The sequence below is a fragment of the Muntiacus reevesi genome, chromosome 3, assembly GCF_963930625.1.
Source record: "Muntiacus reevesi chromosome 3, mMunRee1.1, whole genome shotgun sequence".
Lineage (NCBI taxonomy): Eukaryota > Metazoa > Chordata > Mammalia > Artiodactyla > Cervidae > Muntiacus > Muntiacus reevesi.
Window position 1 is genome coordinate 192,483,265 of NC_089251.1, and position 144,179 is coordinate 192,627,443.

At 40.2% G+C, this 144,179-nt stretch overlaps 2 protein-coding genes across 5 annotated transcripts; both read left to right on the forward strand.

Annotated features, from left to right (window-relative positions):
* Positions 1-2,567: 2,567 nt before the first annotated feature.
* RIPPLY2 (ripply transcriptional repressor 2) lies at positions 2,568-6,582 on the forward strand (the record flags this gene model as incomplete). Its single annotated transcript, XM_065928980.1, has 3 exons — positions 2,568-2,723; positions 3,094-3,158; positions 6,435-6,582. Coding segments are annotated over 3 exons (369 nt in total), but the record flags the coding sequence as incomplete, so codon positions are not given.
* CYB5R4 (cytochrome b5 reductase 4) lies at positions 6,515-109,749 on the forward strand. 4 transcript variants are annotated; one of them, XM_065927803.1, is made up of 16 exons: positions 6,515-6,612; positions 17,612-17,765; positions 38,032-38,132; positions 44,474-44,555; positions 58,711-58,740; positions 61,565-61,625; positions 65,777-65,834; positions 67,642-67,735; positions 73,571-73,603; positions 75,612-75,734; positions 87,764-87,904; positions 89,536-89,688; positions 96,369-96,519; positions 96,820-96,906; positions 106,983-107,147; positions 109,307-109,749. In XM_065927803.1, exons 2-16 carry the CDS (start codon positions 17,639-17,641, stop codon positions 109,359-109,361), a joined length of 1,461 nt encoding a protein of 486 aa, XP_065783875.1. In that variant the 5' UTR covers positions 6,515-6,612; positions 17,612-17,638; the 3' UTR covers positions 109,362-109,749. The 4 variants fall into 4 exon arrangements, with proteins under 4 accessions (XP_065783875.1, XP_065783873.1, XP_065783876.1 ...); XM_065927801.1 differs by lacking the exon at positions 6,515-6,612 and adding an exon at positions 8,803-9,004; XM_065927804.1 differs by lacking the exons at positions 6,515-6,612; positions 75,612-75,734 and adding an exon at positions 8,803-9,004.
* The last annotated feature ends 34,430 nt before the right edge of the window (positions 109,750-144,179 follow it).

A 144,179-nucleotide genomic window follows, 5' to 3' on the forward strand; every position in this document is an offset into this window, starting at 1 on the left:
CTTTCAAGAGGAAGTTCAGCCATGTTGTTTATCTATTTTTATTTATTGGTTTGGCTGCATTGGGTCTTAGGTGTAGCATGTGCAGGACAGCTCAGTAGCTCCAAGGCGTGTGGGATCTTACTTCCCCGCCCAGGGATCAAATTTGCAACTCCTGAATTGCAAGGCAGATTCTTAACCACTGGACCACCAGGGAAGTCCCAGTTCAGCTATTTGGAACAAAAATTATGACATTGCTCTATCATCTTTTCTTTGAAGCATAACATTTGTTACCAAGTTTCATGGACCTCTGTGATAAGAAGTAACTTAAATAAGAGATACAACAGGCACAGAGGGGTTGATTAACTGGTTCTACATCGTAACTTTTCAAGATTTCACTATTATTCTACACACAGCCATCACCCACAAAAGAATTTGCTAATTATCACTGAGTGGCAAAATTCCAAGAGTGACAGAATTGTATAGATGACACTCAAGACTTAAGAGGACACTGATAAGACGCTGGAGAGCTCTAGGCCCGAATCCCATGACTCTGCTCTCTCGTCCTCCAGGCTGGAACGTTGCAGCTCTTGCAAATCTTTCATCTTCAAATAATAATAGGCAGATGTAGGAATCTAGTTTGTCTATATATTAAGAAAAAAACAAGGGACTTCCCTGTTACTCCAATGGCTGCAAAGCCAGGCTCCCAATACAAGGGGACCCTGCTCCATCCCTGGTCTGGAGACTAGATCCCACATGCCAGAACTACCACCTGGTGCAGCCAAACAAATGATTTTAAAATATATTTATTTATTTATTTATTTATTTATTTAATATTATTTTATTAGTTGGAGGCCAATCACTTCACAACACTTCAGTGGGTTTTGTCATACATTGACATGAATCAGCCATGGATGTACATGTATTCCCCATCCCGATCCCCCCTCCCACCTCCCTCTCCACCCGACTCCTCAGGGTCCTCCCAGTGCACCAGGCCCGAGCACTTGACTCATGCATCCCACCTGGGCTGGTGGTCTGTTTCACCATAGATAATATACATGCTGTTCTTTCAAAACATCCCACCCCCACATTCTCCCCCAGAGTTCAAAAGTCTGTTCTGTACCTCTGTGTCTCTTTTTCTGTTCTGCATATAGGGTTATCGCTACCATCTATCTAAATTCCATATATATGTGTTAGTATACTGTAATGTTCTTTATCTTTCTGGCTTACTTCACTCTGTATAATGGGCTCCAGTTTCATCCATCTCATTAGAACTGATTCAAATGAATTCTTTTTAACAGCTGAGTAATATTCCATGGTGTATATGTACCACAGCTTCCTTATCCATTCATCTGCTGATGGGCATCTAGGTTGCTTCCATGTCCTGGCTATTATAAACAGTGCTGCAATGAACATTGGGGTGCACATGTCTCTTTCAGATCTGGATTCCTCAGTGTGTATGCCCAGGAGTGGGATTGCTGGGTCATATGGCAGTTCTATTTCCAGTTTTTTAAGAAATCTCCACACTGTTTTCCATAGTGGCTGTACTAGTTTGCATTCCCACCAACAGTGTAAGAGGGTTCCCTTTTCTCCACACCCTCTCCAGCATTTATTGCTTGTAGACTTTTGGATAGCAGCCATCCTGACTGGCGTGTAATGGTACCTCATTGTGGTTTTGATTGGCATTTCTCTGATAATGAGTGATGTTGAGCATCTTTTCATGTGTTTGTTAGCCATCTGTATGTCTTCTTTGGAGAAATGTCTGTTTAGTTCCTTGGCCCATTTTTTGATTGGGTCGTTTATTTTTCTGGAATTGAGCTTCAGGAGTTGCTTGTATATTTTTGAGATTAATCCTTTGTCTGTTTCCTCATTTGCTATTAAAAAAAAATAAATAAAATAAAATATATTTTTTAAAAAAGAAACAAGAAACAAACAAAAAAAACCCCAATATTTCTTTCCTAAGGAGTCCAGAACCAGTGGCCTTTGCCGAAGGCCAAAAGCCGTGGGACAGTGGAGCAATGACCTGTCACTTGGCCCTTTTTGCAGAAATACACAAAACGTGTAGAATCGCTTAGGTTTAACCCTTCCTAGCCTCATCACTTGGAAATTGGATGCTCTGAGGAATGTTGTACCCCACCCCACCCCCGCAGCCAAGGGTGGAAGAGTGATTAACACTCGCCTGACTAAACAGCTTCCCGGGCCATTTGGGAGTTGCACGCGTTCGTCCCCGGGGTTCGGGCCGCTGGGCCTTCACGCGCAGCCTTTTTGTTTACTCGGCCAGCAGGGGAGAGAGGGAGCGAGCGTGTAAAGATGCTGCGGGCCCCGGTGGCTATATAAAGCTTTGGGGTCGGGCCAGGTGGGTGCCAGGGGCCAGCCTGTCCATGGAGATCGGTGAACGTACCGAGAGCCGAAGCGGCCAGCGCGCGCACCTCGGTCGCCCGCCGCCAGCTCCCGACCTTGCGGTGCAGTACAGGGGCGCGGACTCGGGGTCCAGCGCCGTGGCCCCGCCTCGCGCTTACCCCGCTCCAGCCCTCCCGCCTGCGCCTCCCCGGCTCCTCCCTTCGGCTCTCCCAGCCCCACACCCTCCCCGCCCCGGCTCCGCGGCGGTCTGGTCTCCTGGGTCTAGGTTCGCATCTTCTCTGCGCGCCCTGTGCTCCCCACCTCGCAGATCCGCAGGCTTCTGGAGACCGTGGATTGAAGACGGAGGAGAGAAGGAGCAGGAGGCGCCGCAGCACGCCGTGGGGGCGGTGAGTGAGCCGCGCGTGGCGGGCCGCGCCTGCCGGGGGCGCCGCCGATCGACCCGCGCAGGGTACGCCGGCCACCGGGGAGACGGGCTCCTGGCCTGCCCCCGGCGTAATATCGCTCCCGCAGGTGGCCCTGCCGGTGGCCTTTGTGCGGTGCGCTGAGTGCGTCCGCCGCTCCCGGCTGGATGCTCGCTTCCCGGGAGCGGCGGACGCACTCAGCGCCGGGACGCGAGCATCCAGCCGGGAGCGAGACTTCGGAGCCCCCGGGGTCACATTCCCTGCAGACGCGAGGAACGCTAGGTCGCCCGGGTTTGCAGTTTTTTTTAGAAAAGGGAGAGTGATAACTGCGATCCGTTTCCTTACACCCCCTCAGATGCCAGATGGCCCCGGAATAACGGACGCCTCAGGAAAGCTTTCCCAATACAGACACCCAGTCAGGTGAGTGACAGGCCTCATCGAAGGGCTCCGACAGCTCCAGGGAAGGGCTTCGCACTGCCCTGCTCAGCAGCTGATCCCGAAGTTTTTCTCTCTTGGAAAAATCTACCTTCAAGGTTTATCCGCCTCATCCCAGAGGTCCTTTGCTCATGGAGTTGAAAAATATAGGAGTTCACGCTCTCACCTGAAAGAACGGTTAATCAGTGCCCACTCAGTAAGCGCTTTAAAATATCTATTATGAAGAGGGAACCCGGGTAGCATTAGTAAAAGTAGAATGATGACGTCTTGTGCCTGCGAAACAATTTCTTTTTAATGCCAAAGGGTTTGAGTAAAACTGGCTTCACACCAGGCTGAGTGGAAATATTCTTACCCTCTTGCAAACCAGAATCAAGAAAGGTGTTCGCAATTGCGGTTTACAGCAAACCGAACAAATCAACAAATGGAACTTGAGAGGGAAGAGAAAATGGAAACGTAATGAAAATCCCAAAGATTACCAAGGACCGTAAAAGAGATCGAAAGTTATTTGATCTAACAATTAAGAGCTAGTTTGCTGTTCCTAGTCACAGGAAGTCAGTCTTCCTGCAAGATGATTAGTAGCTTTTAATCAAGTGAAAGCTTAAGTCTTCATTGCCTGCTTTAGAGAGCTGTTAAATGAAGAGCTATATAAAGTTTGCAGAATGTGCATGTGTTTATAATAGCACGTAGTAGTCAATACGTGTTAGTCACTCAGTTGTGTCCGACTGTTTGCAATCCCATAGACTGTAGCCTGCCAGACTTCTCTATCTGTGGAATTCTCCAGGCAAGAATACTGGAGTGGGTAGCCATTACCTTTTCCAGGGGATCTTCCTGACCCAGAAATCCAACTGGGTGTCCTGCTTTGCAGGCAGATTCTTTGCCATCTGAGCCGCCGGAGAAGACCATAGTAGTCAATTAGTGTTGATTAATTTCCTACCCTTTGCTAGCACTAGTGAAGAACACAGGAAAAAATAATCACAGCCCTTTGGAAGTGTTATAATGGTTTACTTTGGTCAGTTTTATGACTAACTCTGTCAGAGGTGGGGAGGTGGGAAAGGGTCAGAGAAGTGTGTATCATAGATGTGATTACCTGGCTGAGTCTTGAGGTTAACCCAATGGAGAACCTGAGGAGTGGGGCAGAAGACATTGAGAGGAAAAAGAATAGCACAGTTCCTTCTGGGAGCATCAAGGAACCGGCATTTGAGTGTGTGGAGCTGTGGTCACTCCAGCAGGGAAGACAGAGCCAGATCTTGTACACCTTGGTGCAAGACTTTTGTCCTGATCCTGTGTATGGCAATGGGAACTTATGGACTTTATTCTGTAGGTGGTATTGAGGGTTACTCAAAAGATTTTAATTGAAATATTAATGTGATCAGATTTATGCTTCAGAAAAATCAGTAAGGAAATCATATATAGCCTTAGTTAGAACATAAAAAGTGAAACTGGAAGTTACTGCAATTAAGGCATTGATGGAACTGGGTTAATTTGGGGAATGCTTAGTTGTCAGAGTAGATTAGGCTTAGGCTTATGATGTATTGGATATGGTAGGTAAATAGAAGTACAAAGACAGGATGGTTCCCAGGTTGGTGCCTGATGACCAGGTGAATGCTATACTAATGAAATGGAAATTAAGACTTAAAAGATAACGGGAACAAGATTAGCGTGTCAGATTTCCCATTTGTCATATTTCATGTGCTTATGGGGCCTCCAAACAGATCTGTCCAGCAAAGAGCTGCATATACAGGTCAGTGGTCCAGAGTCCAGTTCTTAAGTGGAAATACAGACTTGGAAGGCTTTGGTAAATACAGTTAGGGGAATCATGGCAGTGGGTCAGGTCATCTGAAGGAGTGAAAGAGGAGAGATGATCATTCCTGATAAAATGTTGGGGGAAGGCCAGCATCTAACCTGTCTACAGAAAAAGAGAGGTGCACAAACATGACTGAGAACAATCACTCAGAACAGGGAAGAAGTCAGCAAAGTGTAAAGTCCCTATAAGAAAATGGCCAGTGAGAGATTCTGGGGAGACAGAGTGTGATAATAATTAAACAACATTCTTTGGGTTTGACAGTTTTACACATTAGAAAATCAATTGCATTTTTTAGGAGCAATTTCCTTTCTGAACTACTGTAGCAGTTTCTTTGTATTTCTCTTTAAATTCTGTCTTGTATAGTATTGTGTGTTTCTGATTCTTTTTACTCAATTATCAACTTCTTGAAGATAAGGATCATGATTTATCTATCTTTGAATTATGAGTTATGTTTGGCATAAGAGATTACTAAAATATTTATAGAATGACTGGATTACTGATGTTGCTTATTTAGGCACCCAATTTATAAACTTAACTGTTTGGCTAGAAACATTTATCAACTACATTGCCTATGTTTTTGCTTTTTAAAATGGAACATATTGAACATAATGAAACTTTCTCTTTGTTAGAATCAATCTGATTTGGGCACATGAGGCTATTTATTGTACACTAAAATACCATGCACTCTAGTTGGTGGTGCAACCTTGTCCTTTTATTTCCCTTGAATGAAAAATAATAGAAGATCAGATGGTAAGATTAATATTTGTTGTAAATTTGAAATTTTAAGGTAATCACATTTACATGCAAATTATTTGTACAAAATCAGTATTATTTTCAATATCTCAATATAGTGTTCCCAAATTTAGTTGGGTGGGGAAAAGGGAGAGAGATGGGATCAAGGTTGAGGTCAGATATAGCCTTTTGAAGAAGTTGCTTTTTGTGTGTTTCTAAACTTGCTTTGATTCTATCTGTTTCTAAGAACTAAGTCTGAGTGTCAAACAAGATGCTAGGTAATTTCTGCCTTTGTGTAAGGTGCATAATATGTCATCTTTATAAAGTTGTTGTCATCCCAATATTTAATGTCATGGTAGGATTCATTTTTTCCCCAAAGGAATTTGGAAACTGGAAGATAAACTTTCTTCTGTATTTTGTAAGAATAAGTATACCCATAATGCCTGAAGTAAGCTATCTAAATATTGACCTTAAGCTCATGGAGGGTTTAATGTGAATTTGATCCAACTTATAACTTGGATAAAGATTTAAAACAATGAATCAATTATTGATACTTTATCAAATAGACTCCATGAAAACTGTAATAGCAGCATTTTAAACTCTATTTAAATGCATAAATCAGTTGGTAAATATATGGAGCTCTTGAAATTTGAGCATTTCATGAGAACAAAGATTCTGAATGTGAAAAAAAAAATAAAGCATATTATGTTGTCTGCTTCTTTCAGACTATTTTGGCCAAAATCAAAGTGTTATGATTACTTATATCAAGAAGCAGAAGCTCTTCTGAAAAATTTTCCTATTCAAGCCACAATATCATTTTATGAAGATTCTGATAGTGAAGATGAAACTGAGGACCTGATCTGTGAAAATTAACCTGATTACTTTTGATGACATTCAAAGCTTGTAGGTACAAATTAGATTAGTGTACAAATGTATCATAATCCTTTTTAAATTATTTGTATATAAATTATTAATAAAATGAAATATTTAGTAATTACTATGGTAGTTTGGCCTTTTTTAATCCTTACACTATAATTCAGTGTTGGAATTTAAAAATAGGTTCTGTTTACAAGTGTCTTGATTGTATTGTAAACATTTGGAGCTTACAAAAGATAATTTCGATCACTTCATCAAATTACAAATTTATCTTTGTTTATAATTTTGAAAACATTTATGTATGACTTTTCAAAGAATAATAATATTTAATTTTCAAGACAATTTGCAACATCTGGTATTTCCTACTGATCCCCATTAGTTGTAGTTACAGATGAGTATTATTAGGTAATGAGGAAAATCACCTTATGTTATCAATCACATGTTACTATTATGTATTAGCTAGCAGATGGTGAAAAAGATTGTAAATCATTGTCTATAATTAAGATTGGGAATCAATGTTAGGACTATTAAATTTTAGCAATTTTAATGAATGGTGAGTCAAGTTATTCTCACTTTAATACTCTTCTGCTGCCCTTAAATTCAGCAGTAAAATAGCATAGGTGTTTAGTACTTATGGCACCACACTGAGGGATCCCCATAGTTCAAACAAAACTTCTAACTTAAATGGAGTCTAAAAAGGGGGAGACAAAATGCCAGAATTTGATAATCATTTTTTCATTTCAGTCCACAAGGGAACTAAGAAACTTGGCAGATAGGAAACATTCTCCAATAATATCACCTTCCATTGCTCTGGTTCCCAGGTCCTATATTCTCATTTAAAAATTTTTCTCCTGGGAAATGAAATACGAAATTCTTAGTGATTAACTTTAAAAAAAAAGATTTATAGAAGAATACATCCTTTTTTAATGAAAGAAAACAGCAGCACTTTGCATGGTAAAGGTAACATAGTAATTATGATCATGAAAGTCTTTTAGCTCAAATACAATCTTTTCAATTACAAGTAGCTGAAATACAAGCATTTCCATTGCTTAGCTAAGAAATGCCCCTTACTTGAATGGCTACATGCATTCACACACTTCCTCTTCTAATTGGAAAGAGACTACAGACATTGATTTACAGGCACTTTAAGAACAAAGCAACTGAAATAGAACAAGTTCACACCATGTTTCATAGTCAGGAAAAATCAGTTACAGAAAGGGTAGAGAGAGTTACTTAGAACTATATTTCTTCTCTTGAAAACTTTCCTTTCACTGGATTCTACTCTCAGGATATACGTGTTCCTCAAGAGACACGCAAAACCCCACCAGATCATACATCCGACATGGACCTTGAGCATTAGAGACTGGTGTTTGCCTGCACAGTATCTGTGCTGCTGTTATTAATATGTTGGAAGAGTATTAAGATCCACAGTCACATTTATTGCGTGCCTACCATTAGCCAGACATCTCACTTAATCCTTACTAAGACCTAAACCCATTAGGTAAATGGAAAATGAGGCATTGAGACATTGCTCATTTATTAACCCCAGGGATGGCATCCAAACTAAACCTATCTGACTCTTAACTTGGCTAACTGTGCAACACAACATTCGGGGGTGAGCTGCATTAGTCACATTTCGCCGTATCTTTCAAGAAAGAGAGGAAGTTAAATGAGGAGGAAGACCTAGTGAGGGGGTGAATGGAGCAGAGTGAGAATTTACTAACCTCTTCAACTCGTTCACTAGTCATTAGCGAGAGTTCTTAAAGGTTAAGTGTTCTCTGCACCTCACAGGAGTGCCTGTTTGCATTTGACATCTCAGCTCTTAAAAGTTCTCTTTTCTGTACAGATTGGTGCCTTAAAAGAGAGTTTCTGGCAAATCAAAATGCCTTAATAGTGTTATTTTATTCCATATTTCAAGCAGTGTGATGGTAGTGCTTTAACAATGGACAGACAGTTGTGTTCTGGGCTCACAGGCATCTCTAAAAATTTAGTCTCAGATTCGGTCAGCACCAAGGCTTAGCAACAGTTTCACTCTTTAATCTTTCCACAGAATAGCTGTCACCTCCTTGCAGTGCTGAAATTCTGGGTGCAGGACGAATGGGGCATGCGTAGTTTGCACTGGTTCCGCCCCTGCCCCCTCTCCGCTCGCCTCGTTGGCTCCGCCCCACGGCCTCGACGTGCTGCGTCATGGCGCGCCTCACCCCGGGCGACCCCGGAAGTGGGTAGGGGGCTTGGCCTCTGCCCGGCCTCGGAGCCGGTGCGGGAGGTGTTACTCCACAGGCGTTGAGCTGAGCTGTCGAGTCGGGCGGCGGACCCCGGGCAAGGCCCGGGCCAGGGGTCCAGGATGCTGAACGTCCCTTCCCAGTCTTTCCCGGGCCCCAGCTCGCAGCAGCGCGTCGCCTCCGGGGGGCGTAGCAAGGTAAGCGCGCTGCAGTCCTCTCTTCTCGCCGGCATCTCAGGCTCCGGCACAGTCCGTTCTCTCCTTAGGTACGCTTTCCCACCTCCTGTCCCCACCTCCGGTTTTCATTCCCTCCTACCCTTGCTGGCGATCCCTTTCAGATCCCTTGCGTTCTCCAGTCCTGGAACTCTCTTAACCTTCATCTCTTACCAACTGGCCCCTTTTCTTATCCATCCCTTTATCCCGTTCTGTCAGTTCCCTTCTTCCAACTCTTTTTCCCATTAATCAAATTCAGATATAAGGTAATGCCAGGCTCTGTGCTTCCCATATTGTAGGTACTCTGTATCGGCTTCCTTCCTTCAAGATAACCTGCTCTCCGTTTTTTTATTCACTTTCCGAAGGAGTTGTGAGCGATCTGGGTTCCCTAAAAGAGGGGAAAGGTTGGGCAACAGCAACAGTGACCAGTATTTATCCTGCCAAGGGTGGGGACTCCAGGACCTAGGGAAGATTGGAGAAGAGAGAACAAATTTCTATATACAAACCTCCGGTTAGGTTTAGGGACACTTCTCCAAGGCACACTGCCTTTGTCTTTTCCTCTGATTCTTGATTGTTTTATCACTGTCTTTTCTACTGATATCTCTTGCTAATTTTGAAGCTAATAATCTCTTAAATCTCTTTGAGACTTTGTTGAACATACTGTTACCAACAGGTGGGATGCAAATGTGTTTTATATTTGCAGAATTTAATGAAATTGTCTCCCATGTTCATTGCAATATGAATGTTGCTTGCTCCTGTTGTTTGTTAGTTCCTCATTCAATAACCACATCTTCATGTTTTGTTTTCAAGACTTCCACCTGATCGGGCCATTCCTTTCTTCATTTCTGGACTCTTGAGTCTTTAAATTAATATCATTTGGGAACTTCATCAACTTTGTCTTCTCCACATGGACCTGGAGTTTGACCCTAGGTCAGAATTATGGGTTCAGAGATCTGTAGCTTTCATTAGCTTTTTCAGAAGTCTGTAATCCCAACTATAATAATATAACTGAGATTGATTAAATGCTTACTGACAGCCTGAGTGCGTTACATGTATTAACTTGTGTAATCTTTCTAGTGACCCTGTGAAGTGGATGCTTTTGTTATCGCCATTTCACAGCAAAGGAAACTGAGGTTAAGAAATGCTGCCTTGAAAGAGGCTTCATATGGTGTGACTCTGATGGTAACTTTTCTTTTATTGCTCCATATATTGGCCAACCATCCAATCACTTGTCCTCTCCTTGGGGTTTGATCTGTTTCTCTCCTTAAATGCTTGGCTAAGTAGTAGAAACTTTGCAAAGAAAGAACCTCTGAATTAGAATATGAGAGTTGCTGCCCTTCTCCTTTAAAGCTGTCAGCCATGTTCTCAGTATCATTTAAAGGAAATGGTAGTGATGTCACAGGTGAGCGTTTGGGCCCAGAAAGTGAATAAAATAAGATTAGTGTGCAGTTCACACTCAGACTGATTTTTTTTCCCCCTTTGTGAAATTGTTGCTGAACTGAACTTGGGTTCACTTGCCTGACATGCAGCAAAGCCAATCTAATGACACTGGGTTGTGATGGAGGAAAGTACAGCTTTTATTTGCAGGGTATCAAGCAGGCAAAGGAGAAGAGAATGACAGAGGATGAGGTGGTTGGATGGCATCACTGTTGGAATGGATGTGAACTTGGGCAAACTCTGGGAGATGGTGAGCGACAGGGAGGCCTGGCATGCTGCAGTCCATTGGGTCTCAAAGAGTTAGACACGACTTGGTGACTGAACAAGAAGAAGAAGCAGGGAGAACAGGCAGCTAATGACCAAAAAACCCAAACTCCATGATGGCTTTCAGGCAAAGATTTTTAAACTCAGCATTTGAGATGAAAGTCTCAAGGTGCATGGTTAGCTTGTGGATCTCTTCTGTGTGGTTGCTGGTGATATTTTAGAAATCTCAATCCTTGGTCTTGTTCCAGCCAGTCTAGGGTCTGTATGCTTGTGATTAGCAGTTTCTCTCTCTTGAGGTTCTGGTTTCTATAAAACAACTCAAGGATATTAGGTTGTTAACTGTATCCATTCAGGAGGGACTAGGAGTTCTGTGACTATGTTATTTTCTTGCTTGACCAATGTTCCTGGGTTTCTGCATTTTCTCACATCTGTAGTCATTAGCTGTTTGAGTCTGCTTTTTGGAATTAGGGGAAGGCCTCAGAGGGAGAGCTTCTTCTAGAAACAAGAAGCAGGAACACGCACCCGGGAGGGTCCCTCAGGGCCCTGCTCAATTTCAAAGCCGGCTAATCTGGAAGATGTGAGAACCTGTGTCAGGAGTGTATGAAATAGGTTGTGGGTGAGAAGACAGAACTTAGTTGGGGAGGTTTGTGTATCGTAATTGTTAGAAACATGGGCTTTTGAGTGAGAAAGTTTCATTCTTTTTCCATCTCTACCTTTTAGCCTCTTTGAGTCTCTTTCCTCAGTTGTAAATGGGAATAATATGAATTGTAACCATTTTATAGGATTGTTCATTGGATTACATGAGCTAATGCTTCTCTCAACATAGTCCTGGGTTATCGTAAGCACTTACTAGATGTTACTGGCCTGTAGACTTTTATGCAAACCTCATTGATTGTTGAGGGATTGCTGTGTGAAAAAGCCCGTAGCACAGTGCCTGGTGCAGAGTATGCACTCAGTATGGTGGCTAATGTTATTTCTAATAAGCAACTAGTAAGTATTTATTGAGAACCTATCATATGCTCGAGATGTGGTCTTTGTTGGGGAGGGAGAAATTTCCACTTTTATCCATCCCTCTTGAGTTCTTGTGGCTGGACTGATAAAGTTGACACGAGACAGATTAGCAGTAGAGAAGATTTAAATTTTATTCATGCTCTTAAGCTTTCAGACAATAAATTTGATGCTGAAAGCTCAGCTTCTGTGTACCCTGGTGCTGAATCAGACCTTGGAGACAGAGTTTGGTGACGTGGGAAATGACGGCTTCACTGCTTTGCCAGGCAGAGGGAGACAGGGCAGGCTCCTGTCCTCAAACCGCGCGTCCCGACTTGGGCAAGAGAGTGGCAAGTCCTGAGGTAAAGAAGGTGTGATCAGCTCGTGGCCAGTTCTTCCGATGGGTTGGTGGTGAGGTAAAGAGGAGTCACTGGAAAAGACCCTGATGCTGACAGAGATTGAGGGCAGGAGGAGAAGGTGGCGACCTAGGATGAGGTGGTCGGATGGCATCATCAACTCAATGGACATGAGTTTGAGCAAACTCCAGGAGATAGTGAAGAACAAGGAAACCTGGTGTGCTGTTCTCCACGGGGTCGCAAAGAGTCAGACAGACAACTGAGCAACTGAACAACAACAAATAGGAGTCAACATCGACTGCCTTCGGGTACAACTGCTCTGGGGGTCTGTGTGCTTGTGGGAAGCATACCATAACTTCCCCCACCTAGAAGGGGTTTCACCATCTGCAAAAACAACTCAAAGATACTGTTGGGCTTCCTAGGTGGCTCAGTGGGTGAAGAATTCTCCTATAATGCAGGAGACACAGGAGATGCAGGTTTGATCGCTGGGTCGGGTAGATCTCCTGGAGAAGGAAGCGGCAGCCCACTCCAGTCTTCTTGCCTGGGAAATCCCATGGACAGAGGAGCCCGGCAGACTGCAGTCCGTGGGCTCGCAAAGAGGCGACGTGACTGAAGGACCTGAGCACGCAGACTTGATGGGGAAACAGGAACTTGCCCCAAGACTGCTCTTGACTGCTTCTCCCTGGTCTCACCACCCCTCCCTTCCCTAATTAGCAGCTGCTTGAAGCTGCCCATGGGAACTCAGGGAAGGTTGCAGAGGCTTAATGAAGGCTGTTTCCAGTAATCAAAGAAATGAGGGACACAGAAAAGCTCTGTGCCCAGGAGCCCAACAGGGCTCTGCACAGTACCAAATTTGAGAGGAATTGATGGCACACAGAAACTTAGGTCTGGGTACTTAATGAGTAAGGAATTTAAACAAAGTTTGGGCTTGGGTAGTAGATGAGTAAAGAAGTAACACAGCTTGCTTACAGTCTTCTGGGCCCTGAATTTCCTATCGCTGAGAGAAAGGTGTCTTTCTACCTTCCAGTATAGGAAGGGCACCTTCCACAGGGGAGATTTGTTTCCTGCTTTCAAGGAGACCAAGAGGGTAGTTCAAGGATTCGTCTTACATGGCCTGTGCTGGGCCCCAACAGCTCTGTTTTCAAAGAGTTTAATCCAGTGGGCTTCACAGTTATAAATGCCTAAGAACTATAACAGTCTATTATGACCACGAAGAAGTTGATGCCAGAGAAAGCTTATGGAGGAAGCAATGTCTTTGGCGGGGAGGGGTGAATCATTTTCCATTTGCCTAAAATATGGAACTCTACTGTTTGTGCCTGGAGAATCCCCATGGACAGAGGAGCCTGGCAGGCTGTAGTCCATGGGGTCACAAAGAGTCGGACATGACTTAACGACTAAGCATAGCATAGCAAAGTATAGAATGGCTCCCCAGGCGGCTTAGTGGCAAGGAGTCAGCCTGCCGACGCAGAAGACGCAGGAGACGCGGGTTGGATCCCTGGGTCGGGAAAATCCCCTGATGGAGGTAATGGCAACCCGCTGCAGTATTCTTGCCTGGGAAATCCCATGGATGGAGAACCTTGACGGGCTACAGTCTATGGGGTTGCAAAGAGTGGGATGAGACTGACTGGACATGCACATTTGCAAAGTATGGAATGGGAAGGGACTAAAGTACAGACATGGAGCCAGTGAAGTCAACTCCGACCAGATTATGAAGGGCGTGGTCAACCTCCCTAGGGAATTTAGAAACATTATAAGAAATATAAGGAGCCACTGAAGGAGGCAAGGCCCTGAATTAGATCTGCATTTCCAAAAGATAACTTTTAACTACCCTGCAGGTATGGAATGGTGAAAGAATCTTTCCTATCTTTGGGATAGGAAAGATCATAGGTTCTCACACTTCATTTATGAAGACCAAGAGACGTAGAGAGTTGTAGTTAGTGATGCTAAGAATAGGATGATGAGGATTAGTAAGAAGAAATGTGAAATTGGCAAGGCACCACAGAACTAGTAACCTGACTGTTTGGGGACAATTGAATGTCTACAATAGATATGATTTAGGGAATTGAGACGTGTAAGCATTTTAGTGCCTTGGGCTTCTCTAACAGAATACCATAGGCGCCTCATAGACAACAGAAACTTACTTCTCACGCTTCTAATTGATCTCAAGTCACCTCAACCTGCAGCCGCTTGAAGCAGGGCTTGGGTTCCTGGCCAAAGTTTGAGTTGTAGCGGTGAGAACACCGAGTCCTAGCCAACAGGATAGCAGTCAGTGACAAGGCGCTGGCCCTTCGGCTTTGCAGAAAAAGAATTCCCACAAAGACAGAAAGTGGAGAAACAAGTAAAGTATTTATTAGGAGGCAAAAGAGTACAGTACATGTGGATAGACACACAGGCAGACTAAGAGAGAGTTGCTGAGTCGTATCCTCATGGCAGTTTGAATTACTTACATGGGACATATCTTCTGGGTTTCCTTTGGCCGGTCTTTTTTTTTTTTTTTTTTCATTTATTTTTATTAGTTGGAGGTTAATTACTTTACAACATTGTAGCGGTTTTTGCCATACATTGACATGAATCAGCCATGGATTTACATGTGTTCCCCATCCTGATCTCCCCTCCCACCTCCCTCCCCATCCCATCCCTCTGGGTCTTCCTAGTGCACCAGCCCCGAGCACTTGTCTCATGCATCCTACCTGGACTGGTGATCTGTTTCACACTTGGTAATATACATGTTTCAATGCTGTTCTCTCAGATCATCCCACCCTCGCCTTCTCCCATAGAGTCCCAAAGTCTGTTCTATACATCTGTGTCTCTTTTTCTGTCCTGCATATAGGGTTATCATTATCATCTTTTTAAATTCCATATATATGTGTTAGTATACTGTATTGGTCTTTATCTTTCTGGCTTACTTCACTCTGTATAATGGGCTCCAGTTTCTTCCATCTCATTAGAACTGATTCAAATGAATTCTTTTTAATGACTGAGTAATATTCCATTGTGTATATGTACCATAGCTTTCTTATCCATTTGTCTGCTGATGGGCATCTAGGTTACTGCCATGTCCTGGCTATTATGAACAGTGCTGTGATGAACATTGGAGTGCACGTGTCTCTTTCTGTTCTGGCTTCCTCGGTGTGTATGCCCAGGAGTGGGATTGCTGGGTCATATGGCAGTTCTATTTCCAGTTTTTAAGAAATCTCCACACTGTTCTCCATAGTGGCTGTACTAGCTTGCATTCCCACCAATAGTGTAGGAGGGTTCCCTTTTCTCCACACCCTCTCCAGCATTTATTGCTTGTAGACTTTTGGATAGCAGCCATCTTGACTGGTGTGTAGTGGTACCTCATTGAGGTTTTGATTTGCATTTCTCTGATAATGAGTGATGTTGAGCATCTTTTCATGTGTTTGTTAGCCATCTGTATGTCTTCTTTGGAGAAATCTCTGTTTCGTTCTTTGGCCCACTTTTTGATTGGGTCACTTATTTTTCTGGAATTGAGCTGCAAGAGTTGCTTGTATATTTTTGAGATTAATCTTTTGTCTGTTTCTTCGTTTGCTATTGTTTTCTCACATCCTGAAGGCTGTCTTTTCACCTTGCTTATAGTTTCCTTTGTTGTGCAGAAGCTTTTAATTTTAATTAGGTCCTATTTGTTTATTTTTGCTTTTATTTCCAGTATTCTGGGAGGTAGGTCATAGAGGGTCCTGCTGTGATTTATGTCGGAGAGTGTTTTGCCTATGTTCTCCTCTAGGAGTTTTATAGTTTCTGGTCTTACATTTAGATCTTTAATCCATTTTGAGTTTAATTTTGTGTATGGTGTTAGAAAGTGTTCTAATTTCATTCTTTTACAAGTGGTTGACCAGTTTTCCCAGCACCACTTGTTAAAGAGGTTGTCTTTTTTCCACTGTATATTCTTGCCTCCTTTGTCGAAGATAAGGTGTCCATAGGTTTGTGGATTTATCTCTGGGCTTTCTATTCTGTTCCATTGATCTATATTTCTGTCTTTGTGCCAGTACCATACTGTCTTGATGACTGTGGCTTTGCAGTAGAGCCTGAAGTGGCCAGTCATTTTGATTTGCCTGGTTCAGAGTCTGTGTTTGGTATATCTCAGAATCCTCTGATGTGTGTGCACACATCTTTTAGCCAAGATGGACAGTGAGCCTATGGGTAAAGAGCATCAGTTGGCATCTGTCCCGTTTTGACACCCAAGAATCCTTTCTGCACAGATGTAGTCGAGGAGATCCCCTCTCTCAGTTGTCCAGCTGTTCTAGTCTTGGAGTTTTGGTCAACCGGGAATGAATCTCCAGTGACTTTACCCTAGAGTGGCCCATCTACCTCCTGCCTCATCATGACTGGGAAATCCAAGATCAGTGCAAAACTGGCCAGTTTTGTGTCTGGTGAGAGCCTGATTCCTGGTTTGTAGCCATCTTTTCAGGGTCCTTACTTGGTGAAAGAGGTGAGGGAGCTCTCTATATGGCCTGTTTTATAAGGACCTTAACCCCAACAACCTTGTCACCCACCACAGGCCCCACTTCCTAATACCAGCACATTTGAGGATTAGCATTTCAACCTAATTTGGTGGGGGGATACAAACATTCAGTCTATAGCAAGAAGCTTCCTTGAATAATGTGACTGCTTTTACATTAAACAATTATCTGGTACTATATTACATACTAGTTATACAGGTTAGATGTCTGGAAAAATTTCCACTAGGGTGTCTTAACTGGTTAAAATACTAATGACATAATAATACCCCTTTTCTAAAAGCCTTGAAAATGTATTTTGTATTAAACACAAAGCCCTGCAAAATCCCAATCATCTTGTTATTAGACCCTCTGAACAGGTGCAGGCAGAGTTTTGTGGACACAGCCAGATAATAAACATTTTAGGCTTTGAGGATGTCATAAGGACTCAGTCTCTTCACCACCACCACCACCACGTGTAGAAATTATTCTTGGCTCAAGGGCTGCACAGAAACAGGCACAGGCCCATTTGCCAGCCCCTTCCCTGGAGTGAGGTGGTTTTGTTGTTTTCTATTACTTGATAACCATTGTTTCTTGGTGGATGGATTCTTAGAACACATCTTTCTATTTCATGTTCTAATATTCTGTGTATGTTGAAAGTCGGGAAAGTCAGCTTTAGCCAATTGTTTCTATTTTCTTCTATCAAATCTCATTTGATTTTTTTAAGACAAAAAGATGTTGGTCCAGGTTAGTAAGCAGCTACAACATATTAGTGATAGAGCCAGGACCAAAACTTGTCTTCTAACTCTGGGTTCAGTACTACCCTTGTACTGTGATTTCATTAGATCAACATTTGTGTCCAGAATTTCTAACCCCGTCTCATGGCCCAGGTGTTTTATATAATGTTCCATTTGTAATTCTAATACACCCTCCTAAAGACGGAAGAAGATTTTTAGAATTTTTAGATTTATTTTCTTATCCTTTTGAGTGGGAATCAGAGTAATGAAGTGTCCTGAAGAGAAGCAGCAGGAGGGGGAAGGAAATTCAGCTGACTTGAAGAAGTCGCATTGAATTCTTCACTTTTCCTTTTTGAGGTCCCTCTGAAACAGGGCAGAAGTCTCATGGATTGGATTCGACTGACCAAAAGTGGAAAGGACCTAACGGGATTAAAAGGCAGGTTAATTGAAGTAACTGAAGAAGAACTTAAAAAACACAACAAAAAAGATGACTGTTGGATATGCATAAGAGGTAGGTGGAATTTACTGTGTACTTCAGAATATTTTGGCGGGCTTTCCACAGTTGTAATGCTATACACCTCTTGGCCCTGTTACTTGGTAATATGATTCACAGTTAGTAACAAACATGTTAGTTAGTTAGTAACTATAAACACATTTTCAGTTAGTAACAAACATTTGCAGTTAGTAAAAAGCATGTCTTACACAGGACAATAAACTCTTTAATTCTGAATCTGGACAGTATTTCTCTCTAAATCACTGTTCATACAGTATCCCTGTACTGTATTCCCTTTGAAAGAAAACAAGGGTTTGACAGATAATATAATACAAACTGATGAAATTATTCAACAACATGTAGTTTAAATGCAACAATGTTCCACCTTTGTGTCTTACAACAGAATTCCATAGGAAAAAATTGTCTCTGAGACAAGCAGTATCTTTTGTTCTCATTTGCAGCAATTTTTATTACTTAATCCATGTTTGTTAGCAATGTTAGTTACCTGATTTTCGTAGCCGACAACAAATTAGAAGCACCAAGCTGGAAATACTGAGTTGGCCCAAAAGTTCATTCCGATTTTTCCGTAAGATATTATAGAAAAACCTGAACGAAGTTTTTGACCAACTCAATAGATAGATTGGAGAGAGTGAGCAGAAAAGTAGAACAGTAGCTGATGGAAGTAGACTTCGTGGTGTCTGCCAGCCTGGCATGGGGAGGGAAGCAAAAACAATGAAGGGCTTAGAGCTATACGCCGGGTCTCCACGGCGAGTCCATGAGTCATCCAGGAAGAGTTCAGTATATTTGCTATCCTCAGTCTAAAGAGGAAAGGAGATGCATCACTCATTGCTGTTATCGCTGCTGTAATTTTATCATTGTGTAATTTTGATTTGTTGTGTGTGTGTGTGTTAATCACTCAGTCGTGTCTGACTCTTAGCGACCCAATGGTCTGTAGCCTACCAGGCTTCTCTGTCCATGGAATTCTCCAGGCAAGAATGCTGGAATCGGTTGCCATTCCCTCCTCCAGGGTGTTTTCCCAACCCAGGGGTTGAACCTGGGTCTCCTGTATTGTGGGCAGATTCTCTACCATCTGAGCCAGCAGGGAAGCCGCTTCGTGTTAGTTATCCTGGTAACACTGTCACCCGTATGAGGGCAGAGGCCACGTCAGTCACCTGCCCTGACTTTGGTGCGTGCCACATTCAGGTCATCCCTCTGTGTTTGTTGAACTAGTGCAACACTTACCATTTTCAGGAAATTTGGTTACTTGAAGAGGTGTGTGGCTGTCACAGTCAATCAGAGATAGGATAAATGGAAAGAAACCAGTAGCCCTATCAGTTTGCTGAGTAGGTCCAAACAAAATATAGCAAACTGAGTGACTTGAACCACAGAAATTTATTATCTCCCAGTTCTGAAGGCTAAACTTTGAGATCAGGCTAATCTTTGGGCTTGAAGAAGAATCTGTTCCATGCCTCTTGCCTTTCTTCTGGTGGTTTGCTGGCAGTCTTTGGAGTTGCTTGGCTTGTTGGAAAATCACCCTGATCTCTGGCTTCATCTTTATATAACTTTCCTCCTGTGTGCTTGTCGATGTCCGGATTTGCTGTTTTTATAAGGACACCAATCATATTGGAGGAGGAGCCTGCCTGATTCTTTTATGACCTCACCTCTGCGTTGACCCCGTATCTACACAAGGTCATGTTCTGAAGTACTGCAAGACTTTAACATCTGAGTTTGAGGGATACACAGGTCAACTCATTACAGATGGAATTAGTGTGCAGAATGTTTTCCACCAGCAGAGGGTATGGAATCTTCCAGCAGGGGCTGGGATAGCTTGTCCCAGGACAGATGCTGTTTGGGAAGTTTCTCAGGGAAATAAAGTGTTTCTAACACCCTCTTGCCTTCTGTGTGTGCTGCAGACCCGCTTACCAGGTGCAGGTCACTGGCAGCGGGTGCCGCCTCCATTCTGCCTGAGTGTCTTCTGCTGGCCTCTGTGAAGTGGAGGTCAGCTTTCCCATGAGCATCTTTCAGCTGGTCCAGGCAACTGGCATGTCTGACCTGTTTCTGCAGTAGGAAGCCACTTTTCCAGAAAAGCCTCTCATGTGAACCCTTCACATCCTAATGCTGTTAAATAAATGAGCCATTGTTATAGGACAGTCATACTTTATTATTCATTTGATATATTGGTGGAGACCAGGGACTAGTTTGCTATGTTTGAAACATAACACATGTTGTTCCCAGCTACATATCTCCCGCAGTGATTTGAATGGCTGACACTCTTCCAGTGAGGTCATTGATTTAAGGTTAAATTCTTCTGGAGTTTCTATTGAACAGTATATTCTACCCTATTAATAAGACTTTTCCCCCAATTGCCAAGTAAGATGTCTTTTTTTTTTTTCCTGTTGACAGAGTTTGGTTTTTAATTTTAATCAAGCAGCAGTTGATAGAGGCACTGCCCTGGGATCCTCCTGCTAGCAGGAGAAAGTAAATGACTGTTGGACAAGACCTGGAGAAGTGCCCTATGAGGGCTATAAGGAAAGTGAGATCAGACTTCAGGGAGGGAGATGTGGGTTAGGAAAGTCAAAGATGCTTTTATGATAGAGATGAGCCTTGAAACTGTCTTCAGGACTTCAGTGGGAAGTGAGGCAGAAGCACACCCAAGTGGAGGGAAATGCATAACTCAGGATGTCGACACAGAAAAGCTGGAGGTGTGTTCTGCAGCTAGTCTACCTGTTAAGAGAATTATAAGAAAGGAGACTTTCTTATGTTAGGGAAGATTGCGGAGGACCTTGAAAACCAGACTGAGAAATGTATTCTTAATTTTGATAGCATTGTGAACTATTGGAGATGTTTGAATGTGGGAACAGTATGATCAGAGATGGCCTTGGAAAGATCAGTCTGGTGATGGGTATAGTGAATTGACATGAGACTAGCAAAGTTTTTAGCTCATACAAAAGTTCAGGAGGTAATAGATAACGCAGGATGTTGTCAAAGGCAACAAAGTAGGATGAATGTGAGACAGACAGATTACTGGTAATTTCTGACGCAGTCGTCTAGGAAAGTAGAAGAAAGCACAGGACTAAATGTAATTGTCTTTTTCTTCTGAATTGTTCTAATTTAAAATGTTAATGATACCTTCCTAAAGGAAATGTACGCCAGATCTAGCTTCGTAGGTCAGAGATAGTGTTTGGACACAAGTTTTAATCAAAGCTGTACCACAGAGAAGCACGGATCATGGTATAAATTTTTTTCCTCCTTTTTAAAATATTCTTCATTTTCTAACAATGATACCATTTTTATGTCAGTTCAGATTTCAGCTTGATCGGCCCAAGAGAGACATAAAATGTCTCTATAGGAAATATATACTTTAGTATGTAATATTTAATATCTGCAGTAGTGTAGTGTAGTCACTCAGTCATGTCTGACTCTTTGCAACCCTGTGGACTATAGCCCACCAGACTCCTCTCTGTCCATGGAATTCTCCAGGCAAGAACACTGGAGTGAGGAGCCATTCCCTTCTCCAGGATGTTGAATAACACACTCAGTCCTATCTGACTGTTACGGACACCATGGACTGTAGCATACAAGACTCCTCTGTCCATGGAATTTCTCAGGTGAGATTATTAGAGGAGGTTGCCATTTCCTCTTCCAGGGGATCTTCCTGATCCAGGGATCAAACCCACATCTCTTGTGTCTCGTGTATTGCAGGCGGATTCTTTACCCATTGAGCCATCAGGGAAGATTTCTACCCCCCTTTATCTAGTAACTAACAGAAGATTCTTGGGATTGGCTCTGATTGGCACAGTTTTGATCATGTTCTGATTGCTAGAATAGTGGTTCTATTTAGGGGGAAACGTCATAAGTTAATCACTTAAACCTAGGTTACAAGTTCACCCTGTAGCTTAGAGAGGGGCCAGACTGAAGTGTCAGGGAGGATATGACTCCTTGAACAAAAAGTGATGCTGTTGCTGGAAGTGGAGTGGGTCCTGGCGTTAATGCCACTACAGAAAGTAGAGTAGCTTGCCAAAGTCATAGCTGATGAAAATGGAGCCACTATTTTAACCTAGGCAACTTGATTCTAAGCTGTTATGCTTAAACCACATTGCACTGCTTCCTGTTTTATCATATTCAACTCTAGATTGGATCCTGGCTCAGCCTTTGTGCCATAACCCACTTGTGAGTGCCATTTGTGAACTAATTCATTATGAAGTTACAGTAAAGTGCCTATTGCTTGCAGCTCTTCTCTTGTGCTAAATAACATTACTAATTAAAAGTCATACAGGTTTTTCCATAAGATATTACCGAAAAACCTGAACGAAGATTGAGACGATTTTTTTTTTTTGGAAATTTAGGGAAAAGTATAGCTTTTACTTTTTTGTGTGACTGTGTGTGTAGTTGTCACTCAGAGAAAATAGAGGCTGTAAGTTTTACCCTCTCCTTCTGTGTATTGGCTCACCGTTTAAGCAGTAGTTCCTGGGATCTGCTATGTGTCCTGCACTGTACCAGGCCCTGGGTTGTGACCTGGAAATTTAGAACAGAGGTGCTCCCTGCTGTTACGGAATTTATAATCTAGTGCAGAACACAAAGTGTTAACCAAGACTGAGGAGTATTGTGAAAGCGAGGTCTGCTGCGCTAAGAGGGAAGACTGGAAGACTGAGCAGAGATCACAGATAAGTGGGTGTGAACCAGACAAAGAGGAAAGGGAGCAATACTGTAGGTTCCGGAAAAAGCGTGTGCACAGGCTGGATGCTGTGACTGTGTGGGGAAAAGGTGCCTATGTACACATGTACGGACTCACCCCGCGGTACAGTAGGAACTAAAGCACCATTGTAAAGCAGCGATTCGCCAATAAACATTAATTAAAATTTTTTTGAAAGCCCAAGTGTAACCCATAGGTATTCATTGTGAATACGAGGAACTTCCTAGTTAGTGATACCTGTATTCTTTCTTCTCTCCCTTGTGTTAAAAAGTCAAACACTTTCTTTCTAAGGCTCACTCTTTTCTAAGGCTTGACCCTTTTTGTGCTCCTATCAGTTCTCTTCAGCCTCCTCTGTGATCTCGGGCAGTTGTTTAACCATTGTTTAAACACAGTTCGTTCTCCTAACAGTTTCTTCCTTTCAGTCTTCTCCTCTTAGCCTGGTTCTCTTGGACTTGCTTCTTCCCCTGGGCTTTCTTCCTCAGCATTTGATATAGGACCTCTGTTAGAACATGTTAGGTTGGTGCAAATGTAATTATGGTTTCACACCATGAATTTTGGGCTTCCCTGGTGGCTCAGATGGTAAAGAATCTACCTGCAATGTGGGAGACCTGGGTTCAATCCCTGGGTTGTTAAGATCCCCTGGAGAAAGGAATATCTACCCACTCCAGTATTCTGGCCTGGAGACTTCCATAGACAGAGGAACCTGGCAGGCTACAGTCCATGGGGTTGCAGAGTCAGACACGATTGAGTGAGTTTCACTTCACCATGAATTTTCAGTCATAACTAAGCTCAACCACTTCTTTGTAATCAGAATAGGAACCATTACAGTTAACACATTTTTGCCAACAAGAAATAAGTTTGTTATCCTGTAGCATAAAAATTTGTGCTTCAGGATTCCATGGACTTTTAGAAAGCATTTTCTGCATCCTGCTGGTCATGGAAGCATCTTACCTGCAAAAAGTCATGACGTTTGAAGAAATGGTAGTCCGTTGGCAAGAGGTCAGGTGCATATGGCAGATGAGGCAAAACTTCATAGCCCAATTTGTTCAACTTTTAAAGCATTGGTAGTGTGACATGCGGTTGGGCATTGTCATTGAGAAGAATTGTGCCCTTTCTGTTGACCAATGCCGACTTTGCAGTTTTTGGTGCATCTCATTGATTTGCTGAACATACTTCTCAGATGTAATGATTTTGCCAGGATTCAGAAAGCTGTAGTGGATCAACCCAGTAGCAGACCGCCAAACCGTGACTATGACCTTTTCTTGGCTCAAGTTTGGCTTTGGGAAGTGCTTTGAAGTTTCTCAGTTCAGCTACTGAGCCAGTCGTTACCTGTTGGTCCTTTAATGGACCGGAACCTGGTGGTCCGGAGTCGCTGATGAGAAAGTGAAAGAAGGAAAGGCTAATATTCCCTGGGTTACGCAGCCGGCCTTCCTGCTCCAGGGAATCAGCCAGAAATAGATAGAGAGAGAGAGAGAAAGACACGGGGACCCAAGCTCCGATGGAGCAAAGGTGTTTTAATCAACATGGTGTGGACATATATACTGTCTTACAAGGTAGTTATTCTCAGCAAAGATAAAGATTAAAATTCCAGACTTACAAAACATAAGGCGATCCATATTAGAGAGAGTTGTAAACAATCACTTTTACTGTATGGTTCATAAGAAGGAAGAGGGTACTTATCACCGTATTCAAAAACTAACAAAGGAGATGCCTGGATTCCTCAGACCCAGGAGAGGCAGAAAGGCGTGCCTCTCCTCTTAATTCCTGAGGAATTAATAAGGAACAGAGGATTCACAACAGATCCAAAACAGTACACAGGAAACCTCCTGTTAAATGCTTCCTGACAGTTACCTTTTTGTTGCACATCACAATCTGATTGATAAATTATTGTTGCTTTGAATAAGAGAAGACAGCACTTCCAAATGATGATATTCTTGGTTTGTGGTCAGCTCATGAAGCACCCACTTAGCGAGCTTTTTTCCTTTCCAGTTTGCTTCAAATGCCAAGCGACCATAGAATGGTCATTAGCAGTTCCTGGACCATATTCGTTGTTAGTGTTGCAAGTTGTCTTCACTGCTTTATGACCCATTTTGAACTCCAATAAGAAAATCATTCAAATTTGCTTTTTGTCTAACAGCATTTCTGTAGTCTAAAATAAATATAAATAGCAAGGAATGTCATTAGCAAAAACACATAAAAGCAAGAAATGTGCATTAAAGTTATATATAACGTAACTGTATTTATTTAGAATGTATTCCAGTATCAAATGGCAAATTTCAACAGTGCAAAAATTTCAATTACTTTTGCACCCACCTAATATATTATCTTTTGGGACACTTCATCTATTTCTGTCTTTTAATTTAAATTGAGTTTCAGGGTGTTAATATACTGTTTCTCTCCCTGCCCAGAGCATCTAGTACAGGGCATGGCTCATGGTTAGTGCTCAGTAAGTATCCTTTGAATCATGTGTAGAACTTTTAAACCACCTTTGGTAGGGATGTTTTAATGATTTCACAAAATAGTAACCAGTTGAGAGACTTGTATTTTTGCTATTTCCAAATGATTGGCTCTTGGAGTTAGGAAATATGTCAGTTCCTTAATCAAAATATTTGTTATTTCTAGACAGTTTTCTGATATATACTCATGGTCAGTTATTCATTTTGGGGTCTCATAGAATGTAAGCTGCAGCCTGATGGAGCTTATATGTTATCTTTCCTTATACAGCTTCATATTTTCTTTTGCAGGCTTTGCACTCAGCAGGGGTTAAGTAAATGTTGGAAGTTTCTTCAGGGTCAGTTTTTGTCATTAATGTTTTCAGTTAAACCTTTTATTTTGAAAAAGTTTCAAACTTACCAAAAAAAAAAAAAAAACAGTTGTAAAGGTGATGCAGTGATCTCTAGAATTCCTTCACCTATCCTGACTCAACCATTGTTGACATGCTATTGTTGTTGTTATTGAGTAACTAAGTTGTGTTTGACTTTTTGTGACCGCATGGACTGTACCACGCCAGGCTTCCCTATCCCTCACTGTCTCCTGGAGTTTGCCCAAGTTCGTGTCCATTGAATCAGTGGTGCCATGCAACCATCTCATCCTCTGATGCCCTCTTCTCCTTCTGCCTTCAGTCTTTCCCAGCATCAGAGGCTTTTCCAGTGAGTCAGCTCTTTGCATCAGGTGGGCAAAGTATTGGAGCTTCAGCTTCAGCAAAACTCCTTCCAGTGAGTATTCAAGGTTGATTTCCTTTAGGATTGACTAGTTGGATCTCCTTGCAGCCCAGGGAACTCTCAAGAGTCTTCTCCAGGACCATAGTTCAAAAGCATCAATTCTTGGGTGCTCTACCTTCCTTACTGTCCAACTCTCGCATCCATACATGACTACTGGGAAGACCTTAGCTTTGACTGTTTGGACCTTTGTTGGCAAAGTGCTGTCTTTACTTTTTAATAAATACACTGTCTAGGCTTGTCGTTGCTTTCCTTCCAAGAAGCAAGTGTCTTCTAATTTCATGGCTGAAGTCACCATCCACAGTGATTTTACAGCCCAAGAGGAGAAAATCTGTCACTGCTTCCACTTTTTCCTCTTCTATTTGAAGTGATGGGACCTTGAAGTGAAGGGATCAGATGCTGTGATCTTAGTGTTTTTAATACTGGGTTTTAAGCCAGCTTTTTCACTCTCGTCTTTTACCCTCATCAAGAGGCTCTTTACTTCCTCTTCGCTTTCTGCCATTAGGGTGGTATCATCTGTTGTTGATATGAAAGTGAAAGTGAAGTCACTCAATCGTGTCCGACTCTTTGCGACCACATGTACAGCCTACCAGGCTTCTTTGTCCATGGGATTTTCCAGGCAAGAATACTGGATTGGGTTGCCATTTCCTTCTCCAGGAGATCTTCCCGACCTAGGGATTGAACCCGGGTCTCCCGCATTGTTGACATAGTCATCATTATGTTTTAATGAATCCATTTTCTCTTCACTGTTAACTTATTCCTTATACCTTTCTGTCATCTTTGTTTTAGTCATTGCACTAAGGGTTTATGATACTCATTTTTAATAGATCACAGTCTACCTTCAAACAGTATTAAACCATTTTATATACAGTATAAGAGTGTACAGGCTATACTTCCATTTCTTTCCCTTGTGTCTTGTCGAATCCTTGTTATTTATTCTTCATGCTCTATACATCCTACAACATATTACTGTTTTTGCTTAGACCGTCACTTATCTTTTAATGAGATTAAGAAAATGAAAAAAGTTACCCATATTTTTACCATTTTCAGTGCTTTTTATTTCTTTGTGTTGATCCAGACTTCCCTTAAAGACCTGACTTTCACATTTCTTGTAGTACAGGTTTTCTGGCAACAAATTCTCAGCTTTTCTTCATCTGTCAGTGTCATTGTTTTGCCTTCACTTTAGGGATGTGTTATCACTGGGTGTAAAATTTAGGTTTAGCCATTTATCTTCCTCAGCCCTTTAAAAATACCACACCATCTTCTTGTTTGCATAGATGAGAACTCTGTTGCTATTCTTAACTGTTTTCCTGTAGGATGTAAGATTTCTTTGTTCTCTGACTGCCTTTAAAATTTTACTTTGTTTTTCAGCAGTTTGACTATTAATATGATGTAATTTCCCTTTTATATTTCCTACTTCAGTCAACCAATCAGTGAAGTCACTCAGTCATGTCAGACTCTTTGCAACCCGATGGACTGTAGCCCCACCAGGCTCCTCCATCCTTGGGATTTTTCCAGGCAAGAGTACTGGAGTGGGTTGCCATTTCCTTCTCCAGGGATCTTCCCCACCCAGGGATCGAACCCTGGTCTCCACACTGCAGGCAGACATTCCATCTGAGCCACCAGGGAACTACTTGGAGTTCTCTAAATTAATTTTGGGAAGTTTGGGGCCATTATCTCTTTGAGTACTTCTTCTACTCATTACTTCTTTCGGGATTCCGGTTGCAAATATGTTGGTCTGTATTGTCCCACAGCTCTAAAAGGCACCATTCTATTTTTTCACTCATTTTTTCACTCATTTTTCACTCAAACTTTTCACTCATTCTTTTTCACTCATTTTTTCATTTTTCACTTTTCTTTTTTCATTTTCCATTTAATCATTGCTGTTGACTTTTCTTCCAGTTTGCTTATTCTTTCCAGTTTACTTATTCTTTCTTCTACTGTATCGTCTGCTGATTCACCCTTCAGAGGAACTCATCTTTCATCTCTGTGCTGAACATTTATTAAGTGTAAACCTTATTTTCTACTAGATCTTCTAATATATTAAAATTTATTTCAGTGTCTCTATCTGATAAGTTCCAATATGTGCACCATCTCTAAGTTGAGTCTGTTGCTATTTTTCTCTCTTGACAGTGGTTTTTATCATTTTGAAAAATGTTTCTTGTGATTTTTTGATTGAGTGTTACACGTTGATTATAGATGAAGCGTAGAACCTTAGATATTTATACTCAGAACTCATACCCCTTTCCTGGTAACTAGGATGACTCAGTCTAGTTTGCTGAGCTAAGTCTGGGGTGGTGGTTATCCTTACACTGGTGTACCGCTGACTTCAAGTTCCTCTCGCAGCGGGTCAGCGCCACTTGTTTTTGCCGTGAAGCCGTCAGCGCTGGAGGGTTTCGTGGTTGCGCCTGTCTGTGCCACCCTTCGCTGGCAGCTTGCCCTGTGTGCTTGTGTAGGGTCTCACCATATCCCTGCCCCCTCCCAGGGGCAGACTGCTCGCTCTTGTTGTTTGAGGTAAGGTTTAGGTGCTGGAAGGAGTTTTGCAGTTTTCCTGTTTGCACCTCAGTCAGGCCAGTTCTGTTAGCTGAGCCCCAAGGGCAGAGCTTTCTCAGTGATTCTGTCACTTCCCCACTGCCTCTGCCTCAGTGCAGGGTTCAGAATGCAGGCAGATTCTTGTCTGTGATGGCTGAGCTTTGCTTTGTACCAGTAGGGGAGGAGGAGGGGAGCAGGGCGGAGGGTGTGGGGGGAGAGCAGTTTCCCCGCCTGTCTTCCAGTGCTAGGAGACATCTGGTTCATACCAGCGTAGAATCGGGCCCGAGTGGACTCTCTGTCCCTCCTCCAGTGTTTGGCTTGCCTCTGCCTCACCCTGGTAAAGGAGGACGTGTGTTTCCTGCTCTTCCCAGCAGCAGCTAACCTGTGCCTGCTGTCACTGCAGGGCCTGCATATGGGAGGCTTTCCTATCCCTTCCCAGCAGCAGACTGCTTTTGCTCCCTGTCAGGCTTGATCTGTGACATGGATGGATTTCTTGCTCCTTCCCCAGGAGTTATCATCACCTTGTGCTCCTGCAGGCCTGCAATGTGGATGAACTTGTCTTGGTTCCCCTGCTCTAGCCTCAAGTCTTGGAGCAGGTACTACGCACCTGGGCCACCTATGGGCCTTTCTCAGATCTGCCCTGTTCACACTGTTTTTCGTGATCATCTCATGAGGTACAGGACCATGAAAGAAGAATTGAGTGGGTGCAGAATCCCCTTGTGCCTGGGCCTCTTGGAGTTCTAAATTGGCATATTTGGCCCTAGAAGAGTTTGTTAAAATTTCAGTTGTTTACAGCAACATTTCTTTCTTTCCTTTTTTTTTTTTTTTCCTATTTTGATCATGCTGCACAGCATGAAGGACCTTAGTTTCCCAACCAGGGATCGAACCAACACCCGCTGCAGTGGAAACGCAGTGTCTTAACTGCTGGACCACCAGGGAAGTCCCAGCAACATCTCTTTGCTGTGCTCTGTCAAAGGCGATGAGAAGTGGTTCGTGTGCCCCATTTCCTCAAGGGGGCTTGTCATCCTGTGACATTTAGAGTCCTAACCACTGCACCACCAGAGAAGTCCACATCATGACGTCTTAATTAATCTTTGCAGCTTGCTTGTTTTGGAAAATAAGAAATAACTCAAAGCATAAGGACATAGTTGGCCTTTTTTTTCAATAGCGGGGCAGTTCAGTGCTGGGGTAACTGTCGTTGGTAGCCCTGAGGCACAGACAGAGGGAGATTATCACATGGAATAGGAAAGAGGGGGTTGGAAAACTGATCCTTTAGAGATAGGATGCCTTGCTTAATACTGCTGTATGTTGTAAATCCAGTTTAAGAGTAGTAAAGGTAACTGTTGTTAATAAGGTGTGGTCATTATTCTTTCTAGAAAAAGTTTGTGGATTTTTTCCCCAAAATACTCAAGAGTATAACTGACTGCTCAGACTGATGGTTAATTTTTAATGCTCTTACAGGTCAGTTTCCTTTTACTTAAATGTCAGGACTGTTTTTCCTAGTACTAATAATGTCACATAAGATGACCTTTGATAATTATGCCAGTAGACCTTCTGAAGTGCTAGAGACCTTTATTACATTACATTTCAGTTTTCCTGGGCAAACTAAGGCATCCCAACCAGATTGTTTTAGCACTTTTGTTAATTGGGCTGGCCATCATTGAAGCTGTTTGGTGCAGTTTGAATTTCTAAGTCATATTCAGGACAGTTGCTACCTGGTTCTCATTTCTCTGAGGTAGTGCTGCTATCATTTCAAGTCCCCCCTCCCCCGCCCTTAAAAAATGTGCAGCAGAGCTTGACAGTGAGTACTTGATACTAATTTTTTTTACAGAATGTGAGTTTATTTATGTGTTTTGGCTCTGCTGGCTTTTCTCCGTGGCACGTAGGCTTCTCTAGTTGAAGTGCACAGGCTTAATTGCCCTGCGGCACATGGGATCTTAGTTCCCCAACCAGGGATTGAACCCAGAATCTTCTGCATTGAAAGGTGGATTCTTAACCACTGGACCATCAGGGAAGTCCCAAGATACTAATTTTAATTTTAGAGGCTTTGGTCAAATGATCTCCCCCTTTGTGGTGACAGTGATGGCCCAGAAAGCTGAATGGAAGTTCCATGAGTACAGGCAGAACATTTTTTTATGAATTGACTGGGGGCAGTGGCAGGAAGGGCTTCCCTGGTGGCTTAGATGGTAAAGAATCACTGCAATGTGGGAGACCTGGGTTCCATCCCTGGGTTGGGAAGATCCCCTGGAGAAGGGCATGGCAACCCACTCCAGTATTCTTGCCTGGAGAATCCCCCTGGACAGAGGAGCCTGGCGGGCTGCAGTCCACGGGGTTTGCAAAGAGTCGGACACGGCTAAGCGACTGAGCACAGTGGCGGGGATCCCCAGGCTCCTTTGAGTCTTTTCTTTTAGGCTACAATCCTCCAATCATCTGCAGATGTTGTACTGTGATGGGTGGTAGGAGGTGGATCTTGTTAACATTGGACATATGAACTTTACTTCCTGGTAGTTCAGGCCTCTCCTCCACTAACTGTGCTGTTTCCCTGAGCGTGCTGTCTCTCATTGCCCTAGGGAGTAAGCCTACACTTCTTGTGGGTTTAGGTAGGGAGGGGCTTGTTGGTTGTGTGGGATGCAAAGAGGATTTAAGCGTCATACTGCTTTTTATATTGAATTGTAGACCGTCCTGCACTCTCACTTTCAGAACTACCTGGGGTTTCTGATTACTGCACCTTCTGGGGGTTCTGTTGCACATACTGGCTCCCCTCCAATTTACATATAGGCTTTATTTCACCTTTCTTCACTCTGCTAAATATATTGTTGCTTATCATTTGCTTGTCAGTCTTCCTAAACTTTATTGTTGTCTTCTCCTCTTCAAATTTCTGTGCCTCTGTGGTTTTATTACTTATTTATTCTTTGTAATCATTAGAAAGATTTGAGGAGTGTGAGAGGCAAACGAGTGCTTTTAATCCGAAATCCTAAAACACTGTATTATCCAAAACCTTGCAAGCCTATATTCTATTTATTGTTCTTAAATACCAAGGCCTCAAAATGATTTACTTTTAATCATTATAAAATCCATTTATCTTTCATTACTTTCTTTTCCATTTGTCTCAATTGAAAGTAGCAAGTTAATTGCCTAGTTTTCTAAAATAATGTGCAGAGTTCTCTGTTTGGTTATAGCTGATTAGCTGCTTTTGGGCTAACAGTCCTGCAAATACCAATGATAAACTCAGGGCAACATATTTTAAGAAAAAGCTATCGAAAAACACTGGTGAGCAACCAAAAGCGGACAGAAACCAGTACTTGTAAGAAGGAATTATCACTAGGTGAATTGCCATTTCTTATGGCATTTAACTTGAGGTCATGCCCAGTTTAGTACTGTGAAGGGTAACTAAAATTTGGATGTAGACCCCCAGTCTTGGCTTGAAGAGTTTGGAATTTGACTCCAGTCAAGTTAAATGCCTGCTGAAATAGTCAATAACCTTTGGAGGAACGTGACAGAATCCAGAATTTGGCTGGCTTAAAGAACTAGATGACACAATTTGGAGCATTTGTACTAACTGAAAAATGAGGAAGAAAATCCAGAAAAAGTGATCCAGAGAAGAGTATGAGCTGTCTAAATCTTGCATATGGACAAACTCTGGGCAGGATTGAACAGAGGTTTTAGTTTTCATTCCCCCACAGGGGAAACAAGAGTTTGGAGTTTGACTGCAGTCAAGTTAAATGCCTACTAAAATGCCTTTGTAGGAATGTGGTAGAATCCAGATTTTCTACAACATATTATTTACAATGACCAGAATATAATCCAAAGTTTCTAGACATGCTCAAGGGAAAAGACAGCTCTTTGAGATTGACCTGAGGTGACCCGTATGTTGAATTTAGTTCACAAGGATTTTAAAGCACCTATCATGGCAATACTCAAGGAAGTAGAGAAACATAGATTATATAATGAATGAACAAATATGAAATCTCAGGAAGTCTCATCATTTTTCGTAATGAACAAATAGACTATAAAAAATGGGAATGTAGACCCGAGAAGTGCTATATACGAAATAAAACATTTTACCAAATAGGCTTAATAGCAGATTGGAGCTAACAAAAGGAAGCTTAGTGAACTTGCAGAGAGATTAATAGGTATTATCCAGTCTGTAGAACAGAGAGGAAAATGACCCAAAGTAAAATGAATGGAGGCTCGGGGACCTCCGAGATAAAATAAAAATGTCTAATATATGTTTATTGGCAATTCCAGAAGGAGAGGAATGGGAGAATGGTACAGAAAAGTATTTGGAGAAATATTGGCCAAAATTGGTGAAAGGCCTAAAATTATCAATTGAAAGTGAAAATTGCTTAGTCGTACCCAACTCATTTCGACCCCATAGACTGTACAGTCCATGGAATTCTCCACGTCAGAATACTGGAGTGAGTTGCCTTTCCCTTTTCCAGGGGAATCTTCCCAGACCAGGGGTTGAACCCAGATCTGCCACATTGCACGCGGATTCTTGACCAGCTGAGTCACCAGGGAAGTGAAGCTTAGCAAATCCACACATGATCAGTACAAAAAAACGTCACATAAGGGCTCATTATATTCAGACTGCTGAAAGCCAAAGATAAAGAGAAAATCTTGAAAATAACCAGAAGTAAAACAGCTGGGCCCTGTAAAAATGACTGCTGAAGATAAAAAAAAAATAACACTATCAACTCTAAATTCTGTATCATTAAAGCTACTTTAAAGATATAGATGAAATAAAGATGAGCTTTTTTGGATAAACAAAAACTAAGAATTTAGTATCAGCAGATCTATGCTACAAGGAGCTCTAAAGGAAATTCATCAGGTTAAAGGGTAATGATACCAGATGGAAACTCAGATCTTTAGCAGATAGTAACTGTGTGAGGATACAAGGATTAGTCTTTTTTCCCCTTATCTTTTAAAATATACGTGACTTTTTCAAGCAAAAACTATAACACTGTGTTGTAGAGCTCCTTAAAGTGGCAGGAATGGAGTGTGGTAAATGGTTCTTATATTACATGTGAAGGGGTTACAATATTAACTCAAGTAAACTGGTTAAGGATATATACTGTAAGTAATGCCTACAACAGTCTCTTAAAATATAGTGCAAAGAGGTATATTAAAAACCCATAGATAAAATAAAATGAAATTCTAAAAAAATTTTTGGTTAGCCCAAAAGAAGTCACTGAAAGAGGAATAGAGACACAATCAGAAAACTTGGAGGGAAAAAAAAAAAAAGAAAACTTGGGTCTGGAGAAGGCGGCTAATAAGATGGTAGCTCTAAATTCAGTCACATCAGTAATTAAGTGTAAATGTAAATTCTTACTGAAAGATAGAGATTTTCTGTGTGTATATGTGTATTAAGACCCAACTACATAATGAGAGAGATGCTTCAAATATAAAAGACAAGAGTTGAAAGTAAATGTGTAGGAGAAACTATACTATGTAAAAAGTAAATATATGGAATTCCATGAAGGTTCAGTGGTTAGGACTTGGTGCTTTCATTCCCTGGGCCCAGGTTTGATCCCTAGTCATGGAATTCTGATCCTTAAAGCCATGTGGTATGGCCAAAATAAACCAGTAACTATAATAAGATGGGCTATATTGATATCAGATGAAAACTGTTACCAAAGAATATTACTAGAGATAAAAGTATTTTGTAGTGTTGAAAGGATCATTAGGAACTCTGTTTATAACAGAGTCATAATCCAATAACAGATTCAAAATATATGTCACAAACATTAATAGAATCAAAAGAAAAATTCAGATTCACAGTCATTGTTATGTATATTAAACATCTTCTCTCAGCAATTGTTAGAACTAAATAAACTTCATATATGGTTTCATTTCATTTCATAGATATAAGCATATCAAAAGTTTCATTATTTTATCTCTAAAATAAAATAAAAGTAATGTGCAATTTCTTTACTGAACACTAGATGGCAGAGTAGTCATAATACTGGCAAAAATGAATCTGTGCATTGAATACAGTGAAATATGCCATATTTTACTATGTGAACACACCTTTTTTTCTTTCATTTATTTTAGAGCCAACAAAATGAACGGTGGTGATTAGTGTAATACATAGGCATATCGCAGTATAGTATCATAATACTTTGTACATGTTTGATAAACATTAAATAAATTTTTGTTGGATGAATGTAACGTGGGGCTTTGGAGTTACATTTGTTTTTGAATTTTAAAACAAAAATTATTTTTAAAATCTAATTATAAAAATAACCACTTTTCCTCGGTAGCGGTAGTTCTCAGACTTCTTGGTTTTAAGATCCCTTTACTCCTTTAAAAATTATTGAGGACCCCAAAGAACTTTTGTTTATGATGTTCATATCTATTGATGTTTACCCTTCAGAAATTAAAATTGAGAAATTAAAAGAATTTTTAAAATTAATAAAAATGTAAATTTACTGTATATTATCATAAATAATAATATTTTCATGAAAAATATGTTTTCTAAAACAGCACATAGTGAATAAGTGGCATTGTTTCACACGTTGGCAGATATCTTTAATGTGTGGCTTTGCAGATGACAACTATATTCTGATATCCCCTTCTGTTTTTAATCTTATGCGCTTGTGAAAGAATGAGATTTTTAGAAAGGCAAGCAGCATCTTAATATTACTGTGAAGAAGTTTTGATCTTGGACCACTGAAAGAGTATTGAGCTGTGGGGGAGCCGCTCAGCCATACTTTGAAACTCCCTGACTTATAAACTAGAACAAAGAAAAAATGAAACTTTATTAGTTACAGTGTGTGGCCTGAGCCATGGAGATACAGTTCCCTCCTTACTGGTGGGCTGTTTCAGTTCAGTCACTCAGTTGTGTCCGACTCTTTGCGACCCCATGAATCGCAGCGCGCCAGGCCTCCCTGTCCATCACAAGCTCCCGAAGTTTACTCAAACTCATGCCCTTCAAGTCAGTGATGCCATCCAGCCATCTTATGCTCTGTCGTCCCCTTCTCCTCCTGCCCCCAATCCCTCCCAGCATCAAGGTCTTTCCCAATGAGTCAACTCTTTGCACGAGGTGGCCAAACTATTGGAGTTTCAGCAGTCCATGAGATTTTTCAGGCAAGAATACTGGAGTGGGTTGCCATTTACTCCTCCAGGGAATTTTCCTGACCCGGGAATTGAACCCAAGTCTCTTGCACTGCCTGCAGTGGCAAGCAGATCCTTTACTGCTGAGCCGCTTGGGAAGCCCATGGTGCAAATAGAATACAGTAAAGCATGAAGGAAAAGCATAAAGCTAGGTTCTTTGTGGCTGTTTTCTTCTGCTACAGACAGGGGTCCAAGTTTTAGTTGGTAGGAAATGCTTTTGAGAGAAAAAAAAAATGGAAAGCGATAAGAGGGAAGAAGAAAAAGAGAGAAGAGTCTCTGAACCAGAGGAGATGCACCTGTCACATTTTGGGACAGGTTTGAAAGTCTCATAATTAGCAAATCACTAACACTGCCAAATGTGGTTGGATCTAACATTTCTTGGGCTTTAATTCCACACAGTGAGGGATTTTATAAGCATTCCTAGTTTTGTCCATTTGAAGGGGATGAGAAGTTCTTCAGGTCTGGAGTCCATCAAAAAGGAGGGTAGGTTATGAGAGGATGAGGGTCAATCTGAAGCACTGGGAGGCAGTCGAGAGCACATGTGGGAGGACGCAGGGCCCTCTGTGCGGATCGGGGCAGCTGTTAACTGCCTGGTCATCTCTCTGCTGTCGCTGAAACACGTGGAGTTCCATCAGAAGGTTAGATGACCGTGTGTTATAGATTTCATGTTCCTGAGAAACACTAGAACTCTGAATGTTTGGAATGCATTCTCTGTCTTTAAAAACCTATTGGGAATAACTCTTATTCTAATCATTACTTCAGACATTTGTGGTCCGTGGGACTTTGGAGCATTAAACAGCAGCAAAAATTCCTTCTAAATTGGCTGGGAAAGGTTTATGGGGAAGGAGAGAGGAGGGTGCTCCACCAGTTTCCCCCCCCCCCATTTTCCTTACTTATTTGGAGGACTGCTGAAAGAGAGATTTTGTGAATTTACCTCTTTTTGTTGCCTAAATTGCCTTTAAGTAATTTTATAAAGCAATTCAGACTGGCTGGTTATTTTCCAAAATTAAATTGGTGGGGAAACTGCAGGTACCTTTCTTGGGTTTGAAATTTAGCTACTTTCCTTCCAAGGTGATTATATAGGATGAACATCTTAAATTATCTGAGTTTATTTAAATTCATGGAAGTCATTACATAAAGAAGGATTAGCCCTGGAAATAAGAAAACCAGTTGTTCTCCTTGCACTCTTGAGGTGTCTTGAAAGGCTAGAATTGTCTACTATCTAGTTTTCAAATAAAGGATTAAAAGAAGTTCACTTCCTTGGGAAGGCTAATCAGTGAGCTCTTCTCTATTTGTTGCTTCCTATTTTTCCTTCTTAAAAGATAAAGATGTTACCAGAAGGTGCACTCCTTCCAGGGTCCACGAGTGGACTCTTGTCTAACACTTGGGAATGAATTGTCCAAGGAGACACGTGTACTGACAAAGCAAAAGACGCTACTGGAAAGGGGAGCCTGGGTGGGAGAGCAGCAGGGTGAGAGTACCCAGGAGAACTGCTCTGCCGTGCGGCTCGCAGGCTCAGGGTTTATGATAATAAGGTTAGTTTTCCAGGTTGTCTCTGGCCAATCATCTTACTTGTGCCTGTGATCGCATCTCCCAGTCAAGATGGTTTCCAGTGCAAGGGTTTCTGGAAGGTTGGCAGGACATATTATGGATGGGTGGCTCCTTACCCCTTATGCCCTCTCCTGAATTCTTCCAGCTGGCAGTAACTTGTCAGTTCTGGGTTCCAAGTGAGATAACACTCAAGCGGTTATTATTCTGCCTGGCCATGGCTGGAATGTTTCTGTCAGTGGTTCCCTAACAAAAATGTAGTTAAATATATGAACAGATGAAATAAATATTTGGGGAAGATAAAAGAATTCTTAAGATCTAAACAGTAATCTTGGTTCCTTGAACAAGTGCTTTCACAGAGTGCCTCAGGGGCCCAGTCCCCATCTCTCGTCCTTGACTGAGATGATCGATTTATGGATGGCAGCTCCATTCTTTTCCATCAGATTCTGCTGCCAGGCAGCAGAGGATGCTGTGATAATATGAGAGAGAGGTGGGGGGAAAGGCATGGGAGGAGAGAGAACTTCTAAAGCGTTAAATTCAGTGTTTCATGATTGTTTTGTATGTTGGGAGGCAGTTCTCTTATAGGTCTTTTGCACATCTGCACATCTTGCAAGCCGAGGCATGGACTCTGTCTTGTTCTAGCTACCTTTTCAGAAATGTTTGCGTGGTGGTCATCTTCCAGTGGTACAGCTAGTGTCTCCTTCTAGAGCAAAGGAGAGATTTGTTTACTGTTCAGTAGAAACAGAGATCATGTCTCCCTCCAGAACAAAGGGCAGGTGTATTTACTGTCCCTTATAAAAGGTTCGGGGCTTCCTGTGCTCAAGGTTCCTTTTCCATCATGCAACACATTGAGTGTACAGCTGCTATCTGGCCCTCTTCACATAGCTCTGTGGGAACTGGGGCTCAGGAAACTTAGGTGGACGCTGAATTTTCTAGGTGCTGCTGCTGGTGTAAGTACTCGGCTCTCCTTCGTCTCTAACCTGGGGTCTTGTTTCTTCTGTCAGGACCCGTGAAACCAGCAGCCTGACTTGTTAGCTTGCAAGTGTGGTGAAGTCTCAGACCGTTTATATCCTTAGTACTTCTACGTGGGATGTATTTGGGAAATTTATTGAAACATCTACTTTGTACAGTTTGTAAGAAGTTCATTTAGGGTATTATTTCTCCTTATTTGATGTAGGCTTTGTTTATAATGTCAGCCCGTACATGGAGTATCATCCTGGTGGAGAAGATGAACTTATGAGAGCAGCAGGATCAGATGGTACTGACCTTTTTGATCAGGTAAGGTGCTGAAAGTAATCTTTCTATCCCAGTGGGACCACACTCAGGTTTAGTAGTGTGGCAGAGGTAGGGAGAAAGAAAACAGTGGCATAAATTTCAGATGTGTTGGCTTGAATTTTGAAGTGTGGAAAGATGCTCATAAATAGCAACTGCTCATTTAATTTGCCTTTGAATTATTTTACTAACATTTTAGAGTTTCTCTCAGATCTGTATCTGAGAGTCTACACGTAAGTGTTCACTGCCTTCTCTGTTGGCAACTGTTGACTCAGTTTTTATCAGTTTTGATCATTGATTGACTAATGGGGGCAGTAACTGTTAGAGGCGACAAGTCACTTAGCTTCTTGGCTCTTGGTCTTTTCTTGTTTGGGGATTGTTACATGATCAGCCTGTTTTGCTCTGCTCAATCTGTATGTTATGTAGAAAGATCATTAATGAATAGGAAACATATTTTTTCCTATAGTGATAGCAGAGGTTCTGTATATATCAAAAGATATCTAAATGAGTCACTTTTCCCCCTTATATTTATTTAAAAGAGTGATTATTTCTTATACTATTTAAAAATTATGTAGTATGTGATAACTACTATCAATTGACTGAATTGTTATTTTGAAACAACTATCTTGATAGGAATAGAAATTTGCCTTCATCTTAACAAATGCTTTATTTTGTATTTTAGTGATGATTAATAGCCACATTGTTAATAAATAAATAAAGTTCACGTAGTACTGGCCTTTACCAGTTGAGATACCTGAACCAGTCGAGTTATTTTTAGAGTTGCCTTCTGAACAAATTAAATTTAATTTCTGTTCCTCTTCTTATCCATTTGGAGATTTATTTTTTCACCAGGCTACCAGAAATACAGTTTGTTTTGTATTTTAATGTACTTACGCACACCTGCTGAAATAGCTGAATATCATTTGCTATTAATGTTTTGACTGGTTTGGAGAAAAGTCATTTTTGCTAATCAGTGATATTAGGATTCTCCTTGGAAGGCTCTTATTGCTAATTTAAGGTAAATTCCCGTTGTAATTTGGTATTGGTTGTCTGCTAGCAATGCAAGTGAAATAGAAAAGTTTGAGAACATTTGCCAGAAAGATTTATCTACCAGATTTTCATCTCTTCTGTGTGTCAACTGGAAAAAAAAAAAAAATGTGAGAATTGTGATTAAGTTTTATTGGTGGCGAAATGAAAACTGTAGCCTGGGGGACAGCATTTCAGAGAGCTGTGAGAAACCGCTCCAGTGGGGTTAGGGGAGAGGTCATATGATTTAGTGAAGTGGGGTACATGCAGTCAGGCTCATATTTTGGCAGAGGCTTGCTGCTAGTCACAAAGAGCGGATGTCACTCTTAGTAATTTCAGTGCTTTTCTAAGTGTGAGAAGATGTAAGAATCTGGGCTCATAAAATCTTCTCTTGAAAATGTCTAACTCTCTGAAGGCCTTTTTTGCCAGTTTTTACCAGAACACAATTCTTGATCTGTGCCCTGAATTCGTTTCAGGGTATGTTGAAGGTCAGTGGCTGCAGGGGCTAGTGACCTCATCTTTGTAGAGGCAGATGGCAAGACACAATTTTTAGTTGGCTCCTGTAACCTCTTGATGCTGAATGTACTCTTCCATAGATGAATTTCCACTAACATCTAGTCCTGTTTATATTCTTAGTGTCATGTGATTGTAAGGACCTTATTTAAGCTTGCTTGGGGGGAAGTCATAAGAAGTGCTATACTGTTGAGTTCTTCAGCAGTTTCTACAATCCTTTTGTTGACGGGGAAAAAAAAAAAGCACAACCTGAAAGTTGAGAATTTTGTTTTATTCGAGGCATTACTGAGAACTATAGTCCAGAAGCAGCCTGTCAGATAACTTTGAGAAGCTGTTCCTAAAGAGGTAAGGGAGAAACCAGGATTTATAGGAATTTTTGCTGGAAAAAAAAACATCAATTGAATATCAAAAGATTATTACTAATCAAAAAAAGAAAACCTCTCAAGTTAATGATTTTAGTGTTTTTCTATTTATAGGAAGATCAATTACTCCTTTGATGTCCCCTTAACTCTCTAGAGCCAGTATCCTCTTTTTCTCCGTCCTGAATTCCCCTGGGTGGGTGGTGATGGTTTAGTCACTATGTCATGTCTGACTCTCTTGATACTCCTATGGACTGTAGCCCACCAGGCTCCTCTGTGCATGGGATTCCCCAGGCAATACTGGACTGGGCTGCCGTCTCCTTCTCCAGGGGATCTTCCCAACCCAGGTCTCCTGTATTTCACATGGATTCTTTACCAACCAAGCCACCAGAGGAGCCTGAATTCCCCTTAGGGCACCCCATAGTGGCAGCTGTCGTGGTTGATTGCTTTATGGCTACAAGATCCTTGTTTATTAAAATGGCAGGCTGCATTCTTTGTCCACACCAGTTGCCAGATTGCTGCATTCCCCTTGGCTTTAATAAGACCACTGATGTTTGTTTATGACTTTTCCTCACCACAAAAGGAAACTTTATATTCTACAAACGATAGTGAAACTTCTTGTATCTTTAATATCTAGTATTTGAGTTGTACAAAGAATGTTAAGTGATCTCTTTGCTGTCAGACTTCTGTCTAGTTTTTCTCACTTCTGATTACTTGTTTAGTATCTCCAGTTGTCGGGTGGACAGTGTGATAACCTGCTGACACTGGGGCTCAGTGCACTCTCAGATAACATCAGCTCATAGTCTTCTTCCCTTTTTTCCCTCCTCTGTTTCCTGTTTCTTGAAATGAGAACTTGAAACCACTTGGGTAATCTTTGCCTTCTCTCATTGCGTTACCGAATCGGTCGCGTGGACTTGTGCCCAAGTCTTAGCCTAGACCGAGACCCCTTGTCTCAACCAGGGGGTTTCTTTTTTTTGATCGGATTCGTACAACCAATGACAAAACCAGTGTTGAGACTGGAACAGCACAAGCTTTATTCAGTGGTCAAAGGTTGGAGAAGCAAGAACTACTTCGCAGATCAATTTCTCAACTCTGCTCAGACTGAGACACCATATATATAGAAGACTGAGGTAAAATGGAGGGAATTCGGTAAAGAGCGGGAGAAATATTAATGACTTTTCTGAAACAGGGGTGTGGTTTGGACCCAGAACTGAGGCAACACTCCTTTTCCGTCCTTTTTGGGGTTCTTCTGGTTGTTGTCATGACAACTGTCAACTGTTGTGGCGCTGGGGGATGTATCCCTTAGCATGCTAATGTGTTATGATGGACACATAAAGAAGGCTCAGTCCACTGGAATTCAGCAGGTCTTCTGCCATCTGGGCCTAGTTGCTTCTAACCGATTCTTTAGAAAGTCCTTTAGGAGCAGCTTCGTCCTTTTCTAATTGGGCCAGAAACTCAGATAAGGGTAGTTAGTTTCCACATGAGGGAGGGGCAGAGTTATGAATCTGGGGCAACACTGTTGGTAACAAACGTGCCCCAATATCCAATTGCTGGTGAAATTCTGTGGTTCTGTCTTTAAAATATTGCAACTTTTCTTTCTCCCCACTGCTGCTAGTCAGGTCATCACCACCCTCTCTCACCCTAGTGTTTTACTCCTGCCCTGATGCCTTTGCCTTTCAGCACCGTTTACAGAACATGACATCTGAAATAGTATTCTGAGAGGCAGTCGTCTTAGAACCTTGCTCTGCACATCTCAAAGGCTCACGTTGGCAGTTGTCGACTAAAAAATAGTCACAACCTGAAAACTGAGAGTTCTTAGACTTCGGTCCCAGAGGCAACATCTCAAGTGGCTCTCAGAAACTGCTCCAAGGAGGCGGGGAAGGAATCAGATTTTATAAAAGTGTGCAGCAAAGGGGGCAGATAGTCTGAACATGAAAGAGTATTGTTAATTAAGGAAAGCCAGGTATCTCAGACTAAGGAATTTAGTGCTCTTCAATACATGGGACAGTGACAGACTTTATTTTCTTAGACTCTAAAATCATTGCAGATGGTGACTGCAGACACAAAATTTAAAAACGCTTGTTCCTCGGAAGACAAGTGATGATGAACCTAGATGGCATATTAAAAAGCAAAGACATTACTTTGCCAACAAAGGTCCATATAGTCAAAGCTATGGTTTTTCCAGTGGTCATGTATGGATGTGAGAGTTGGACCATAAAGAAGGCTGAATGCTAAAGAGTTGATGCTTTTGAACTGTGGTGTTGGAGAAGACTCTTGAGAGTCCCTTGGACTGCAAGGAGATCAGACCAGTCAATCCTGAATATTCATTGGAAGGACTGATGCTGAGGCTAAAGCTCTAATACTTTGGCCACCTGATGCAAAGAACTGACTCATTAGAAAGGACCTTGATATTGGGAAAGATTGAAGACAGGAGGAGTTGGGAATGATAGAGGATGAGATGATTGGATGGCATCACCAACTCAATGGACTTGAGTTTGAGCAAGCTACGGAAGATAGTGAAAAACAGAGACCTGGCATGCTGCGGTCCATGGGGTCGCAAAGAGTAGGACATGACTGAGCAACATGGAAGATACTAGTCTCAGGGCTTACTGAAATCATGTCTTTCACTTGTTTCTTAGCTATCTAGGGCCAGCACCCTGCGCCCATCTGTTTTTACACCCCCTACCCCTCATCTGTAGAGAGTGGCTGTAGCCTGATAAACAAGTATTCTTCTTTCTGAATTCCCTTAGGGCTCACTGGCTTACATTGGAGGGATGTAATGGCTGATGACTGTGACAACCTTAAGTTCCTTGGCTAACAGCTGCTTCATAGCAGGCATTTTTCTTCCTCTTGGGGGCTCTCTAGGCTCAGAAATTCACATTTGGAGGCCTGAAATCTCTGATGGCTGTTTCATCCTTCTTTATTGATGTGGCAGGAGATATTCCATTTCACACAGTATAATACATTTAAGGTCATTAGTCTGGCTTTTGAGGGCCTAAAAATAATCTATCAAGGTAAATATTCTCAACATGCAACTTGCTTTGAGCAAAGTGAAGTGCTTTGAGTGAATCACTAGTTTTAACAAACCCTGTACCTTTGCCTCTTTGAATATCTTTCTCCTTCATCTATCTGTTAAAATTCTACATAGCCCCAGAGATGGATGCTACTTTACACATAACTGGATACTCCATAAATATTTGGTAAATAAAATTTCAATTTACATTAGTGACTGCCCATTTATAACTATATATATATATATATATTTTTTTTTTTACCTATTTTCTATTTTAGTGTAAATTTATATACTCAGGAAACATACATAAAGATTCCAGTGTCAATATTATTTGACCTGATTATTTTAATGATTATAGCATTTATTGAATAATATATTATGACTTTCCATTATTATGTTTTACAGTTGGTCTTTGGATTGTTCCCAATATTTTTCTAATATAAATAGTGCTATGATGAGTATCCTGGTGCCTGGATCTTTCTGTATATGTAAATATTTTCGGTAAATTCCTGAATTACTGAATAGGAGAGTTGCATATTTTAAGGTTAGTGTATATTGAGAAGCTGTCCTCCAGAAAGGTTGTTTAAATTTAATTCCCATTTGTAAGTCTGGCAACAGATACTGTCAGTTGTTTTCCTTGAGGTGACAATCTCACTTTGTTCATTTTGAAGAAAATGTCTATCAGATACCCAAGTCCAAGTAACTAGTTTATAGGTCATTCATTTTCTTTTACTTATGAACAGCTTTTCAAGAAAAAACATAGTTTGATGTGCAAATCAAACAATTGCCTAGGTTTTTCCTCAGGGCAACCATCTTACGTAGTAGCATAAATGTTTTTGAGAACTTCCCATTTGTTACACAGCATATTAAAAAAGTCCTGAAACCAAGGGTTCAGGTTTAAGAAAGTTGTTTTTTCTACTTCAGGAAGGATGGTCTCAAATGAAACCAGTTCCCCCCACCCCCGTGAGTCTGTGGTAAAGAATATCATGATTGAGACCACTGCCTTGATATGTGCTAAGATGCAGTTTTACCCACATTGCTTTTTCAAAAACCGTTGCAAGTGTCAACACAGTGAAAAAGGTAAATAACATCTTAGTGTTACTGAATTGGCCAAAAAGTTCATTCAGGTTTTCCCATAAGACATTATGGAAAAACCCGAATGAACATTTTAACCAACCCAATATTGATGCTAGTCAAGACCTCATGGGTGTCTGGGCATCAGGATTCTCCAGAGGTCTATAGGCAACACTTGGAGAACATTTTTCTAAACCATCCCTGCATATGCTCTCATTCTGTCCCTCCCTTGTTGGCTAATTGAACCTGCTTTTTAGTTTTTCAGAGCAGTGTAAGAATGTCTAGTTTTGATCAGAAGAAAATGGTAGCATCTCGTGGAGTTGGAGTCATGTTGCTTTCATGTTATTTTTCTCCCACGCCAGGTTCATCGTTGGGTCAACTATGAATCCATGCTGAAAGAATGCCTGGTGGGCAGGATGGCCATGAAACCTGCTCTTCCTAAAGGTACGTGGATCCAGGGCTAAACTGACATTGGTATTTGACACAGGTGGACTATCTTTTAGAGGGTTTTCAGCAAATATATTTAAATAAATCATTACATTGTTCTCATTTCACTGGCCTCCTAGTCCAGCCACTATAAAGGTTTTTCTTTAGTTCTTTAGAATGAACAGTGACTTTACCTGAAAAATGTGACTGTTTTGAGAGAACTTTCATAGTGTGGGGAATAAACAAAATGGAAGTGAGAGGACTTTGTTTACTCGGGTTTTGTTAGCTTTTGTTACAAGGCTCTATGTAACCAGTCTCATTACATACAGTAGCTTGAACACTTGATTAGAGTTGACTTTTAGACTAGTTTCCTAGAGTGTAATTGTTTGAACATGTAATTGTATTCCCGTGACTCAAAAATCAGAAAATATAAAAAGTTATACAGTGAAATTTTCCTTCCCATCTTTATCTCCCATTCCTTGACTATTTATCAGAGACAACCATATTCTGATTTTAAAGTACGTTTTTAAAAAACCCATTTCTTGCCCTTACCTTGACAACTGCCACTCTGCAATCAGCACAGTGTTGGAGAGCATCTCTTTACTCCTACATTTCTTTTAGAATAGTGCCCTTTGCAAAGTTTCAACATGAAGTAGGAGTGGCAGAAGTCCTTTACTATGAATGGGATGGAGTCATTTCTTTTGAACAACTCTTGATTTTAACATCCATAGTAGGAGTAAATTGCCTTGTTTGACCTGACTCTGCTACTATTTATGTAGTTAAGTGAGTTTTGTATTTCCAGGCTTTATTGATGGAGGCCTCCATTGGCTGTGTAAAAATGCCATCAACTTACCTAGATTTGAACCCTTGTTCCATGGTCTGTTGACGGTGACATAACGATGGCCCTTTCTATCGCTGAACCTCAAGTTTTTTTTTTTTAATCTATGCAAAGATTGATAGGGCAATAATTCATATGAGTAAAATTAGCATGATAGCAGTGTAGCAGATGCTCAAAAGGCTTTTTTCTTTCTACTAATACTACTACAAAACAAATAAGCGATACACTATATATGCAAACTTCAGAAGTATTACAAGTTCAGTTTCACACCTCCACAATAAAGCCGATACCACAGTAAAGGAAGTCACATGAATTTTTTTGTTTCCCAATACATATAAAAGTTATATTTACCCTCTACTATATTAAATGTGCAATAGCAGTATGTCTGCAAAAACAATGTGCATACCTTAATTGAGAAACACTTTTGTATTGCTCATCCTGTTTGTGATGCCAGTCGTCTTGCTGTTCATACTGTTTGCTGAACCCAGGGTAGGCAAGGCAGAAGCTCCGAGGCTGGAAGGAGATTCGAGGAGCTATAAGAGGTGCAGACACGTTTATTCTCTCCTGGCTGGAGCAGCAGCCGTAACACGGCCTCTCTCCTGGCTAATGCAGCATCCATAGCAGCAGCCACAACATAGCCATAACAGAGCCATAATATAACCTTGTACAGCACAATCATGATGTCATTCCAGTGTAGCCTCAGTGCTGCTTCAGCCAGGGCTTTCGGGGTGAAACTCATACAGGCGTACCACACACGGTGGCCCGTGACCAAGGGAGCATGTCGTGATGCTCTCGTGCAGTGCTAAAAGTGATCTCAGCTATTCATGATCATTATTTACAAAATGTAGGGCAAGAGTGAGAGGCCGTGGGGTTAGAGAGCCTGACCATGCCATCGTGGCTAATTTGCTCTTTCCCTACAACTTTGTTACTGGAATAAAAAAGCTAACCATCATCTGAACCTTCAGCAAGTCGTAATCTTTTTGCTGGTGGAGTGTCTTGCCTCGATGTTGATAGCTGCTGACTTATTAGGGTGGTGGTTGGTTCCTGGAGTTGGGGGCAGCTGTGGAGTTTCTTAAGATAAGACCACAATGGAATTTGCCACATTGATTGATTCTTCCTTTCATGAATGTTTTTTCTGTATTATATAGACCTGTTTGAGAGCATTTTACCCACAGTAGAACTTCTTTCAAAATCAGTCAGTCCTCTCAAACACTGCTGCTGCTACTTTATCAACTGAGTTTATATAATATTCTAAATCCTTTCTTGTCATTTCAATAACCTTCATCTACATTAGGAGTAGGTTCCATCTCAGGAAACCACTTTTTGTGCTCATCCATAAGAATCAACTCCTCTCATCTATCAAGTTTCGTGATGAAGTTGTAGCAGTTCAGTCACATTTTCAGGCTTCACTTCTAAATCTAGTTCTCCGGTTGTGTCCACCACATCTGCAGTTACTTACTCCACCGTAGTCTTGAACCCCTCAGAGTATCTGTAAGGGTTAGAGTCAACTTCTTGCAAACTCCTCTTTAAGTTTGTATTTTGACCTCTTCCCATGAATCATGAATGTTCTTGGTGGCATCTAGAATAGTTACTCCTTCCCAGAAGGTTTTCAGTTGCTTTGCCAAGACCCATCAAGAGACTCACGATCTATGGCACCTGCATAGCCTTATAAAATATCTTTCTTAAATAATGAGACTTGAAAGTCAAAATGACTCTGAGCCACAGGCCACAGAGTGGATGTTGTGCTGCTGTTGTTCAGTCACTCACTCGTGTCTGACTCTGTGACCCCAGGGACTGTAGTCCAGCAGGCTCTGCCCATGGAATTCTCCAGGCAAGAACCCTGGAGGGGGTTGCCATTTCTTCCTCAGGATCTTCCTGTCCCAGGGATCAAACCTGCATCTTTTGCTTGGCAGGCACTTTATTACCACTGAGCTGCAAGAGAAGCCTAGATGTTGTGTTAGCAGGCCTGAAAACAGCATGAATCTTGTACATCTCCATACTGTTTGATATAGAAAACTTAGCTTTCAGCCTGTCTTGTCTTTCATCATGCCTTCCTCACTAAGCCTAATCATTTCTAGCTTTTGATTTAAAGTGAGAGTCGTGGAACTCATCCTTTCACTTGAACACTTCATGGCCATTGTAGGGTTATGTTCATGGGCCTAATATCAAATTGTTATGTCTCAGGGAATAGAGACGCCCAAGGAGAGGAAGAGGGAAATGGCCAGTCCATGGAACAGTCAAATCATGCACATTTATAGATTAAATTTGCAGTCTTAATGTGGGTGTGCAGTTCATGGTGCCTCCAAATAATTACAGTGGTAACATCAGATCAATGATCACAGATCACCATAACAAATATAATAATGATGAAAAAGATTCTGAAATATTGCCAGAATTACCAAAATGTGACCCAGAAACCTGAAGTGAGCAAATGCTGTTGGAAAAATGGCCCCAGTAGACCTGTTCTATGCAGGGTTGCCACAAGCCTTCAATTTTTTAGGAATGCTGTATCTGCAAAGTAGATAAAGCAATGCACAATAAGCGAGGTCTGCCAGTACACCAAAAGCAAATTAGTTTGAACTTTAGTGTCTGACAGTTCTCCCAAACCAGCTTACTTTTGTGAACAAATCCCTTTCTTTTCTTAATTGCTCCAGAGCTCACCAGGTCACTGCCGGCAGGGAACATGTTCTTAACTAAAATTTCTAAGTGACTAACTTTGCGTCACCCTAAATTTTACATGTCTTGTTTACACAGTCTGGTACTAAAGGTCACATGCTTCTCCGTAATACCATTCAGGGTGGTCAGAAATTGTCCCAGCTCCTTGGGCTTCTGTGTCACAGGCATGAAACAAATGAAAGGACTCTTAGGATTTCCTTCCTTCCTGCCTGGAAATGAAAGACAGAGAACCTTCCAAATGTTTCACCAAATACAGCAGATGTTGTTTAAAATGAGCAGATTCCACAGGGAAGTTGGCAAGTTAAGGGGGAAAAAAGTAGTTAGAAGGAGCAATCCAAAGTGATAAGCTAGCTCTCATACCTTCACTTTCAGAAAACACTTATCATATACTTGGCACTTAGAGCCCATAGGGGTTTTAATGGTCACATAGGAAAAGAAAGATCAGATCTTGGGTCTGTAAAGGAAGGAATTAGAACTGAGATCCCTGCCTGTGGCTTGGCTCCTGAAGTCTGTATAATCAGTGAGATGAGAAGGCTTAACAGGAAAATCTGTCCAGCAACAAAGGAGATGTCAGGATAATCTGCCTTGACCTTGTTTATGAGGTGACGGGGGAGAGGAAAGAGAAGTTTCCTTTGAGAATTTGTAGCCACAGTCTTTCCCATATATGAGTTGGGAATTCAAATATATACCACCTATGTAGTCTTAGAAACCTCAAACCAGGAAATAAAATGGTCTCCCATTACTAGTTTCCCAGGCAGCTTGGCAGATTTATGTATACCTTTTTAGTGGTGGAAAAATTTTCAATCTAAAACCCTCAGAATCCCCACAGGTATAGAGCAGCAGTTATTTGTGTACAGTGAAAAATTAAACAACGTTTGCGGAAAGAAGTCGGCAGAAATAAAGGCAGAATTTCACCCCTTGGACTTTATTATTTGTATACAGAATAAATAATTTTGTTTGATGTGATTAGGAAAATAGGAATAAATCAATAATATAGTAAAGAAGGAGACTAGTAATTGTGTAGAGTGGAAAACAGTAGAACCTCTGGAAATGAAAAATCAAGCTGGTGAAATAAAAAAGTACATAACATGAATAGTGAGAGATTAGACATAGAAGAGTCCAGTGAAGTATAAGATTGAGCAGCAGAAACTGGACAGGATGTGGTACAGAGAAACAAAATATAGAAAAACATTCAAGAGCCACAGGGAATACAGTAATGAGATCTAACACTTATAATCAGATTTTCAGAAGGAAATAGTAGTGAGAATGAGGAAGAGGCATCTGAATGGCTGAGAACTTTCCAGAATTGATAAATCACAAATCTCAGAGATAGCAAATTCACCAAATCCTGATCAAGATAAATAAAAAGAAATATGCACATAGTCTCTTTGTAGTCAAATTGAAGAACACCAAGACAGTGAGAAGATATGAAAAACATCCAGAGAGAGTCACTGAGAAACCGGTAAATTGACAGCTAATTTACTCGTGTAATTTACTAGCTGTTACAGCTAATTTACTAGAATATCAGTAGAAGACAGAAGCCAATAGAACATTACCTTGAAAGTTCTGAGAGAAAATATGACAACCTAAATTTATTTAGTAACAAGGTTGAAATAAAGTTAGTTGGATGGGGAGGGAGGAAGATGGGAGGTTCAAGATGGGGAAGACATAGACACCTATGGCTGATTAATGTCAATGTATGGCAAAAACCACTACAATATTGTAAAATAATTAGTTTCCAATTAAAATAAATTAATTTTTTAAAAAAAGACTAATGAAAGCAAATAGATGAAACCAAAATCAGCAGGGTTGAGGAAACTGAGGATTTGACTGAATCTTAATGATAAAGAACTAAACCGTCATGAGTATTCCTTCTCCTTACCATCTGGTTCAGCAAAGTGCAAACATATTTCTTACCTGGAATGAGACATGGACTCTGAAATGCTTTGCATTCATAAATTAAAAGTTCCCTTTTCCACACTGTCTGTAGCCCTGAGTTTGATTCCTGAGGCTGCATGATCTGTAGAAAGAGCACAGGTTTCATACAGACAAACACGGCTTCAGACCTCATCTCTGCCTCAGGTTACACTTGTACGCTTTTGTGATCTTCAGCATCAGTTAACAGACCTGAGTTTTGTTTTATTTTGTTTTGTTTTTTTCTTCAGCAGTATAATGGGGTTTAAGAATGAAACATCCCGGAGTCATTGTGAAGATTAAATAATGTTTTCTAACCACTCGATGTCTTAGAAGCAACAATTGGTAGGGACAGTAGAAGTGGGTGTTGCTATTAGTGGCTGTGTTTGCCCCTCTGTTCCTGTGATGCTAAGACTGCTTATGTTTTCTGTTCCCTTTTTGTGTCCTTGTAATTATCAGTATGTACTGATGTGTCTTACCATGGCTCTGTGTTTCTGGGAAAAATCACGTATTATCATCATTATTGACAGGGCATGTGAGAGCATGGTTGTGAATCTCTGTTTCACTATAAAACTTTCGGGGATTATAAATGTTTTGCTGGGGTGTGGCCAGTAACAGGTAGTGATACAAGGCAACTTGCAAGGTGTTAGGGAGCAAAGACAAGAATTCTGCAGGAATGTGTTGATTGCAAGTAAATGGATCAGGTTTGTGTGTTTGTTTGTTTTTTTAAACAGTAGAGACTTTAAGATCTAACAAGTTATAGTTTGAATTGCAGGCTAGCAAGAGGAGTAGATCATGTAAAAGGGACAGAGTAACTGAACAGAAAGGTTTAATGTGTCAGAGATAAAGAATATTCTTTATTTTAAAGAATTATTTATTAATTAAAGTGAAATATTTTTTCAGAGTATTTCATATGCCTTTTATCTATGGGCAGGGTTGATCATTGCAGTCTACTGGCCTGAGACTTAGGGATAGAACTATTAGATCTCATTGTCAGTGTCATTGTCCAAACTGGGATGGATTTGAGAAAGGATGGGGCTTCTATTAGTAGTTACACTAGTTCAAGAGAGGGCAGGCAGTAAACGGTGACTCCCCGTGGCAAACTCAAGCATGTATTCACATGCTCTAATCTACAATTAGAACTTCTAGATGAAATGGGAATAGAGGATAAAAACAGACAGTAGGTAGTAGATGGGGAGACTTGCTAACATGAGGATTTACAAGGAGTTGGGAGGGACAATGGATATACTGAAGAGAAATTTTGTACATGGACTTCTTTCCATACAAGATCCCCAACACCATATTTTAGGTGGGGTGACTACCAGACCCCAGTGCAGGGAGGGTCCAGAAGTAGCATTTCATGGGCATCCTCACAGCTGAGCAGATTTGAGAGGACCGTTTTCCATTTATCACCTGGCTTCTAATGGGGGAGAGATGTCTGAAAAGAACACAGAAGAACTGTCAGAATATAAAGCAGGTAATACTAGTTATCCTTATCAAGGCAAAAATCAGTCTGCTTTTTATAATCCTTTGTTTAAAACGGACTGTAGTTTGTTTCATGCTTTAGAAAGATATCAATAATGAATAAAAGGAGAAACTTTGAAAAGGTGAGCTTCAGTCACTGCTGATTTTTTTATGTGGAATACTTCATTCTCTGGCAAAGATGAGAAATATTCTTGCTTTTTGCCTTTTGTTAAATCCTTTGCTGTCTGTTATAGTCACTGGCAGCATGTGGCTGCCTAGTGAGCATGGGAATTCTCTCCATATGTGCTGGAAGCCTAAGTGCTACATTTTAAGAATTAGGATGAAAAATTGTAAAATATCTCATAACTTTACATTGATTACATTGTCATGTGTAAATGATAATATTCTGAGTATGTTGTATTAAGTAAAAATATATTATTAAAGTTAATTTGACCTGTTCTTTTTGTACTTTGTTAATGTGGGTATGTGGTATGGATGTGAGAGTTGTACTATAAAGAAAGCTGAGTGCTTTGTTGTGCAAAAGCTTTTAAGTTTCATTAGGTTCCATTTGTTTATTTTTGCTTTTATTTCCAATATTCTGGGAGGTGGGTCATAGAGGATCCTGCTGTGATTCATGTCAGAGAGTGTTTTGCCTATGTTCTCCTCTAGGAGTTTTATAGTTTCTGGTCTTAAATTTAGATCTTTAATCCATTTTGAGTTTAGTTTTGTGTATGGTGTTAGAAAGTGTTCTAGTTTCATTCTTTTACAAATGGTTGGCCAGTTTTCCCAGCACCACTTTTTAAAGAGGTTGTCTTTTTTCCGTTGTATATCCTTGCCTCCTTTGTTGAAGATAAGGTGTCCATAGGTTCGTGGATTTATCTCTGGGCTTTCTATTCTGTTCCATTGATCTATATTTCTGTCTTTGTGCCAGTACCATACTGTCTTGATGACTGTGGCTTTGTAGTATAGGAAACTATAAGCAAGGTGAAAAGACAGCCCTCAGACTGGGAGAAAATAATAGCAAACGAAACAACAGACAAAGGATTCATCTCAAAAATATACAAGCAACTCCTGAAGCTCAATTCCAGAAAAATAAATGACCCAATCAAAAAATAGGCCAAAGAACTGAACAGACATTTCTCCAAAGAAGACATTCAGATGGCTAACAAACACATGAAAAGATGCTCAACATCACTCATTATCAGAGAAATGCCAATCAAAACCACAATGAGGTACCATTACATGCCAGTCAGGATGGCTGCTATCCAAAAGTCTACAAGCAATAAATGCTGGAGAGGGTGTGGAGAAAATGGAACCCTCTTACACTATTGGTGGGAATGCAAATTAGTACAGCCACTGTGGAGAACAGTGTGGAGATTTCTTAAAAGAACTGGAATTAGAACTGCCATATGACCCAGCAATCCCACTCCTGGGCATATACACTGAGGAAACCAGATCTGAAAGAGACACGTGCACCCCAGTGTTCATCGCAGCACTGTTTATAATAGCTAGGACATGAAAGCAACCTAGATGCCCATCAGCAGACGAATGGATAAGGAAGCTGTGGTACATATACACCATGGAATGTTACTCAGCCGTTAAAAAGAATATATTTGAATCAGTTCTAATGAGATGGATGAAACTGGAGCCCATTATACAGAGTGAAGTAAGCCAGAAAGATAAAGACCATTACAGTATACTAACACATATATATGGAATTTAGAAAGATGGTAATAATAACCCTATATGCAAAACAGAAAAAGAGACACAGATGTACAGAACAGATGTTTGGACTCTGTAGGAGAAGGCAAGGGTGGGATGTTTCGAGAGAACAGCATCAAAACATGTATATTATCTATAGTGAAACAGATCACCAGCCCAGGTGGGATGCATGAGACAAGTGCTCGGGGCTGGTGCACTGGGAAGACCAGAGGAATCGGGTAGAGAGGGAGGTGGGAGGGCGGGTCGGGATGGGGAATACATGTAAATCCATGGCCGATTCACGTCAATGTATGACAAAAATCACTACAATATTGTAAAGTAATTAGCCTCCAACTAATAAAAATAAATGAAAAAAAAAAAAAAAGAAAGCTGAGCGCTGAAGAATTGATGCTTTTGAACTGTAGTGTTGATAAAGCCTCTTGAGAGTCCCTTGGACTGCAAGGAGATCCAACCAGTCCATCCTAAAGGAGATCAGTCCTGGGTGTTCATTGGAAGGACAGATGTTGAAGCTGAAACTCCAATACTTTGGCCACCTGATGTGAGAAGAACTGACTCACTGGAAAAGACCCTAATACTGGGAAAGATTGAAGAAGGGAGGAGGAGGGGACAACAGAGGATGAGATGGTTGGATGGCATCACCGACTCATTGAACATGAGTTTGAGTAGGCTCCAGGAGTTGGTGATGGACACAGACGCCTGGCGTTCTGCAGTCCATAGGGTTGCAAAGAGGCGGACGCAACTGAGCAACCGAACTGAACTGAACTGAATGTGGTTTTTAGAAAATTTTAAATTATACTTGTAACTTGTATTATACTTCTTCTTGACAGCCCTATTCCAGACCTAAATGTACCTTTAAAATTTTAATTTTGTGGAGGGGGGCCTCACTGCCTGGTATATGGGATCTTACTTCCCAGCCCAGGTGATGAGAGCACCGAGTCCTGCCCACTGGACAGCCAGGGAGTTCCCTTCATTTCTGATTTTCAGTAATTATTTATTGGAAAAAAATGACTAAACTCCAGCTGAAATCATTTTTTTAAATAGTCACATTTTCTTTATATATATATGTGTATATATATATATATTATATATATGTAAATGTACATTCAGTTAAAGAATATATATTCTTTAATTGCAATATAGTTGATTTACAGTGTGTTCATTTCTGCTGCACAGAAAAGTGAATCGCATATATATATACACACACACACATGCACACACACACACAGACAATCTGTTTTTGAAATTCTTTTCTGTTATGGTTTATCATAGGATATTGAATATGGTCCTCTGTGCCATACAGTGGGACCTTGTTTGTCCATCCTATATGTAATAGCTTACATCTGCTAACCTCAAACTTCCACTCCATCCCTTCCCTACCTCCCCTTCCTCTTGGCAAACATAAGTCTGTTTTTTATGGCTGTGAGTTTGTTTCTGTTTTGTAGATAGGTTCATTTGTGTCAAATTTTAGACTCCACATATAAGTGATATCATGTAGTATTTGTCTTTCTCTTTCTGGCTTACTTCACTTAGTATGATAAGTGCTCCCATGTTGCTACAGATGGCATTGTTTTTTTTCTTTTTCCTGGCTGAATAGTGTTCCATTGTATATAGGTACCACATCTGTTTTGTCCATTCATCTGTTGATGGACATTTAGATTGTTTCTATGTCTTGGCTAATGTGACTCTTGTTGTTAGGTGTGCCTGTATCTTTTTAATTAGAGTTTTTTCTGGATATACGCCCAGGAATGGGATTGCTGGTTACTGTTCATTCACTCAGCCATGTCCCATTCTTTGCGACCCAAACATGGACTGCAGCATGCTAGGCTTCCCTGTCCTTCACTCTCTCCTGGAGTTTGCTCAGGCTTACGTCCATTGAGTCAATGATACCATCCAACCATCTCATTCAGTGTCACCACCTTCTCCTCCTGCCTTCAGTCTTTGCCACAGCATCAGGGTCTTTTTTAATGAGTCAGCTTTTCGCATCAGGTGGCCAAAGTGTTGGAGCTTCAGCTTCAGCATCAGTCCTTTCAATGAATATTCAGGGTTGATTTCCTTGAAATTGACCGGTCTGATCTCCTTGCTGTCCAAAGGACTCTCAAGAGTCTGCTCCATCATATGGTACCTATGCTATGGTACCATAGCACCATCATATGGTAATACTGTTTTTAGATATTTGAGGGACCCCTATACTGTTTTCCATACTAGTGACTATACCAAACAGTCACCAACAGTGAATGTAAACACCAACTGTTTATATTCCCACCAATAGTGTAGGAGGTTCCCTTTTCTCCACATCCTTTCCAGCATTTATTTGTAATGATGGTCATTCTGTAAAATATTTTCTAATGGCATACCTCCTGACATATGCTCATGTCAGAAATGTGCATATGTGTGTGTGTATGCACACACTTGTGCTTGCTCAGTCCTGTCTGACTCTTTGTGACCCATAAACTGTATCCCATCAGCCTCCTCTGTCCTTGAAATTGTTCAAGCAAGAATACTGGAGTGGGTTGCCATTTCCTTCTCCAAGGAATCTTCCCAAACCAGTGATCGAACCCAGATCTCTTGTATCTTCTGTTTTGGCAGGCAGATTCTTTACCACCTGGGTGTTTCTGCTTAATTGCTCATAGGTTTATCATGATTTCTAATATTAATGCTTTATGTTTTGAGTTTTCAGGCCTGTTTTCTCAAGCAGCTACTGACTATAAAGCACTTAGAGCCATAGATCAGGAGAATACATTTGAGGTGGAAGAGGGATTCTGTTCTAACAACCTCAGTTTAAAAGTTCAGATACTGAAGCTTGTAGGTATATATACCTTCCTTAACTAATAATAGTTATTTAATTGGAAAAGTTCACCCTTGAAAGAAATCCTGGGTACTTCTTTTTGTAAGGTAGAGATCACCTCACTAAAGTTATCCTCTTTTGAATAATTTCTTTTCCTTTGGTATACACCAGTGGTTCTTGGATTGATTTTTCTCCCTGCCAGACATTTGACAGTGTCTAGAGACACTAGAAGCTTCCCAGGTGACTCAATGGTAAAGAATCTGCCTACGAATCCCAGAGCCACGAGAGATGTCGGTTTGCTCTTTGGATTGGGAAGAGCCCTTGAAGGAGGAAATGGCAACCCACTCCAGTGTTCTTGCCTGGAGAATTCCATGGTCAGAGGAGCCTGGCGGGCTACAGTCCATGGGTTCTCAAAGAGTTGGACGTGACTGAGTGACTTTCAGTTTCCAGAAAGCAGAGGCTCTTATCAGAGTAATGCACTCTGACCAATGTTAACAGTTCAGTTCAGTTACTCAGTCGTGTCCGACTCTTTGCGACCCTATGAATCGCAGCACGCCAGGCCTCCCTGTCCATCACAAACTCCTGGAGTTTACTCAGACTCATGTCCATCGAGTTGGTGATGCCATCCAGCCATCTCATCCTCTGTCGTCCCCTTCTCCTCCTGCCCCCAAACCCTCCCAGCATCAGGGTCTTTTCCAATGAGTCAACTCTTCACATGAGGTGACCAAAGTACTGGAGTTTCAGCTTCAGCATCAGTCCTTCCAATGAACACCCAGGACTGATCTCCTTTAGGATGGACTGGTTGGATCTCCTTGCAGCCCAAGGGACTCTCAAGAGTCTTCTCCAACACCACAGTTCAAAAGCATCAATTTTTTGGCACTCAACTTTCTTCACAGTCCAACTTTCACATCCATGTGTGACCACTGTTATAAGAAGATGCAAATTTTCTTGGCCATGGAGCCAACCAAATAGTAGAATTAGTCAACAAGACTGAATGTTAAGTTTTTTGTTAAAGAGGAAAGTATCTCATGCCTAAAATGACTCAGTTGTGAATATGCTTCATAGTAAAGAGTAGTCTCTTATTTCTCTGACTCAGTTTTCCAAAAGAATTGGAAAGATAAGACTTGTAGAGTTTTAAAGGTTTTTTAGATCATTTAAGTAGGTGTTCTCTTCTTGCTGGTACCTTTTATATTAAAGAAAAAAAAAACTCAGAAAAAAGCAGTTAATTTAGCAGGATCTGACAGGTTCAAATCTATTCACATCAGATGGGAAGTAATCATAGGAGATGATTTTTTTTCCCCCTAGAAACAAATTACTTGGGAGAAGTGTTTAAAATCTGTGAGCCTCTTAGATAAAAGCAAATTATTTTACATGATCGATGAGATTCATTGAACTGCCAAATATGTTGTGCACTGAAAATAGACTTAATTTACTTTGTTATGGTGAGTTTGTATTTGTTCTAAGATAAAACCAATGATCACAAGTACAGTAGCAAAAACAGATGAAATTGGATGGAGGTCAGTTGCCAAGCCAGACCGTCAGTGATCCCTTGTAAACTAATGACTAGATTTTTATCTAGAAGTTGAGAAACAAAACTCATTTTGAGACGTAATTTAAAAGGTCTTTAGGTCTTGTGTCTTTTGAGAAAGTATTAACTCTCTCAATGGCATGTTAAGAAAAATGGTGTTAAGTTCAAGGGATATAATGTTTAACCTCAGCTTTACTGCTGAAGAGCCATGGGTTTCATTCAAGTCCTGACCTCTATTTTCAACCTTCAGTGATTAGAATGGATGATAATTTGGTGTGTGTTATTAAGATCCCTTTCAGCTCTGAACTTATTTCAGTAAAATGGGAAAAATAAAAGAATGGTTATCTGACCTCCTTAATCATAGTTATTTTATGACATGTGAGTGACAAGTGGTAGTAATTTTGTGAGATCTCTAGTTGATTGAAAATTAGAATATAAAAAAATTTGAAAGCTTTGATGTACATAGTTTGGTTTCTTTTTCTACAAAACAAGGTGATGTCGTGTTAACAAGTAATGTCTATCAATTCAGTTTACTTCTTGAATATTTTTTGTTAGCTTGGCATTTATTTTTTTTTTAATAGAACTCTGGCAACTTGCTGAGGGTTTTATTTTGACATATGATTATAAAACTTGTGGTGATCAAGGTACAATATAGATTTGTGGGCTGGTTGCCATCCTGAAAGAAAACACCCATTAAACTTTTTCTGGCTTATAACCCTGATGGTTGATCATACTGATATACAAGTGAAAATCTTAACATATTTCAGCACTTGGCCATTTAAATTTGAATAATCATTTTAAGTGCTCACCTGGTTAAGAGAGAAAGGTAGTAAGGTGTCTTTCTTTGGGTTAATATGTATATTTCTGATATAATTGAAATCTAATAAATTTTGGGTAGTTTTGACTAATTTAGATGATGACAATCTGGAGAAAACTCTGCTCTTTATGTGCTTTCTAAAGACATTCACCAAGATATTAGGGGGGGAAAATCCAGAAAAGGAGGGGAAAGCCCAGTGAATTCTGAGACAAATATCTGCAGAAATGACTTTGCAGTCCTCAGAGATGAAATGACTTACTTAAAAGATAAGCCATCTGTTTATCAGCCTTATTTCTATCCTCAGGGCTTTTCTTGAAGAAAGCCCTTCTAGAAGAGGGCTGTTATCCTTATGTCAATAATATAAACTGATCTTCTCTGATGTTACACTTTTCTTACCTAACTTTTTTATTTTCCTAAACTGCTGTACAGACTATCATGAGGAAAAGAAAGTCTTAAATGGTAAGTCGTATACATTTATAGTAAAAAATTGAATCATATTCACATGATTGTATACAAAGTTGCCTTACAGAATTATTTGGGATATTTAGATATTTTTATGCAAAAGATGTGCTTACTTGCCTAAGCTTAGAGGATTTGACAGGACTCTGTAGGTCCCTTATTGAAGCCATAACTCTTTCTATAGTCCTTTCTATGGCATCTCTGAGCTTGTGTTCATCTGTCCTCAGCTGGAATACAGTAAGTCCCCTATATATGAACGAGTTCTGTTCCGAGAGTGTCTTCATAAGTCCAAGAAAGTTAGCCTAGGTACCCACCTAGTACAATAGGCTATATAGTAGTGTACTGTAACAGATTTATAATACTTTCCACACAAATAATACATAAAGAAGACAAAAAATAAAGAAAACATTTTTAGGCTTGTAATACTTTGAAAAGTACCGGTACCAGTTGCATCACTGCTGCCTTTGCACTTGCTTCCCAGTATCCTGGGCTTGAAATAAAGGTACTCCGTACCTAGCTTCCCAGCTGGCACTAGTGGTGAAGAACCCAGCTGCCAGTGCAGAAGGCGTAAGAGACACAGGTTCAATCCCTTGGTGGAGATCGCCTGGAGGAGGGCATGGCGACCCAGGCCAGTATTCTTGCCTGGAGAACCTCGTGGACAGAGGAGGCTGGAAAGCTATAGTCCAGGGGGTCGCAGAGAGTCGGACACGACTGAAGCGGCTCAGCACACATGCAATCTATACAGAACTGTACGAGACACAAAGGCTCAGCACTTGTAGAGGACGCACACGTGCGGCAGCGTACCCCACACACAGGGGCTGAGTGGCGTGCCTGGACGCGCGCATGCGCGTTCGCAGCTTTGAGAGCTCGAGGCTTGAAGGGTCTTGTGTAGGGTGCTTCACTACACTTGCGCTGACTGGGAGCTGCCCCTCCGACGCCAGGCTGAGGACCCCTCTCCCTCTGGCACAGGGCTCTCCTCCAGTGTCTCTGCAGATACTGAGTCGCCTGCTAATCACCTCTTCTCTGGGCTTGGCAGCTCTCCTCAGCCATTCACTGTGATTTGGAATCATGACTGACACTACCGCTAACCCCTCAGAAATTTTGGTGTGAGACTTTCAAAACTGCCTGGGGCTACTCTGACTGAACTGTAATACTAATATATGTTTTAAAAGGCATTTTTTCTTTCTATTTTGGACAAGAAAGTTACAGAAATTCAGCTAACAAGCTGAATTACCAGATGAATGACCTCTTCTTTTCCAAGTAGAGGAAACAGTCTTCTTATACACTGATGTATGCAGCGTGCGATGTGCCGCCCGAAGCTGTTTGTCTGACGGGGTCACCGCAGTAAAGGAAGGACTCTTCTTGGTTTCGGCTCATACTTTACTCTTCCGTAATACTAGGCAAACAGCCTTTCCTTAAAGGCTAATTACTGATTGTCTGGGTATTTTCTTTCCCATCACATTGCTTTCCTTTGGATGCATAGCATTTAACATCTCAGTTAACAGTGGCCTTAAAAATGTGATGTTACATTGTCCAGTGGTCTGGCCAGCATAGTTACCTCTTTTATATGACTGTGTGTGCCTCAGGTATTTGACTTATATGAGTGTCTATGGTTAAGTCTGCATGTTTACAGACGTCATCTGCCTGCCTCCTGTGTCATCGTTTAAACTTCACTTAAAACACTGAAGCCAGCATTCCTCTGGAGACCTAATTTCTTCAAATTGACCTAAGTCCATCAATTCACTCGTGTTTTAACAGAAGATTCTCTGGATAAGAAGAATCTTGAAAACCTCTAAACTACCATGTCTCCTAGGTGCCGCCCAACACTGACTTTGTATAATTACCATGACTTCTAATTGAGAATTCTAAGACTTGCCAAAGCCTAAATTTTTTTTTTTTCCTGCACAAAGAGTACACTCCTATTATGGAAGAAAAATAGTTAATGTTTACAGAATCTCTGACGCTCTTCCCTGTTCTCAGAGTTTTCAAAAACAAGTCAAAAACCAGAGCCTTGGTGACCATTTAAAATGTGATGAGACACACCCACAAGAAAGTCTAAAATGAAAAAGACAGAACCACGTGTCAGCAAGGTAGTGAAGCAGCCAGGCATCCAAACCCTTACGGTAAAAACTGTAAGTTAGTGTGACCTTTTTGGAAAACTGTTTAGCAGTATTTACTAAAGCTAAACATACTCATGTCCTGTATACCTACCAGATATGTAGATGGATGTTAAGTATGAGTGTGTACATTTACAAAGAATATTAATAACGGCACTATACATAATAGCCAAAAACTGCCCAAATATCCATCAGCAGTAGAATGAATAGATTCTAGTATATGGTGGTATACGGTATATTCAGAGAGTGTAATAATACTTAGTAGTAAAACAGAACAAACTACTAATGCGCTCAGCAGCACGGATAACATCTCAGAAAACTCCAGACCTGACTCATTGCTTACTGTTAATCATGCTAACTTGACATTAACTGTAGCATCTATGGAACTGCCCCCAAAACCCAGACCAAAAGAGGGCATGTTTTATGATTCCACTTTTTTATAAAGGCCAAATGCAGGCAAAAACTAATTATGATGTTAAAAGTCAGAATAGTGATTATCTTGGAGGAGAGGTGGTGAATGGGAGGGCACAGGAAGGATGGTGGTTACAAGGGTATATTTTACAGATGAAAATTCATTGAGTAGTATATTTATGACTTGTCTCCTTTCATAATATTTCAATAAGAAGTTTACTGGAGAGATGGGGTGAAAAAAAGAAAAATGCTACATAGATGAACTGTAGTTCTTTTGTTTATTTTTCTTTGTGAAGGCATGCTTCCTCAGAGCCAAGTGACAGATACACTTGCCAAGGAAGGTCCTAGTTCTCCAAGGTATGCTTTTTAATTTTACTTTCTTTAAAGCTTAATCAGTTCTACACCAAAATGTGCACATTAAAAAAAAGGCTCTAAGTTTGATTTATTGCTTATTATATTAGTCATGCTTTTTTGACACAAGAACTGCACTGCCTCATTTATCAGGCATTGTTGAAAAATGAGCTATTCCTTAAATATGAATTTTTAGCATAACTGAAGTTTCACCCATTTTAAATACCACAACTTCAAAAAACAACTATTTAAAACTATTTTTTTCTGATTATCACGTGTATATTCATGGTAGCAAACTTGGGAACATGGGGAAATACAAAAGAAAGTGATAAAAGTTGGTCCCATCAACCCTAGATGTATACTCTTAATATTTGGTTTATTCTATCCCCTTTGATTCATGTAGTACCTATTTCCATATTATTCTGACAGTATCAGTATTACAGTATATTCTGTGATCAATTTTGTACATCATGAAATATTCTGCAAAGGCATTTTTTGGTCTGTATTCCATCATATGATGGAAATTGATCAAGTATCCATAATTTATTCAACTGCAGTATGCTTCCCTAGTGACTCAGTGGTCAAGAATCCTTCTGCTAATGCAGGAGATGCAGGTTCAACCCCTGGGTCAGGAAGATCCTCTAGAGAAGGAAATGGCAACTCACTCCAATATTCTTACCTGGGAAATCCCATGGACAGAGGAGGAGCCTTGCAGGCTACAGTCCATGGGGTTGCAAGAGAGTCAGACACATCTTAGCAACTAAACAACAGCATTGTTTTGTAGGTCTAGTTTGTTTTATCAGTTTCTTAATGAAAATTCTTAGAAGTGTATTGCACTATCTTAGTAAATTAAGCAATCCATGTATAATTTTGTTAATGATATTTCACATGCCCTAGGGTTATGTGTGTTATTTGTTGTTTTTCTCTTACCACCTTTCCCCACAAGGTGAGTCTGTAACAGTAGCATTCTGCTATACTTGTTATATCTGTTAAGTTATTTCATATGCAATTTTAAGTTAAGGGCCTCGGGGTATCTCTTGTAAGATTCACACTCGGGGCCTGTGTACAGATAATAAGAACAAAAACTGAATCAATTTGATCAGAAGTTTTACAAAACATGATGTAGCTTTTCCTTAAATGTTTGCTATTGACTGTTAAACACCCATGGTGAGTTAATTTCATCAGTTATATGTTTGTGACAGGGAAGGGTCAAGGTAATAAGCATGTAGATTTTGTCATTTTCCTTCAGAAAACATGTTGTGTTATTGCTCTGATACAAGGCATTTTAGATGTGTAACCTTTATAAAAAGTGTCTTGTCAAGGAGGTGGTTTGTTTTTATCCAGGTTGGTATACCTGTAGTGTATGTCCATATGTTTGCTGGTATACATGAAGTATTGTTGTTCAGTTAGTTACTAAGTTGTGTCTGACTCCTTGCAGCCCCATGGAGTACAGCAAGCCAGGCTGCCCTGTCCTTCACCATCTCCCAGAGTTTGCTCAAACTCATGGTCATTGAGTCAATGATGCCATCCATTCATCTTATCCTCTGTCGCCCCTTTCTCCTCATGCCCTCAGTCTTTCCTAGCATCAGAGTCTTTTCCAACAAGTCGACTCTTCCCATCAGGTGGCCAAAGTATTGGAGCTTCAGCATCAGTCCTTCTATTGAATACTCAGAGTTGATTTCCTTTAGAATTGACTTGTTTGATCTCCTTGCAGTCCAACGGATTCTCAAGAATCTTCTCCAACACCACAGTTCAAAAGCATCAATTCTTTAGCATTCAGCCATTTTTATTGTCCAGCTCTCAGATCTGTACATGACTGTTGGAAAAACCACAGCTTTGACTATACAGACCTTTGTCAGCAAAGTGATGTCTCTGCTTTGTAATATGCTGTCTAGGTTTATCATAGCTTTCCTTCCAAGGAACAAATGTTTTAATTTCATGGCTGCAGTCACCATCTGTAGTGATTTTGGAGACCAAGAAAATAAAATCTTCCACTTTTTCCCCTTCTATTTGCCATGAAGTGATGGGACCAGATGCCACAATCTTCATTTTGTTAATGTTGAATTTTAAGCCAGCTTTTTTCACTCTCCTTTTTCACCCTCATCAAGAGGCTCTTTAGTTCCTCTTTGATTTCTATGGTTAGAGTAGTATCTGCATGTCTGAGGTTATTGATATTACTGCCAGCAATCTTGATTCCAGTTTGTGATTCATCCAACTTGGCATTTTGCATGGTATTCTGCATATAAGTTAAATAAGCAGGGTGACAGTATACAGACTTGACATACTCCTTTCCCAATTTTTGAACCAGTCTATTTGCCATGTCCAGTTCTAACTGTTGCTTCTTGACTTCTTGACCTGTATATAGATTTCTCAGTAGACAGGTAAGTTAGTCTAGTATTCCCATCTCTTTAAGAATTTTCCAAAGTTTGTTGTGATCCACACAGTCAAAGGCTTTAACATAGTCAATGACGAGAAGTAGATGCTTTTCTGGAATTCCCTTGCTTTCTCTAATGGATGTTGGCAATTTTGATCTCTGATTCTTCTGCCTGTTGTAAATTCAGCTTCTACATCAGGAAGTTCTTGGTTCACATACTGCTGAAGCCTAGCTTGAAGGATCTTGAGCATTACTTTGCTAGCATGTAAAATGAGTGCACTTTTATGGTTGTTTGAACGTTCTTTGGCATTGCCTTTCTTTGGTATTGGAATGAAAACTGACCTTTTCCAGTCCTGTGGCAACTGCTGAGTATTCCAAATTTGCTGATGAATTGAGCTGACTTTAACAGCATCATCTTTTAGGATTTGAAATAGCTCAGCTCGAATTCCATCACCTCCACTAGCTTGTTGGTGTAATGCTCCCTAAGGCCCTCTTGACTTCATTCTCCAGGATGTGTGGAGTCTCTAGGTGAGAGATCACACCATCATCGTTATTTGGATCGCTGTGATATTTTTTGTATAGTTCTTCTGTGTTTTATTACCACCTCTTCTTAATCTCTTCTGTTTCTCTTAGGTCCTTGCCATTTCTGTCATTTCATCGTGCCCATTTTTGAATGAAATGTTCCCTTGATATCTCCAGTTTTCGTGGAGAGATTTCTGTTCTTTTCCATTCTGTTGTTTACCTCTTTTCTTTGCATTGTTCATTTAAGAAGGCTTTTTTTCTCTCCTTATGCAGAGTTTTGGAACTCTGCATTCAGTTGGGTATATCTTTCCTTTTTTCTTTGCCTTTGACTCCTCTTCTTTCGTCAGCTCTTTGTAAAGCCTCCTTAGACAACCAGTTTGCCTTCTTGCATTTCTTTTTTTTTGGAGTGGTTTTGATCAACACCTGCTGTACAATGTTACAAACCTCTGTCCATAGTTTTTCAGGCAGTCTGTGTACCAGATCTAATCCCTTGAATCTCTTTGTCACTTCCACTGTAAAATCATAAGAGTTTTGATTTAGGTCCTATCTGAATGGCCTTGTGTTTTTTCCTACTTTCTTCAATTTAAGCCTGAACTTTGCAGTGGAGGGCTCATGATCTGAGCCACAGTCAGCTCCAGGTCTTATTTCTGCTGTTTATATAGAGCTTCTCCATCTTTGGCTGCAAAGAATATAATCAATCTGATTTCGGCATTGACCATCTGGTGATGTCTATGTGTGGAGTCGTCTCTTGTGTTGTTGGAAGAGGGCGTTTACTATGACCAGTGCATTCTCTTGACAAAACTCTGTTAGCCTTTGCCCTGCTTCATTTTGTACTTCAAGGCCAAACTTGCCTGTTACTCCAGGTATCTCTTGACGTCCTACTTTTGCATTCCAATCCCCTATGATGAAAAGGACATCTGTTTTTGGTGTTAATTCTAGAAGGTCTTGTAGGTCTTCATAGAATTGATTAACTTCAGCTTCTTTGGCATTAGTGGTTGGGGCATAAACATGGAAGTATAGGCATTTTAAATTGAGAAATAATTGTTAGTTATTTCATCTCACACTACTGATTATTTAGTGAAAAAGTTTCCTGCAAAAATATATATTTCTTACTGTAGGTTTTAAAATACATGTTTTAAATCATGTATCTATTGTGTCATATTGTATGTTTTTTTGATTGTATATATTTTAAAATTATATCTTTAATGGTTAATTTATGTTAATGCATATAACTATTCATTCTTTTTTGAATATTTTACAGCTATGACTGGTTCCAAACAGACTCTTTAGTCACCATCGTCATATATACTAAACAGAAGGTAAACATGTTTTTTTAACATCAAAAAAAAAATAAATAATAAGCTCCATGCAGGCACATTTTGGAGCACTCATCTTGTGTTAACTTAAGCAGTTCTATGAGATAGACCCTTTCATTATCCCTGTTTTACGGGTGCGGAAACAGAGAGTAGATAATTTAACAGAGTCACACAGTAAACGGCAGATCCAACATTGTGATCCCAGGCAGGCTGGCTCCATAGTATATGCTCCTAACAAACAAGCCATAGCATCTCAGGAAAAAAACAGGAAGTAGTGGGTTGGCCAAGAAGTTCAATCCTATTTTTCCATAACATCGTACAAAAACCCGAAGAAACCCTTCAGCCAATCCATTATTTTATATGCTCTTCTGTGATTTTGTTTGTTTTTGTGCATGGATAACAGCAGTGAGTTACCCTTGGACTGCAAGGAGATCAAACCAGTCAATTCCAAAGGAAATCAGTCCTGAATATTCATGGAAAGGACTGATATTGAAGCTGAAACTCCAGTGCTTTGACCATCTGATGTGAAGAACTGACTCTTGGGAAAAGACCCTGATGCTGGGAAAGATTGATGGCAGGAGGAGAAGGGGACGACAGAGGAAGAGATGATTGGATGGCATCACTGGCTCGATGGACATGAGTTTGAGCAAGCTCCGGGAGTTGATGATGGGGCAGGGAAGCCTGGCGTGCTGCAGTCCATGGGGTTACGAAGAGTCGGACACGAGTGAACAAATGAACTGAACTGAACAGCAGTGAGAGTCCCAGTTTAACTTCACCTTATGGACTGATTTCCTGCACATGTATTAGAATTCAAGAGACAGGAGAGAGTATTGCTGTATCTTAGTATGCTTAAGCTACTAACTGGCTTTAGATGTCCTCTGGAAACTAAAATTAGGGAATTAACTCATTCATTAAGTATTTATTGAACACTGGTTCATTATGGACACTGCTGTAGAATTCAGAAATCTACAGGTGAGCCAGCTTCATAGAGACCGAGATCTCGCCAGGCTTATGGTCCAACCTGGGAAATCAGATGAATAAGCAGGCAACGTACACCATCTCCAGGCACATCCTCCAGCAGCCTGCAGGGTCTCCACACTTGAGGAACCATAGAGATTTAGAGACAAGTTCTGGCAGCAAGGGATTCCCGAGAATTCATGCTACTTGTGTCGTGGCAGAACTGCATCTGAGTGAGTGAGTTCCTCCTCCTTCTGAAGTAGGATTTGATGATCCTGCCAGAGTGGCCAGCCTCTGCCTGAAAGAGCCAGGATGTTCAGAGGCACTGCTTGTCCCACCTCCTACTCCCTCCTTACCACGCAGTCCAGAACCAAGAGGGCAGGGCCTAGAGAGCCTGGGATCCGTCTCTTCCCGTTGGCGATACCGTTGAGGCACAGAGGGTGGATGACTGAGGGGAAGGGGGAGCTTAAATGACAGGCACAAGAATAACTTGCATCAAAGCTATGTAGAAACTACAGACATCTGAAAAGTTGTTAATGAATTATTTTGGGGTTTTTTTTTTTTTTAACAAGCTGAGCTTAAGAAGTTGTGTTAAGACAGTCCCTTTTGCTTAGAGTTTACAGATGAATGGGTAAGGAAGACATTAAGCATAGACAAATATGTAGTTAAAATTATGATGTATGCTTTGAAGGAGAAGAACAAGGTTGTATGAGAGAGCAAAAAACAGGAGTAATGTGGATTTAGCTTGTGGGCTGTGTAAATAATCACCATGTGAACTTCCACTGATCAGCTTAAACGTATAGTGATAGAGTTTAGAAAGAAGTTTACTTTCTCTTTTCGATTTCTGTTTAAGGATATCAATTTAGATTCAGTAATAGTTGATCATCGGGATGATTCCTTTAGAGCCGAGACAGTCATCAAGGATTATTCATACCTTGTACATGTTGGTAAGTAACTTATTCTATATTCATGGAAACAACTTTTGTTTACTTACAGTCATAGCTGGTTGTAGAGTCTTGATAACTATAATATTTTATCTGCTACTGTCATTTTGGTTTGCCATTTTAAAGATTTATTTATTGACTTACTTATTTTTAGCTATGCTGGTCTTTGTTCCTGTGTGGACTGTCTCCCTAGTTGCGGCGAGTGGGGTCTACTCTCTAGTTGTCGTGCATGGGCTGCTTCTTGTGGTGTCTTCTCTTGTTGTGGAGCACGGATTCTGGGGCATGCAGGTGTTAGTAGTTGCGGCACATGGGCTCCGGAGCACAGGCTCAGTAGTTGTGGCACCCGGGCCCAGCTGCTCCATGGCCTGTGGGACCTTCCTGGACTAGGATCGAACCTGTGTCTCCTGCATTGGCAGGTCTTCATCACCGAGCCACCAGGGAAGCCTGCTTTGTCATTTTTTGATCAGGTTTTGTTTTGTTTCCCTTTTTTCCATTGTTTCTTTATACTAGTGAAAGGGCTAGCAAATGGCAGTATGACTCACTTTTTCCAAATTTAAACGGTTAGATTAGATGTGATCGAAATCAGTCATATGAAATACTTACTGGCCCAGCTTTGTAAGACCGTATTGCTTAATACCTGCAAACACATCTGCAGAGGCCTGCCTGTCACGTGCTTCTGCTGAGTGGGCGTCACCAGGTGCTGTTCCACTGGCCTCTCTCTTGCCAGCTGTCATGGGAAGTCAGTGGCTACATCGCAGTAGCCTGGGCCACAAGGCTATACTATACCCTCGCTGCCTGTCCCGTCACAGCCAGAGACCAACCATAGAATTCACTCCTGTCTGTTCTGAGAGGTTGCAGATATATCAGGAGAAAGAACTCAGGACTGAAATCTGGAATCAGAGGTATTAATAGCAGATTCTTAATCCATTTCTCACGTGTAATGACTCTAGGATTTAATCCTTTTCTCCTTCAAAGAAGGTAATATTATTCCAGTTAGAAAGTAAAAATGAAACAAACCAAACAACAAGAAGAAAACTGTATCTTAAGCATGCATTCTTTTTTTTTTTTTTTTTGTCTCTTTAGTTTCTTTTGCATTTATTTCTGCCCTAATTTTTAAAATTTCTTTCCTTCTATTAACCCTGGGGTTCTTCATTTCTTCCTTCTTTAATTGCTTTAGGTGTAGAGTTAGGTTATTTATTTGGCTTTTTTCTTGTTTCTTGATGTAAGCCTGTAATGCTATGAACCTTCCCCTTAGTACTGCTTTTACAGTGTCCCATAGGTTTTGGGTTGTTGTGCTTTCATTTTCATTCGTTTCTATACATATTTTGATTTCTTTTTTGATTTCTTCTATGATTTGTTGGTTATTCAGAAGCGTGTTATTTAGCCTCCATATGTTTGAATTTTTAACAATTTTTTTCCTGTAATTGAGATCTAATCTTACTGCACTGTGGTCAGAAAAGATGACTGGAATGATTTCAATTTTTTTGAATTTTCCAAGACCAGATTTATGGCCCAGGATGTGATCTATTCTGGAGAAGGTTCCGTGTGCACTTGAGAAAAAGGTGAAGTTGATTGTTTTGGGGTGAAATGTCCTATAGATATCATCTAGGTCTAGCTGGTCCATTGTATCATTTAAGGTTTGTGTTTCCTTGTTGATTTTCTGTTTAGTTGATCTATCCATAGTTGTGAGTGGGGTATTAAAGTCTCCCACTATTATTGTGTTACTATTAATTTCCTCTTTCATACTTGTTAGCGTTTGCCGTACATATTGCGGTGCTCCTATGTTGGGTGCATATATATTTATAATTGTTATATCTTCTTCTTGGATTGATCCTTTGATCATTATGTAGTGTCCTTCTTTGTCTCTTTTCACATCCTTTATTTGAAAGTCTATTTTATCTGATATGAGTATTGCGACTCCTGCTTTCTTTTGGTCTCCGTTTGCGTGAAATATTTTTTTCCAGCCCTTCACTTTTAGTCTGTATGTGTCTCTGGTTTTGAGGTGGGTCTCTTGTAGACAGCATATATAGGGGGTCTTGTTTTTGTATCCATTCAGCCAATCTTTGTCTTTTGGTTGGGGCATTCAACCCATTTACATTTAAGGTAATTATTGATAGGTGTGGACCCGTTGCCATTTACTTTGTTGTTATGGGTTCACGTTTATTCAACCTTTCTGCATTTCCTGTCTAGAGAAGATCCTTTAGCATTTGTTGAAGAGCTGGTTTGGTGGTGCTGAATTCTCTCAGCTTTTGCTTGTCTGTAAAGCTTTTGAATTCTCCTTCGTATCTGAATGAGATCCTTGCTGGGTACAGTAATCTAGGTTGTAGGTTATTCTCTTTCATTACTTTCAGTATGTCCTGCCATTCCCTTCTGGCCTGGAGGGTTTCTATTGATAGATCAGCTGTTATCCTTATGGGAATCCCTTTGTGTGTTATTTGTTGCTTCTCCCTTGCTGCTTTTAGTATTTGTTCTTTGTGTTTGATCTTTGTTAATTTGATTAATATGTGTCTTGGGGTGTTTCGCCTTGGGTTTATCCTGTTTGGGACTCTCTGGGTTTCTTGGACTTGGGTGGCTATTTCCTTCCCCATTTTAGGGAAGTTTTCAACTATTATCTCCTCGAGTATTTTCTCATGGCCTTTCTTTTTGTCTTCTTCTTCTGGGACTCCTATGATTCGAATATTGGGGCGTTTCACATTGTCCCAGAGGTTGTCCTCATTTCTTTTGATCCTTTTTTCTTTTTTCCTCTCTGCTTCATTTATTTCCACCATTCTATCTTCTACCTCACTTATCCTATCTTCTGTCTCCGTTATTCTACTCTTGGCTCCCTCCAGAGTGTTTTTGATCTCATTCATTGCATTATTCATTTTTAATTGACTCTTTTTTATTTCTTCTAGGTCTTTATTAAACATTTCTTGCATCTTTTCAATCTTTGTCTCCAGGCTATTTATCTGTAACTCCATTTTGCTTTCAAGATTTTGGATCATTTTTATTATCATTATTCTAAATTCTTTTTCAGGTAGATTCCCTATCTCCTCCTCTTTTGTTTGACTTGGTGGAGTTTTTTCATGTTCCTTTACCTGTTGGGTATTTCTTTGCCTTTTCATCTTGTTTAGATTGCTGTGTCTGGAGTGGGCTTTCTCAGCATGCATTCTTATGTAAAGAATGTTCTGTTTACTTTTGTAAAACAAACTGAAAATCTCCAGACTCAGCTGACTTGGGATTCTGCTCATGGCTTTCTTAATGAAGGACCTTTAGTCCTAAATGTGAGTGAAGTTGATAAATGTTTTTTGTTTCTTATTTTCCCCCTTTCATTAGATTAATCAACCTAAAATCTTAAACCTTTCTTCTGGAAATACATCCTATCTTATTTTTTACCAGCATAAGATCTAATATATATTTCCTCTTAGGGAGAGTATTAACAACAACAACAAAAAACTCAGATGTCTAAAAAAGTATATATTATTCATTAGATCTGTCATGATTTTTTTTTTAATGAAGACTTCTGTGTCAGCATTTATTATGTTTCACATATTTTATGGCTACTTTTGTTCACACCGTAGCTAACCGTAGCTAGCACATGCATGAAAAAACAAAAACTCCACAGTCAAAAATGTGAAACTCCAGGTTGCTAATATTAAATCAGAATCAAAATTGTAAGTTTCACAGAACCATATTAACATAGAGAACTTTAGAACAGATGTTTGTAAAAATACTTACATCTCCCCCTTCTGGGATGTAAGTTCTGGAACGGTACGGATTTTTCCCTTTCATCAACTGTGGTACCCACAGCATCTGCAAAGTGTGTGACACAGTTCAGTTCAGTTCAGTCACTCAGTCGTGTCCAACTCTTTGCGACCCCATGAACCACAGTACGTCAGGCCTCCCTGTCCATCACCAACTCCCGACGTTTACCCAAACTCATGTCCACTGAGTTGGTGATGCCATCTAACCATCTCTTCCTCTGTCGTCCCCTTCTCACCCTGCCCTCAATCTTTCCCAACATCAGGGTCTTTTCAAATGAGTCAGCTCTCTGCGTCAGGTGGCCAAAGTATTAAGAGTTTCAGCTTCAGCATCAGTCCTTCCAATGAACACCCAGGACTGATCTCTTTTAGGATGGACTGGTTGGATCTCCTCGCAGTCCAAGGGACTCTCAAGAGTCTTCTCCAACACCACAGTTCAAAATTATCAATTCTTTGGTGCTCAGCTTTCTTTATAGTCCAACTCTCACATCCATACATGACTACTGGAAAAACCATAGTCTTGACTAGTAGATGAACCTTTGTTGGCAAAGTAATGTCTCTGCTTTTTAGTATGCTGTCTAGGTTGGTCATAGCTTTCCTTCCAAGGAGTAAGCGTCTTTTAATTTCATGGCTGCAGTCATCTGCAGTGATTTTGGAGCCCCCAAAAATAAAGTCAGCCACTGTTTCCAAATCTATTTGCCATGAAGTGATGGGACCGGATGCCATGATCTTAGTTTTCTGAATGTTGAGCTTTAAGCCAACTTTTTCACTCTCCTCTTCCACTTTCATCAAGAGGCTCTTTAGTTCTTCATTTTCTGCCATAAGGGTGGTGTCATCTGCATATCTGAGGTTATTGCTATTTGTTCTGGCAGTCTTGATTCCAGCTTGTGCTTCCTCTAGCCCAGCATTTCTCATGATGTACTCTGTATATAAGTTAAATAAGCAGGGTAACAATATACAGCCTGATGTACTCCTTTTCCTATTTGGAAGTAGTCTGTTGTTCCATGTCCAGTTCTAACTGTTGCTTCCTGACCTGCATACAGGTTTCTCAAGAGACAGGTCAGGTAGTCTGGTATTCCCATCTCTTTAAGAATTTTCCACAGTTTATTGTGATCCACACAGTCAAAGGCTTTGGCATAGTCAATAAAGCAGAAGTAGGTGTTTTTCTGGAACTCTTGCTTTTTTGATGATCCAGTGGATGTGGCAATTTGATCTCTTGTTCCTCTGCCTTTTCTAAAATGAGCTTGAACATCTAGAAGTTCACAGTTCATGTATTGCTGAAGCCTGGCTTGGAGAATTTTGAGCATTACTTTACTAGCATGTGAGATGAGTGCAATTGTGCAGTAGTTTGAGCATTCTTTGGCATTGCCTTTCTTTGGGATTGGAATGAAAACTAACCTTTTCCAGTCCTGTAGCCACTGCTGAGTTTTCCAGATTTGCTGGCGTTTTGAGTGCAGCACTTTCACAGCATCATCTTTTAGGATTTGAAATTGCTCAGCTGGAATTCCATCACCTCCACTAGCTTTGTTTATAGTGATGCTTCCTAAGGGCCAGTTGACTTCACATTCCAGGATGTCTGGCTCTAGGTGAGTGATCACACCATCGTGATTATCTGGGTCATCAAGATCTTTCTTATACAGTTCTTCTTAATGACTATCCAACTTAGAGAACAGTAAGAAAAGAAAAATTTATCCAGACCCAGCCCTGGCCTGTCCTCACACACACACACGCACACCCTGGAGCTTGTGTGTTTCACGTGCTGCCTCTCTCCCTGCCCTGCTCCTTTCTTGGTTTGCAGGATTTGTCAGGCTGGGACCATCCTTAAACCATGTGGGTTACCCACTTGTGGGCAATTGAGTATTTACTCTTTAATTAATAAGGAGAGAAATGGAACAACTAAAGGAATATATGTAAATAATTTTTCTCAAAGTATTAGGTACATTTTGGTTGTATTCAGTTTTTTCTTATGGTTTCTTAGGATATGTTTGAGAGATTTGAAATAGTGCATGAAAGAACCATTTGAATGATCTTGTACAGTGTTTGTAGACTATAGCAATTGAAGTTGGATCTTAACTGAACTTTTTTTCTTTTTCTCCAGCCCTAAGTCATGAAATTCAGGAAGATTTTTCTGGTAAGCTACGAACATAATGTATGTATGTACATATACTCACACACAGAAACATACACACCTATAGGGGGACAACTACCAATGTAATGCATATATGTACATATACAGACATATACATATATATATATATGTGCATATACTGACATATACATACGCATGTATGAGGGGACAGCAGTTTGTCTTATTGTTCATATGTATATTTTCATGTTGCAGAACAGGGATATGATGTTTTCTATATAAACATACATGTTAATTTTTACATATAACTTTTCCCTGTGGTTTCAGTTCCTCCCACCCCTTGCTCCTTTTCCCTATTCATTTCATCTTTGCCCTTTTCATTTCCTCTCATTAGAAAAAAAATTCCTGTCTCTGTTCTTCCCTCCTGCCCTACTCCTGACATGTAGCTTGTAGAAATATACTTGACCAGACAAGTTTTTCTAAGTGTATATATAAATATTTAATGTTAACAAGGGTTTCCCTGGTAGCTCAGATGGTAAAGCATCTGTCTGAAATGCAGGAGACCCAAAGCATATTAAATTATGTATATCATTACATATAAATGGACAATGGATTTTACACAGCTGTTTAACAGTAGAAGACGCATCAGAGAATGGTAGTTTTTATTTCTTTAGCTTTATTGAGATATGATTGACAAAATTGTGATCTATTTAAAGATTTAAAGTATACAGCATGTTGATTCAACAAAGGTATACGTTGTGAAGATTCACACAATCCATCATCTCATAGGTTTACCTTTGTGTGTAATTTCAGTAATACAAGACTGTCATCAGCTACAGTCACCATGTTATACATGAGACCTTCAGACCTCATTCGCCTTACTGAAAGCTCACACTCTTGTCAGCCTCTTCCTGCGTCCCCCTCACTCCTGACGCCGGGTGCTGTTCTGCTACTGTTTCTATGAGTTTTAATTTTTTTTTTTAATTTGCACATATAAGTGATACCATGCAGTATTTGTCTTCTCTATCTTATTTATTTTATTTATTTCATTTAGTATAATGCACTCTCGGTTTATCACAGATTGTTGCAACTATCAGGATCCCCCTTTTTAAGGCTGAATAATATTCCATTCTATATTCATATATATGTGGTTTCTTGTTTCAAAACACTGTGAGATTACATTACACTGGTTCTGTACCTCCCTTTTTCTATATACACCATAGTAGGTTCTGTAAATCGTATTAATTAAGCTCTTTGAAGTCAAGGACTTTTTATGTTTATTAAGCTTCAAATCAGTGCCCATGGAATTGAATTCATCCGACTGTTCTGTCTTTATAAGTTATTAAATTGCTGCTGATTTTTATGTTTATAGTGAGGAAGAATAATATTGTTTCTAAAGGCAAAAAGAAATATACTTTATTCTTTAAAAACAGATTTAATTCACAAAATATAATCACCTTTTAAAGTTTATTATATTATTTATATTCATATATCCTAAACTATTTCAAATATTCAAAAATAAAAAGATAATATAAAAGATTTTTAATTATCAAAGATTGATAATTATAAGGATAATTTATAGGGATTCATTCTCCTGGAGCCTTTTCTGTTTATTAAACTCAGTATTGGTTTACTGAATTCACTCATAAGACTCTCTCAGATCCCAAGAAATGTTAATAGAGTATAAATTAAATTTGCTTTTGTGGATTCATTCAATGGCTAGTTGGTATATTTAAGGGTTTTTTTTTAAAGCTGTGTGTTGGTTGCCATGGCTCTATTTGAGCTTGTATGAAAATCAGCATTATGTATTAGTTTGGCCCCTGATATATTAATTTGAAAGAAGTTAATCTGAATTTAAGATAAACTGGATTTAACATCATATAAGACATAAACAATTTTGAGCAATATGTACCAAAAATTTTATTTATTTCAGTAATGATCAATGTCATTCATATCAGATCAGGACATTTGGGTTGTTTGAGAAAGACTGGTTTTAAAATAAATTCTTATATTTAATATCAGTGAATACAGATGGAGTTTATCTTCTTTTCAGTGCTAGTTGTTGAGAATGTGGGAAAAATAGAGATCGTCCTGAAGAAAAAAGAGAATACTTCTTGGAAACGCCTTGGTCATCCCCTGGAGAATCATAATTCATTTATTCCGAAGAAAGATACAGGTAGACTATGCTGTTATTTTGAGTCCTGGGCTCATGAAAATGTATGTCAATGGCTCAGTTGTACCAGAATTTGGAGGGCTACCTTCAGTGAGCCAAAGGATCCTTGTATCTCTTTCTAAGGAATTGAAATGGGGCATTGGGGTTGTTATCCTCCTTTTTTAGTTTTTTAAACAGAGATTACATTTCTGACTCTACCGTCTAATGTTTAGGCATAATGGGGTCATTAAGTAATGATAGCTAAATGGAGAATACCCACTTAGACCTTTCATTCCTTCACTCCTTCACTCCTCCAAGTTCCCTTTTACAAAAGGTGCAAAAACAAGTAAAGTTTATGCCCTGTAGGCACATCTAATTTTTTTCTGTTAGAGAAAGCACGTTTATTGCCTCTATGCTTACCTAAACCAGTTTCTGAGTTTACTTCCTAAAGATAATACCGTTCATTTTCTTCCTTTATTTTTCAGAGCTTTTAAGTGTAACTTAAATTAGCTTGTAATTTAAGTTTAATTAAAGGTGCGTGATATAAGTGTTCCACTTGATGAATTTTCACAAAGTGAATACACTCCTTATTTTCTTTGGCAATTGGTAGGATTTGCCTCTTGTTCCAAATGTTTTGAAATTTCATAGTTTGATAGACCTTCATGGAGGTCTGTTTTCAACTTTTGTGCCAAATGGTCATCCTTTGTGCTAATCTTTCCATTATGGAAACTTAAGAACCATGTGTCTGGAAAGTACTGATCTGTCTTCCCTCCATGGTCTGCTTTTACTTTTTAGAAGTGTTCTTTTTTTTTTTTTTAAGACTTTTTAAAAAATATATGTTATATTTTATGTATTTATTTTTGGCTGCACCGGGTCCTTTGATGTGGCACACCTGCCCTTCATCGATGTGCTCGGGCTTTGGCTAGTGTGCTGCTCAGCTTCACGTTGCAGTGGCTTCTCTTGTTGAGGAGCTGCGCTCTAGAGCCTGCAGGCTCAGTAGCTATGGCTTAGTCACCCCATGGCATGTGGGATCTTAGTTCCCAGACCAGGGGTGGAACCCATGTCCCCTGCTTTAGTAGTTGGGACTTTAACCACTGGACCACCGACCAGGGAAGTCCCTAGAAGTGTTCTTATTTTAAGTCTTTTTAATTAGTTCTCTATTTATCTTGTCTTTTCTCTCTCATTTTCAATTTTGTCCTTTTGTTCTACTTTTTGGGAGTTGTTTTCAGCTGTGTCTTCTAACTCTGCTATTGAGTAACATTTCTACTTTCATATTTTTAGCTTCAGAGAATTCTTTTGATTTTTGTTTATTTGTTTTAGCATCCTGTTTACTCCATTCTCTTAGCTTTTTAAGAATTACTAATAGTGTTTTAGAGTTTTTGTTTCCCTGTGTAGCCTAGCCTCACTTTAGTCTGTCTTTCATATTAGATGCTTCCTTTGAATGTCTACTGATCCTTGACTGGGTGTATTTCTGGGTTGAACTGGAAAAGCTGGTTGGAAACTGTGTGTGGGGGCGTTCCTCGCTGACAGTAACATTGGCTCTGTCATTGGTTCCTTTCTTTGGATCAGAAAAGAAACATTCACTGTGTGGCTGGATCAGAAAAGTCTGATGCCAGTGTTTTGCTGGAGTCTGTAAACAATTTTCTACCTTGCACCCAACATTTCAAAAGTTACATGGGAAAAGAAGGCAGGGGTATCTGTAAACTTTAACTTCCCTTTTAAAATTTGTTTTGTCAACTGCCCTGTATTAGTCTACTAAAGTTGCCATAAAAAAGTACCACAGACTTAGTGGGATAATAACAGAAGTTTTATTTTCTCCCAGTCTGAAGGCTAAAGTCTGACACTGAGATTCTGGTAGGGCTGGCTTCTCCTGACGTGTCTCCTTGGCTTGCAGATGGCTGTTTTCACCTGATCTTCCCTCTGTGTCTCTGTCCCTGTTGCCTCTTCTTGCAAGGACATCAGGCTCTTTGGACTAGGGACCAACCAAATGACCTCATTTTAACTTACTTTTTAAAATAACCCATTTCCTAATATAGTGTTGGTCCTTTAATGGACCGGAACCTGGTGGTCCGGAGTCGACGATAAGAAAGTAAGAGAGAGAAAGAGACTGCTATCCCCTGGTTTACGCTGGAAGCCAATAGAGTCCAGTTCTTAGGGCTCGCGCTGCTGCACATAGGCACCAGACGCCCTCTCTTGTGGGTGAAGGCACAGTGTGCCTTCTCGAGAGGGTCTTAGAAGCCCGGGCCAGAAAGTGAGCTCAGTGGGCCTACGCACTCCAAGGAATTAGCCAGAAATAGAGAGAGAAAGACAGAAAGAATAGAAAGAAAGAAAGACACGGGGACCAAAGCTCTGATGGAGCAAAGGTGTTTTAATCAACATGACATGGGCATATATACTGTCTTACAAGGTGGTTATTCTCAGCAAAGATAAAGATTAAAATTCCAGACTTAAAAAACATAAGACGATCCCTATCAAAGAGAGAGTTGCAAACAATCACCTTTTGCCATTTGGCTCATAAAAAGGAAGAGGGTACTTATCACCATAATGAGAAATGCCTGGATTCCTCAGCCCTGGTAAGGGCGTGCCTCTCCTCTTAATTCCTGAATATTCAGGAATCAATAAGGGCCAGAGGGTTCCTGACAGATCCAAAACAGCACACAGGAAGCCTTTTGTTAAATGCTTCCTGACAATATAGTTGCATTCTCTAGTACTGGAGACGTGACTTTAATGTTGAACATTGAGATGCACACAGTTCAGCCTATAAGTCATACGCAATGCAGAGACCCTTTGTTTTGCCCTCTACAAGAGAGCAAAATTCTGACATTTTGCCAGAATAACAGAGAACCAGCCTGTGGCTGTGTGAAATAGGGGAAGACTTCAGAAAGGTGGGGCTGGGGAGACAGCTAGGCTTCTTAAATGAACTTCAATCCGGAAAGCAGTTTCAGCTCTGCCTTCCTTCTGATTCCAGAGATAATTGGTCCTGCCGATTTCTGAGCCTTAATGAGATCTTGTATTACAGATGGATTGATTCTTGGCTCTTTGTATTTCTAGTCTGGGATTTAACTTTCCAGTTAACTGAGTCAGTTCTTTCTATCCTTACAGGCTGTGCCTTAAAAAACAACCAAACACTCTCACTGTCACACACACACACACACCAACACCGTCTTTGCTTTTATTTTAAGGAAGAAACTAATTGCATATATTCAGTTTACCATCTTTAAATATTTAAAACTATAAAAATATATTTGTAGATAATATTTTAATTTTCAGAAGAGTATCAGGTAGCTGCATTTTGAATACTTATTGTGCGTGGAATGCTATTTTAAGTATGTGGTATGTAACAAATAAATGGCATCAGGATTATTTTCCTAGGTGGAAGAAAGAACATACATAAACATGGGGTTAAAGAATACTTATATCAAGACATAGGCCAATAAGAGGAAGTTACTTAGTGCAAACTTGAATATATTCTAAGGTAACCTTAAGTGAATGGATGCAGATCAATCTGACCTTGAATGACTCTCCATGAATGAAGGTGAATTTCAAGCAATGTTTTGAAAGTGACTTAAAAAGAAAATCATGAAGGACTTTCCAGATATCATTACTGAGTACTTATTGTGCCAGACCTTTTGCAGGTGGCAGAGAAAGAAAATGTAAGCCATATGTGGGAAAGGTCAAATAGATTCATTTTCCAAGAGCAGGAGGTCTCAATTGCATGGTATAAGGTAGGCGGAAGAGAGAGGAATAATAGCAGATGCAACAGATCAGAAGAGAACACGTAAAAGTCCATGAAAATGAAAAAAGATATTACTAAAGGTAAAATCTGTTGCCCTGCAGTTATCTGACTCTCTAGTGATTGACAAATCATAGCAAACCAGATAAAAGCTAAGTCCTTGAAATAAATGATACTGAGAACCAAGGTTGACCTCTATTTAGGAATCGTTTGAATGAACATTGCTCAAGTATTCTTCCCTATAATTTCCTGAGGCTTTCCATGAACTCTTTCATCCCTGCCATAAATTTCGGCTTGAGTCGTGAGCCACCATAGTTTGCTTTAGCTTTCTTGTGTGAAATTGGAGCCACGCTTGTATTTTTCAGTGAATTGGATTTTCTACTTTGGAAAATGATGCAGAGTTTAGGGGATTTTTTTCTATTTATTTGCCTGAATTAGCACAGATTCATTTCTTCTTTGTCCTTTCTCTTCCCTAATTCATGACAAAAACTATAGGTTATTTTCTGCACTAGCAAAGCTGAATACTTACATCATCAAAATATTATGATTTAACCTGCTGTCAGTAAGTTCAAATGTTTACTCTATCATGTGATTCCTAGATTTTCAATGTGTATTACCAGAATTATCAATTTTTATGATATTAGCATACTGATTTCTTCCTATTTTCTTAGTTAAAAAATTTAATATGAAACTAAGCATGTAACTTGAAGACTTTTAATGCAATACCTTCTTGTGTCAAATCTAGAGTTTACTTACACAAAAGATTTAAATATAGCAAAGAACATAATCAGAGCAGAGAAACTACTTCATTTTTTACCTTTAATCCAGGTTTAACAGTTGATAAATTAAATTGTATGAATAGAACCAGATTACCATTTGTAACTTAGGCACTTCCAATTATTTTTTTCTTCTCAAAGATGAAGATTATGAGTGAGTATTTGTGTGGTGTGGTGTGTGTGTGATATGACTAAGAAACTCGTCTGCTAAGAGTCAGAAACTAATAGAATATTGGGTTGCTATTTCTGTACCCAGCCTAAAAATTTATTTTAATTGTGATTGCCTTTAATATGGGGACTCAGATCATCACACAATTGTTTTGTAAATTTGACAACTAACAGCTCAGTAAATGAATATTGAGATACTAAAGGATAAACAAGATTTTGAAAATGTGTGTCATAATTTTGTTATGTCAACAGCTATTTGTAAACCTTTAGATTAAATATATATAGAATCTATAATGGTGGTTTTTTAAATCATGCTGAACTGTATGAAACCACTGCTGTTCATTTTTTACCTAGAAAAATGGCAGTTTTACATGCTTTGACCTCTACTTTTATCAGGGCCTTTTAGTTGCTAGCTCCACATGCCTACACATCCAGAAGTGCTGTCTGTACTTGTAAGCGCGCTTGTTGACACTTTGTGAGCAGTCAGTTAATTGCGGCTTTCCACGGGGCCTGGGATTCTGCAGGCAAGCTGTCTGCTGTCATAAGGAACACAGCTCTTCTTGTCAGTGTGTAAGGGGCCACCCCCACCCCTTCCCAGACCTTTCTTGCCTGTGTCTCTTTGCTGCCTAAAACAGTCATTCGGAATTACTGGAAAAGAAGAGAATCTCATGGCTAGCAAATAAAGCTTCACAGTACTTCATGCTTTTAAGTTGTCTGCTCGGCCCAGCAGATTTGTAAAGTTGTCACTTGCAGGGTAACTATATGATGCGTTATCATGTTGCTGTCTTATTCTCATTTCTAGCAGAACGGCCTGAATATGAAGAATCACAGAATAGATGAAGCAGGCTTTAAATAAGTAAGAAATTATTTACTCTGTTAAAAGAATAGAAGAAATTTTAAAACTTAGAATTCAAGCACTTTAATGTATAATGTTGACTGAATTATTAGTTATGGAGCTGAGGAAAGGTGATAAGCACAGAGATGTTCAAATCTAGTGACAACTTTACTAAGCAATATGGGCCTCATTGTCTAAGGACCGCATTGAACCTAGTCTTGGAAGAAAAGCTGCCTTTTTCTTAGCTTAACACTGATGTTTAACTACAAAATCCTCACTTTGAAAGAGAGATTCAGCTCACATCAGTCTAGGTAAGGTAGTAAAAGAACTGAATACATTTCAAATTTATTTTTAATAGCACTATTAATAGTTAAAACAGAAAGGAATCTATGCTCCATTGTCAATTTACTAATACTGCTTCATTCATTTTTACCCCAGTATATGGAAAAAGCAGGTACCCATACACATTTATCATCCTGGGTGTCTGAAGATGTGTTATGAATATTTTCTTACTCATATATGCAAGAGTGGTTTGAGTGAAGATAATAAAGCTATATTACAAGAGGTCAGATGAGATGGTTGGATAGCATCACTGAGTTTGAGCAAACTCCAGGAGATGGTGAAGGACAGGGAAGCCTGGCGTGCTGCAGTCCTTGGGGTTGCAGAGAGTCAGACATGACTTAGCGACTGAACAGCAACCACCAGAGGTTAAGTGAATGCCTTATCAAAATTCGTACAAAGGCTGAATAATTTTTAAAAACAGCAGCAAAATTGCAGTCTATGTAATACTTTTAAAAGCACATAATAACTAAAACTTTGTTGTTTCTTCTGCGTAAGTTCATTTCCAGCCCCTCTTTCCTCTCCAGAGGGTGGGCTATGGAGCAGGAAATCCCAAACTTTTGACCATAGCTCAGTCTTTCTGGTGACCAGCCCCCATCCAGTAATCCACCACATGAGAACAAATATGTTCCTAGTTTTCCCTTATTACTTAGGAATTTAGCAGAGTATTAGGAATCCCATGTTCGAGATCAGAGTTAAAGACAAATACCGTGCCCCCATCCCCTACCCACCTTATTTGCAGCTTTGCTTTTTGAGGTTTCACTTACATTTGGTCAGTCATGGTCCAAAAATATTAAATGGAAAATTCCAGAAATAACTCATAAGTTTTCAATTGCAAACTGTTCTGAATAACATGATGAAATCCCAAGGTGTCCTGCTGGGGATGTTGAAGAAGAGAGGTACCTGAGATAGATGGTGACTTGCTGAACTGGTTCTTTAATTTGGACATTAAATAGTTACTAGGGAGTACATCATGAGAAAAGCTGGGCTGGAAGAAGCACAAGCTGGAATCAAGATTGCTGGGAGAAATATCAGTAACCTCAGATATGCAGATGACACAACCCTTATGGCAGAAAGTGAAGAGGAACTAAAAAGCCTCTTGATGAAAGTGGAAGAGGAGAGTGAAAAGGTTGACTTAAAGCTCAACATTCAGAAAACTAAGATCATGGCATCTGGTCCCATCACTTCATGGCAAATAGATGGGGAGACAGTGGAAACAGTGTCAGACTTTATTTTGGGGGGCTCCAAAATCACTGCAGATGGTGATTGCAGCCATGAAATTAAAAGACGCTTACTCCTTGGGAGGAAAGTTATGACCAACCTAGACAGCATATTAAAAAGCAGAGACATTACTTTGCCAACAAAGGTCTGTCTAATTAAGGCTATGGTTTTTCCAGTAGTCATGTATGGTTGTGAGAGTTGGACTATGAAGAGAACTGAGCGGCGAAGAATTGATGCTTTTGAACTGTGGTGTTGGAGAAGACACTTGAGAGTCCCTTGAACTGCAAGGAGATCCAACCAGTCCATCCTGAAGGAGATCAGTCCTGGGTGTTCATTGGAAGGACTGATGCTGAAGCTGAAACTCCAATACTTTGGCCACCTCATGCGAAGAGTTGACTCACTGGAAAAGACCCTGATGCTGCGAGGGATTGGGGGCAGGAGGAGAAGGGGACGACAGTGGATGAGATGGCTGGACAGCATCACCGACTCGATGAACATGAGTTTGGGTAAACTCCAGGAGTTTGTGATGGACAGGGAGGCCTGGCGTGCTGCAGTTCATGGGGTCGCAAAGAGTCAGACACGACTGAGCGACTGAACTGAACTGAACTGAAGGAGTTGTAAAGGGTGGGGGAATAGTCTATAAATATTTGTGTTTGAACTGACATGGTTAAAATAATGAGAAAGGTGCTAAAGGACAATGTACTGGTCTAGAATGGTAGTTCTCAAACTTTTTGAACAAGGCTTGTGAGTTGGGGCAAGAAGCTCTCGTAACTTCTTCACCCATCCCACATCTTCTCTAGTGACCCTGTGATCTTGGGCAAACTACTTAACTTCTGTAAGCCCCTGTTTCCAGCAGGGAAAATGAGAGTGAATAGGTGCTTTGAAAGAACACTAGAGGAATTCCAGTGGTTAGGACTCCACACTTCCCCTGCAGGGGCGCCTGGGTTTAATCCCTGCTCTAGGGACTGAGGTCCTGCGTGCTACATGGCAGGGCCAAAAAAACAAAAAAAGTACTTAGAACAGGAAGGTGTGGACTCCCAATCCAGAGCTCTTTCACAGCTCTCTCTCCCACTGAACTTTATCTTAATTTTTGCCTTGTGAAATTCTACTCTCCAGAAGGAAAGCTGTAGTTTCCTTTCAACAAGAAGAATAAAGAATGCCCAAATTACCATATTATCCTTATTGTTTCAGTGTTACCCTGAGTATCTCCATATTATTTGTATGTTTAAAAAGGATTTATTCTGGGATTAACAGATACACACTACTATACATAAAATAGGTAACAATTACCACTGTATGGCACGGGAAACTATATTCAATAACTTGTAATAATCCGTAATGAAAAAAAACCTGAAAAAGAATGTGTGTGTGTGTATGGATGTATACATGTATATAACTGAATCACTTTGCTGTACTCCAATTTAAAAATTAAGACTTTTTTTAAAAAAGAAGTTAGGTTTCTGAACAAACATTTTTCTGTCTTGTGGTTCTGTTTTACCATCTCATATTTATTTTCAGTTTCTCATTTTCTTGTATAGTTATGCTTATAAAACCAAAACCCTGACACCTTAATATCAGCATTATTCTGACTCAGTTCAACAAATCTGCTTTATCTTCCTTTATCTCCATGTTTTAGGTCTGTGCCTATGTGACTTCTCTCTTCTCTTCAGTGTAAGTGAAAGAGTGAAAGACGAAATCATTCTTAAATCTTTCTTAAGTCTTTTAGAACCCATCGTTAGCATGTCCCATTGAAATTATGGCAGTTTTACTATTTTATTGGTAAGATGTTGAATGCAGGTGACCAGGGTTTGATCCCTGGGTCAGTAAGTTCCCCTGGAGAAGGAAATGCCAACCCACTCCAGTGTTCTTGCCTGGGAAATCCCATGGACAGAGGAGACTGGCAGGCTACAGTCCATAGGGTTGTGAAGACTCAAACACAACTCAGCAACTAACACAAAGATGTTGACAGTATCTCACAGTGTTAAATAGCAGGAATACTGTGTTAATTCTCTCTCTAGAAAGCCAGTGCATCATTGTAGCCCAAAGTTTCCTTGTGTTTTAAGTATAATCAAAGAGATGCAGACTTACTGGAACAAATCCTTTCTGACAAAAGCTAGAGGTGAAATTGGCAGGTCTGAAAATGAGTCTTTTCGTCAGAGAGTGTGCACTAGATTTGACTAAAGGAAAGCACTGTGGTCCCTACACCTTTTCACAGGGGACACCTATCCTGGATTCCGTGCTTGGAGAACAGCACAAGGGCTCTCCACCAGCTGCACATCCCTCACAGGGTGAGGAGTGTGCAAGGCGAGGAATTGTCCCCCTGGATTTGAGGCTCTTTCCTTAATCACTGCACTCTGGGTATCTGGAGCCCCAGAATTCCCTGCACAAATGACCTCAAATCCACTTCTACCCATGAAATTGTTGTTTAGTCACTAAGTTGTTTCTGACCCTGTGGGACCCCATTGACTATAGCCCACCAGGCACCCCCGTCCAGTCCATGGGATTTCCCAAGCAAAAATACTGGAGTGAGTAGCCATTCCCTTTTCTGGGGGATCTTCCCGATCCAGATATGAAACCCACGTCTCCTGCATTGGCAGGCAGTTCTTGACCACTGAGCCACCTGGGAAGCGTATCCAAGGAGTGGCCAAGGCTAGTTATGGGGACAGCAAGTAGATAAGCTTGAACTTATGGGCTAGTGTCCCCACATCCACACAAGGTCAGACAGCGGGGCTGAGAAGAGCAGCACTCAGGCCACTGACAGTCTGGGGGTGCAGCTCTCATCCCCCTGCCTTCTTCCTGCATGGAACTCTGAGGAGTTCACGAATCCTAAACTTGAACCTAGCCTTCTAAAGGGGCATTATGAAGGTACATTTTTGGGTACAGCATAGAACTTATTTTATTTAATAGCTATTTGTCTGATTTATAACGTTCATGTGTTTAGACCTGGAGGTCTCATCGCATATTGTGATTTAATCGCTAAGTCGTGTCTGACTCTTGTGACTCCGTGAACTGTAGCCTGCCAGGCTTCTCTGTCCATGGGATTCTCCAGGCAAGAATACTGGAGTGGGTTGCCATTTCCTCCTCCAGGGGATCTTCTTTACCCAGGGATCAAACCCAGGTCTCCTGAATTGCAGGTAGATTCTTTACCCACTGAGTTACAAGGGAAGCCCTCATCACATGTTGGTTGGCCAAAAATCTGTTCCAGTTTTTCTATAACACCTTATGGAAAATCCTGAACGAGTTCTGTGGCCAACCCAATATTACCACTCTGGGTCGCAGGAAGGGTCTAGAGGATGGGATAAAGAGATCATCTGAACCTTCATTTCTTCTTGTGGGTGAGCCTAGCTCCTTTGATCCTTCATCAGTCTAGCACTGGATTAGTTATACCTTCTGGTATAACTCTGGGATGGTACCCTTGGCCATGATCTTGTCTAAGTTTTACCGTGGCCACGATACACTCTTAAGTTTATGTGCATGCTGAGTTACCATGGTAGCAGGTAGAAAGATGTAGCGACCAGGGTCTTTTGGGGACCAAGTAAAAAGGGAAGAAGAGAATTGGATGAAACTGTGGCCAAAATGGTTTCTTAGGATTCTAGGTGAATTTTAGTTTTCTACTAACCATTGATTATTCGATGTAGGGCCTTCACATGCTAAGGTCTGAAGTAAATCTTTACCTACTTAAATATTTTTAGGTTAAAAAAAGCAGAATAATAAGATGTTTTGTTTTTGTCTTTGTTCAGTCGCTAAGTCGTGTCCAACTCTTTGCGACCCCACAGACTGCAACATACCAGCCTCCTCTGACCTCCAGTACCATCCAGAGTTTGCTCAGATTCATGTCCATTGAATCGGTGATGCTATCTAACTATCTCATCTTCTGCCACCCCCTTCTCCTTTTGCTCTCAGTCTTTCCCAGCATGAGGGTCTTTTCTAATGAGTCGACTCTTCATATGGCCAATTATGCTTTATTAGGATTAATTCCTAATACATCTCTGTGAATGCTGTTTCATAAAAAAGAGGAAATTGTGAAACAAATCAGTGTCATTAGTCTACTCTGGTATGCTGTTTACATTCAAAGGAGAATTTGCCAGTGAAAATATTCATGCTTTCAGAACTTCTGTAATAAGATCTTCCAATCCAATGGTATTATTTTGCTCTATATGCAGATATTTCCTGAGCTTAGCATATTAATTTCAGATATTTCCAGTATTTATAGAAATACTTGATTCATTTTATTTGTATTTTAGTTCCACAAACCTGGCATCTTCAGTATTTCATTTAAATTTTTCCAGATAGTCAGAGCTTATATCCTTATTAACCTTTTTATTTTTGCTTTAATCATATTTTGACTGTTGAAATGTCCTATAATTTATATACATATAAATTTTGTTTGTGTATATATAACACACATACAGAGACTCAAGAATGTATGTTTTCCTGCCTTTATCAAAGAAATGTTTGTAAGTTATTAAATAGTGCTGGTATTGTTAAACTTTAAATGCTTGAGTTTCAGGACTTTGCCATTCTATAAGAAAATAATTTAAAATGAGCTTTGATGGTTACTAACTATTTTTCACATCTATAATTTAATTGTATAGCTATTGATAAAGGCATAAAGGATGAAATTCGTTTAAAAAGTAAATTTAGGAAGAAAAAACTAGGCTTTCATTTCCTAGACAGTAATGGTTTTAACATGCTATAATAACAGACATGAGCAAATAACACTCATTTTATAGAGCTGTTTTTTCAAATTACGAAAGTATTTACAGGTTTTAGGAAATGGATATGTCAGGAAGTAAAATGGAAAAAACAAAGACTGTAAGATTTTCAAAATAGCGATGAATTTCTATTAATATCATAGGCCTGTTAGTGAAACTCCAGCTCACTAAAGAGCAGAAGCTGAGTCTGTGCTTTCGAGTAGTGGATCTGGGAGTACTTCTTATCTGATTTATTCATCACTAAGAGAAAATGAACTTCTTTCTAGGTTTGTTCTACAGAAAGTGCCAGTTAGTTTCCAAGGAAGACATGACTCATGATACGAAGCTCTTCTGTTTAATGCTGCCTCCGAGCACACATCTGCAGGTGCCAGTTGGGCAACACGTTTACCTCAAGCTACCTATCACAGGTGAGGCTGTGCAGAAACATTTTCTTCCATAAGGAGTTTGTCATCAGTACTAATGGAAGCACCCATGTAGGTTATCAGTGAAACGTTTCTGGGCAGCTGGTCTGTGATAGCCCGATTCTGGGTTTGTGGAGGCAGGGTACCTGCAAGTGGGAACTCTAGCTATGCGGCATCACTGTGTGGAGCAAAGAAATTGTCACTCGTCACAGGGACAGCACCATCAGCATTGTAATTTATTACTTTTGTTGTTCAGTTGCTAAGTTGTCTCCAACTCTGCAACCTACCAGGTTCCTCTGTCCTTGGGATTTCCCAGGCAAGAATACTAGAGTGGGTTGCCATTACCTCCCGCAGGGAATCTCCCCGGCCCAGGGATCAAACCTGTTTTTCCTGCATTGGCAGGCGGATTCTTTACCACTGAGCCACCAGGGAATCTGTTATTAACAAAGCCTTAAAAGAAAGAAGTTGCAGAGCACACAGTCTTCTGTGAAGACAGCTACCAGAAACATATACTAGCAACTCTTATTAGCCACTTTTAAGTTCAAGGTCATTTATGAAGTTGAATTCATAAAGCTGAAAATGAGTGGATGATTATAGATGATTTCCTTGCATGTGCCACCAGTATAAGAAGCTCTTGTAAATGTATTCCTTACTGTATAAATTCTCTTTCCCTTATTTTCACCCCCAAATCACCTCATTTACTTGTTTTAAATACCCTTCCAGCTGTTGTCTAATATCTTCTTAGCCTGTTGAAGCTGTGAAAGGTAACATTCCCTTGTCAGTCCTAGTGTTTCCAGCAAGTAGCTTCACAGACTTCCAGCCGGGATTTGATAAATATAGTGTATGATACATACTGTTCAGTTTTTCTCTTCATCATCACTAATGCCAAGTTATTCAATAACTGATATCTTCCCCAGTGTATTTGTTGTCAAAGTATTCTATATAATTTACACATCGTTAATTTCATATATGTGAAGGAGCCATGTATAAAATTTTGGTCTTTCAAATGTGTTGACTCCTCTCTGGATTTTGGCTAGCTAAAATATAACATGACTTCTTATTAATTTTACCCTGTTTTTTATTATTATATTCTTAGTAGTAGTTGGATTAGTGTTCTTTTCAATTACCAAAGTAATACATAAAATGATAAATTGTTAAAATAATTCAAAAATACAAAGTAAAAGTGAAATTCATGCCTTCCTGGAACCCAAATGATCTCATTGGTCATCGGTATTCATTGTTAAAAATTTGGTATATAATTAAAATTATTGTGTAAGTATCTCCTGGTATCTCTGTGTAAACTTCTGATGCCATTTTTGTTGTGGCCCATTACAAAGCTTATATGCTGATGGCATAGATGGTTGTTTTAAGTTTATTAGCATAAAGTCCTATCATTTTATGCCACACTTAGTAAAAATAGATTATTTACATTATGGTGAATTACCGATTTGTTAAAATTATTTCAACACACATTGGCTTGGAGTATATAGACATGTGCTGTATACATATAGTTAGAACTGTATTCACATTAAGGGTACAGTTTTAAATATATACTGATAGCATCATGACATTTTTATGTTTCATCTTGATTTGTTTAGATTTTTAGAATTGAATTTCTTTGTTTTGACTTTCTCCAGGTACTGAAATTGTGAAGCCATATACACCTGTATCTGATTCCTTATTCTCAGAGTTCAAGGAACCAGTTCTTCCCAACAATATATACATCTACTTTTTGATCAAAATCTACCCTGCTGGATTCTTCACACCAGAGCTTGATCAACTTCAGATTGGTTAGTATTTTTTTTTTAATTTAGATTTTGTTCTAGATTGGGTCGCATATGACCCTCTCCTTTGGTTATTTCCTTGTGGAATCTGTCAAATATCATAAACTCACCATGTCTGCAGCCAAAGTTGTGTTCTCTTAGTCTCCCCATATTCTTTCCATATCCCTCATCTGTTCTTTGCTTCTTTGCAGAATATTATCTGTTCATCCTCCACCCCATCTGGAGACTTGAGTCTTCCCTGAGTCTTCCCATTCAGTTCAGTTCAGTTCCGTCACTCAGTTGTGTCCAACTCTTTGCGACCCTGTGAACTGCAGCATGCCCAGGCTACCCTGTCCCATCACCAACTCCTGGAGCCTACTCAAACTCATGTCTATCACGTCAGTGATGCCATCCAACCATCTCATCCCCTGTCGTCCCCTTCTCCACCTGCCCTCAATCTTTCCCAGCATCAGGGTCTTTCCCAATGAGTCAGTTCTTTGTATCAGGTAGCCAAAGTATTTGAGCTTTAGCTTCAGCATCCGTCCTTCCAATGAATATTCAGGACTGATTTCCTTTAGGATTCACTGGTTTGATCTTGCAGTCCAAGGGACTCTCAAGAGTCTCCTCCAACACCACAGTTCAAAAGCATCAATTCTTCAGTGCTCAGCTTTCTTTATGGACCAACTTTCACTTCCATACATGACAGCTGGAAAAACCACAGCTTTGACTAGACGGACCTTTGTCAGTGAAGTAATATCTCTGCTTTTTAACATGCTGTCTGGGTTTGTCATAGCTATCCTTCCAAGGAACAAGCATCTTTTAATTTCATGTTTATTTCAATTTAATTTCAATTTAAAGTCATCATCTGCAGTGATTTTGTAACCCAAGAAAATAAAGCCTGTCACTGTTTCCATTGTTTCCTCATCTATATGCCATGAAGTGATGGTACCAGATGCCATGATCTTAGTTTTCTGAATGTTGAGTTTTAAGCCAACATTTTCACTCTCCCATTTCACTTTCATCAAGAGGCTTTTTAGTTCCTCTCTGCTTTTTGCCGTAAGGGTGGTATCATCTGCATATCTGAGGTTATTGATGTTTCTCCCTGTAGTCTTGATTCTAGCTTGTGCTTCATCTAATCAAAGATTCACGTGATGAACCCTGCATATAAGTTAAATAAGCAGGGTGACAATATACAGCCTTGATGTACTTACTACTTTCCCAATTTGGAACCAGTCTGTTATTTAATGTCCAGTTCTAACTATTGCTTCTTGAACTGCATACAGATTTCTCAGGAGGTAGGTAAGGTTGTCTGGTATTCTCTTGAAAATTTTTCCAAATAGTCAAAGGCTTTAGCATAGTCAATGAAGCAAAAGTAGATGTTTTTCTGGAATTCTCTTGCTTCTTTTATGATCCAATGGATATTGGCAATTTGATCTCTGCTTCTTCTGCTTTTTCTTCATCCAGCCTGAACATCTCGAAGTTCTCAGTTCACATACTGTTGAAGCCTAGCTTGGAGAATTTTGAGCATTACTTTGCTAGCTAGCATGTGAAATGAGTGCAACTGTGCGGTGGTTTGAACATTCTTTGGCATTGCCTTTCTTTGGTATTAGAATGAAAACTGACCTTTTGCAGTCCTGTGGCCCCTGCTGAGTTTTCAAAATTTGCTGGCATATTGAGCACTTTCATAGCATCATCTTTTAGGATTTGAAAAAGCTCAGCTGGAATTCCATCACCTCCACTAGTTTTGTTCATAGTAATTAGTTCATAGTTCCTAAGGCCCACCTGACTTCATACTCCAGGATGTCTGGCTCTAAGTGAGTGATCACACCATTGTGGTTTATCTGGGTCATTAAGATCTTTTTTGTGTAGTTCTTCTGTGTATTCTTGACACTTCTTCTTGATATCTTCTGTTAGGTCCATACTGTTTCTCTGTTTTATTGTGCCCATCTTTACTTGAAATGTTCCTTTGGTGCCTCTAATTTTCTTGAAAAGATCTCTAGTCTTTCCCATTCTATTGTTTTCTATTTCTTTGCATTGATCACTTAGGAAGGCTTTCTTATCTCTCCTTGCTAATTCTTTGGAACTCGGCATTGAGATGGATATATCATTCCTTTTCTCCTCTGCCTTCACTTCTCTTCTTTTCTCAGCTATTTGTAAGGCCTCCTCAGACAACGATTGCCTTCCTCCCAGTCCAGTCAGTGGCTAAGTTCTGATGAGTCTACCTCCCAGTGACTTTTTAATCTGTCTTTTCCATCCTTTCTGCCACCTCTTAGATCAATCCTTCATCACCTCTCTCTTGATCTGTAACTGGTCTCTCTTAGTTGCCTCTAACTGGTATCTTACTATTAATCTGCATTTTCCAGTTCTTTATCCATATCTGCCCTGATAATCAATTTAACCATGCTGCTCTGCAGCTTTGATCCCTGGATGGGTCTCCATTACCTAACTGATTACACCCTTTTCATGACCTGTGAAGACTTTGATGAACTCTGAGCTTCACCTCTCACTATACAAAATACTTGTGCTACTCAGGCTCCGTGAGTTTGTCATCCTCATTCATGGGTGCATGAGCTTTGTAGGATGCCCACTGACCCTCTTTCTACCTGTCACGTACCTTTGTTTTAGTATTTTTTAAAAATATCACTTCCTTTATGAAACCTCCCTCCTCTTCTGAAGCCCTCAGTAACTGAGTAACCCCTCAGTAACTGTGAACTTTGTTCGTAGCTCTAGGATAAGAATACATAATATTTCTTATTTACAGGACTTTGAGTTTAAGGGTATAGATTGTCTTATCTTTGTATTTCCCATACCTAGCAGAGCAGTTGGCACATAATGGGCTCTCAATAAAAGTACTCTGAAAGAATTAATAAAAGGACTATAATGAAATCTACTAATATTTAGATATTCCCTCCCTTACTGTTTTACTCCTTTTTCTGTGTCTTCAACTTTTCACTGCCTTTCGCCTAATAATAAATGTGCCCTTCCCCCTTTAAGACCACATTAGTAGTTATAGCGAGTGAAATAGATTGCTGAAATTTGGAAATAGAAAAAATTTATTGCTATTTGAAAGTTAAGCTCAGCAGTCAACATATAACAGATGTGATGAGGCATCTTTGGTTACATAAATCAAAATATTGAACATAAATGTGAACCCATAGAATTTTGGAATACCTGCAGATCTGATGAAGGTGATACCACCTCGTGAAGGTCTGACAGCACAATTGTAATATAGAGGGTGGAAACTTAGCCAGTGGTATTATAACCTATCAGAGAACAGGGTGGAGAGTCAGCCTACAGCATGCAAAAGGAAAGCTGGAATAGTAAGGTCAGTGTTTTTTCAGCTTCATCTAGGGGAGCTCTCATGGCACAGACACTGATGCCCCTTAGAGGGTTGTACACTGGCGTGACCGTGATAACTCATGAAACTCTGTTATGACCTACAGGAGCTACCTTATCAAACTATCCACTTTGTTTCAATTCTGTGTTCATCAAGCAATTTTATATGGTTATTTTGGCCTTCCAAATGGTCCAGTTTTTTATCTTCTTGCACTGGGAATGAGAAGCCCTGGATGGAGCTCAGATCACTAGATGCAGGTAGTCTGGCTGAAGATCCGTTGCCATTCTGGCAGGTGTGCTTTAATCTCTTGTGAATTAGAGTAGCATTAGGTCCTTGCCTGCGGAGAAGGCAATGGCACCCCACTCCAGTACTCTTGCCTGGAAAATCCCGTGGATGGAGGAGCCTGGTGGGCTGCAGTCCATGGGATCGCTAAGAGTCGGACAGGACTAAGCGACTTCACTTTCACTTTTCACTTTCACTCATTGGAGAAGGAAATGGCAACCCACTCCAGTGTTCTTGCCTGGAGAATCCCAGAGACGGGGGAACCTGGTGGGCTGACGTCTGTGGGGTCGCACAGGGTCGGACACGACTAAAGTGACTTAGCAGCAGCAGCAGGTCCTTGCCTGAGTCTCATCAATTTTATGACATTGGAAAGACTGGACTGTGGACAGAAGTTATGAAGATAATATCATTCTGTGAGGCTTCTTTAGTAAACAAACAGCTGACTTTTTCTTGAGGATATTCTGATCTCATGGTTCCTTTCAAATTATAACAGGGAGCTTCTGTTACTTTCTAATGTTTAACTCATCAATTACTACCCAATTCTTACTATCCTGCCATGGACAAGAAAGGGAAAAGAGATGAGCAGCCAAGCATTTAAAAATAAACCAGAGCATTTGAAATTGGTTTATAAAGTATGGACAGCTTTATTTTTTAATTTTTTATTTTTAATATTACATTGAAAATTTCTGAAATGTCCTAAAGACAGTTCTCTTATCTGAATGGTGCACAGAGATTATATCAGTTGCATACCAGAAAAGGGTTTATTCAACTATTTTGATTGTAGATTCAGTAGTCGTGCGCCCCAAATATGGTCTCTGATCATGCTTTGTTTTTATAGGAATTCAGAACGGCTCTTGTTTTATTTTGTTTTTTTCAGTTGTGTTTAAAGATGCTTTTATTGAAGCATCGTTGGTTTACATGTTGTGTCAGTCTCTGCTGCACAGCAAGCTGACCCAGTTACACATGCAGAGACATTCTGTTTCTAATGTTATTGTCCATTAGGGTTTATCACGGGATATTGAATGTAGCTTCCTGTGCTATACAGTAGGACCTTGCTGTTTATTCATCCTATATGTAATAGTTCACATCTGCTAATCCTGAGCTCCCAGTCCTTCCCTCTCCCACCTCTGCCCCCTTGGCAACCACAGGTCTGTTCTCTATGTCTGTGAGTCTGTTTCTGTTTTGTAGATAACGTTCATTTGTGCCATTAGATTCCACGTATAAGTGACATCTTATGGTATTTGTCTTTCTCTTTCTGACTTACGGCAGTTAGTATGATAACCTCTAGTTGCATCCGTGTTGCTGCAAATGGCATTACGTCATTCTTTTTTATGGCTGAGTAATACTCAATTGTACATATGTACATTTATCCATTCATCTGTTGCTAGACATTTAGATTGTTTCTGTGTCTTGGCTACTGTGAACATAGATGTGCATGTCTCTTTTTGAATTATTGATTTGCCCAGGTAAATGCCCAGGCATAGGATTGCTGGATCGTATGGTAATTCTATTTCCAGTTTTCTGAGGAACCTCCACACTGTTTTCCATAGTCGCTGTACCAATTTACATTCCCACCAAATGAGTAGGAGGGTTCCCTTTTCTCTATACCCTTTCCAGCATTTGTTGTTTGTATATTTTTTAATGATGCTCATTCTAACTGGTGTGACGTGGTACCTCATTGTAGTTTTGATTTTCATTTCTCTAATAATTAGTGATGTTGAACATCTCTTCATGTGCCTATTGGCCATCTGTATGTTCTTTGAAGGAATGTCTACTAAGACCTTTCACCTATTTTTCCATTGGGTTGTTTGTTTTTTGTTGTTGCTGAGTGGTATGAGCTGTTTGTATATTTTGGAGATTAAGTCCTTGTCTGTCACGTCGTTGGCAAATATTTTCTCCCATTTGGTACGCTGTCTTTTTTTTCTTTTTATAGTCTCTTTTGTGTGCAAAAGTCTATACGTTTGATTAGGTCCATCCCATTTGTTTATTTTGTTTTTGTTTCTATTGTCTAGGGAGACTGAGCTAAGAAAACATTAGTACATAAGATAATAATATTTTAAAAATGCATTTTGCTATGCAAAACCACCTAGACTCAAAAGGCTACAAATTGTACAATTTTACCATTTATGTGACATTCTGGGAAAAAGCAAAATTGTAGGAATGGAACAGATAAATAGTTGTGAGGGGTGGGGTGAGGGGTTGAATACAAAGGGAATTTTTAGGGTAATAGAAGCATTCTGTTTGCTATTGAGATGGTGGACACATGACTATGCATTTGTCAAAGACCATGCAGTGTGAATTTTACTATGTGAAAAAAATATAAAACTTTCATAAGAAAATACAAGTTCTGCAACTTGTGTTTGGTGATGTCAGGGAATCCCAGATGGAATTCAGAGTGTGACTAATGAATCTGTTTTACAAATGTATGAAGTAACCTCAGTGAAGGGAGTGGGGAATAAAATGAACTGAACTAAAAAAATTAAAATAAAATGGGCTAAAGAATTCTCTCAAATTATTAACAGTATCTAGGAGTGATTTTTATTGCTATATATTTGTGTATTTTTGAATGTTCTTTGGTAAGGAAATGTAACTTTTGTAATTAAAAAATTAACAGTAAAAAGATAATAATAACATATTAGAAAGTATTTCTATTTCAGTTTTTTTCTCCTACTAGGTTTATTACTATGATTAAGAATCAGTATGTAAGTAGTGAATATATATTCTCCACTCTGTACTATGCAAGACAGGTATACACAGACTCTGCTTTTGAAATACTTAGGTTTATCAATAATTTAGCAATCAAGACTTTATTGATAATTTGTGGCAGTAGTTTATAAATTAGAGACTCCAGATGGTTTAGGAAAATAATGTTGGGAAATAAGTATAATCAAACCTTATTATTAATTTGATTATAATGAAAATTTGAGTATAATGACATACTTGGGGGCCTAATGAATATTCTTAAAACTGCTTACATTCCTTGAAAAGTGAGATGTAGTCTGATAATTATGCAACCTGCTTCTCCTAGTGTTCTGTTTGAGTTTTCCTGATTTTTTTTTTCTGATTTCATGTATATTTCATTGTGTAGGAGATTATGTTTCTGTAAGCAATCCTGAGGGCAATTTTATAATATCCCAGCTCCAAGAATTGGAAGATCTCTTTTTATTGGCAGCAGGAACAGGCTTCACACCAATGGTTAAAGTACTGAATTATGCTTTGACTAATATACCCAGTCTCAGGTATGTCATTTTACATTTAATTACTATCCCTTTTGAGGCTGTTAGATTAGTAGAAGGTATTCTAAATCGATTAAAAACTCAGTGGACTTCAACAGACATGTTCTCATCCCTTAGTCATCATTTCTTACTCCTTCTCTACTCTGAGCTGTTTTATTCATTTGATTCCTTTAGTTTTGATACCTTTGATTACCTAATTGGCACTGAAAAACATTCATGCTAATTCATGGTTAGAGTTTCCATTCATGCATATTTTAAATATAATTGAAATAGTACTTTTGAATTGTTGTTTTTTCTTTTAAGGAAAGTGAAGCTGATGTTCTTCAATAAAACAGAGGATGACATAATTTGGCGAAGCCAGTTGGAGAAATTAGCATTTAAGGATAAAAGGTATTAAAGTAGTACTAGCTCTGTGTTTAGATATTTTCATACATGTTCAGTCAGTTGAGACCTTAACCTCTTTCAGTTCAAGTTTTTAGTTGACCAGAAAACTCCTTCTAACAAAAAGTAAACAAATCAATAATTCTCTTTAAAAAAAATTTAAATGTAAGCAGTGTTAATACACCTTTCCCAAAGAAATACCTTTTGATAAGGTCAATATGACATCAGATATGTATTGATAAAATATATAATGGACTTTATAATGGACTTGATTGTTTAAATTAAGAAAAAAATTTTTGTCTGCACCACATTGCTCATGGGATCATGTTCCCCAACTAGGGATCAAACCCACACCCCCCACACTGAAAGCTCAGAGTCCTAACCGCTGGGCCACCAGGGAAGTTCTGGGCTTTCTGTGTATATCGTTATTTATAGTGAGTTGGGTTTCTTTGAAAATGATCCAGTGTAATCAGTTTGGTAATTCAAGATTTTCTAATTATAATGGGGACAAATCAAATCAGTTTGGTGAGATGAGTAAAACAAAAATAAACATGTTTGGGGCTTCCCAGGTGGTCCAGTGTTTAAGACGCCATGCTTCCAGTGCAGGTAGCCTGGGTTCGATCCCTGGTCAGGGAGCTAGGTCCTGCATGGTGCAGCTCAGGATCCCACATTAAATAAAGCCAGATTAAATAAATAAGCAAACATGATTCTCTGCTTCAGGATTCCTTAGAGTCTTCACGAGCCACGCCAGTGCCTGTTGTGACTCTCCAGGAAGGGGATTAGTTATACATTGTTTAACAAGATTCTCTTCATTTTTGTCTGTCTACATAAACACATTAAATGTCACAAATGATCCTCATTAGACACTTTGGGAAATGCCAGTGTAGTTCATGGAAAAGAATCTGAGGCAGGCTGAATTCAGTGGTAGAATGAGGCAGCAAGGACAGCAGGGTCACAGTTTGTTTCACTGAGAAAGGAGCCCAAGCGTAGTGAAGAAGGTGAGATGGGTTAACAGGCATATGCTCCATCTCCCCTAAAGTGCAGCGTGACATTCAAAACACATCTTTTAGAAGAAGAGCAAATTGAACAATCTGTCATACATCCTGAAGCATTTTTGTAATCGTTAAAAACTTCCTAAGTCACACAAAACAGCTGACCTAGATGTTTATGTTTTTGACGGTATAGTATAGATAAAGTTCTCTGCGTTTTCAAACGTAAAGACTTCAGGACCTTAGCTGACCCGGGGCCTCCAGGTACTTCTGAGTATTTTCCAAACATCTTCCCTAAGGTGATGCCATGGTTCCTCCTCGTCTTTCCTCCCTGTTGTCTCCCATCCTCCCCCTCATTCCCTTTTAGAAAGTAATTTGCACAAATTAAGAATGATCTGAACTTAATGATCTTTGAAGTGTTTTCTCTTCTTAATATACTTAAAACATAATCCTAAGAATATTTATTATGTCTAAGTAGTTGCATGGCAATTTAGAGCCTAATTTAAAGAAATACAGATTCCTGGGTTTTTCAAGTGTCTTTTTCACTCAAAGTGGAAAATTGGAAGCAGCGTTTATGAAAAAACCTGAAGACCTAAATTCTGGCTTTCTGTCTACCCTTTACTAGCTAGAAACTGTATTCAAAAATTACTTGACTCTGTGGGCCTCTTTATCTTCGAAATAGAATAATGATGTTTGTCGTGCGTCCTTCCTAAGGCTATTGTGAGGACTAGAAGGCAGTGTAAATGCTTTGGAAACTGAAGCCCTGCCTCAGATATTTGGATTGCGGTTAGGGAGGACCTCTGTGGACATGCATTTCATTTCTGTATTGACTACTTGAGATTCTTTTTCCTAAACAATCATTTAAAAGACTTTAGACAGACGGAGCTATACTTTTGTAGCTAGTTTTTTGTTTTTTCTTTTGTAAGTACTTCTGGCAGTTTGGGGACATGGTATTTTGTAAGATCTTTTCCTTGTACAAGGCAAATTCCTTTACTAGTATTTCAGCGAACAGTATTTCTTTGATGTAAGAACTAATTGGTGAAGGGACTGTGTTGACAGCTTCTGAACACAAAGTATGCTTTAACAACATCCCCTGTGTGTTTTTTCTTGCATGGCCCCCGTAATTTGGGTTGGTGGCATTGTGTGGGCTTGAGGATAAGGAAAAGCCCCCCTTTCCCCACTTCTGGATGAGTGGCTCTAACAGCACTCATCGGGTGAGTGAGACGCTCCAGTTTGCTGGGAGAAGTGAGAATGTTTTGACTGCCAGCCCGCCTTTATCCTCTCTTCTGCTCCCTTTCCTGTGCGTTCTCTGCTGCCTGCCTTCTCTTCCGCCTTTTGGAGACACACTCGCCTTGCTGGAGGCCTGCTGCTGGCACTGACTTCCAGCCCTGGCTGATCTGTGTCCTCTGGAGACTCATGGTCAGACCCCCACTGGAAAACATGTGGCTTCCTATGGGTACGTGGCTTTGGAACATTTATCAGGAACCTTCCATATTCTGAGACTGATGCAGATGGAGGAGAAACCTGGCCTTAAAGGCTTACCGATGGGTTTTGGTAGTAGTGTTCATTCAAGATATATAATTGTTGAGTCCCATACATAGAAGGAAAGTAAAAACTTAAATTTACTGTAAGGTAGTTTTAATTGGTCACATCTATCATTTAGTTGGGCTTCCAGGGTGGCTCCGTGGGAAAGAATCTGCCTGCCAGTGGAGAAGGAAACGGCAACCCACTCAGTACTCTTGCCTGGGAAATCCCATGGACAGAGGAGCCTGGTGGGCTACAATCATAAACATCATATAGTTAACATTTAAGGCTTTTTTTTTCTGTTAAGTCACCCTTTCCTACATCTTGACTCTCCTGTGTCACTTCTCATTTTACCAATACATTTCTGATGACAAAATGTGACACTTGAACACATCATCTTGGTTAGATTGTTATTGGATTGTGGCAATAAAAACATGTGTAGTTAAATGAAATACCCTGTTCTCTGTAGGATTAGGACAGTTTTCTAATCAGTCCTTTGTGGAAAAAGGAGGAATAGGAAAAATGGATGCTGAGACTAGTGTGTAATCTAGTATTTTCATTTTCAACGAGCATGTTTATCCAAATAATGTGGTTGGCAAGGGAAATTCTTTGAAACATAATTGTATAATGGAAACTTATTAACCTTGTGACCTTGGGCAAGTTGCTTGATCTGATGGAGCTTCATTTTTTCCATCTGTGAAAAGGGACATCAATATCTGCATCATAGGATTGTTTGCATATGGGGGCAGTAGAATGGTAGAGTAGGTGCTGGGCCCAGAATTAGTATATTTGTAACGTTCATTCATTCATGAAATTGTGAGCGTCTGCCATGTGCCTGTTCCCCAGGGTTATGATAGGAAACAGAGATGTTGTGTTGCCTTATTTTCTCATGCAATCCATTTTCCCATGTTGCTTAATTTACTACAACTGCAGAAAATAGGAAGACCGTAAGTGTTCTTTTAGGATGTTTCTGTTTCAGTTCAGTTTTCTTGTCATTAAGCCTTAAATGTGAGTGGGGAAAGAAAACTTGCCTGAATTTTATCCCAATATACTATTACACTTGACCGTTAACTCCAGTAATTGGAATTTGGTTCACAACATTCCAAGTCTAGGGAAGTCTCCCACATATATGTTCCTAGAGAAAAATGAGAGAGAAAACAGAACATAAATATGTACAGCAGCAGCTGTAGCTAATTATTATGTAAACTGCGATCCAAATTAAGTTTCTCGTATTTTTGTCCTTTACTGAGCAGTGTTATGAGGCCTGCTTGGCTCAGTATTATGCGTTGGTACTTCCCTCGCCCCTCAGTGGAAAAGCACTTACTCTGAGTTCTCGGCTTTTGCAGAATTAATTTTCAGGGGAAGGACAGTTTTACAATGAGATTGACTTCTGGGTGGCATTGATGATTTGTTGATTTCTCTGTTTATAGAATTAATATGAATTTAAATAGAAAAATATATACAGGGAAAAAATCATCTATAGTCTTACCATCCAAGCAACAATAATGGTCTGTATCTTTCCATTTTCTTTCTCTTTCTCCCCTTTTCCCCCCGCCCACCCACACATACATACATGTATTATTTGTTTTCTTTTGTATTTTTTAAATAATGTAGTCCTACTGACTATACTTTTTATAACCACATTTTCTCTTTAGTGTATTGTGTGTGTTCTATGTATAGAATACTTTAAACCTGACTCTTGACCTGGAGTGAGTCTACACCCTAGGGGGCATTTATGTCTGGAAACATTTTTGATTAACAACTAATGAAGGGGGTTCCCCTGGCACCTAGTGGGTAGAGGCCAAGAATGCTGTTAAGAGCCTACAGTGCACAGAACAACACAAGATGACAGAAAATTATTCTGCCCAAAATGCCAGTAGTGCTAGTTGGGAAAGCCTGCACTATACCATGGTTTTTAATAGCTGCATTGTATTTGGTCATTGAGTTCATTGTTTTTCAGTCACTTGATCGAGTCTGACTCTTTGCTACCCCATGGACTGCAGCATGCCAGGCTTCCCTGTCTACCACAAACTCTCAGAGCTTACTCAAACTCATGTCCATTAAGTTGGTAATGCCATCCAACCATTTCATCCTCTGTCATTCCCTTCACTTACCTTCAATCTTTTCCATATTCAGAGACTTTTCCACTGAGTCAATTCTTTGCATCAGGTGGCCAAGGTATTGGAACTTCAGCATCATTCCTTCCAATGAATATTCAGGATTGATTTCCTTTAGGGATGACTGGTTTGATCTCCTTGCAGTCCAAGGGACTCTCAAGAGTCTTCTCCAACACCACAGTTCAAAAGCATCAATTCTTCAGTGCTCATCCTTAGGGCCTAAGGGTCTAATTCTCACATCAGTACATGATTACTGGAAAAACCATAGCTTTGATTATTTGGACCTTTGTTGACAAAGTGATATCTCTGCTTTTTAATATGCTAAGTTTGTCATAGCTTTTCTTCCAAGGAACAAGCATCTTTTAATTTCATGGCTGCAATCACCATCTGCAGTGATTTTGGAGCCCAAGAACATAAAGTCTGTCACTGTTTCTGTTGTTTCTCCATCTGTTTGCCATGAAGTGATGGGACTGGATGCCATGATCATAGTTTTCATAATGTTGAGTTTTAAGCCAACTCTTTCACTCTCCTCTTTCACTTTCATCAAGAGACTCTTTAGTTCCTCCTTGCTTTCTGCCATAAGGGTGGTATCATGTGCATATTTGAGGTTATTGATATTTCTCCTGGCAGTCTTGATTCTAGTTTGTGCTTCATCCAGCCCAGCATTTCTCCTGATGTACACTGCATATAAACAGCCTTGATGTACTTCTTTTCCAATTTTGAACCAGTCTGTTGTTCCATATCCAGTTCTAACTATTGCTTCTTGACCTGCATACAGGTTTCTCAGGAGGCAGGTAAGGTGGTCTGGTATTCCCATCTCTTTAAGAATTTTCCACAGTTTGTTCTGATCCACACAGCCAAAGGCTTTAGTGTAGTCAATGAAGCAGAAGTAGATGTTTTTCTGGAGTTCTCTTGCTTTTTCTGTGATCCAGCGGATGTTGACAATTTGATCTCTGGTTCTTCTGCCTTTTCTAAACCCAGCTTATACATCTGGAAGTTCTCAGTTCACGTACTATTGAAGCCAAGCTAAGAGGATTTTGAGCATTACCTTGCTGGCATATGAAATGAGTGCAATTTTACGGTAATTTGAACATTCTTTGGCATTGCCTTTCTTTGTTATTGGGATGAAAACTGACCTTTTCCAGTCCTGTGACTGTTGCCAAGTTTTCCAAATTTGCTGGCAGCTCAAGTGCAACACTTTCACAGCATCATCTTTTAGGAGTTGAAATAGCTCAGCTGGAATTCCATCACCTCCACTAACTTGGTTCGTAGTAATGCTTCCTAAGACCCTCTTAACTTCACACTCCAGGATATCTGGCTCTTGGTAAGGGATTACATCATCGTAGTTATCTGGATCATTAAAACCTTTTTTTGTACAGTTCTGTGTACTGCACAGTAAAAATTCACCAGAAGAATCACTAAGTCAAAGTGTACCAAGGCTATTGATCCATTTTGACAAATAGCCTCTCAAAAGGTAAAAGTTTTTCTGTACTCTGGGGACTAGCAATGTGTTAGTTCCTTTAAGATAGCAAAATCCAGTGATTCCAGAAGCATAAGGAAACTAAACAAAATGCTTGAATCCCTTCCTTTTCCTGCAGCCTGTGAGGCAAATCAGATATGTGGGTCCCTAATCTGGACCCTAAACCACTTTCTGTCTCCCTGTTAGATGTTCCTCCAGGGGTGTGTTTCTTGGAATGTGTTCATGTATTCCCACCCTAAAGGGCTCTGTGATTAAATAGGTTTGAGAAATAATGTATGCTTTGTTAGCTTCTTGAAGCTTAATATGAACTTACCATATTCAAGACTTTGAAAAATTCTAAAGAAATATCTTTTAATTTTCCCCCAAACTTACTTGATTAGGTTAGCTTTTTTTTTTTTCATGGATTACCACTAACATTTGGAAGAACACAAGTGTCGTCAGATTCATTTTGAGAAACGTTTCTATAAGATGTACATTTTATCTCTTGTTAACGTCAGCTGTTTATTTTATGAGCTGTTTTTCTCATGAGCAAACAGCATTCACCACAGTTTCTGGTATTTTTCTTTAGAGAAACCAGGGAAAGCTGGGGCCCCAAATACTCTTAAAATACTATTTTGTGGGTAGTAACAAGTCACTGAAGCTTTTTAAGCAAAGTAATTGTGAGATTGGATCTGGGTTTTTAGGAGAACTAGTGTAACAAGGATGTGCCAGGTAGATGAGGATAAGGCTAATAGAGCAGCATCTTAGACAAGAGATAGAAGGGCTGGAACTGAAGCTGTGGCAGTAAAAATGGGAGCGCAGGGCCACGCATGTGTAAGAAATAAGAATCAGTGGGTCCAGGAAGTTGATTGCCTGGGGGAGGAGGGAATATGTTGTGAAATGACTTCAGGCTCTGCATGTGGTTTAGACTGAATGAATACATTTGTATTTCAAGATTTTTTTTATCTCAAGTCGTTATCAGTCTACTTGAAAATTATTTCTTTTTGACAAGCTTGTTTACTTCCATTGACATTTAGACCTCATAGAATCAAGTCTCTCTTTCTCTCTCATATATATTGCTTTGCACTTTATGGATCCTTGAAATGTATTTTCTGATAACTTTTTCAAGAGTCCAAGTCCTTTCTGGCACTTTTGAAATCATACAGTAGAAAGGAATTTCAGGACATTCACCAGTGCACCCCTGCATGCCTCAAAGCTGCAAATGCTGCAGACAATAAGTTGCCTTTTAGAAAAATTCGGAAGTAACCATCCATAATAACCATCTCTATCTTGATGTGGTGTAAAAAATCCTTCATTCAGGTATTTTTGAGTTAACTTGGGATTGCTTCCACTCCAGCTTAAGCTCTTTTGCAGTCCTAGGAAGGAGAAGATCATTCAGTTGTGTCTGCCTCTTTGTGACCCCATGGACTGTAGCCCACCAGGCTGCTCTGTCCATGGGATTCTCCAGGCAGGAACAGTGGAGTGGGCGCCTTGTCCTCCTCCAGGGCAGCGTCCTTCCATACTCTAAAACTGCATCCATGCCACCTGGTCTTCTTCCCTTGAGAGCCCCAGAGGTCTGCCCAGGGGACCATTGTGTAACTAAATACAAAACATATAAGGCATTTATACCATTTACGTAAGGATCACAGTTATTTCTCACCCTTTGGTAGATGCCTACAGAAAGTATGCCACTGATTAGGCTTCTTTTTTTTCTTTTTAAAGCAGCTCATTGAAGGAAAAGCAGGATTTTTTTGGATGACAAAGGACACCAATATTGATTTACATATCTTAGCAGTTTTATTCCAGCTGAGAGGTTTATTGGAAGATAGAGGCAGAGGAGACTATCTTTCATTTGTAATTTCACAAGGCAGCTGCTGCATTACATTGCACTATGTATGATTAGAAATGTCTTAAGATTCTGCAGCTGCTCTTGGGTTCCCTTTGATAATCTGATGAAAGGTTATGGACCTTCCCAGAAAAATGCTCTTAGAAATTCACATACATTTTTATATGTAATTTCATAGATACCAGCATATGGCTTTGCTTTTCCAAGTACAGTGTTTATTTTTAACCAATATAGCTTGTTCAAAAAATTCCTTTATTTATTCCTCAAGTATTTTTTGCACATTTGTCTCAAACCAAGCCTGAATACAGTGTAGAAGGAGATAAACAAGGACTCTGCCCTCATGAAGCAGTAAACAGACATCACATTCCAGAATTATCTAACACTGTCTTAATTATAAGTGCAGGAAAGGAAAAACTGTTAGTGAAAGAATGTTTTTGGGGGGTGCTATTTTGTATAGGGTGGATTTGAATCACTGCTAAAACAAAATGGGAATCTTGAAAGCAAGAAATAAAACATGTCTCTATAGGGTTTTTAAATATAAAATCAGATTATTAGACTTGTCAGAGCATGCAGTTTTTCCCACCTAGAGTTGGGCTCTGCTGAGAGCTGGGACACTTTTCATCCCCAGCTGGCCCTGTGTACTTCTCCCACCCTCACCCTCCCCGCCCCGGCTCCCATCAGCTTCGGAGCGTGAACCTGCTGCAGTGCGCAGAGGCGAGGACCGCTGCGCCAGCTGCCTCTTGTTTCTGCTCTGATATTTGGCTACCCAGGCCACCTCACAAGAGAAGTAATTCACTTCAGCGTTTTCTTGAGATTAACATATAATTAATTTCTGCCACTCTTGAGAAAATATCTAAATTACTGAAGCAGAAAATGCAGCAAGGCGTTTGATCTATGCTGCTGAAAAATGATAAGAATTAATGGTGTTTGTGAAAACAGAACAAAGGGACCGGGTACAGCTTAGAATTGTCAATTTGCTGTGGCTCTTCACCAGCAGTTCACATATCACATGACAGAGCTGTGGGAAGAACTGGTCTGGAGCTCCTGTGAGGCTTGGCTTGTGTACTTCTTTCTTACTGTAATTCTGTGCCCTTGTCTAATGCCTGACTCCCCAGTGTCAGGGCGCCTCCCGTTGGCCACTAGGGGCGCAGCGGTAACCAGTCCCTGCCCTCGTGGAGTTTCTAGTCTTATGGGGAAAGTAGACATTACTAAAATGATCATCTCGGTGGCCACCTCTTTACAGTCTGATTTAAGAGTGATAAAGAAGAGAAAAAGGAAAGCGTTTCTACAACACGTGTAAGGAGAGACGTGGTGGAACAGCAGTGCTTCCCTGGAAGTGATGCTTGAGCTGAGAGCCGAGCGGTGGGGTGCGCTAGAAACTACAGAAGGAGAGCAGGCAGGGTGTGGCAGTGCAGGCTGAGAGGCAGGGCACAGAGCTGGGAGCTAGGGCTGGGGGGATTTGGGTGTGAAAGTGAGGCAGGTCCCTCTCCGGTTTCTGGTTTGTGGCCCCACGTGCCTGTGGTACCGTTCACAGCAGTGAAGCCAGGTGTGGTGCAGGGAGCCTGCGTGGTGAGGTGCAGACAGTAGTGGAAGAGTCAGATAGGCAGCTGATTATCAGAGTCAGGGACTCATTGGACGGGTTTGAGTCAGATTAAAATGCACGTGTTCTTCACTGAGCAGATTAATAGAAGCGTGGAGCTAAGGTAACTTTGAGCTTTCTTTTTTTTTTTAATTCAAAATATTTTAATTTCAAATGATTTGGTTCGTAGGGTCCCTAAAAACCACATTCTCTATCTTGGGTATAGTCATCTTTGGTTTAATTCAACAGCTGTTTGGGTGGAGCACATTTATATGTAGGTAGAATGTAATTACACACAGGTCATGAACCCAGGCTAAACTGTCTCTGAGTTCAGTAAAAAATGTCACATTATCCTCTTGCCTGTAACAAAAGTTAAATAACTATGGATTTACTTGTATTTTTTTGTGAAATCTTTGTTTACAATCCCTTCCAGTGCTCTTCTAGCAAGTGTATCAACCTTCCTATATTCAGTTGTTCTCCAGAGGAGAAAAAGATGTTTTAGTGAACTTGAAACATGTTCATGATGTGTTTAATATAATAAACTTTTTAAAGAAATGTTTCTTTTCTCCAGATTTGAGGTTGAATTTGTCCTCTCAGCACCTACTTCTGAATGGAGTGGCAAACAGGGATACATTTCACCAGCTCTGCTCTCTGAATTTTTGAGAAGAAGTTCAGACACATCCAAAGTCCTCATCTGCCTTTGTGGACCAACGCCATTTACAGAACAAGGAATGAAGTGAGTAGCAATGTGGTAGGTGAAAGGACTGCAGCACTGGTGAAATGACCACCTTCTGTAAAAGCAGCTGATGTGGCTGTCAGTTCTTCCTGTTCATATGAGCCCACACTTTAGTAGTCTGTCACAGTGTAAGAAAATCCTGACGAAGTGTTTAATCTGTATGCAGTGAAGGGTTGGAGGCCCCAGTTACGCACAGAGTTAAACATGAACACAAAAGTAAGACATACCCAGCTCTTGATAGCCTCTCATAGTGGCAGGCAGCATGAATACATTCACAGAATGGGTGCCTGGTCTTTTCTGGGACGCTAGATTCAACCTCTCCTTCCACCAAAGCATCTTAATATATAATAATCTTTTAAAAGTATAAGCTGTGTTCATCTCATTTTAGCTTTTGATCCTCCTTCACTCTCTGCAGCTGGGTGAGCATTAGTCAAAGAGTTGAACTCTGCACAGTGAAAAATCAGTGTTATGACTATCTTATTTAAAAATCACCTTGATCTGATCTAATTCTAAAATGACACATTAACGTGTTTTGGTTAGGTATAGCGATAGCCACTATTATTGGGTTTCTAGATGATTTTAAAATATAGCTGCCTTAAATGCTCTGCATTTTCCTTGTTTGGTATATGACTGAACCTAACACCTTCTAGATAGCTTTCTCTCTTGCTGTTTTATTTTTAATTATGAAAAAGACAGGAGGTGTGGCTGGAAAGGTAGGGTGGGATTAGATGGTGTGAGGCTTGCCTGCTGTGCCACATTGGTCCTTTTGACTCCTGTGCCATCCTGGCCCTTGGTGTGAATATGTGTGTCTGCTCTGGAAGCTGCCAGTTTGGGTTGGAGTCCCAGCTCCACCGCTTGCAGTCACCCTGCAGCCACTAGCTACAAGCCAAAGCTTTCTAAACTTCAATGCACTCACCTGTATGCACAAGTGTGTGCTCAGTCATGGCCCATTCTCTGGGACCCTACAGACTAGCCTGCCAGGCTCCTCTGTCCACGGAATTCTCCAGGCAACAATACTGGAGTGGGTTGCCATTTCCTCCTCCAGGGGATCTTCCCGACCCAGGGATCGACCCCGCATCTCCTGCATCTCTTGCATTGACTGGCAGATTCTTTACCACTGCCGCCTGAGAAACCCCATTTATACAAGGGAATAAATGATGACGTTTATGCACGTGAAGTGCTTAGCACAGTGACTACATAGAGGGAGTTCTGAATAAATGTTTATTTTTTACAGCAGCATTTTAAACAGCTACTTTTAAGATTTCAGTCTCCTTGATAGTGTTTTCCAAGTAAAATTATACTTAAGCCGTATTTCTACTTTTCCTGTGCAGTGAGGGAAAAATTAAGATAGAATGCTGTGGTATCAACTCCTCACTTTGAAAACTGATAAATAAAAGGGAAAAAATTAAGGATTTATTCTGCCATTTCTGTATGAGCTATACTACTGGGTAACCACATAACAAGTGGGAAGAAGTTATTCTTTGGAGAATTCCTTGGCTGATAAACAAATAAAGAATCATAGAAATAGGATGTCATCAGCTTCAGTCCCTAATGAACTAGTTGATCTGCACCTAGATCATCAATGGTGGCTTGCATCCCAAAAGAGCCAACCAGGTATTACATGCCTCGTGATGAGAGAGCACTATCTATGACGCAGCCTGGTCAGAGAGAATTGAACCTGTATCTGATCAAACTCTAGATCTGATTAAATTTAGGGAGATAAAAGGGAAAAGGAACATATTATTAGAGTAAAGCCAAGGGGATACAGCAAAATCAGAACCATGGGGGAGTCAGCGTGTGAAAATCTCATTTTGTCAACAAAAAAATTGCAGGACAGCAAGAGATGGAGGGGTCTTCCAGCTCAAGAGATACCAAAACACATATAAGCCAGTCACAGTGAATAGACTTCAGTTGGATCTTGATTCAAACATACTTTCAGAAATGATAACACGAGGCAGCTGCAAATGTGAACACTTACTAGATATTTGATGACACTAAGGAATTATTGTTAATTTTTTAGAAGTGAAAATTATGGGATTTTTTTAGACAGCACATACTAACTGAGAAATATGAAAAGATACTATGGTTACAATGGTAAACTTTGATCTTATTTTCAAGCATCTTCCATGAGAAACACGTGCTTTGTATTTGTTTTTCAGGATGCTGCATGATCTGAACTTTTCCAAAGATGAGATCCATAGCTTTACAGCATAATGAAGAGCTGTCATTCAACTGTTTAATCTAAACTTGTGATTACTTAGGGTTTTTTTTAAGAGAACATTTTTGTATATACTAAAAGGTTAACTAGAATCCAAGTTTCAGTTTCTTAAACAAAAACAAATGTTTCTTCACTATAGATACCTTGTGAACTTTATTTTGTACTTTAACTTATTTTACTACTGATATTTGTCCTGAAAAGTCAATCATGACAAGTACATATAGGATTCTTTGTTATGAATCACAATGTTCCTTACCATGTAAACTGTATCACTGTTCTACAATAAGCTCTCGTGTTTTATGACATGGTAAAGCAAATGATCATTTTGATCATATTTCTATGCTGTACAATGTCTGATTAGCAATACAAATTAAATTTTACATTGCACTGTTAACTCAGGAAATGATTATTTATGTCCTTGTACTTATTATGAAAACATGGAATGTTGTAACTTATTAAGCGATCCAAACATTTTGTGTCTATGGCCTTGATACAGAGTAGAATAAAAATATACTTAAGTACTTTTTAATCTTTGTCATAGAAATGTGTTTGAATGCATGTTTGGGGCGGTATCTAAGGAGAATTTTAAGAGGCAATGATAAAAGATTCTGGAGACACTTCACACAGGTACTTTTGAATTAGATGTGTTTAGAAACTTAGATAACTTTGACAACTCTTCTTAGCCAAAACTAGAGGCATTGGGAAAGATAATGGAGTGTAGCCCATGTCCCATGGCCTAAGACAATCATTTGCTGTTTTGGAATGAATTAAATTTAAATTCCTTTTGAGTCTGCCTTTAGACCAGCTAGGAAAATGAGGAACACGCCATCCTGAATGATACCTTCCCTGGCTGGCTGCTTGCCCCACAAATGCCAGTTCAGCAGGGAGCCCTCCTAAACTCTGCCGTGTGGTCATCTTTCTCTCCCTGCCGCTGTGCGCAACCAGCAAAAGCCCTCACAGACGGGGATTCTTCAGAGGGTATCAGGAAGAGCCGTTGTGATCTTTTCATGAGGGAATTGTGTGGGATGCATAGGTGGTTCTGCATAAGCTGACCTCAATTTTTCAGTGTTATTCAGGATAGCAGCATTGCTTTTTTACAGAAATGCCGTGGAGGGGGTCCGGGGGAGGAGTGTCTCCAAGTTCCCTGTAAATGATTTTGTAAACAGCTAAGCTTCACCGAATGAATGGTATACTCAAGAGAAAACACAATATTAACATTCCTCAAATTACACACCCCCAGCCTCGGAAGCTCCCCAAGTGCAAGTGGCTGAGTCAGCACTGTCCCTCGCTGTGTCCCTCATCTGTCTGTCCTCACTCATCCAGGCGGGACCTGGCTGTCCTGGGCTTCAGTGCTCCCTGGTGGCTAACAAACATTTTCTACTTCCTGCCTTCCTACCCCCTGCTTTTTCTCCCCTAAGACTATGAACTTTCTAGGCATACCTTTTTTGTTGTTAATTAGTAATATAGAAATTAATTCTACCTTAGCCAGCTTTCTTATTTTTTCTATCCTTTTTCTTCTCTCCTCCAACCCTTTTTCGACTGCCTCCAGTAAACAAAGTCTCTGTTACCCTCTGTATCTCTTCCTCTATCCTCTTCATACTGCATTTTAAAGCAAAATAAAACCCATAAGCATCCTCTCAACCTGTATATTAATAATCCTCAGATTAGTGTCTTAAATTGAGAATCAACTGAGCTTCAGTTTTACCTCCCAGATACCACCTGGATGTTCCACATCCCCCTAAAATTCAATAGATCCCAAACTAAACTTGCTGTGACCACCATGTAACCCAACCACGTTTGTTTGGCTGATGGTTAGCAAGCCAAAACACTTTGACGCCAAGGTTTGCAGCAAAGTGAGGGTTTTTCCAGTGGTCATGTGAGATGTGAGAGTTGGACTATAAAGAAAGCTGTAAGTAAGTAAAGTAGCTCAGTCATGTCCGACTCTTGCAACCCCATGGACTGTAGCCTACCAGGCTCCCCGTCCATGGGATTTTCCAAGCAAGAGTACTGGAGTGGGTTGCCATTTCCTTCTCCAAGCGATCTTCCTGACCCAGGGATCGAACCCGGGTCTCCAGCATAAAGAAAGCTGAACACCGAAGAACTGATGCTTTTGAACTGTGGTGTTGGAGAGGACTCTTGAGAGTCCCTTGGACTGCAAGGAGATCCAACCAGTCCATCCTAAAGGAAATCAGTCCTGAATATTCATTGGAAGGACTGATGCTGAAGCTGAAACTCAAATACTTTGGCCACCTGATGCGAAGAACTGACTCATTGGAAAAGACCCTAATGCTGGGAAAGATTGAAGGTGGGAGAAGGGGATGACAAAGGAAGAGATAGTTGGATGGCATCACCTACGTGATGGACGAGAGTTTGAGTAGACTTCCGGAGGTGGTGATGGACAGGGAGGCCTGGTGTGCTGCAGTCCATGGGGTCGCAAAGAATTGGACACAACTGAGCGACTGAATTGAACTGAGGGTTTTTAAAAAAAATCTGCCAAGTCAGGAGGCCAGAGAACAAGTCTTAGATCTGGAAGGGGCTGGGGTAGTTATGGGATAAAGAATAAAGAAGCAGGGTTTTCTGAGGCATGGGGAGAGGTGATTGGGAAAAGGTAGGACAATTGTCATTCTGCGCATGCGTGACTAAGCTCCAGGCCCTTGCATGTTCAAAAGTGGAGGCACTCTGCAGGACCCAAGGGAGGAGTTTTTAGCCCTCTAATATCAAAAGGTCACTGTGTGGCCATCATCTGTGCCATTTGGAGCGTCAGTGATCCTATCTAGTCTTAACCAGCTCAACTCCAGCTAGATACAGCTGCCTCCAAGTTCCTAGGAAAGTAACTTGGGCAGATATCTTATTGCTTTGGCTACATGCCCCTTGGAAGATAGGCAAGTCTTAAAACTGCCTTAATTAGTGAAGTCAGCTGAAGTGGATTTGAATCGACCCACAGTTTAAATCTCTCCCAAGTCTGTTCCTCCTCTTGAATTCTTGGATTCACTGGTGCTACCTTCCATCTCGCCAGTCCTTCTAGAACTATTCAGGCTCAGTGTCACCCTCTCCAGGCAGATTTCATTCCAACCAGCCCTTCCCTGTTGGCCCTAAACCACACCAGTGAAAGCCTTAGAATTGGTCTTCCTATTGCAGTCTTTAATTACTATTCCTATGGTAGCTCAGATGATAGAGAATCTGCCTGCAGTGCAGGAGAACAGGGTTGGATCCCTGGGTCTGAAGATCCCCTGGAGAAGGAAATGGCCACCCACTCCAGTGTTCTTGCCTGGAGAATCCCATGGACAGAGAGCCTGGCGAGCTGTGTAGTCCATGGGTTCGTAAAGAGTCACCACAACTGAACAACTAACAACAACAACAAAAGATTGCAGCCTTGATCTCACTGAAATCCATTCTTCACCCCTGTGTGTTCTAGAACACCTTGGGAACTCCTCCACATAGAGCCCCAGTCTCCCATTTAATGCAGCCATATACTGAGAAGCACAGGTGGCTGTAGCTAATATTCTTGATCAAAGAGCTCCAAGACTCCTATTTCCTGTATTTGCAATAAGAAAACGGAATTATATTCAAAGTCACTTTTCCTTGAGAATTCTGCTTGCTTACTTCCTTTTAAAAATGTGTTTATGTGTCAGTTTTCTATTTCTGCCAGAACAAATTACCACAAATTTAGTGGCTTAAAACAACCGCCCATTTGTTCCATGGCTTAGATGTCTGGGCCCAGTGAGGCTCATCTGGGTCTTCTCGCAAGCCTGTAATCAGGCTTGTCAGCTGGGCTCGACTCTTCCCTGGAGAAGATTTCGCTTTGGGAGACCATTTGAAGAACGTCTTTGGAAGACCATTCTGCCTACTGCAGTCTGTGAAGGGAACAGAGAGAAACTTGTCCAAGGTAAGATAATTATATTTTGTCTAGCCACGTAAACTTGTCCTAAACTAGTTTGGGGCTGTGTTTGTTAATAACTACAGACCCCCATCTTTGGGCAGATGACAGTCTCTGCTTGGTCTCTGATATTTAAAATGGTGGTTGCTAGCTTAAAAAAAAAATGAAGCCTCCACCAGACTCCTCCTCTTGGTGTCTTTGGTTTTCCTATGAATCATCTTCACGCAGGGTTGCCAGTTTGGCAGACCTCAGAACGCCAAAGTAACCTATCTACAATGCAAAAACGTGTTTTCTACCCTGGTTCCAGTCCTCCTCTGCTGCCCAGTCCCCACTCATGGAATGGAGGCTCCTCCTTGGGGGCAACGTGCTGAGCTTGGGGCCTCTATAATGAGACACTGATTCCTCACCAGGAAAGCAAGGCCTGAGGACTTCAGGCCGCTGCCCCCAGCCCCCTAGTCCTCCAGCAGGTGCTCAGCTCTCTTCACCTCGAGAGAAGCTTCTGTTATCCCAAGAATATTCATGTCCAAATCCTTCCATGGATGTATTTTTTTGTTCCTCTTGGATGAATACCTGCTACTGAAATTGCTGAGTCTTATGGTAACTGTTTTTTTTAATTCTGTCTTATTCTGCATATGTTTTTAGATCTAATGTTGAGACATGCTAGTTAGATAATCACGCTTTTGAATGTACTGTTTCCGATTTTTAAGAAAATGCCAGGTTTAGTGGGTTTTTAGTTTGTTTTTCCCAAAACTGGTTGTACCATTTTACATTCCTGCCAGCTCTGTATCAGAATTTCACTTCTTCCACATCCTCAACAACCTTGAACGATTAATCTTTTAAGATTGTAGGGGTATCTTGTTGTGGTTTTTTAAATTTATTTATTTTTAATTGAAGGTTAATTGCTTTACAATATTATAGTTTTAACACATTGTCTGGTGTCTACTCATGTCGAACTTGTTATCATGTGCCTATTGGCCGCTGGTGTATTATCTTTCATACGGTGTCTGTTTTAATCTTTTGCTCCATTTTTAATTGGATTGTTTTTATTATTAAATTGTAAGCATTCTTTATATATCTAGATAAGTCTTTTTTCAGATTTGTTTCAAGAATATTTTCTTCCATTATTTGACAGCAAATCCTATGGAGTGCTTAGTACAAGAATAAGTTTAGAGATATAAATCACTTTAAATTTGACTAAACCAAGAGAGTAAAATAAATAATAGTGCAGAGGGCCACGCTGAAGTTGATATGTGAATGACTAAAATTCTAGGATGAGAACTCTGGCAATGGAGTTGGGAGAATATTCTGGAAGGGAAGGGTCAGAGAGGCAGACAGCTAATGACAAGCAGGATCATAATGAAACAGCTTCAAATCTGGTTCAATGACAAACACATTAAATAATGAAAATCATCACTGTCTGCAAATACAAACCACACGAGCTTTGTGGAAGCTTTGCTTTGAGGGAGAAACAACCACTGACTTATTACAGTACATTTTGTCCATTGCTCTGTTAGCAACTGGGCACTTGGAGGTAAATCTGAAAAAGCTGCTGGCAACCCTCTTCCTTAAATTCGAAGAGCTTATGTTCTGACTCAGGATTCTCTAATTAGCCATCGCAGCCCATGATGATTAGAACAGCGAGGGGGATGTATTTTTTTTATAATGTTTGCTGAGGCAGCCTGCATGGACTTCATTACAATTCTATTTCCTCTCATTTAGAACATGCTGAAAAACAGTTATTTGTGTTCGGTACAAATAACTCTTACTTGTAAACACGCCTAAGGGAAAAGCTGCTGAAATTCTTAGTGAAATACATTCAGGTATTTGTTATGCTGGGGATCTTTCACTTTCTGAGCAAGTTAATATTTTACTTATATATAAGAATTGTCACAAGGCAGGTCTCGGATAGCCATGTGCTCACACAGTTTAGAAAAAAAATCACATCATTATGCATCTAGATTTTCCTCATTGCCTTTCACATATTATGTGGTGTATTTTAATATATACTATGGTGGCTCAGTGGTAAAGAATCCACCTGCCAATGCAGGAGATGCAGGTTCGATCCCTGGGTCAGGAAGATTCCCTGGAGAAGGAAATAGTAACCCACTCCAGTATTCTTACCTGGGAAAGCCCATGAACAGAGGAGCCTGACAGGCTACAGTTCATGGGGTTCGCTAAGAGTCAGACATGACTTAACAACTGTGTATACACTCATAAAGTATATAGTATTTTAAAATCTTGAATTAATTGTTCTAATTCTTTGGTGAGGTGAGAATTCTGTGCAATATACCATTAGAAGAATGGCCATTCTTCATCACTCAGTGGCTGCTGCTGCTGCTAAGTCACTTCAGTCATGTCCAACCCTGCAACCCCACAGACGACAGCCCACCAGGCTCCCCCATCCCTGGGATTCTCCAGGCAAGAATAGTGGAGTGGGGTTCCATTTCCTTCTCCAATGCATGAAAGTGAAACGTCAAAGTGAAGTTGCTCAGTCGTGTCCGACCCTTAGCGACCCATGAACCACAGCCCACCAGGCTCCTCCGTCCATGGAATTCTCCAGGCAAGAGTACTGGAGTGGGGTGCCACTGCCTTCTCCACCTCGCCCAGTTAGTAAGTAGCAAAAGCACTCAAATACGGGGCTCCTGGTAATTACTAGGGTTTAGGAAAAGCACAATCTAGATGGGTGGGATGGAGGAGATGGGAGGGAATATATGTATACATACAGCTGATTCACTTCATTGTATAGCAGAAACTAACACAGTATGGTAAAGCTGCTGCTGCTGCTAAGTCACTTCAGTCGTGCCCGACTCTGTGTGACCCCATAGACGGCAGCCCACCAGGCTTTTCTGTCCATGGGATTCTCCAGGCAAGAATACTGGAGTGGGTTGCCATTTCCTTCTCCAATATGGTAAAGCAATTATACTCTAATTTAAAACAAATACGCAAAAGTAACATGTGAAGATACCATCTGCTCACTCAATAATGAAGCTGTGGAACTCATCCCCTTGATGCTGGACCAACTCTAGAAAAACTCCTGGTTCCTTGGTGCCCCCCATCCTAGCTCGGGCACAAAGGAAGGCCTTACCTGTGTATGCTGCCAGGTGTCCTGTGGGATGGACAATCAGCTCTTGCAGGAAGTGTTTTCATTCCTAAACGTGCCCTGTTTGTCCTCTTGGTCTTGAAATCTTAATTTTAGTGAATATTTATGTAGTGCTTTTTCCATTGACAAAGCCAGTTCTAACAACCTTGCAAGGGTAGCTGGGTAAATGTTTAACAACCAGCTTTTCAGTTCAGTTCAGTTGCTCAGTTGTGTCTGACTCTTTGCGACCCCGTGGACTGTAGGACACCAGGCCTCCCTGTCCATTGCCAACTCCCAGAGTTTACTCAAACTCATGTCCATCGAGTCGGTGATGCTACCCAACCATCTCATCCTCTGTCGTCCTGTTCTCCTCCCGCCTTCAATCTTTCCCAGCATCAGGGTCTTTTCCAAGGAGTCAGTTCTTCGCATCAGGTGGCCAAAGTATTTGAGTTTCAGCTTCAGCATCAGTCCTTCCAATGAATATTCAGGACTGATTTCCTTTAGGATGGACTGGTTGGATCTTCTTGCAGTCCAAGGGACTCTTGAGAGTCTTCTCCAACACCACAGCTCAAAAGCATCTATTTTTCAGTGCTCAGCTTTCTTCATAGTCCAATTCTCACATCCATACATGACTACTGGAAAAACCATAGCTTTGACTAGACAGACTTTTGTTGGAAAAGTAATGTTTCTGCTTTTTAATATGCAGTCTAGTTTGGTCATTACTTTTTTTCCAAGGAGCAAGTGTCTTTTAATTTCATGACTGCAATCACTATCTGCAGTGATTTTGGAGCCCCAAGAAATGAAGTTAGCCACTGTTTCCACTGTTTCCCCATCTATTTGCCATGAATTGATGGGACCAGATGCCATGATCTTAGTTTTCAAATGCTGAATTTTAAGGCAACGTTTCCCACTCTCCTCTTTCACTTTCATCAAGAGGCTCTTTAGTTCTTCTTCACTTTCTGCCATAAGGGTGGTGTTATCTGCATATCTGAGGTTACTGATATTTCTCCCAGCAATCTTGATTCCAGCTTGTGCATCCTCTAGCCCAGCGTTTCTCATGATGTACTCTGCATAGAAGTTAAATAATCAGGGTGACAATATACAGCCTTGACGTGCTCCTTTTCCTATTTGGAATCAATCTGTTGTTCCATGTGTTTGTTTCCAAGGCAAACCATTCAACAGTAATCCAAGTCTATGCCCTGACCAGTAATGCTGAAGAAGCTAAAGTGGAACAGTTCAATGAAGACCTACAAGACCTTCTATAACTAACACCCGAAAAAGATGTCATTTTCATTATAGGGGACTGGAATGCAAAAGTAGGGAGTCGAGAAATACCTGGAGGAACAGGCAAATCTGGCCTTGGTGTACAGAATGAAACAGGGCAAAGGCTAATAGAGTTTTGCCAAGAGAACCCCCTGGTCATAGCAAATACCCAGGGCAAAAATTTCAACCATACAAGAGAACACTCTACACATGGACATCACCAGATGGTCAATACTGAAATCAGATTGATTATATTCTCTGCACCCAAAGATGGAGAAGCTATATAGAGTCAGCAAAAACAAGACCGGGAGCTGACTGTGGCTCAGATCATGAAATCCTTATTGCAAAATTCAGACTTAAATTGAAGAAAGTAGGGAAAACCACTAGACCATTCAGGTATGACCTAAATCAAATCCCTTATGACTATGCAGTGGGAGTGAGAAATAGATTTAAGGGACTAGATCTGATAGACAGAGTGCCTGAAGAACTATGGATGGAGTTTCCTAACACTGTACAGGAGACAGGGATCAAGACCATCCCCATGGAAAAGAAATGCAAAAAGGCAAAATGGCTGTCTGAGGAGGCCTTACAAATAGCTGTAAAAAGAAGAGAAGTGAAAGGCAAAGAAGAAAAGGAAAGATATTCCCATCTGAATGCAGAGTTCCAAAGAATAGTCAGGAGAGATAAGAAAGCCTTCCTCAGTGATCAATGCAAAGAAATAGAGGAAAACAACAGAATGGGAAAGTCTAGAAATATCTTCAAGAAAATTAGAGATACCAAGGGAATATTTCATGCAAAAATGGGCACAATAAACGACAGAAATGGTATAGACCTAATAGAAACAGAAGATATTAAGAAGAGGTGGCAAGTATACAAAGAAGAACTATACAAAAAAGATCTTCATGACCCAGATAATCACAACAGTGTGATCAACAACCTAGAGCCAGACATCCTGGAATGTGAAGTCAAGTGGGCCTTAGGAAGCATCACTATGAACAAACCAAGTGGAGATGATGGAATTCCAGTTGAGCTATTTCATATCCTAAAAGATGATGCTGTGAAAGTGCTGCACTCAAAACACCAGCAAATTTGGAAAACTCAGCAGTGGCCACAGGACTGGAAAATTTCAGTTTTCATTCCAATCCCAAAAAAAGGCAATGCCAAAGAATGCTTAAACTACCACACAATTGCACTCATCTCACACACTGGTAAAGTAATGCTCAAAATTCTCTAAGCCAGGCTTCAACCATACATGAACTGTGAACTTCCAGATGTTCAACCTGGATTTAGAAAAGGCAGAGGAGCCAGAGATCAAATTGCCAACATCTGCTGGATCATCAAAAAAGTAAGAGAGTTCCAGAAAAATATCTACTTCTGCTTTATTGACTGTGCCAAAGACTTTGACTGTGTGGATCACAACAAACTCGGAAAATTCTGAAAGAGATAGAAATATTATAAATATATATGCACCCAACAAAGGAGCATCACAATATGTAATCAAACACTAGCGAGTATGAAAGAGGAAATTAACAATAACACAATAATAGTGGGAGACTTTAATACCCCACTCACAACTATGGATAGATCAACTAAACAGAAAATTAACAAGGAAACACAAACTTTAAATGACACAATGGACCAGCTAGACCTAATTGATATGTATAGGACATTTCACCCCAAAACAATCAACTTCACCTTTTTCTCAAGTGCACACGGAACCTTCTCCAGAATACATCACATCCTGGGCCATAAATCTAGCCTTGGTAAGTTAAAAAAAATTGAAATCATTCCAGTCATCTTTTCTGACCACAGTGCAGTAGGATTAGATCTCAATTACAGGAAAAAAACTGTTAAAAATTCGAACATATGAAGGCTAAATAACACGCTTCTGAATAACCAAAAAATCATAGAAGAAATAAAAAAAAGAATCAAAATATGCCTAGAAATGAATGAAAATGAAAACACAACAACCCAAAACCTATGGGACACTGTAAAAGCAGTACTAAGGGGAAGGTTCATAGCATTACAGGCTTACCTCAATAAACAAGAAAGAAGTCAAATAAATAACCTAACTCTACACCTAAAGCAACTAAAGAAGGAAGAAATGAAGAACCCCAGGGTTAGTAGAAGGAAAGAAATCTTTAAAATGAGGGTAGAAATAAATGCAAAAGAAACTAAAGAGACCATAGCAAAAATCAACAAAGCTAAAAGCTGGTTTTTTGAAAAAATAAAATTGACAAACGGTTAGCAAGACTCATTAAGAAATAAAGAGAGAAGAACCAAATTAACAAAATTAGATGTGAAAATGGAGAGATCACAATAGACAACACTGAAATACAAAGGATCATAAGAGACTACTACCAGCAGCTCTATGCCAATAAAATGGGCAACTTGGAAGAAATGGACAAATTCTTAGAAAAATATAACTTTCCAAAACTGAACCAGAAAGAAATAGAAGATCTTAACAGACCCATCACAAGCAAGGAAATCGAAACTGTAATCAGAAATCTTCCAGCAAACAAAAGCCCAGGACCAGATGGCTTCACAGCTGAATTCTACCAAAAATTTAGAGAAGAGCTAACACCTATCTTACACAAACTCTTCCAGAAAATTGCAGAAGGTAAACTTCCAAACTCATTCTATGAGGCCACCATCACCCTAATTCCAAAACCAGATAAGAATGCCACAAAAAAAAAAGAAAACTACAGGCCAATATCAAAGATGAACATAGATGCAAAAATCCTTAACAAAATTTTACCAAACAGAATCCAACAACATATTTAAAAAATCATACATTATGACCAAGTGAGCTTTATCCCAGGAATGCAAGGATTCTTTAATACCTGCAAATCATTCAATGTAATACACCACATTAACAAATTGAAAGATAAAAACCATATGATTATCTCAATAGATGTAGGAAAAGCCTTTGACAAAATTCAACATCCATTTATGATAAAATCTCTCCAGAAAGCAGGAATCAAAGAACATACCTCAACATAATAAAAGCTATATATGACAAACCCACAGCAAGCATTAACCTCAATGGTGAAAAATTGAAAGCATTTCCCCTGAAATCAGGAACAAGACAAGGATGCCCACTCTCACCACTACTATTCAACATAGTTTTGGAAGTTTTGGCCATAGCAATCAGAGCAGAAAAAGAAGTAAAAGGAATCCAGATAGGAAAAGAAGAAGTGAAACTCTCGCTGTTTGCAGATGACATGATCCTCTACATAGAAAACCCTAAAGACTCTACCAGAATATTACTAGAGCTAATCAATGAATATAGTAAAGTTGCAGGATATAAAAGTAACACACAGAAATCCCTTGCATTCCTATACACTAACAATGAGAAAACAGAAAGAGAAATTAAGGAAACAATACCATTTACCATTGCAACAATAAGAATAAAATACTATATCTACCTAAAGAAGCAAAAGACCTATACGTAGAAATCTATAAAACACTGATGAAAGAAATCAAAGAGGACACAAACAGATGGAGAAATATACCGTGTTCATAGATTGGAAGAATCAATACTGTCAAAATGGCTCTACTACCCAAAGCAATCTATAGATTCAATGCAATCCCTATCAAACTACCAATGGTATTTTTCACAGATCTAGAACAAATAATTTCACAATTGTATGGAAATACAAAAAACCTCGAATAGCCAATGTTATCTTGAGAAAAAAGAATGGAACTGGAGGAATCAACCTGCCTGACTTCAGACTCTACTACAAAGCCACAGTCGTCAAGACAGTATGGTACTGGCACAAGGACAGAAATATAGATCAATGAAGCAGAATAGAAAGCCCAGAGATAAATCCACGAACCTATGGACACCTTATCTTTGACAAAGGAGGCAAGAATATACAATGGAAAAAAGACAACCTCTTTAACAAGTGGCGCTGGGAAAACTGGCCAACCACTTGTAAAAGAATGAAACTAGAACATTTTCTAACACCATACACAAAAATAAGCTCAAAATGGATTAAAGATCTAAATGTAAGACCAGAAACTATAAAACTCCTAGAGGAGAACATAGGCAAAACACTCTCTGACATAAATCACAGCAGGATCCTCTATGACCCACCTCCCAGAATATTGGAAATAAAAGCAAAAATAAACAAATGGGACTTAATGAAACTTAAAAGCTTTTGCACAACAAAGGAAACTATAAGCAAGGTGAAAAGACAGCCCTCAGATTGGGAGAAAATAATAGCAAACGAAACAACAGACAAAGGATTAATCTCAAAAATATACAAGCAACTCCTGAAGCTCAATTCCAGAAAAATAAATGACCCAATCAAAAAATGGGCCAAAGAACTAAACAGACATTTCTCCAAAGAAGACATACAGATGGCTAACAAACACATGAAAAGATGCTCAATATCACTCATTATCAGAGAAATGCAAATCAAAACCACAATGAGGTACCATTACACGCCAGTCAGGATGACTGCTATCCAAAAGTCCACAAGCAATAAATGCTGGAGAGGGCGTGGAGAAAAGGGAACCCTCTTACCTTGTTTGTGGGAATGCAAACTAGTACAGCCGCTATGGAGAACAGTGTGGAGATTCCTTAAAAAACTGGAAATAGAACTGCGATATGACCCAGCAATCCCACTTCTGGGCATGCACACTGAGGAAACCAGATCTGAAAGAGACATGTGCACCCCAATGTTCATCAAAGCACTGTTTATAATAGCCAGGACATGGAAGCAACCTAGATGCCCATCAGCAGATGAATGGATAAGGAAGCTGTGGTACATATACACCATGGAATATTACTCAGCCATTAAAAAGAATTAATTGGAATCAGTTCTAATGAGATGGATGAAACTGGAACCCATTATACAGAGTGAAGTAAGCCAGAAAGATAAAGACCAATACAGTATACTAACGCATATGTATGGAATTTAGAAAGATTGTAACAATAACCCTATATGCAAAACAGAAAAGCAGATACAGATGTACAGAACAGAATTTTGGACTCTGTGGGAGAAGGCAAGGTTGGGATGTTTCGAGAGAACAGCATTGAAACATGTATATTATCTATGGTGAAACAGATCACCAGCCCAAGCTGGATGCATGAGACAAGTGCTCGGGCGTGGTGCACTGGGAAGACCCAGAGGAATCGGGTGGAGAGGGAGGTGGGAGAGGGGACCGTGATGGGGAATACTTGTAAATCCATGGCTGATTCATGTCAATGTAGGACAAACCCACTGAAATGTTGTGAACTAATTAGCCTCCAACTAATAAAAATAAATGAAAAAAAAAAAAAAGACATACCAGATCACCTGACCTACCTCCTGAGAAATCTGTATGCAGATCAGGAGGTAACAGTTAGAAGTAGACATGGAACAATGAACTCTTAAGAGAAACAAAAACAAAAAGCACTGGTGTATAGAATTTGCCCATTTGTGTGGTTTAGGTCCTTTTGCTATGGCCAGATTTAATGTGAGGTGACTGAATATGACCTTGGGAAGAGATGGGTGCCATTGACTTTGCCCCATGGGTAACCATCTCAGGTTATGGACCAGACAGTTGGCAGGAGCTGTTGACATACTTTCACTTAGCACTCTCAGTCACTCAATGAGGTAGATATTAAATACTCTGTTTTTTGTTTGTTTGTTTGTTTTTGAGGCTTAAAGAAGCTTAAAGGCTTCTTTAAGGCTTCTCTGATAGCTCTGTGAGTAAAGAATCTGCCTGCAATACAGGAGACAGGAGACACAGGTTCGACCCCTGGTTCAGGAAGATCCACTGAAGAAGGAAATGGCAACTCACTCCAGTATTCTTGCCTGAAAAATCCCATGGACAGAGGAGCCTGGTGGGCTACAGTCCAAAGGGTCATGCATGCGACTGAGCATGCAAGAAACTGTGACAGATCAGAAAGTGGTAGAACCAGGACTGGAATGCAGCTGGTCTGATTAACATGGGCAGGGTCACAAGCTGGTAGGAGTTGTCCAGAGCCTTGGAGCTAGGAGTGCTGATAGAGAGAGCTGTCTTCTTTCTTGGGAGCCCTTTGAGTTTTGTTTTCTGTTCTGTGAAATTAGAAAACACCACATTATGGTCAGGGCTTCCCTGATAGCTCAGTTGGTAAAGAATCCGCCTGCAATGCAGGAGACCCCGGTTTGATTCCTGGGTCGGTAAGATCCGCTGGAGAAGGAATAGGCTGCCCACTCCAGTATTCTTGGGCTTCCCTTGTGGCTCAGCTGATAAAGAATCTACCTGCAATGCGGGATACCTGGGGTCGACCCCTGGGTTGGGAAGATCCCTTGGAGAAAGGGAAGGCTACCCACTCCAGTATTCTGGTCTGGGGAATTCCATGGTTCTATAGTCCATGGGGTCACAAAGAGTCAGACACGATTGAGCAACTTTCACTTTCACATTATGATCAGGCCTAGAGATTGCATTGGCCTACAGATTTTATGTATCCTGGTTTAAAAATTACTCTGAGATGAGACAGAAAAACAGGGGCTACGCTGAGCAGGGCAGAAGAGTGAGTGCAGAGAAGGCTCTGTCCCCGTTTAGCTGGGTGGCTTTGGGAAATGGACGTCCTCCCTTGGTGCCCTGCTTTTCTCATTATGTAGAGTGGGATGCTAGTGCCTGAAGCAGAGAAAGTACTGAAGACACCTTAGCCTCTAATGCAATCTCAAAATGTTCTGACTTTTTATATATTTGATAGAACACAGAGTTGAGCTTTCTGGAGGAAAGATCACAAGTATTTGTAAGCTCAGGAACATAGGATGAAATTAATGGGAACTTTATGAACCATTGCTATTCTTACACTGCTGTGTGTTATGAATTCTTATAAATACTTTTCAGAGTTTTGGCCAACTTGAGGATTGATATATTTAGTTGACTAACAAAGTAATGTGATGTCAGCACTTCTTATCTTTTTAATAAAAATCCAGGATTTCAGACATCTAAAACAGATTTAGAGAAACTTTCAGGAACAGGCAAGTATTGTCCACCTAACCTGAGAAACAAAGCTCTTAAATACTAGTGAAGACTCCTTGGGACACTCCCGTGATTCCATGGAGTGGTAACCCCCAGAGTTACCATTATTCTGCATTTTGTGTTTATCATTCCCATGCATATTTTTTTATTCTTTGACTTTGTACCTGGGCCTAAACAATATCCCCATGCAAAATAGGGAATTGTCTTTTGTTTTTAAATTCATTGTTTTTCAGTCACTCAGTCTTGTCTGGCCCTTTGCAACCCTACAGACTGCAAGCCAGGCTTCCCTGTCATTCACTGTCTCCCGAGTTTCCTCAAACTCATGGTCATTGAGTCAATGGTGCCGTTCGTCCATCTTATCCTCTGTCGCCCCTTCTCCTCATGCCTTCAGTCTTTTCCAGCATCAGGGTCTTTTCTAAGAAGTCGACTCTTCCCATCAGGTGGCCAAAGTATTAGAACTTCAGCATCAGTCCTTCTAATGAATATTCAGGACTAATTTCCATTAGGATTCACTGGTTTGATCTCCTTGCTGTCCAAGGGACTCTCAAGAGTCTTCTCCAACACCACAGTTCAAAAGCATCAATTATTTGGCACTCAGCCGTCTTTATGGCCCAACTGTCACATCCATGGGAAAACCATAGCTTTGCCTATATGGACCTTTGTTGGCAAAGTGATATCTCTACTTTTTAATACACTGTCTAGGTTTGTCATAGCTTTTCTTTCAAGGAATAAGCGTCCTTTAATTTCATGGTTGCAGTCATCATTTGCAGTGGTTTTGTAGCCCAAGAAAATAAAATCTGTTGCTGTTTCCACTTTTTCCCCATCTATTTGCTATAAAGTGATGGAACCAGATGCCATGAACTTAGTTTTTTGAATGTTGACTTTTAGGACAGCTTTTTCACTCTCCTCTCTCACCTTCATCAAGAGGCTCTTTACTTCCTCTTTCATTTCTGCCATTAGGGTGGTGTCATGTGCATACCCGAGGTTATTGATATTTCTCCCGGCAATCTTGATTCCAGCTTGTGTTTCATCCAGTCTGACACTTCACATAATGTACTCTGCATATAAGTTAAATAATTAGGGTGACAGTATACAAGTTTGACGTACTCCTTTCCCAATTTGGAACCACTCTGTTGTCCAGTTCTAACTGTTGCTTCTTGACCTGCATACAGGTTTCTCAGGAAGCAGGTAAGGTGGTCTGGTATTCCCATCTCTTTAAGAATTATCCACAGTTTGCTGTGACCCACACAGTCAAAGGCTTTAGCGTAGTCAATAAAGCAGATGTTTTTCTGGAGCCCTTTGCTTTTTCTATGATCTAACAGATGTTGGCCATTTGATCTCTGGTTCCTCTGACTTTTCTGAATCCAGATTGCACATCTGGAAGTTCTCAGTTCACATACTATTGAAGCCCAGCTTGACGGATTTTGAGCATTACCTTGCTGGCATGTGAATAGTTTGAACATTCTTTGGCATTGCCCTTCTTTGTTATTGGAATGAAAACTGGCCTTTTCCAGTCCTGTGGCCACTGCTGAGTTTCCTAAATTTGCTGGCATATTGAGCTCAACTGGAATTACATCACCTCCAATAGCTTTGTCCATTCTATTATTTTCCTCTATTTCTTTTGCATTGTTCACTTCAGAAAGTTTTGTTATCTCTCCTTGCTTTTCTCTGGAACTCTACATTCAGTTGGGTATATCTTTTCCTTTCTCCTTTGCCTTTCCCTTCTCCTATTTTCTCAGCTATTTGTAAGCCCTCCTCTGACAACCATTTTGCCTTGTTGCACTTCTTTTTCTTGGGGATGGTTTTGATAACTGCCTTCTGTACAATGTTATGAAACTCCATCCATAGTTCTTCAGGCACTCTGTCTATCAGATCTAGTCCCTTGAATCTATTCCTAACCTCCACTGTATAGTCATAAGGGATTTGATTTAGGCCATATCTGAATGGCCTAGTGGTTTCCCCTACTTTCTTCAATTTAAGCCTGAATTTTTCAATGAGGAGGTCATGATCTGAGCCACAGTCAGCTCCAGGTCTTGTTTTTGATGACTGTATAGAGCGTCTCCATCTTCAGCTGCAAAGAATATAATCAATCTGATTTTGGTATTGACCATCTGGTGGTGTTAATGTGTAGAGTTGTCTCTTGTGTTGTTCGAAGAGGGTGTTTGCTATGATCAGTGTGTTCTCTTGGCAAAACTCTGTTAGCCTTTCCCATTTTGTACTCCAAGGCCAAACTTCCCTGTTACTCCAGGTTCTCTTGACTTCCTACTTTTGCATTCCAAGCCCCTTTGATAAAAAGGACATTTTTTTTTTTTTTTTGGTGTTATTTCTAGAAGATCTTGTAAGTCTTCACAGAACTATTCAACCTCAGCTTCTTTGGTATTAGTGACTAGAGCATAGACTTTGATGCTGAATTGTTTGCCTTGGAAACAAAATGAGGTCATTCTGTCATTTTTGAGATTGCACCCAAGTACTGCATTTTGAATTCTTTTGACCTTGACTATAAGGGCTACTCCATATTTTATAAGGTATTCTTGCCCACAGTACTAGATATAATGGTCATCAAAATTAAATTTTCCCATTCCTGTCCATCTTAGTTTACTGATTCCTAAAATTGTTGGTGTTCACTCTTGCCATTTCCTGTTTGACTGCATCCAATTTACCTTGATTCATGGGCCTAACATACTAGGTTCCTATGCAATATAGTTCTTCCCATCATCAAACTTTACTTTCAGAGTCCAGAGTGCTAACCATTACACCATGGAACCCCACGGCTTGTTGCACTTCTTTTTCTTGGGGATGGTTTTGATAACTGCCTTCTGTACAATGTTATGAAACTCCATCCATAGTTCTTCAGGCACTCTGTCTATCAGATCTAGTCCCTTGAATCTATTCCTAACCTCCACTGTATAGTCATAAGGGATTTGATTTAGGCCATATCTGAATGGCCTAGTGGTTTCCCCTACTTTCTTCAATTTAAGCCTGAATTTTTCAATGAGGAGGTCATGATCTGAGCCACAGTCAGCTCCAGGTCTTGTTTTTGATGACTGTATAGAGCGTCTCCATCTTCAGCTGCAAAGAATATAATCAATCTGATTTTGGTATTGACCATCTGGTGGTGTTAATGTGTAGAGTTGTCTCTTGTGTTGTTCGAAGAGGGTGTTTGCTATGATCAGTGTGTTCTCTTGGCAAAACTCTGTTAGCCTTTCCCATTTTGTACTCCAAGGCCAAACTTCCCTGTTACCCCAGGTTCTCTTGACTTCCTACTTTTGCATTCCAAGCCCCTTTGATAAAAAGGACATTTTTTTTTTTTTTTTTGGTGTTATTTCTAGAAGATCTTGTAAGTCTTCACAGAACTATTCAACCTCAGCTTCTTTGGTATTAGTGACTAGAGCATAGACTTTGATGCTGAATTGTTTGCCTTGGAAACAAAATGAGGTCATTCTGTCATTTTTGAGATTGCACCCAAGTACTGCATTTTGAATTCTTTTGACCTTGACTATAAGGGCTACTCCATATTTTATAAGGTATTCTTGCCCACAGTACTAGATATAATGGTCATCAAAATTAAATTTTCCCATTCCTGTCCATCTTAGTTTACTGATTCCTAAAATTGTTGGTGTTCACTCTTGCCATTTCCTGTTTGACTGCATCCAATTTACCTTGATTCATGGGCCTAACATACTAGGTTCCTATGCAATATAGTTCTTCCCATCATCAAACTTTACTTTCGCCACCAGACATATCCAAAACTGGGTGTTGTTTCTGCTTTGGCTAAGCGTCTTCATTTTTTCTGGAGCTGTTTCTCCACTTCTCCCCAGGAGCATGTTGGACACCAACGGACCTGGGGGATTCGTCTTTCAGTGTCATATCTTTTTGCTTTTTCATACTGTTCATGGGGTTCTCAGGCCAAGAATGCTGAAGTGGTTTGTTATTCCCTTCTCCAGTAGACCACGTTTTGTCATCTCTCTGCACCATAACCCATCTGTATTGGGTGGCTCTACATGGCATGGCTCATAGCTTCATTGAGTTAGGCAGTGCTATGACCTATGTGATCATTTTGGTTAGTTTTCTGTGACTGTGGTTTTCCTTCTGTCTGTTCTCTGGTGGATGAGGATAAGAGACTTGCGCAAGCTCCCTGATGAGAGGGACTAGCTGTGGGGAAAACTGGGCCTTGCTCTGGTGGGCAGGGCCTTGCTCAGTAGATCTTTAATCCAGTTTTCTGCTGATGCATAGGGCTATGCTCCCCCACTGTGGTTTGGCCTGAGGCAGCCTAGTCCTGGAGCCTGCAGTCACTATGGTAGGGCTAATAGCGACATCCTCCAAGAAGACTTATGCCAACATGCCATGCTTCCCAGGACCACTTCTCCTATTGTTCCTGACCCCAAGACAGGCCACTGTTGACCCATACCTCCTCTGGAGACTCCCAAACACTCACAGGCACGTCTGACTCAGGCTCTTATGGGGTCACTGCTCCTTTCCCCTGGGTCCTCGTGTGCACAAGATTTTGTTTGTGCTCTCCAAGATTCTGTTTCCCCAATCCTATGGAAGTTCTGTAATCAAATCCCAGTGGCCTTCAAAGTCAGATTCTCTGGGTATTCCCAGTCCCTTTGCTGGATCTCCTGGCTGGCAAGTCTTTTGTGGAGCCTAGAACTTTCTCAACAGTGCAAAAACTTCTTTGGTATAATTCTAAACTTTATATGACTTATAATTGTATATGGTCTTGTGCTCCTTACTTTGCTTTAATGACATGGCTTGAGAGATAAATTCATTTTAATACATGTAGCACTAGTTTCTTCATTTTAACTGTGATATAGTGTTCCATATGAATACATATGGATATGAATACACAACATTAAAAAATCAACTCTCCTATTGATGGACATTGAAAGTTTTTCCATTTTTTTTAACCATCTCCAAATAGTTAACTATTCTTGTGCATGTCTCCTTGTACATATATGTGACAATTTTCTCTGGAATTTATACCTAGGAGTAGAATTTTTAGGTCACAGATGTGTGTACCTTCCTTTAGACTAGAGAAAAACCCTCTGTTTCAACTGATTGTGTCAGTTTACCCACTCACTATCAGTGGATTGAATTTCTCATCCATTCAAATCCTTAAATGCTTTTTATTGCTTAACTTTAGAAATATTTCAGATCTAATGGATTTGCAATGCTCTCAATGCATCCAATGTGTTGGGCATTTACCTCTTTGCTATCGAATCTTTCCTCTCTCCTATCCCATAAGGTGAGCTTCCCAGGTGGTTCAGCAGTAAAGAATCCACCTGCCAATGCAGGAGATGCAGGTTCGATCCCTGGGTTGGGAAGATCCCCTGCAGAAGGAAATGGCACTCCAGTATTCTAGTCTTGGAGATCCCATAGCTGGAGGAGCCTGGTGGGCTATAGTTCATGGGGCCGCAAAGAGTCAGACATGACTGAGCAAGCAACAACAGTCTGGAGGTAGCCCATCTCTAAAGGACAATTCCCAGGGTCCCTTGCCTGCTGGTTTCCATTTTTGTCCAGCTAATGGGAGGGAGACACTGGTAGGAAAGTGAAGGGGAGAAGCCAGGGTCTTTCTCTCCATCCCTTCTGCCTCCAGTGGGGCCTGGGCTGTGTCTCCGTGGCCCCAGCTCCCTTGGCCAGCCCCTGCCATGGCTCTAACTTGGCTGGATGGCCCATTCTCCACTCACGGCCTGCTGGGTGGCCCCAAGTCCTGGAGTCTGAAAACACCATCACTTCTCTTGCCTTTCCAGCCTCGGGGTTCCTGCAGTTATATCTCTTATGTTTCCAAAGCCTCTGTATTAAATGTCCTGTATTGAAGGTGTGCAGCAGTCCATGGGTTCACAAAGAGTTGGACACGAGAGCAGCTGAACAACAACAGCAGCAAATTGAAGGACTTAATGTGTACATTGTTTTCCAGTGTGAACCCAGATGGTACATCTGACCCAAGTGGGATTGAGCTTTTCTTTTCCTTCACCCCCCTCACCAGCCCTCTTTCCCCTCTCTTCCTTTTTCTTCTGCCCTTTAGATCTTCTCGGCCGTGAACGAATTGCATATATCTTTGTACTTTTTTCTTTGGGAGTGTCTTTTTCTTATTGATTTGTAAACATGCCTTTAAAATTCTGAATATGTATGAGTTGCAAACGTTGTCTCCTGGTCTATGACTTGTTTTTTTCACTTTTTAAGTGATGTATTTTAATTCCCAGGCTTCACTGGTGGCTCAGATGGTAAAGAAACCATCTGCAATGTGGGAGACCTGGGTTCCATTCCTGGGTCGGGAAGATCCCCGGAGGAGGGCATGGCAGCCCATTCCAGTATTCTTGCCTGGAGAATCCCATGGACAGAGGAGCCTGGCAGGCTACAGTCCATGGGGTTGCAAGGCGTTGGACGCAACTGAATAACTAAACACATGTTAATTCTTAGAAATGTCTATTTTAAATGTAATCATATGTATCAAGCTATCCCTTCATGACTTATGTTTATGTGATTTATGTTTTTCATATCATTTAAGAATCCTTTCCTACAGAGGAGTTAAAAGGACATACTACTGTTTTTTGTTTTGCACTTTTCTAACTTTTGCTTTTCTCATTTCATATTCACATCTTTGTTTTTCAAGGATGTGCCAGTTATCTAGTTCACCTGAAGTTAATGTTCGTGTATGGTGCAATATAGAGGTCTGATTATTTCTTCTGCGTAACCAGTTATCCTAGAATCAGTGTTGTGCGGCCACTACCTTGTACCAACAATAAAAATTCTTTGTTAATTCTCAAGAATCTCTTTAGCTGGCTGGTAGACACACTGCTAGTTCATATCAGCCATGGTAGGAATTTTTGTACCACAGTTACAGGCAAACACTGCAGATCAACTCCCTCTCCCACTCCTGGAGAGCCAGACTAGCATCCTCACTGCATGGAACCTCTGTCACCAGCTTCCTTATGCAGTGCCCTGTTTCTCATTGAGGGTTACAGTCTGCAGCCATTGTGGTATCAATTGTAACATTGCAACAATTTTGTGTTTTTTTTTTTTAAATAAACAGGACTGAATAGAAAAATACCAGAATGCATTGCACATAGTAACTGTAACTATTTTCTTTGAATCTTCTGCTTTCGTTTTATGTTTTGATATATAGTGACCTATGTACACATAATTGTGTGGTTTGGGTTACAATATTAAAGTATTTTCTCACTGTGGGTAATTTAAAGCAAAATGTGAAAAACCCCAGACTACTTTGTCCTTCTTGTTTTCCAAAGTCACTTCTGTCACAGGTCAGGTTTTCATCTGTGAATGCATCAATACCCGAGTTCTCCATTCTCTTTGTATGCTTCTTTGGCTCTCCCCTGTTCCATGCTGCTTCATTCTTCAAGTTTTAGGAGAGTCTGCATAGGTGCCAGGATGCGGGTCCTCACCCTGAAGTTCTTCCATATTGTCATGTCTGACCTTGGTTCTTTGCTTTCTACATGAATTTTAAGACAGCTTGTCAAATTCCATGAACAATAGTGTTGGGATTGTAACTGAAGCTTTATAGCTTATGGGGTGGGAGGGCCGTTAACATCCTTATAATCACTCTGCTTATCCTTGAACATGGGATCCACTCTTCTTATCCATTTATATAGTGAGCGTCTTTAATGTCTTCCAATAGGTTTTTATGATTTTCTTTATAAAGATATACATGTTTTCTTTAGATTTACTTATAATATCTTACATTTTGTTGCTGTTACATATGATATACTTTAAGACTGTATGCATACTTATACTTAGGTATGTAGGAATGCAACCTATTCATATATATATTTCTCTTATTCTGACCTCAATTAGTAATTCTAATAATTGAGTTTTCTCAAGTTTGAGTTAAATAATGAATTCAGTTCAGTCCAGTCACTCAGTAGTGTCTGACTTTTTGCGACTCCCTGGACTGCTGCACCCCAGGCCGATGAATACTATTTGTGAATAATGGTTGTTTTATTTCTGCCTTTAAACTGATTTTAAAATTCTTTAGAATTAACATTTCACCATTAGATAGGATATTTGCTATTTTTACAAGCTTTGCCAGTTTAGGAAATCCCTTTTTATTCATAATTTGCACAGCATTATTTTTTGTTTTTTTAATTTATTGCGGTATTGTTGATTTATTATGTGTTAATTTCTGCTGCACAGCAAAGTGAGGCAGTTATACACACACACATATACATATACATTCTTTTCATATTCTTTTCCATTATGATTTATCACAGGATACTGAGTATATTTCCCTGTGTTCTACAGAGGGCTTCCTGGGTAGCTTAAATGGTAAAGAATCTGCCCGCAGTGTGGGAGACCTGGGATTGATCCCGGGGTCAGGAAGATCCCCTGGAGAAGGGCAACCCACTCCAGTATACTTGCCTGGAGAATTCCATGGGCAGAGGAGGCTGACAAGCTACAGTCCATGGAATCAGAAAGAGTCAGACATGACTGAGCGACTAACATTATGGTTCGCTACTATGGTGCTCTGCAGAAGGATCGTGTTGTTTATCCATTCTATGTACCATAGTTTGCGTCCGCTAATCTAAACTCCCAATCAACCCCGCCCCGACCCCCTCCCCTGTTCTACCTGTGGGTTGCTTCTGTTTCACAGGTAAATTGATTTATGTTATAGTTTAGATTCCACATATAAGTGACATCACATGGTGTTTTTCTTATTTTGACTTCACTGGTACAATAATCTCTAGTTGTATCCATGTTGCTGCAGATGGCTTTATTTTACTCTTTTCTGCATATGTGCCCCACGTCCTGTTTACCCACTCATCTGTCAATGGACGTTCAGGTTGTTTCCGTGTCGTGGCTTTTGTAACTTGAATACTGGGACATGTGTGTCTTTTTCAAACTATAATTTTTTCCAGATATATGCATGGCATTTGTTTTTAATTTTTTTAATTGAAGTATAGTTGCTGTACAATATTATATGTTATAGTTATATAATATAGTGAATCACAACTGTTAAAGTTCATTCATAGTTGTTATAAAATATTGGCTGTATTCCCTGCATTGTACAATACATCCTTGTAGCTTATTTTATACCTTTTAATTCCCTACCTCTGTCTTGCCCCCCTCCCCACAGATGACCCTAGTTTGTTCTTTTTTTGTATATGTAGTTTTTATGGTTTATTTTTGGCCGTGCTGGGTCTTCACTGCCGCATGGTAAGCAGGAGTGACTCTCTAGTTGTGGTCCATGGGCCTCTCATTGTGGTGGCTTCTCTTGTTACGGGGGCTTCCCTGGTGGCTCAGACAGTAAAGAATCTACCTGCAATGTGAGAGCCCAGGTTCAATCCCTGGGTCAGGAAGATCCCTGAGAAGGAAGTGGCCACCACTCCAGTATTCTTGCCTGGAGAATTCCATGGACAGAGTATCCTGGTGGGCTACAGCCCATGGCGTTGCAAAAAGCCAGACACAACTGAGAGACAAACTCTCTCTGCCTCTCTCATTGCAGAGCATGGGCTCTGGGGCGAGGGGGCTTCAGTAGTTGAGGTTCTCGGGCTCTAGAGCACAGGCTCAGTGGTTGTCGGGCACGGGCTTTGTGGCTCCCTGCAACCATGTGGGATCTTCCCAGAACATGGATCAAACCAGCGTCTCCTGCATTGGTAAGCAGGTAGATTCTTTACCACTGAGCCACCAGGAAAGCCCCTACTTTGTTCTTTACATCTGAGAGTCTATGTTTTTAATTTTTAATGGTATTAATTTTATCAAATGTTTTTCTTATTCTATTTTCTATTTTAAGTATGATTTTTCAGTTGTATTAAAATTTGTATTAGGTTGAGAGAATTTCTTTCTAAGTCTGCAAACAAATATGCTATGTTTTCAAAATCATCAAATTAAAAAACAAGTTTTTCTCCATCTATTGAGAGGATCTTATTTTCTCTTTTATTCAGTTAATATGATAATAGATAAAATTTAGATATAGATATTTTAAAAAAACAGGTTTTTCTAGACTTAACCCATATTCTTGGGGTAAACCCAGTTACCCAGTTAGGTCATAATTTTTATTTCATTTTCTAATCATTGGATCTTCTTTGCTAACATTTTATTAAGGAGGTTTTGTCAGTGTTTATGAAATTAACATTGTTATTTTCATTCTTTAAATCATTCTAACCTGGTTTTGATATAAGAGTAATACTGGTTATGACTTTTATTTTGAGGTGCTCCAAAATCACTGCAGATGGTTTTTGTAGCAATGAAATTAAAATACACTTAATCCTTGGAAGGAAAGTTATGACCAACCTAGATACCATATTAGAAAGCAGAGACATCACTTTGCCAACAAAGGTCCGTCTGGTCAAGGCTATGGTTTTTCCAGTAGTTATATATAGTTGTGAGAGTTGGACTATAAAGAAAGCTGAGCACCAAAGGATTGATGCTTTTGAACTGTGGTTTTGGAGAAGACTCTTGAGAATCCCTTGAACTGCAAGGAGATCCAACCAGTCCATCCTAAAGGAGATCAGTCCTGGGTGTTCATTGGAAGGACTGATGTTGAAGCTCAAACTCCAATACTTTGGCCACCTCATGCGAAGCGCTGACTCATTTGAAAAGACTCTGACACTGGGAAAGATTGAGGGCAGGAGGAGAAGGGGACGACAGAGGATGAGATGACTGGATGGCATCACTACTCAGTGGACATGAGTTTGGGTAAACTCTGGGAGTTGGTGATGGACAGGGTGGCCTGGTGTGCTGCGATTCATGGGGTCGCAAAGAGTCGGACACAACTAACCAACTGAACTGAACTGAATGTGTATTTTGGAGTAGATAATTCTTCTTTTTCTATTTTATGGCAAAGTTCCTAGGTGGCACTTCCATTGTTGGTGGATCTTTTGTGAAACTGTTTCATCACTTTCCCCTGATCCTATGAACAAATTTTTATTGGGTTGGCAAAAAGTTTGTTCACATTTTTCCTTAAGATCTTATGGGGAAAATCTGAGTGAACTTTTTGGCCAACACAATATATTCTTGTTTGTCTTTAATATTTTTAAGTCTCTTTGGAGTTATCTTAGTCTGTTTAGGTTGGTATAATAAAATGTCACAGACTGGGTAGCTTATCAGCAGCATAAATTTGTTTCCCACAGTCTTGGGGGCTAAAAAGCCCAAGATCAAGTTGCCAGCCAGGCTTCTTCTGGTTCACAGCTGGAACCTACTCTCTGCGTCCTCACATGGTGGAAGGGGTAGGGCTCTCTCTTGTACATGGCACTAATATTCATGAGGGCCCTATCCCCATGGCTTAAGCATCCCCCTACTAATTAGGGCCCACCTACTAATACCATCACCTTCAGGGGTTAGGCTTTCGGTATATGACTTTGTGGTGACATAAACATTTTAGACTATAGCAGGGATTCTGTGCTTCTCCCCCCTCTTTGAGTCAGTTTTCCTAATGTATTCGTCTAGAAAATGGTTTATCTAACTTTTCTAATTCACTGGGAAAAAATTGTTCAAAGTATTTTCTTATTTTGGGTGTTGGGTCTATAACTGTAGTTAAGGGCATTTTCTTCATTCCTATTATTTGCTAATTATCTCTCTCTCATCAGTCTTTTCCATACTTTAGCTATTTTACTAGTGTTTTCACATAATGAATTTCTGGTTTTTCCTGTCCTCCCGAATATGTTTTTGTTGTCAATCTTACTATTTCCGTCCTTCCCCTTTTCATCAACTAACCCGAGCTGCTTCACCATGACTGCTTTTCTTCTTGGGACTAGCAAGCAAGGCTCAAGAGGAGGAGGAGGAAGAAAATGTACTGTTCTTGAAATGAAATTAAGCCAAGAAAAATTGAGGCTGGCATTTCTTCCAAGAAGTGCCAGTCTCAAGTTGTTCTTTAAAGGAAAATTTTTGAAACTCTTCCTTCAGTTATTTGGAAAGCCCTGGATGATATGTTCTAGGGGAACATTTTCAGAGAATGTTAATGGCTGTTTTTACTGAATAACAAATGTCTAGGCCATCTTAGAGGCAACAAGAAAAGGATCTTTATTGCTATGATTCATTGTATAGCTCGTAAATGCTACATTACAGCATGGAAGGCAAGGGAGGAGAAAATAAGAAAACAACGACTCTATAATTTATTTCTAAGTCACAGTTCACAAGCCGAGCTCTGGCATTTTGCCTCGCTGATGTACCCCTACCCACATGAAGCCCAGGCCCACACAAATGGCAGGATATTCCCTACCTCCAGCATCTGCAAGCACCCAAATGATACACAGTTGTGAGGAAGAGTCTGTTCATCTCAGTTTTTATTTTCACCCACCTTATCCCTGTGTTAACTCAAAATTTCTGATGACCTCTGAGCCCACTTTAGATGGATACTTCCATCTCTCAGTACAATAGAATTTTTTTAAAATCCAGAAGACCCTAATTTAGAGTGTAACAAATAAGTAAACAAACAATTGTGCATTGCAATAAATGCTCACTAGAAATATGCAAAGAATACTAGAAGTATAGAGATACTCCTTTCTTAGTCTTAAGGAATCATAACAGGTTTCCTGGAAGAAGAACAGAAGCTTAGGTTATCAAGCTGGGGGAGTCACTTTCAGAATGGGCATGGAGGGGTAAGAGGATATAGGCCAGAAGGATGAAGGATGAGTGAGTCATAAAAGGAAGTGAGGCCAGGCCACAGAGGAGCCAGTGTCAAACACGCTGAAACGCTCCAATCATGAGGAAGGAGGCAGGAGAGGAGCAGAGAGCGGAGTGCTGGAGCATCCCTTCCTTAATGGATGAGCAGGAGTGCTGTCCTGCGCAGAAGATGAGTTCCAAGTCTCAGATTTCACCTAAAGGACAACAGCGCTCAATCAGAGTTGCTCCAAGCCTGAGATGTGTGCTCCCATCTCACCCGGCTGGTCTGCTGCTTGCATGTGCCCTCAAATGACTAGACCCTGCCACTTGATGATCTTCTCTCCTGCCTTGTCATTTCTAGAAGGGAGTATCAGCTGAGCCAGGCCAGGGTGGTTGGGGTGGGGGCCCAGGCTGATTTGGTCAGTAAAAGCCAGGCCTTGGGACATGAAAACTGAATGAAGGCCATGCTGGCTGACCAACAGGCTGACCCCACCATGTGTGACAGGGAGCAAATAGGGGACCTAAACCTTCTTGGAGAATGTTCTATTTCAAAAAAAAAATTGAAGTTATTGCCATAAGAAATATAAGAAAATTGTGTTATTAATAGAATTTCTTATACCAGTTTTCTTACATGTAATCTTTGGCTCTAGGGTCTATGCGGAAGAATGCTAGATAAGATTGCAGAGACCTTCAAGATGTCAGGGATGGGACAATGGTTAAGATTCCACCTTTCAATGTAGGGGGTGTGGGTTCAATCTCTAGGGAGAACCTTAGTTCCACTTTGTGGCCAAAAATTTAAAAATAAAATGTCATGGATGGAGTGTGTGGCAATTAGCATAACTGATGCCATCTGGGGTCCTTACAGTTTCTCCTGTCCTGCTGACTGCCCAGGATTTGTACTATACAGCAAAAATCACTTCTCTGTTATCAAGGGCTTTTTAGTTAACAGGTATTATTTAACAATCAATAGGACCAGGTAGCCTCAATGCTCTATTAGCACTCTATTAGTGCCCCCTGAAATCATAAAAACCTTCACTGACATATTCCTGGCACCCATGAGACTAGTTACCCATTCATGAATCTTGACTCAAGAATGTGCTTCCTGTTTCTGAATACCTAACCAAATAACTCAGGTTAACTGTAAAATTGCCCCAATGACCCCTTGGTGTGGTGCAGAAAGCAGCTGCAAATACTTCCAGGTCATTGTCTCCCCTCCCCCAATCCAGATACCACCCTGTAAGTTACCCTATATTAAACTGATTCATTGATTGTATGAAGTTGTTTGCCTCACTTTTCCATCTCAAGTTACCTTCTCAGTTCAGTGAGCACTTTTTGTTCCCTCTGTTCTCCAACACAGCCCTGGATGAAAGGCTGGTAAACAGGGGTAATTCCCTGATCCAGAGTGTTTCTGAGGAATGAGGTTGCAATGAGCCCCAGTCAAGGGAATAACTGAGATCTCTAGTAAATGTTGCAGAGCATTTTCATGAGCTGCATCTAATTTTTTCCTCACCAAACGGTATCCTCTACACATTGCACTCTATCAATAATGCTCACTTTGCAGGTGGGGAAGAGGTGCTGGGGAAATTACATAACTAACTAAGCTGGTGAGTGCAACATTCAGGATTCATGCCCAGGTCTTTGGACTTCTCAGCCCACATGCACGTCTCCCTGACCATAGCCTCGGCCTTGGGTACTCTTGGTTGGTTATGAGAGGATGGAGATGGGTATGATGTCTCGTCCTTTAAGGCTTGGCAGACCAAGGAGGTTCTCAGTCCTGGAGAGCACAGTGGGAGTTTGAAGTGAGAACAAGGTCAGCAGTTGGAGGAATTGACCTTGTTCCCCTTACATCAGGGAACCTGATATCCCCTTACATCCCCAACCTCCAGGATCTAATGCCTGATGATCTGAGGTGGAGGTGAGGTAGATGTAATTATAATAGAAATAAGGTGCACAATAAAGGTAATGCTTGAATCATCTCCCTCCCCTGCCCACCGTCTGTCTTCCACAAAACTGGTCCCTGGTGCCAAAAAGGTTGGGGACCGCTGCCTTACCTTCCTTCCTCCAAGGCCACGGTGGGGGCAGCTGGAGTGCACAGTGGGGGGAAGTGGCCTCAAAGGACAGTGGGCAGGAGGGAGGAGGGGACGGTACCTAAAGCAGGACTTTGCTTTTTTTCACCTCAAAGTAAAGATTACTCTCATGCTGCTTAGTAACCTTGTGTGGGAAAGGTTTTCCTGGATAAGTGTTCTCTGTTGTGTTTAAGCGGGTATGTTGATGGCCTTCAGGTACAACCCCAGCTTTCGATATTTCAGACCCAGTCAGGGCCCTTCTACTGCTGCTGAGGAGCAATGCTCAGGAACTTGGGGGTTCATAGGCCAATCGCACTGCATTTTCTGTAGTGGAGGTGGATCCACCAGCCATGAAGCCCGGTGCATACGACTGGGGCTCATCTCGCTTTGTCTCTTTCTGTGTGTGAGTCTTGTCTGTCCAGCACTCAGCTGCGTAGCATCCTCCTTGACCTCTCCTGTACCAAGATGCGAGTACATGTAATTCAACCATGACAAGAAGGCATGTTGGAAGCTGTGACAAGAAGCTTGTGGGAAGTCTTCATGATGCTGATAAAGGAGAGGCAGAGGGTCAGGGCTGGGGCCCAGTTTCTCCAGGGCTGGTTAATCAGGGCTCTATGAGAACGTAATCCCAGGTCTCCAGATGGCACCAGTCCTTACCACACACATGCTCTGAGATTTCCTCCATGACCTCGGAGATGTACTTCCTCTTCCTGCAGCCTAGAATTCTTGTCTGTAACATGGCAGGTCTGGACCAGCCAGTCTCTAAGTTCCTCTCCTGCTCTGGCCTTCCGTGTGTGTGTGTGTGTGCTCAGCGGCTTCCGACTCTCTGTGACCTTGTGGACTGTAGCCCACCCGGCTCCTCTGTCCGTGGGATTGTCTAGGCAGGAATACTGGAGTGGTTGCCATTGCCTACTCCAGGGGATCTACGACCCAGGGATCGAACTCACATCTCTTGCATCTCCTGCGTTGGCAGGCAGGTTCTTTACCACTGTGCCAGCATGACTCCATAATGTGTTTTCACACATCAACACTGTGATTTGGAAGAGAATGAGATGATATTCTGGTCGAATCTGACAGCTATAGTTCTCTTAGCAAATTAAGTGAAAATATTCAATTTCTGATATTCAAATCCATCTTTGCAAGCTCTGGTTAGCATGGACAAGTTCTGTCTCCCAAATTACTTCTGGGCAGGTTCATCAGAGTCATCAATCAAATTGCCTGATTAGTCCCACTCATCCTTTGCCCAGCACATCACACACCAGAATCTAAGTTAGGAACAAACAAAGGAAAATAGCCTCTAAATGCTGTTTTAAAAACACAGCAAAAAATATAGGCAATACGCAAAAACATAAAGGAAAAAGCAAAGCTAGCTAAAATCCCGCCAATCTTACTCCAAGATGATCACCATTACAATTAACATGTGGGTGGCCATTCTGCATCCATTTTCTACATTTAGATATACAGACATACATAATTTTGTTTAAGTGAGAGCATACTATAGATACAAGCAAGACTTAAAAGTTGATTGAAAAAACTATATTTGAGAATTTTATGAGTTTAATAATTTTATTGTAGAATTTAAAAGTTATAATTTTTCTTATCATTAAAGAAAAGATCTTGACATAAAAAAGAAAGATGAGATTTGCTCTCTCAAACCGCAGTTGTACCATCCATGTCTAAAGATGCTGACGAAAATGGAAACTGACACTGTAGAATTCTCTGACAAAAGAGACTGCAAAACTCTACATGAAACAGATGACAAAATCTCTGTCTCCTTTGCTTTATAGGTGTTAATAATTTGCCAATTGGGTCTTATGCAATAGAAAATTTTTAGATAATATAGAATATTAATTAAATTTCACTCAATATTGCCAATTTAGAGTTGCCAACATTGAGACCAATAAATCAGAGTTTAAAGAATAAATAATCAAATATTTTAAACATAGGTTTGATGAGCTCTTTAAATTCCAAAAATGATTTGTTTCAGCTTTTGAACTAGAGATGAGAGCTCCCTGAAGCATCTTCTAGGGTAAGTTACGTGACTAAAGGAGGCAGACAAGTCTGAGACACATAAATCCTTTAACGACTTTATAACCAGGTGTTGCTCACTGCCTGGTGGGTGGAGAGTAAGCAAACGGAATCCCGTCAGCACCCATCAGCAGCTCAGTGAACCCAGGACTTAGCTACAAACATGGTGACGGAGTCCTCATCTTCCCTCTGCAGAACCGCACTTTCACCTTGCAAATGCACTGGTCTATAGACAGGGATGGACTGACTTTTTTTTCCTTCAGCTCATCTCTTATCAGTACTAACTTAGCACAAAGAAGAGCTTCCTAAATGTGAACCTTCCACAATGAGCCTCAGCTACACTGGGAAATTCAAAGGGTTGTTTCACTTTTTTTTTTAAACTTATGATTTAAAAAAAACCAACTTTTTTTAAACTTATGATTTATCCTTGTACAAATGAGTTGTGTTGACATTTTACTGAAGATACAAAAGCATTGGTGTGTAAAAACGATGGAGCTGGAGCCTTAATACAAATTAAGGTAATTGCACTGAACCAGTGGTGTTTGTATTATTCAACATCATGCACGCCCTGAAAAAAACAAACACCAGTTTCACTTAACAAAAATGCCCTTGATGCAGAAGAAAAATATTGTGTGAGACAAAATAGTAAGGACACATAAGATATTTCTGCTGTAGACTGAAGGCAGTTGTTTGAGGGAAAAGCTCTTTGAATTGTAAGCTGAGCTGACTGTTTTATTCAGAGAAGACTATTTTTACTTGAAATAACAAATGACATACAAGCTATGGTTATTCAGATTGGTGGGTTTGGCAGGTAATGTTTTTTTAAACCTATAAAGTAGGCTGTCACTCCCAGGACTGACATTTTTGGCTAATTTTTATTCTTTGCTAATGATAAAGTTTTTACTTTCAAGAGGCTAGAATTTTGGAAAACTTGTGTCTTCTGTGAGTTTGACAGCTTCCAAATACTTAAAGATATTTTTGATGATATTGATGGAGCTGTTGATAGATGTGATTTTTTTTTTTTATTTTGTACAATTTGTTACTGTTTAGTCACTTAGTCATGTCTGACTCTGTGATCCCATGGACTGCAATACACCAGGCTTCCCTGTCCTTCACCATCTAGTTGATATCAACATTTGAAAGACCTGTACAATGCTGTGAGTAGATATTTACCAATATACAATCTGGTAAAAAAAAAAAAAATCCATAATTAAAAGATCTACTCAAAGTACAAGATAGACCAATGAATTTTAATGTCACAAAATATAAAAGGTTCATTGACATCATTTCAGATACCACAATGTGGTTTACCTTTGAGAAACTATTGTGGTTGAATTTTGATATTGTATCAAACAAGGTTATCCATAGTTATTTGCTATTATTGTTCAGCCACTAAGTCACTTCCAATTCTTTGTGGCCCCATGGACTATAAAAAGCCAGGATATTCTGCCCTCCACTGTGTCCTGGAGTTTGCTCAAATTCATGTCCATTGAGTTGGTGATGCTATCATAGTTATTTAAAGGCTATTTAAATGTTTCTCTCATGTGGAGAAAAGGGAACCCTTGTGCATTACTGGTGGGAATGAAAATTGGTACAGCCATTGTGGAAAAAATTATGGAGGGTCCTCAAAAAATCAGAAACAGAAATACAACCCAGCAACCCCATTTGAGTATATATATATTCAAAGGAAGCAAAAACAGGATCTCAAAGAGGTATCTGCACTCCCATGTTTATTTCAGTATTATTCACAAGAGCCAAGGTATAAAAACAACCTACGTGTCTGGCAGCAGATAAAGATGTGTTTTACGACTCTTTTGTGACCCCATGTACTGTAAACTGCCAGGCTTTTCTGTCCATGGGATTTCCCAGCCAAGAATACTGGAGTGGGTTGCCATTTCCTTCTAGAGGGGATCTTCCCCACCCAGAGATCCAGCCTGAGTTTTCTGCATTGGCAGGTGAGTTCTTTGCCACTGAGCCACCAGGGAAGCCCCATATGTACAAAGGAATATTATTTGGCTATGAGAAAGAAGGAAATCCTGCTGTTTGGGAAAACGTGGATGGAACTTGAGGGCATTATACTGTTAAATAAGTCAGACAAATAAATACAAATACTGCTTGAAATCAGTTATATGTGGAATCTAAATGCAAAGTCACACTCCTAGAAACAGAGTAGAAAATGGTTAGCAGGGATTGGGATGGGGAAACTTAAGAAAAGGCTGAGAAAAGGATATAAACTTTCAGGAAAAAGATGAATAAGGTCTGAGGAGCTAATGTAAAACATGCAGATTGTAGTTAGCAACACAGACTTATATAATTGAAATCTCTTAAGAGAGTATAAATGTTCTCACCAAAGGGGAGAAAAAAAGGAAAATATATGAGATAACAATCTTTTAAGAGTGTAAAAAAGAGTCCTGAGGTCAAAACATTTGAGAACCACTGGTCTAAAGTAAATCTGAGTTTGCCCAATTTATTTAATTAATGCCTTAATTGAAATTACCTATTATATTTACATCGTCTATTAAAAAGCTACACTCTGCTAAGGAAATAAAATTTAACCTATGCCTTATAAAATTGTTCATAGAAACAATAATGCTGGTTTAGCACTTAAATATATGGTTCGGGGAATTTCCTGACTCTCCACTGGTTAGGACTACGCTTTCACTGCACAGGTCAGTCCCTGGTTGGGGAACTAAGATCCCACAAGCCAACCAGAAAGAAAGTATGGTTCAATAGTATCTATAGTATTTTGTTTTCTTTTTAGTGAATTTGAAATCAAAACTTATATTTTCACCTCCTATTACCCTTTCTTTCTTTTTTAATATCTGCTTAGCAAAGTGGGGAAAATGGATTCATTTGACCAAAATGGTTCAATGACTGGGATACACGTTAAATGTGTATGTATCTATTAAATGAAATGTATCTATTTCAATTTAAATGAGCCTTCATTTTTAAATAAGTCTAAATGTAAATTATC

Excerpts from the sequence above, each read along its gene's own strand:
- CYB5R4 (XM_065927801.1), top strand. The coding sequence starts at position 8,930 with ATGCTGAACGTCCCTTCCCAGTCTTTCCCGGGCCCCAGCTCGCAGCAG. Across the intron at positions 44,556-58,710 it reads GAAACCTGCTCTTCCTAAAG|ACTATCATGAGGAAAAGAAA; the intron begins GTACGTGGATCC and ends ACTGCTGTACAG. Across the intron at positions 61,626-65,776 it reads GAAGGTCCTAGTTCTCCAAG|CTATGACTGGTTCCAAACAG; the intron begins GTATGCTTTTTA and ends AATATTTTACAG.